The following is a 121896-nucleotide window of genomic DNA, read 5'->3' as shown; positions in this document are numbered from 1 at the left end:
AGCATTTGTTTTATAATGTTGGATCCCCGCTATTTGATTATTTTTTTGATAACTTGTCTGGTAAATACAGATTCAAGGGAACATATGCGAGGTTATATCGATGTCATAGCAATATATTAAAATATTAATTTAGTCAGAGCCTTATGTGATTGTTTTCAGAACCACTGTAATTCTTATTAGAACCAAAGCATTAACAAAAACAAAGCAGAAGCCACTTCTCCTAAGTGCTTAAAATATAAAATCCCCCCAAATAATGCCCAAATCTGTCAGTGTAAGTTGTAAGAAAATATATTTATTTTTTCCATGACAATACTATGATAAAATTGTTAAATACATGCATGTTTTAAAAACAAACATAAGTAACATCTTTAGAGTTAACAGCCAAGCATACTAGTTTTACATTTAAGGTGTCTTAGTAATAGGTTGCTTACATTCTATGTTCTTGCTATAACCGTGTTTCCCAAAAGATATGGAAACTAAATTCTGAAATTATACAGTGATATAAGATGTCCAAATCTTTCCTTCTAATAGCAACATAATCTCCAAATTTTCATAAGGCAGAAAATACTTCAGTTGTTGTTTCTGTAAGTGGAGTTGTTTTATTTCATATTAAACTCAGAATTCTGTGAATCAGACTGAATCACACAAATACATGGCAATCTATAGTTTGCTTCCTGCATATGTATATTTAAATGTTTCCTGATATGATTAAGCACGATTTTGAGGACAGAACATCACAACTGATCATTCAGATTGAGAAAAAAAGTCTGTAGTGGTAACATTGTAAGAAATGAAAAATGAAACAGTTTTGGATTTGCAGTTTCTCCCTATCTTTCAGCTACATTTGCACACACCTGACCAAAGAAAAATTAGTAAACAGTTACTAGTATTTATAAAAAACTGAAAAATATTTAACATATAACATCCCCTTTAAAAAAACACTCATTCTACAAACAACCTTATAAAAGACAAAAACATATCTGTTCACAGTATGTGTATTTTGTAAACAGTAATTCACTATAATGCAATTTTGAAAGTAAAAAATGGTAACTTCCTAGCATTGTAAGGACCTCTGACTTGTGGCTGGCTAATGAAAGTGAAGGAAAGGTAACACACTTCTACTAGGAAAGTTGAGTGCTCTAAAATGACTTTACCTTTGGACATACCTTAAGGTGGCACCATCTCAAATTTAGGATGTCTCTCTATCCAGGCCAGTCTTTTTCAAGCAATTCTGAATTGAAATGTAAGAAAAAGCCTTGCTCCTTTTGGAGAAAATAATCGGATAAAACAAATCCCAATCCCAGGGTATCATATAATACCTACCCTTCCACAACAGTAAATGGAACAGGATTTCTTTTTGTATGTTGTATTCATAATGTATTCACATTTTTTGAAACATTATGTTGGAAGGAAAAAATTAAATTGAAGGATATATCAAATAATGGGCAAAAAGTATTGAAAATCAAACTGGGGACAGAGTAATTTGAAAAAAATTTTATGAGGATCATTATTCAGTATTGTTTTCTACAATAAACTACAAAAAAAACGAATGTTAAGATTAAACCAAGTTAATTTATCCATGTTTTTTAATTAAAATTTCATTACCACCTGGAAATCTCTTGATCTTTTATAATATACCATCGGAATGCTTAGGAAAAACAGTAAGTTCAGAAATTGAAAGTTACCCATTTAAAATGGAGTAATTCTTAAGGGAAGTATGTTTTAAGTGTATGAAGAAATTCAATACATTTAAGTGAGCCATTCAATCAGGTACACAAAGTATTTCTGGCTTAAGTGCAGCTTAAGATCTCTGTTGTTAGTTTTTTTGTTTGTTTTAAAGTTCTGATTGGCTCCTGCAAATCTTACAAGATATATGTAAATGTAATAAAGATCAATTCCTTATCAATTAAACATTCATTTTCCCCCATTCACATCTCCCAGTTTTTAGGGTATTCAGTTATAGCAACCAAAAAGTAATATGTTATTACTGTTTTGTATTCGGTTACTATTCAATCAGTCACAGTTTACTTATTTAAGAGCTTTTGAATTTATTGTTTCTATGTCTCTTCAACTAGGCACTTACTTGCAGACAGGAAAAAAAAATTCAGAGGGTTTCCCTCTTAAAAACATTACTTTTAATTTTCATAAAAATTTTGCACAGTTAGGATTTGTCTTGCACAGGTAAATTCTCTTGATAACATGGACCCTTATAATCCAAAATATTAACATTTTAACAGGGAGAAACAAATGCTACCCATGATTTAAAATGATAGAATCATGTCATAACTCAGCATCATAATTATAGGGATTTGGATATATTCAAATCACACACCCTGAAATTTCATCATATTCATTAAAGCCTGACATTTCAATTCATAGAATGTTATCCTTTAATCCATTACCAGCATTAAAAATAGTTCCTTTGTATCATAATTAGCATGAACATGGTCATGTAATAGTTAAGACAAAAGTACTAACTGAAAAGGAATAAAAATTTCACCACCCTATTGAAGTAAGAGGTTTAAATATTAATAGCCTTGGTACATAATCCATGGAGGTATAAAGAGGCCAAATTCAAAATAAGTCATTTCCAATGACATTCTAAGGCCATGTCTAAGAGCTGCATTTCCAGTAAGTTTAGTCACAAATCATTTTCTTTTGTGAAAGATTTTCTTCTGGATATGAAAAATAAGACGGGCAATGGTACCACGAAACTTTGTTTCAGCAGGAAATACCAGTTTAAAATAAATTCTTTGAGAAAGAGTTTATCAGGAGAATGAGAGCTTCTCCTAGTCTGTTAAGCTCACACATCAGTGTGTTGTTCGTTTGCTAGAGACACTTGTTGTTTGGTACGAACGTGTCCCACCCTTGTGTACCCATAAAATAAAAAGATACTGTGACTGCTTAAAATTAGGTTGGAATAAGATATTTGGTGATGCTTTTGCATGAGTCTTTCTCAAGTTTTCATTCAAACTGTGGAGTTACTTCTAGGGTAGATTTGAATCTTCAAGCCAATAGTTTCAGATCTACACAAGCTAGATCTTGACATATAGCACCCTTCAGGAAAACTCTGTTGAATCTGCACATCCTGAGATGGAACTAAATCAATAAAAAACTGACTGAAATTTCCATTATGTGCCTAGTCTTAGTGATTAGCTAATGATCCCACAGTTGACTTTTGAGATGCCCAATTTTATACTTTCAAAATAAGGGGGAAAAGGCATTTTATAAAAGACACAAATTTTAACATGGTTCAAAACAGAAAACAGTAAAAATTACTTCAGATTAAATAGAAAAAAAAAGTCTCAGCAGATTATGTGCCTGAGTTGTAGAAAACTTTGAGATAATATTTTCTGCATGTTGACAGGTTAGGGGAGTACTTTCATTTCAAACTATCATAAAATTGATTCTAAATTCTAAATTCTAATTTAGAATTCTAAATTCCTTTTGGAAGAAAATGTTCTCCTTCACTAAACTACATCTAATTATTCAAAGACAGAAAGGGCTGTACTGGACGGTATGAAGACAATTAAGAAATTACAGGACTAATTTCCAACAAGAATACAAGTTGCATGAAGGTTTAAGAATGTGACTTTTACCACAGTTTGTGAGTGCAAAAGGACTAGATGTTCTAAATGCAATCCTTCAGATCCACGAGCTGTGAAAGCAATGCTGGTATGGAAGATGAGGCTGAAACTTGTGCCCTTAAACTATTTGATGAATGGCTGCCTTTGTGTCTAAGCTGCAGGGACAAAGCACCTCTGTCACCTAAGCACATAAAAAGCCAATGCAACTATCCAGATACTTGGGCCACAGTGTCAAACCCAGGCTTCTCTACAGGTTCAGGACACTGAAGGCTTCAATCATATGTGGAGGCTGGCCCATGCAATACGGAATTCACAAGGTCTATCTAATGTCAAAAGCCAAGCTGTCTTCCAAGAATACTTTTATGTTAAATATGTTTTATTTAAGATGGCCACTCACAAGAGAAATGCGGTCACGATGACCTCCAGGATCTCCATGCCTCACAAGGGAAGCTTGATTTCAAACTGGCTTGTGATAAGTTAACTGGCTTGTAGGAAATGTGAAAATCTATCATTTACACAGCAATAATCAAGACATAATGGGATAGATTTCTACTTCAGACATTTAGAATTTTCTAACCAATGATTGAGCTTTAGTTGGAAACTTTAGTAGGAAAGAGGGGTTTCTCAATTATTCTCCCAGTCAGCAAGGGCTGGAGGGAACACATCTACCCTCCCTTTCTAAGCAGCCTTTAGTTAGCCCTCCTCCACAAAGAGGAGCTGATCTGACTGGACAGAGCAAGGCCCTATTAGACCACCTTTCACCTGTGCGCATGGTCCTGGCACTGACACAGTGCACGCTCACCAGGGTCTCCAGTGCCACAAACAACTGGATATGTAACAGAGTGTGTCTTCTCTCTCCCTGGCTCCCTCCCCGCACCCCCCCCCCCCCATCCCCACGTACCCAGGTGGGGCGGGGATTGGGAAGTAATCACTTCCCATCTGCAGAGCAGGTCTGGCTGTCTTCAATTCAACGGGGAAGGGTAAGGAAACCTGTTTTGACCTCGGACCTAAACCACACTCTTTTAAGCATATCACGAGTTACATGGAGCCTGCCCAGACCAACTGAGCCAGACTCTGCTTCTCATTAACCCAGTGACCCGTGTGTGGACCTCCAGAGGCAGGGGACACGTGAGCTGCACTCTGAATTTTTTTCATGCAGAAAAAGCTGTGAAGTCTTGGACGGAGTGGGGGGACTCAAAAGCCCCAGTGATATTCACCACTGACCAAAAAAATGAGTTGTTATGTAGGTTAGACAAGGCTCTGGATACAAAAAATGGTCACACTGAAACGCATATGCATTAGTGACAGAGATCAAACAATCTCTTCTGGCTTTTTCCCATTATCTCAGGTTAGTGGAGTTTATAGCAATAAACGTCCACCGTGACCAGCACTTATCCTAAAGAGACGAGGTACAGGATCGACTAGTTTCGATGGGGAAAAAGGCATGAGTTAGGGGCAAGAGGGGTGTGGTAGCAACAAGCTTCTGCAGGGAGAGAAGGCGGCCCAGGTCTGCGTGTCTGGGGTGGAAGCAAAGGGAAGGAGGCCAACAGGGGAAATAAGAGGATGGAGCAAACTGGTGGCTCTGGTTTGATACGATTTTCAATGCTGAAAACTTCTGTGAGCTACTGTGTAGTTTTACTATGCTATTTGTACACATAATTAATTGTATTTCACTCCACATGTTCATATATCAGGAAGCTCAGGAATTTAATTGAATCCCAGCAATTAAAATTAGGATTCATAAACAGAGTATCTATTGAATAGATTTTGCCCCTTGTCACCCTTGTTGTGGCTTTTTTCGACAACATGGCTTTTACAACAATACATTATGGGCTAAAAAAAAAAGTAACCAATCCATTATGTGCAAACACATTACAGAACCTCATATGATTAAAAAAAAAGGCATTTCTTGACTTCTTCGGATCTTCCAAATTTTCAAGCACTTTTGCCTTAACTCTCAAAATACATAGACAACCTGAGGGCAGGGGAAATATACACTTTTTAGATTTTCAGTTTGCTTTTCCAAGAACCACATTCATTCTAGACAACACTTATGAAAACCAGGGGTGGGCAGAGGATGCTGTGAGGACACGACTCTGGAGAGCTCCCAGAGCAACTGCTGTACCTTCAGTACAGGGATGCCCGTGGAGTCAAAGCTGTCTTGTGACATTCCACGTAAAATAGCCCTTGAGTAACTGTCCCTGTAAGAAGCATTATCTTTTTAGTTTTATATGTTAAAATTTAAGGACTGAATCAAATAGTCTGGACGGATGATCCTTTAAGAGGGAGGAACTGCTAAGATGCGCGATGAGAAGGAACACCTGCTAGAAGGTGTCAGAGACCGTCACTGCCTGGGCAACTGGGGCTCAAAGCATGGTCTTCTCAGGAGGAACTGAGGCCAACCCGAACCATAAAGACAGCTAATGCTGCCAGGTATTGCTTAGTAGTCGTCTCAAATAGTAAGTCACTGGAACTATATGTTTATGAATAATATTGAATTTGCTCATATATTTATAAAGCTGACACTGTCACCAAAACAAAACAAAAAACACATTTTTAAAAAAAAAAACTTAAGATCTGTAGTCTTAGAAATTTAGTTTTAAATATTAGGGCCACCTAATAAGGAAAGCTAGCATAAAAGCTAAAAAATAATGGAACAGTGTGAAAAACCTACCAAAGCAAGAAAACATGATTCTGATTTGAGCTGGTCGGTGTTACGCTCGTTTTCCAAGTTTGTACCCCTGAGAAAACTGTTTGATAACCATTATACAGTAGGCACAGAAATCAGCATACTTTATCAAACAAAACACTAAATAGCTGTTGCTACTGATACATTAAAAATTATATTAATTTTCTTAAATGCTGTGGATAGTGAATAGTGTTAAAAGTTTTAAAATCTGTGCTTGGTTTTCATCTAGAATGGAGCAAATGTCAGGCAAATAAACACCATCTGATACTCTGACATTTTTCTCCCTTGCCTGCAAACCTGCTTGCGATTCCATAAAGTATATGCATGAGAAAACCTGATGAACAACAGAACAGAATACAGCTGCTGTGGGGTTTGTTTTGCACACGTGGACCAGGCAGTATTCGTTACTGAGACGCTTCTTGAAGGCAGAGCAACGTGAGAACTCTTTGGCTCGAATCACAAACAGCTCCAAATCGTGAGTTGTGTGGACCGAATTTCTGAGTTACTGTACTTTGGCTTTGAGACCACATTAAAAGCACATTAACACTTTTAGTGTAACTTACACGAGTGAAGTCCACCTCACTAGCAACACTTCACAGGATCCCTCCAAGGCGCCCAGTGCTGACGCAGCAACTCTAGCAACGGGAGCTTATTGAGATGGCGGACTGCAGTGACGGGAGGGGGGGACACTGTTAATCATTTGGTTTGTTCTGAAAAAAGTTTGTAAAGGACCACCCTCCTCCACTAGATTTAGGAGAATCTTCATCTTTGGGAGGAATCAGAAATTGTCGGGAGCTGATGGAGCACGGACTTCCAAAGGAGACAATCTCACTGTTGCTGTCTGTGGACCGAGGTGAGTCTGGAGATACTAAGTTCCAAGTATTTACATTTGCCTGAGGTCTGTAACCTGCAGTTTTATCTAAGTCATCATCTGCAGCCAGATCTTCTACAGTAGAAGGAACAGGGAGGCGCATCTGTGGCTTATAGCCTGTCCCCCCTACAGGGCCATTCTCGGGTTCTTCCTCTGGTTTTGCCTGCGGCTGGTACATGGACTGGATGTCAATGTAAATGACTTGTGAGGCCCCCCCGCCTTCGTCTGCTCCTGGGTTCGCTATCTCTTCCTCAATGACTGGTGGGCAATAGGACACAACCACGTGGTTTTCGGGTTCTGCATCAGAGCTGTCTTCTGGCCGCTCAGCTACTGGAGAAATAATTTCTGTATCCTCTATTTTAGGAACTGTTGACCGAGTTTCCAGAACCTCGACGTTATTTGGGGTACAAGGATTCATTTCCAATGTTTTAAGAGCACTGTTTCCCTAGAAATAAATTTTAAAACAGGGATTAGGGATGCCACAAAAAGCTGCTGCAGTGCCCCTCCTACAAAAAGAAGCATATTTTACATTTTTTTTCACAGCTGTTTATCAAAATGTGTCTCTACTATTCTGTAGTGCATACTAGAGCAAAGCTACATTTTTTTTCTACACATTGGTATTTTCCACGCTTTTAATAGTAGTGAAAAAAAAGAGCATGTACAAACAATTTAAAGTTAATAATTTTAGAAGTTCGGCAGATGTTCAAACACTGCTATTTTCTCAATACATTTCACTCTGGATGACATCGACATGTTAAATACTTTTCACAAAAGACTAAAAAAAGAAACTCAGTACTTCAAAGGTAAACATAAGAAAATAAAGGATTACCTCACAGACACTCTTTTGAAACTGTAAAGCTTTACAATTTTCTGGATTTGGAATATCAGGGTAGAAGGTTTCTTTAATCCTTTAAATAAAGATGATTAAACATTTAATAATGATTAAGATTATCAATTAGCCAATAAATAAGTTAGTAAGTTATCAGGCTTATTTTGACATTTCATATGAATACGCCAATGAACATCTGAGATAAAAACGGATGATCATTTTCAATGTGATCAGTCACTAGAGCTTTCGATACAATGCGCTGAGAGGTTCCTATCTGAAAAGCAGAAACAGTACCTCTATATCTAGAACTACATATCCTATGTATCTTTTGGAAATGGAAAGCAAAGAATTAAAACGGTGATTGTGCTATCAAGTCAAAAGTCAAATACAGGTATTTACTCATCTAACCAAAATGTTCATACTGCAGACTGGATTCAGCTCAGGCAACTACTGGGAATATGTTTGCATTATGTTATTATCTCTACTGCTCAACACAGGCTCTGGACTATCAGAAAAAGGAAGGCTATTAATCTGGAGCAAAAACTAAACACAAACACAAACAAAATGTGCTTAGTGCCCTATCATATTTAGAGCTGTTAAAAAAACTGTATTTGTAATTCCTGCAGAAAAAAAAGGTGTTAATGTAAGTTCAAAACGCTCTAACTTCTAAACTATCTCATTTTATCTTTTTTTTTGTATTGAAATCATTGTTAAAATATGATCTTGGGTAGTGAGAAGATGGTTACCAGAGTATTCTAATAGTTCTTAACTATTACTATTTTGATTTATAAGCCAGGATTGCTAGAGTACATTCTCTTCTTTATGATGAATGATGGCATTTTTAAAGCCAGTAAGGAGCGTCTACACATGAACACGGCCATGTGCCCCAAGCCCAGCTCAGGACAGCTCCTGCTGGCCGACTGCAAGGCACTTCTCTCCTGAGCCCCGTGCTTACCTCACCTCGGCTCAGCTCAGCTCACACCACTCACCTGGCCGCTGCCCCCGGACACACACGTCTTCTCACCTTCTCCAGAAGATCAAGCTCTTTCCAATTTCTGGGCCCTCACAGAAGCTATTCTCTCTGCCGGGCACATTCCCGCCCCTCTCCTTCCCCTTCGGGACGCTGCTCCAGCGGAACCCCCACAGGGAAGCCTGACCACCTCCAGTAACGTGGTTCCCCGATATTCTCCTCGCGCCGCCCGCCCGTGCCCTTCCTAGCACCCACTCACACTCTGTACGCATGTATTTATTAAATGCTTATAGGCTTAGCATCTACCCTCCCCACTATCCTAGAAGTCTAATGATCATTCTTACTTAGTTCACCACTATATGCCCCTTCACATGGGAGGGGGCCATTCATATTTGTTGAATAAATGAATAAATGACCAGATTTTCTAAATAGGTCACCAGGACAAGTGAGACCTCAATCATTAAACTACATCTAATCTTGCATATAGCTATTGGCCTATTTATGCCTGTAAATATTTTTTAGTACAACTGCTATTATTTTAACTAGTAAATACAATAGGGAAAAATTTACACTTTTACTTTGCTAATTTTAAAACCTTTAAAAAAAAAGTGCCATGTTCTTGCCTAATATTAACTCCAACATTAATTCTGACCAATACAAATATTTTTTATTACCTAGTTTCCACCAGAAAGTTGTACTTATTTTTTAACACAGAAACTAAATAACCATGCTCTGAAGAACAAAACAGCAAGAGTAAATCATTACCATTCTCGTTTCCGATAGCAAAGGATACTCGTTACCACTCCAACAACGACGGCCACTGCCACTGGGATGAGAATGGCAATGATCAGTCCCACAGCTGCAAAGAGAATATTGCAGATATTGAAGTCACCACGTCTAGTACGAACTATAGAATAAATTCATATTATAAATATTTAAGTCAGTAGATTATTTGAAGACAAAACAATCCTAACTGCTCTGGGGAAACTGAAAAACTTAAAATATCACCTTAGAAAGTACTGTAATCACTTCTATACTCACACTTAAGTTCTTTAAAGCAGGGCTGCTCCACCTCGGCACTACTAACTAACATTTTAGGGCAGATATTTCTTTGTTGTGTTTTGCAGGGAGGAGGCTATCACATGCACTGTAGGAAGTTTAACAGCATCCTTGGGCCTCTAACTGCCAGATACATGTAGCACCAACTGAAAATGTCACCAGACATTGCCAAGTGTCCCCTAAGAGGCAAAATCACCCCCAGCTGAGAACCATCTTCCCATGGTCCTTTATTTAAGGGCATGTATGACCTCCAGCCCAAGGCTAGAGAATAAGTCCATGCTCAAATGAAAGTTCTTTGCTACTGACATGCTAGTCAAGTCCATCACTCTTCTCTACTTTCCATCTCAAATTTATGAGTGTTGTGCTTTACATTTTTAAAAATATTTATTTATTTATTTGGTTGTGTCAGGTCTTAGTTGCGGCATGCATGTGGGATCTAGTTCCCTGACCAGGGATCGAACTCTGGCCCCTGAATTGGGAGCGTGGAGTCTCAACCACTGTGCCACCAGGGAAGTCCCTGTGCTTTACATGTTTTTTAAAGGCTACTTTTTACACTCTTCCCTGGATATGTTAAAAATCAAAGAATATTTCGGGTAAAAAATTTTAAACAGTTTAAACTAGTTGACCATTATACAAGTTCAACATGAACTTAGAACTCCAGACTTCAGATGTACCCTTAATTCATTAATTTCTTAAGTATGCATTAAGAAATAACTGGTAAGAATAAATATAAAGTCATCTCATGGCCTTTCAACACTGCCCTCCACCCAGTATAAAAGTGTAACACAATGTGAAATTTAAAAAAGGGGCATTCCTATATAAACAAAAATCACTAGAAACACAATGCACTTAAGTACGGAAAGCAACTCAATGACAACATTTAACTCACAGTTTTCCTTTGTCACCACAAACATGCTCTTCTCTGGGCCCATCCCTCCATCCGTATAGGCTCGCAAGACCAGATGGTAGCTTGTTTTACCTTGGAGATCAGCAATTCTCAGTGTCTTCTGGGATAAGTCAGTAATATTCTTAACCTTTATGTCATAACGACCTATTTTTAAAGTGAAGAAGATTATCACTGATCTCTATACCATTTTAAACACATGGTTACCCAAACCTGTCACACTCACCTCCTTTTTAAATGAGTCTGAATGCTGGTCCCCTCCAGGGCCAAGGCCCATGGAGCCAGCCAGAGCCATGTTCAAGTTCTACCTCTGCCAGGCAGTAGCTATGTTATCTGGACCTATTATTTAAACGCCTCTGAACCTGAGTTTTTCTAACTATGAAGCAGAATATCACGACTTGGCTCTCAGGGTTGTGTGAAGTTTTCATGCACATTCTCTAGAATAATGCCTGGCACGTTGCAGGCAGTCAATAAAAGTTTCTTTTCTTTCTGTTAGCAAGAGCATGAGAAGCCACCGCAAACAAAACCCACTGCAGCAGGGACACTGTCACACGGGCTGATCGTGCCTGAGAGGCAAGTGAGAAACTCAAGGGAGCAGGAGCACAAATCAGCACAGAAGGCTCGGAGGCAGGCGGGAAGCGAGGCAGCGCACTGAGTTCCACAATGAGACACCAGCGAGGATGCCTTAGAACCATTTTGAAAGGAAATGGGAAGAATTGTTTAAACTACTAAATTATTTTTAAAATTTTAACCAAAGTAATGCAGTTCAATCGTTTAAAAACTAAATCGTACCATACGGCTAATAACATAAAGTAGCAGTTCCCTGCCAGCATCTTCCCCCACCATAAACAATCACTTCAAAATCAAATTATCGCTTTCTCTGGGTATTTACTTCCATATTTTGAAATAAACTCAGGTTGGCAGTGCTTGATTTTTAAATTTTAGACATTAGCTCTAATACACAACCACTACCCCTTCTCCCCTCAACCCCACATCATTCACAGAGAAACATCAAAAACTTGGGTAAATTCAGTGTTTACATTATCATGATCATGTAAATGTGAATCACTGCCAAGACAAAGTGCTTGGTAGTTTGCTTTTCATGCTTCCTTTCTTGTTTTCCTGTTGTTATAATTTCTTTTCTTCCTTATTTGCTTAATGCAGCCATTACTGATTCTTCTCACATCCTCCAATGAATATTCAATATGATTTTCCATGTGGTCCAACACAACCAAATCCCAGTGCTGTCGCCTCCCCCAGCCGCCCCACGCCCCCCCAGGCTGCTTCCGGGGGTGTCTTCTCTGGACTGGAAGCCTTCTAGGTGCTCTTGTCCTGGAACTCCCTGCCCCCGTCCCTCATTTCCTCGTGTTGATGCACACTCTTCTAGTAGCTTCTGGAGAAGGGATACATGGGGGAAGTAATATGTGCAGCCTTGCGTGTCTTCATTCTACTCTCACAGATAGTAGTACAGATACTGTTGTATCTGTAGATAGACTGGCCAAGTACTGAATTTTAGGTTGAAGATAACTTTCACTTAGTATTTTGAAGATGTAGCTGGGTATCTTCTAGTATGTTACATTGTTGAGAAACCTGCTACCATTCTTATTCCTGGTCCTTGCACAAGAGCTGCTTTTCTGATTGTTTCTAGGATTTTTCTTTATACATTAGGTGCTCTGAAAATTCATGATGACATACGTCAGCACAGATCTTTTTCTCTATTTATTTTACTGTGCCCTTGACGGCACCTTTTACTGTACACACTGAGGTCTTTCAGTTTTGGGAAATTTTCTTGTGCTATTTCTTGGATCATTTCCTTCTCTCCATTCCACTCTTTTAACAGAACTCCTATAAAGGAGGACAGTGCATGCAGGTCTTTGACTCAAGCTCCAACTTTCTACCTTTTACCTCCAAGTCTTCTCCTTTGCCTTTGCCTCATTTTCAGAAGAATTTGCCCATTTTCCATTTAATTTTTCTACTTCTATATAATACCTTAAAAATTTCTTTGATCATATTTTTAATTCTAAGGAATTCTTAACTGTCATCTGTTTGCTCCTTTTTATAACATCACGTCTTTTCAATAAACATAGCATACCTCAACTATCCAATGATAATTTTGTTTTAAATTTCTCTGTTTTCCCACACTGCATCTGTTCTCTTTGATTTCTCCTGGTGTCTGTCTTGCAGGTTACAAGCTTTCCCAACCATCGGGTTATCCCTGGCTGTTCATCATGTTCGAGAGTGAGCCACTAGAAGGCTCACTGGAAGCCTGGTGTGCAAAGGTGGGGTTTACTGCTGGGTGGGCTTCACTTATATCGCTGATGAGGAATGACCAGGTGGCTTCCTGCCTTTTCACTGGGATCATCCCCCAAATATCAGCATCTTTTATGTCTTTCCTCAGGAACCATTTACTCGAATCCTCTTATCCCTTGCCTGGAAAACAGGCCTAGCTGAAGATGTCCTATTAACTGGGTGGGAAGGAGGAAGACGGAAAATCACACGGCTTGCTACAGTGTCCCTCGTCTGGAGGCTCTCTGGTTCTCATGCAGCGGAGAGGACACTCACAGGAGCTGCATGAAGCTCGTGTAGGACTTGGGGGTTCTAACTGCTCCTTACAGACTTTCAATCAACTCCTGCTGTTCACCCCAGATTCATCCTAACCAGTGGGCTCCACTTCTGCCCTGCAGGATGGACCAAACGACGTCTCACTGATGCCCAACTGTCCACCTAGATTGCTGCACCCTCCACTCCTTTAGGTCACTCGGCCCACTTCTGCACCCCAACATTTCTAAAGCATCTTTCTTGCCTCTCTGGTTCCCTTGTCTTTGTGGCTCTATGCGTTGCTGGTGGTGTTGTTTCTCTATTTTACTCTAACTTTAGTGACCAATCCACCCTAACTAGAAGTCTACATGCTAGAATTCCAATTGGTTCACGTGTAAAATTTCTGAGCATGTGAGGGAAATTACACTAGACTCTGGATGTTTGCAGAATCTGATATTTAGGGTTTCCCTCAACTCTGCAGCATCAGGAAATGCAGGACTTGGTGATCCGAGGGAGGCGCACATTTATGCAGCTCCTCTCAGGAGGGGACTCAGCTGGGGCCCAGGTGGTCAGCATCTTCCCATGGCATTGCTGTTCTCTACTTGTCAGACGGGCATTAAATAATTCAAGTGGTTCTTTCCAAGGAGAGGTCATTAAGGAAAATAAAAGCTCTCAAACTGAAGAGATGATATGCTTTTGTTCAGCTATGAATAAGAAGCATCTGACTTCCAACAGAAATGTAATTTAGGGTTTAAAGCCAAAAGTCTGTGTAAACATTTACATATTTATAAATTTGAGGATTCTCAAAGGTCTCTGGACATACACTGACCGACTGCCAAGGACTGGCTGTGCTTTTTAAGGTTTAATGCATACACACATCCCCAATCAAGTCAATTAAGGTTCCCAGCTCATCAATGCCGTGACTGACTGCAGACGGCTCTCTGTCAATTAAAAGGAGGACCCAAAGCCATTCTTCAGGTTCTGGAGTTTTCTCCTCCATTAGTACAAATACAGGAAGACTTTTCTCTTTAAAATAACTGTCATAAGATGCTATGCTATGGATCATGCAAGATTAGTAAGAGATGCTCTCCATCCTGGGGGCTCACAATCGAAGGCCTCAGAATAAATGATTTGAATGATTTCTGAAAGGCTACATGCCATTTATCACATACTAAAATCTTAAAAATCTCGTATTCATCAAATGATTGTGTTTTCACTTCCTTATTTTTCAGACAGTTTTGAAAATCAGTATAAACTACTCAGTAGCATTTTCTTTTACCTTTCCTTTCCTCTTTTTTGTTTTTTTTTTTGTAGTTAATACAGAACTTCTAAGAAACAGTACACTTATTCTAGTAATTTACTTACTTGATTCTAAACTGCTAATCTTAGATGTGTCACTCTCTCCTTTTTCAAAGTAAAATAAATACCCTCTTAAAAAGCCTCTAAGCTCTTCCACAGGAATTTCTTCCCATTTCACTAATATCGAATCTGCAGACGTATCCTCAACAGTAAAATTTGGTGCAGCAATTGGAGCTGTAAAAGGAAAAAAGTCAATAGCTAAAGGAGGGTTTACTAATACAGAGCAAGGCATTAAGGTTTAATGAGATTTCTAGCCTCAAAAATAGCTAAACTTGGAATTAGGACTTTATTCTCTATTTAACCATAAGCTTTCACAGATATTATCACAAACACTTTTGCTGTGAAGATATAAAGGCAGAAGTTACAACTTTCAGACATAAAACATACCTAAGGAGGTAACCTATGCAAAATCTTTAAGTGGCTACTAGAATAGACTTTACTCATATCTCCCCTCTTTACTGATAGCCTTGAGTAAGTTAATAGTTTAAAAAATTTGTATAAGTGTAAATTAAGTATTTTTGACATCCAAATTAAGATTTAATTTTCTCAATGACAACAGTAAAATTGTGAAATATAAACATTAAACAAATGAAATAATAAGTAATTATAAATAATTTTAGTTATAATACAAATTTTTTTTCTTCCTTGAACTAATAAACATCTCAGTTCAATCTATTTTTAGAATTCAAGCTTAAAATTGACATCTATTTATAATTGCTCATTACCTCGAACGCTAAGAAAACTTACCCATTTAACTTACCCAATTCTTCTACATATCCAATTATAGAACGCAGTAATTGATATCCTTGATTTCTGCACCCATACAGGAAGAAACTGTATCTTACACCTGGTCGAAACTGATCTACGGGATGAACACAATTGGTAAACTTTCCTAATTACATATTACTATGAATATCTATTTTAGAAACACTGAATTTATAATAACTCACTTTGAAATTCCCAAAGCTAATTGTAAAAAGGTTACAGAAAATACATCTACATTTTCGAAATTGGTAAATATTTAGAGTGAAAGTTGACTCAATAAAAATTAAACAAATTTACTTCTGTTGTAATGAAAAGCTTAGTATTATAACATGACATCACCTTGAAGGGGAAAAAATGGTAATCAAGGCTTTCATTTTGTTCCTTGAAATTAAGCAATGACAACTTCTTCCTAGATTTGGTCCAAGGTCAGTTTTTTAACCCATCCCAGGTCCATATCATGCCCCTGAAAAGCCCTTCCCTAACTAGTGTTATCTGTGGGTTGGAAAGAACCCACTGCTCTTCCCTTGTTCCAAGAAGCAGATACTAAAATTTTCACTCTACCTTGACACTTCAGTGTTAAAGGAAATGGGGCCTTAGAGTCTCCTCCTCTTTACAGCATCAGCATTCACTGCCCTTGAGGTAACCCCACAAGACATACAGGAGAAGCACCTTAACTCAGATTCAAGTTAATCACTTTTAAACGTGTCCTCAATACAATGCAACGTGTGTAAAGTGTCAGGACCACGGAGGTGGACCTAACAGGGCCCCTGGCCTGGAGCAGCGGGCAGAGAGGTGGCAGGACAGATGAGGATGGGTAACCGTAAGGCCCTGTGTTAGACTAGAAGGAGTAATCACAACCTGTGGCCCCTTCAAAGAGGGACCAAGTGAGTCTAAGAAGATCAGAAAAAGCCACCAAGAGATGATATTTGAACAGTCTTGAAGGGTACTGAGTAGTTCACCTGCAGTGATCAAAGAAGAAGACACTGCCTGGGGGGGAAACGACAGCCTACAGGATTGCATTTAATGTGTGGAATCCAAGTATTCTAGTGTGCTTAAAGCACTTGCTCTCCGATTCGGACCACAAGCGGTCTGCAGGCTCGAAAGTGAGACGGTCACCTCTAAAATCACTCTGAAACTTTTTTTGGGGGGGCTGGGGACAAGTATACTTGAGGTTCTGATTTTACACTGCATGTATGTTACTAAATCTGTACCTAGTTTTATGTTATGATTATGTATACCAATATTCTACAGGGTTCTTCCACCTGAAAAAGAAAAAGAGCCTGAGCGGTTAGAGAATCAGGAATGTGTCTTGAGATCATAGAAGAGAGAGGATAGTTGAAAGAGTGGGTGACGGAATAAGAAAGGAATAGGAAACGTGCCTATTTTGGCCACACTCTGTCCTAGCAGCAACAAATAAAACACAAAATCCCCAGCCACTTAAGGCTCTGAATAGCTCTGAGTTGCTTTAAAGTTAAATCCTGGTGTGATCATTTAAAGTGAAATCCTACTTTCGTGACCTTGGGCAAATTCCCAACTTCTCGGAGCCTTTGTTTTCTTAGCCCTTGCAGGGGCCTTTGTTCACCTGCCTCAGCATCAAAAGTCCTCCTTCTCATCCTCTAGGTCCCCAGCTTAAACTCATCCCAGGTATGCCATCTCCACATCACCCCACCCTGCCCCAGTCCATTCCGATTATTCTCAGAGCCCAGGTGACAAAGGAGGTAAGAGGGGTGAGAATTTATACAGAGTACATTACAGCTGTGCAAGGCTCGGGCGGCCACACACGTAAGCGACAGAAGCTGTAAGAAAGGACAGAGGCGACCAGCAAGGTCTTGGCCAACTACGCTCGTGAAGGAGTCTGGCTGTATTCCAGGTAGAACTGGAAAATAATCTGAAGCCACACGTAGGAACCCAATCAACGGGGCTCAGCCTCACCACGGACAGTGAACACAGCGAACGCGCGCAGCGTGTTCCTTGGGAGAGAGGGGGTGAGCAGCTGCCGGCTCTCCTGCACGTCACTCACACACGCGGGAGAACCCGCAGGGGGAACGGCATCAAGAAGCTTCGCTGCCAACAGCTTCCAGAATTCCCACGGGCAGAGGCACAATCCACGCTCACCAGTTACTCAAAGGAACAGTGATAGTGGAGAGAGGCCTCAGATTCCAAAGGACAAGGCTGGTTCAGCCTGTAGGTGTCTGCTACCCTCCTGGCTGCATGGTCTCAAGGGCAACCCGCCACCTGGGGCTCGCGGCTCCTGAGCAGTCGGGCCCTGGGAGCTGCCCCCCGCCCCGCGTCCCCTGGCCTACATCAGCGTAACTGCTGACGGACGCAAGTCCCCTGTGCTCAGTAACCTGGGCCCTGGGCAAACAAGGGCAAAAAGATGGTGAGTGAGATCCTTACAATTACAAATAATGCTGTGTTGAACATTCTTAGATGTAAATCTGTGCTGCTCGCAGAGTATTTCTTAGAATAAATTCCTAGACAAGTAATGACTAGATCAAAGCCTATGAATTGTTTCACACACATCCTGCCAGAAAAGCTAAACCAATCCACACCCAGCCCAGTAGTAAAGGGGAACAGTCACTGTGTTGCAACCAGTCACTCCATGTGCTGCTCTTTTTAAAAATATTCTTTTTGGTAGCACACTGTGGTGTATACAGAAGTAGAAACATAATGGTGTACAAGAGACTTACGTAATGTTAGAAACCAATGCTACCCAGTAAAAAGTAAATTTTAAAAATATCTTTAAAGAACTTTGAGAGACACTTACCAGATTCTATTACAGTTTCAGTGCTGTTTGAAGGGACTTTTTTCCAGTCCATGAGGCAGGGTTCAGACCGAGATGAGTTACACCATTTAATTACATAGTCGCAAGTCATGTTGGGGTCATAATTCCAAGTGAGGAGAATCCCTTTTCCCATTCCAACAGCCTGCTCTATTTTGAGATCATCTTTAAGAAAAAAGGGTATTTTGCTAATGGTTTTAAAGTAAATCTCATGAAAATGGGCAAGAGTTATAAAAATCACTTCCCCATACAAACACTGTAAAATAGTGCTAAACTAGATAAACCTTTAGCAAAGCTTAGAAGTGCTGCTCTGTTGTTTTTGTTTTAACTATGGCAATTACCTGTTCATATAGATTAACTCAGCAGCTGGGAGTGAGTGAGTGGGGGAGCCAGCCTCTCTCTGCTTTTCAAGGAAGACTGCTACCCCATGGGTGGGCCGAAGGGATTCTGGGGACAGGACAGGGATGATATGTGATGGGATGAAACGCTGTGGGGTGGGATGGCCGGTGTGGGCAGAGAGGGGAATTGTTTCACACACAAACTGCCAGAAAAGTTACGGAGGCGTGAGGTGCAGAGGCTGGAGGAAGGGGCCGCGGTGAGCTTTGGTTTCCCCATCCTGCCAGATGTCAGCCTAGGCGATAAGGGAGGCCCAAGTTTGGGAGTGAGGAATTAGTGTGGGTTAGGACAGCATGGCCAAAGGGAGAGGGAAATTTTCCACAGAAATAGTGGAAAGAAGTAATTTCTCTAATGGATGTATATGTAAGAGTTCAGTAAAAAGCCATGGAAAGGTTTTCTGAACAAAATTTGTGTTCATAAGCAACTACTACTGGACACAAGACACCAATTTGGCTGGGAATACTGAACACTTAGGATACGACAGCTTCTTGGCTCAATGTGACTAAAAATCACAACATAAACCTGGGCTGAGGTTTCAAGGCCTCCAACTTGGGAAATTCTCGACGCACGATGATTTGTGTCTGGGCTTTGGTAACTGTCTGAGAGCTGATGGCCAGATCATTGTTAGTTCTGTAACTTACTATCTCCTGATGGACACAGGCAAGGTAAGAATACAGTTCCTGAATTAAAAGATAACATAGCTACTGCCCATGACTGTAAAAGCCATTAAATACCTAATCTACATCAGCAGGTTATCTTGCTCTGGACGTTCACATCTCTCCCTTTTCTTCTTTTTGCCTCCACACCGCTGCCCGCTGCGGACCTCTCCTCTCAGTGTGCACTGCTATCTGGGCCATGGCCAGTGCTGTGTATCCCGAAATGTACTGTATGTCCCCACTCCCTCCTTCTAATGTGCCCACGACTGACTGACACAAAGAACCACGTACGTAACAAGCAGTAAGACACTGCCTCAAGCAAGAACTGAAAAGATACTTAGGACCCAAAGTGGACCCGGTTTTCTTCCTCTAGGAGTGGGTGGTCACAGAAAGATGCCCACGTGTCGGGGTGAGACAGCAAGGCGGGGCCAGAGAAGAGGAGCTAACTGCAAGAAGAGGCAGGAGTGGCCACTGAAAACTCATGGCTCAAAAAGCTGTCAAGGTAGCTGCGGAGGAACGGACGGGCCATGGGTGGGCCATCATATTTGGCAGGGCCCCGAGGAACTACTAACTTTACACCACAATTGTTTTTTAAAGCTTACACTGAAGACCTAATTTAGACTTTATGAAGAGTTTCTTATCAATAAAGGAGTCCTACTAATAAAGAATGTCTTATCAACAAAGCTGCCATTTAAAATGAGTATTTGTTCCTGCCTGACAGTTTGAAAATAGCCGAGCTGACGTAGTATCAACTGTCACGGTCTTGGGGAGAGCTGTGAAAATGTTATCTGCATAAACTGTTAACATATTTCTAAGAGTAATAACTACCATGGCTCTACAACATTATGGGTTAAAGCAACTGGGTTTAGTAATTATTTTATCCATCACTGTCGATGCTTCAAGTCAATACGAATGACTGCTGCCTCTCAATGAACACTTGACGTTAATCTGCCTGGTCCTCCTTACACATCAGCAGCAGCAGGGGATGTGAGAAGAGAGCTGACATGTTTGAGAGCAAGCAACACCTCTGAAAGGTTTCACCTCTACTTCTTGTCCTCATACACTACTTTACTCTTAAGTACTCACCATTTGGAATTTCCATGCTCGCTATTTTAGAAGGTGGTGATGAGCCGACAGAATTTTTGGCCACCACGCTGATGATGTAGTCATTTTTATCAAGTTGTATCTCTGCCTTGTGTTGAGGATCCGGAATCTCAGAAAGGGATTGAGTTTCCTCCTCTGAGGAACATGATACATTATAGGAGAGTATTTTTCCATTAGCTTCATTAATGGGTAAAGGCTATAAAAACAGAAAAATAAATTCTGTTACAAAAATCTGCAAAGAGTGATTATGTAACAAGGCAAGGCCATCGAGTCTAAACTGGACACTCCGCTAATCCTAACAAAGTAATGTTAGAAAAGATGAAGTCGTTAACAGTGCACAACACAGATTTAAAATCCACAGAGACCTGGATAAATCAGGAGAGTGATGCTGAAGAAGAACTACACTTGTTGTAAGCAGTAAGAACACACAGAAACATAAAAATTCAGTAACAAAACAGTATTTAGCCTGATATTTTTCAGAAGCAAACCAAGAAAAGTGATGAGCAGCACTGCTCTACTTAAAAATAAAAAAAATATTAAATAAACTTTTAAACAGGTGTTATTTTCTCATTTTAAAATAATACTTGCTCATTACAGAAAATGTGGAAAATATTAAAAAGCTGGAAGAAAACAAGAAAAATCTCCCATATTTCCATCTCTTACTTTTATACTTTGATATTTACTTCAAGTTGTTTCTCTAGACGGAGACTTTTATTAACATTGTTTCAATCATACTACACAATTTTATATCTTTTTTTACTTTCTATAATACACATTTGTCCATAATAATACAGTTATATACATTTTAATAGCTTTATATTTCATGTAGCATTTTTTAACAGTTTGCTTGAATATTCCTTAAATAAACGAAATTTAAGTTGTTCCCAATTTTCCACAATACTAAAATGAACCTTTTGGTACATTTTTTTTTTCATGGTTAGGATTAATTCTTTAATGTGGGTTCCCAAAAGTGTACTTACTGGATAAAAGGAAATAAACACTCAAACTGCTTTATTTATATAGCTAAGCTGCTTTTCAAAACAACTGCTCCAATTTATACAGCAATGCATGTGACCCTCTGGTCCAGACTGACACTGACACTCATACTCTGCTGAAGACACTGCTCCAACAGAGGTCCCTGGTGGCTCTCCGGTGGCCTGGTCCAGTGGGCACGTTACCACCCTAAGACTTGTGGGTTTCATTTGATACTATTCATTCCTTTACACATTCCCTTCCCTTGGTTTTTGCAAAACTCTTTTCTACTGGTTTTCCTGCCCCTCTGACCTTCCCAGTCTCCTCTGCTGCAACCCCCTCCTTTGCTGGTCCTTTATATGCAGCCGTCACCTACAGTTCCACTCTTGGCCTCTTTCTATCCTGTGTGCTTTCCCTGAGTGATCCCACTTATACACTACTCAAAGCTATGTCTTTAGCTCAGACCCCTCCTGAGCTTCAAAGCCTTATATCAAACCACCACCTACTGAACTGTACTCGGACAGCCTGCAGGGTGGTACATGTTTAAAAAACTCAGCATGTCCAAAGCAACTTAACGTCCCACCCAAACATGGCAGAACCATCAACTAGTCACTGAACTTAGAATCTGAATCGCTTCAATATTTTTAATCCTTGGTTAACCATTCATCGAGTTTGAACAATATTCTGAATTTCCTCTACACTGAAGTAATTTATATAATCATTACTGTATCACTGTGAAATCTGAGAGACAACCGAGAGTAGCCCGGGGATTTGCTAGTCAAGAGCAGGGGGCGCACAGTCACATGCAGACAGCCTCAAAGCACCGGAATGTGCACACAACTCGCACACAGACTTCAAAGCTTTCCTTTAAAGCTGTACTGATGTGAAACAATAAAATCAATGGTTTCACTTTCAATAACAAAATTTACTATTTAAAAGAATCTGGTTATAACTGTTCCTGTGAAATCTGATGAAGAAAACAACTGTTCATGGTTTTGATGTTCATAAATCAGATAAAAAAATATAGCAACAAAAACATTTGCTCTGGTAAGAAAAAGCTAGTAAAACATAATGCAATTCATATTTTATGTAAAATTTTAGTAAAGTATGTAAAACTTTATAATTATCATATTATAATGCAATTCACTTGGGGGACAACAAATTACACATGATATGCATAAAAAGATGGTTTCCTAGTCACTGAAGAGAAAATGCAACATAAACACACGGGATTCTAACTTGTGGTTTCCGGTGCATTTCTGACTAAAGTGAGAGACATGGAGGTCATGAAATCCCCAGTCCTTTACAGGCCTCATGAAATCAAAGTAAAGAATGCTCAGCTCTGAGACAGAGATCCTCACTGCAGTGACTGTGCTGCACCCTCAGTGATGAGGGACCCGGGGCTTTCAGAAGCCAGGCTACGTTCTCAGCAATAATGTAAACTAAGCCAGTCTGCGAAATCCTGGCTCCCTGATAACCCAGGTACCATATGGAAGTTAAACAGTTTAGCACAATAAAGTTATTTAAATATTCAAGGAAAAATCAGATATTTACCTTCCAATATATTATTAAATTTTTTCCATCAGAACTCCACTCTCTCCAAGTATCTGGTCCCTTTGAAGGAACTAGAAAAGATATTTAAAAGTTAGTATTTGAAGATGCACACTATGTCAACTGATAAGATCAATAATTGGGATGGTGGTGTTTGAAAGTTTTGTCTAGGTTTCTGAAATTCTCAAAATGTGAAGCAGTCAGTGGCTTCCACTTAGAAAATGGAGCAATGGAAAAGCTGAGCTCTGAACGTCTGCAAAGCACAAGGTCCCCTACAATGGGTTAAAATCACCCTCAAGTCCCTCAGAGATGGGTCAGGGGCTACCTCTCCACCTCACATGCTCCTATCTCTCCTTACTAAAGCCACCTCTGGTTACATGCTGGCTTCCTGGCTATTCCTCAAACATGCCAAGGACACCTGCCCCAGGCTTTCTGCACTTTCCATGCCCTCTCTTCCTCTGCCTAGACCTGTCCTCCTCTGAATTAACCATGTAGCTTCCTTCACCACCTCCTTTATATCTCAGATCAAGTGTTATTAGTGAAGTCTTTTCCAGTGACCCCCCCCCTCCCCAAACCACCTAGCCTTCATTCCCTAGCTTCTCTCTAGGTTTTATTTTCTCCTGTGCACTCACCGTCACCCAATACACTATTACATATGTTTTTAAAAACTCATTTCTAATCCTCTATTCTATAAACCTTATGGGCAGAGATTGCTGTTTTATTCACTGCTATATTCCTAGTAACTAGAACAATTCCTGACACATGGTGGATATTCAATAAGTATTTGTTAAGTGAATTAATGCCTTCATCTTAATGAGGCATAAATAAAATGTTTCCTCTTGGCAATGTCAGCTCATCAACTGCAGGCGAAAGCTCCTGTGGTAGCCAGTCTCCAAAATGACCAATGATACTGGTCACACCTCCTGATGTTCATGTTCTTGTGTGGTCCCTCCCACACTGTATCAGGGTTGGCCTGTGTGACCAGTAGGGCAGATGTGATGTATGTTCCTCCTGAGGCTAGGACATAAAAGACATTGTGGAGGCTGCCCTGTTCTCTCTTTGATCACTAAAAGTCTGGGAGTTGCCGACTGCCATGGTGAGGACACTCCAGCAGCCCTACAGAGAGGCCAGCATGGTGAAAAACTGAGGCCTCCTGCCAACAGCCATGTGAGTGAACCATCCTGAAAGCCAATCCTCTAGCCCCAGTCAAGCCTGCAGTCTAGACCCACGTCCTGACTGTAGCCTCATGAGAGACCCTATGCCAGAGCCACTCAGCTAAGCTGCTCCTGAATTTCTGATCCACACACACTGTGAGATAACAAATGTTTGCTGTTTTAAGCCACTGAATTTTGGGGTAATTTGTCATGGCAACAGATAACTAATACACTCTCCCCCTGGACTCAAGCATGATCCAAAGCTTACATATATTGTAAAGATCCTCTCTCACCTCTCCAGTCTTCATGTGGAGAGACAAAATCTGGGTTAACACCTGTCATTTTTTCTTACTGTTTGTTAAATTTTTTGGAAGAAGTTTTATATTCCCTATATTAAATATCGCAAATAAAGTTTCTGGTAGCTTTTGTTGAATGATTCCTGAAAATTACACCTATTTCTAAATTTTTTGCTGTTTGTTTTAAAGCTGACATCTGATTAGTCAAGAATAGAATTTCATTCTGTCTTTAGAAATTATTACACTCAGAAAACCAGTTACTTGACTTTATAGGTATTTCAACCTGGGTGTACCACAGAAACTAAAGTTTAAGAATTTGTAGTCCAATCCATTTTTCAGGCTTAGGTGGCAAATAAAAATTCCACCAAATTTAGCTTTATTATAATTGTTTTCAATAAAGACACCCTAAATACATTATTAAAATTCCAGGAAAAGGAGGAAAGAGTGTGAGAAAAATCACCCCATAATCTTAGTATGGTTTCAAGTTTGGTTTCCTATGTATCATTTTAATATAGTTGCAATCATATTGTGGATAGGGTATCCTAGTGCTTTCATGTAACACAAGCCAAGTGTTTTTCCATATTATCACAAAACTTTAAAAACCATCATTTAAAATGTATGATATTTTACTAGCAGGTATTATACAGTTACACAGTTTATCTAAACATTCTGCTACTTTTAGTCATTTTGGTGACATTTTCATTAAAAAAAAAAGGCGTAAAATTTCTGGATCCACAGTAAGAATTAGCCATAAATCATTCAGTTAACTTACTAGCTTCTGTTGTTAAATACTGTTTTTCACTGCTCCATTTGCTCCATTTCCAGAAGGGGTCAGTACAACAATGGACCCGAAAAGTATATATGGTATATGGATTTAACTTGTCCACAGCAGCAAGATAACTTGAGTTTTCTACTCCTTTTATTGTGACATTCCGCTATTAGAAAACAAACACATATATTACATATAAAATCTCATGTGTATATGAATACACACACATATACATATATTTTTTCAGAAGAAAGCCTCCCAAATTTGTAACATAAATTGACTGAATGTCGTAAGAGTTTACCTCTATAAAACTGAAGATAGTTTATCCACTATATTTTAATTCTTATATAAATGCCAAATCATGCTCTGCAATAGCAATAAATAAAACTGAGGTATTTTTTTAATTCAGATGTTGGATCTAAGTAATAATGGACAATTAAATTATGCAGAGATGGTATTCAGTCAATGGGTAATGGTGATGCAATATACCTTAATATAACTTAGTAATCTAAGATGACCTTGAGAATAAACACATTATTCAGATGATATCCAGAAGTTTACTGGAGGCAGGCATCATCTTATGTATCTTTTTTTATATGGCACTTAGAACCTCTAGTGTGGTGCTAAAATGTAGAATATTCAACAAATATTTAAACTAAATAAAATTAAGATGAAGCCATCTAAACAAATCTGAGGATTTGCATGCCTCAGGGAAGTCTCTGAGTTCTCAATCACTTATTGCAAAGGAGCTCTTTGGGTTACATTTTGCAGTTTGACTGATTTTCCAGAAATTATCAGCAAGTTTCCAAATGACTATTTAAGTATAACAGCATTTATTTTGGACCTACCCCAGATTACAAGATGGTGCAGCATAAAAGTCAACCTAAGTATTTAAAATGTATTAAAAAGCCATGTTTTGACTTATAACGACCAATTATAACTTGCACCTATTGCTGCACTGAGCAGTTTTAAATATCACATCTTCTCTCTAGTGCCGATTAGTCCATTAACTAACACCAAAGGTTACAGCAAAAACTACTCATTCATTCACAAATTTATTGAGCGCCAGTTACGTGCCAGGTACTATATTAGACCTGGAAACATTCTGAGTAGTAAGAGTCAAACTTATGCTCTACAATATCCAGTATTATCATTGTTTTTAAGTGCTAAATATGATGCTGTTATGATACTGATACATAATGTCCTGGCTCTTAGTAAATCTCTATAATAAATAATCTGAGAGCTTATGCATGTCAATTTACTTAAGTCTTTTTGAAAACTAAGTATTTTTTCCAAAATAACGTCAAAGGAAGTTTACAGAAGAATCTTACTCACCAATTCATGTACTGAGTTGGTTTTATTAATTTCAATTTGACATAACAGTTTAATCTTTGCAAAGCTGCCTGGTAAATGCCAGGAAAGTGTAACAGCTGTTGAATTAACATCCTTCACTTTGATCGAGGTAGGAATATGGGGATGAACTGTAAATATAATTTTCAAAGATTACTTTAAAAGCTCTTTTCTAATAAGACAAATGAGAGTCAAAGAAAACAAAAAACAGGAGAGGTGCCATTAGTGCTGATCAACAACGTTCCACCCAGTGACTGTGGAACACAAACCTCACCTCTACTGCTGACACCAGGCCAGCACTGTTTAAGAACCATTCACGCTCAAGGTTCCTCAGCTGGCATCAGAAATACTAACAGGTAGTAAGTCTCTACCTTTAAAGAACCCCTCATTTACTTGGGGAATGACAAAAAGAAAGAAAATCAACAAGAGTATATACAGTAAATCTTAAATGTATTGTACAGATATTAAATGCTACAGGGATCTAGATGTAAGTGTAATGTACAGTGAAGATGGAACTTAAGATAAGCTCTGAAGGATGAATAAGACTGAAATCGGCAAAATGGCTGCACAAAAGCATTTCAGGCTGGGGTCTCAGCAAGAACAAAGGTACAGTGAAGCCAACTGCACATTACCCTGGCGATAGTACACATCCCAATTTAAGAGATGGGAAAGAATCATGTGGAAGATGTGACTGAAATGGCAGAGGGCAGACAAATACATACAAAACCGCCACTCAAATATAAAACATAGCCTTTCTGACCTCAGGGGAAAAAAACCAAGAAATAACAAAGATGATGAGACAGAATAATTGATAAAAGTGACTTACATTCACAAGGAGGGCAACAGGAGCCTCTAGTAGTCACTTGCCAGGCTGTATCATCATGCGTTTGGTTTAAGCCCCTATGCCCTGACTGTCTCTAAGAGAAGCCTCTGCGCCACTGCTCTGTATGTGGCAGAGCCTGGCATGGAGCTGATACACATGGAATGACTACAGGAATGAATGCCAAAAAGATCGACCTCTTCTACTTCTATTTTGAGCTATATATTAATAGGGGTTGGTAAAATTCAGAAATCATCAGCAGTGAAAAGGAACAAACTCTTTATTGATACATACAACTGTTTGGATGGATCTCAAGGACGCCATCCTTAGTAAAAATGCCACCTCCAAAGTTTAAATAGTGTAGGACACCATTCACACAACATTCCCCAAATGACAAAACAATAGAGATGAAGAAAAGATTAGCTGTTTTCCAGGGACAGAGATTCAAGAGCATGAGCGCGAGCGCGTGCGCGTGCGTGTGCGTGTGTGTTGGTGGGGGGTGGGGGTGGGGTTGCTATAGTAACAGCAGGAGGCAGCTCCTTTGGGGCGACAAAACAGTTCTGTATCTTAATCGTACTGGTGGGTTATGTGAATCTATACCTGGATCCAACTGCACAGAACTACACACACACACACACACACACACACACACACACAATTAAATGCATATAAAAACTGGTGAAAACTGAGCAAGGTCAGTAGTCTGGTTCAGTGTTGAATCAAGGTCAACTGCCTAGTTTGGATTTTGTACTACAGTTATCTAAGATGTTGCTACTGAGAAGGTCAGATGAAGGACTCGAATTTATTACTTTTGCAACTACCTTCGACTTTACAGTTATTTCAAAATAAAAAGGTTTTAAAAATTGGTCAAAAAAATTTTTCAGAAATCAAAAACTATTAAAGCCACTTACAGTTTCTATGAAACAAGTAATTGAAATTTTTTTTTGAATTTAATAAAACAGTGAAGCTTGAAATGATAAATTTTAAAGATTTTTAAATGAAATTTACAAAATTAACACTTTTAAGTTTTTAGTTAATTAACTTAATTAACATTAAGTAACTATAAAGGATATAATCAGTACAAAGTAATCCCTAGAGGCACCTTTCATTAATCTCAAGACATTTTACCACCTCTACAGTTATTTTTAAGACACTGGTTTATGCAGCTTACCTTTTTCAGTTATATTAACTAAAAGTGTTGATTCTGATTGACCCAGAGGATTTCGAGCATTCAATGTAAAATTGTATATTTCTTGATTTGGAAGCATTTGAAAGAATAACTGATAGCTTTCATTTGTGGGCAATTCAACTCTTTTAAATCTAACATATTTTCCTGAAAAACTGAATTAAGAGAACATGAAGGAATATTAAAATAATTTCAAAATGGCAAAATATAATGCAGGAAAAAAATGGGTAAATTTCTAATAATTAATTTTTTTTAAGTTTATATTTCTAATTATAGATATACTACATACTCAGGGCAGAAAATATATACAATGTAGAAAACAGGAGGAAATAATCAGCCATAAGCCCACTATCCAGAGACAGCCCAGCCTCTGTTCATATTTGAGGGTTCTTCCTTCTAGGTATTTTTAAAAAGATGACAAGATATTGAGCCTGCATGTGTTTAAATTGCAGTATTTATGTATACCAAATTTTCTACAGCATATTTTGTTTTCTATCTTTCTCATAATATAAATGAAATAGAGCATCTCCTTATGTCATTTAACATCCTTCCAACAGACTCCTCACTGTCTGACAACCTTCTCCAGACACCTTTACCTTTCAAACAAAGTGTAACTTGTATTGCGTGGGCCCACCAAGGATGTTGGTCTTCCTGGATTCCAAGTGCATATAATCTCTTTTAAATCATATGTTTCACAGTTCAGTTGTTGAGGAATATCAGGGGGATCTAATTTAAAAAAAGGCAGTTACTTTGATTATATATATATTTCCCTGAAAACGTTATGTTTCATAAATATTAATTACACTTTGGACAATTTCCTTAAAAAAAATAAAATAATTTGCTTACATTTTGAACAACGCAGGAATTATCATTCTTTGCATAGCATATTGTGTCAGAATTCATATTACATTAGGAATGATGGATTAAGATATGCTTAAGAGTGACTATTAGCTTATTTGGAAACTCCCCAATAGCAGCCTGAAGAGATCAACTATCATGTTTTTCCCTTAAATCCTATTTCGGAGTCCATCAAATCTCTCAAAGGAAACTGTGTCCAACTAGTTAAATCAGAAAAATCTACAGGTTAAAAGTATTACTACCTATCATCTTTATATTTGAAAAGAAGTACCAAATCATATTATAAGTCAATATAAGTCACGCAATACATTTCAGAGTTCTTTAAGCTATAAGGACTATTATTCACAAAGTAACTCTTTCTGCATCGCCCTATATTCAAAGTGACTACTGCTCTTTTGCTGTTTTTGCTCTTTAATGAAACTGCTCTTTTTTGTAGGGGCAAGACTAGAACAAGGAAAAGAACGCGTTTCGTTTTTATTTTGTGAGACCTTAGAGTGAAAAATAAAAATTCTACAATCTGACACTGGTTATAGAAAGTGATGTTTCTGTGCTTTTATCCAAGCATATACAGAAACTGGTATTTCTGTAATATTTATCCAAACTATCTTCCATGGAGGTAAGTTTTTGTTAAACAATTATCTACTCATTGAAAAAGTCTAAAAGATAACTTTATTTTAAAAAACCTAAATTTTTAAGAGTTCTTAGTTTATCAAACAAGACAGAAAATTTCACATACTTTCCCCAGAGGCAAGCATTACATCCTTCAAAGTATCTTAGGTAACATTAAGAGAAGTAATGAGTATTTATATGAAAGTTTAACAACTGGATAATAAAAGCAACACTGACATTTATTTTGAAAACTGTTTTAAACTTAAGGTCAAACTTTTAGTCATTTTATTAAATTCAAATACCCCAAATTTTGAGGATATTTAAAGTGCTGATTATTTTAGGATTTGGCAGATATGAATTGAAATACTTAAAATCCAAATAACAGGAGCAAACTACACAGAAGTGGAAGGAAAAACTGAAGGAGAAAAAAAAAAACATGAGAAGGCAGTATTTGAAATTCACTGATTTTCTTTTCGAAGAAACTCACAAAAGAATCAATTGAAGCTAGGTAAAAACTCAGTATGAATCAATTGTCTTTCTATACAGCAGAATACAGAAAATGCAATTTAAAACCATCAATTTTTAATAGTACCAGAAAACATCAAACACCTAAAAATAAATTTACCAAAAGATATAAAACATATCTTATTACTAAAATAAATCAAAGAAAATCTAAATAAACGGAAGTCTATACTATGTTCATGGTTTGGAAAACTCAATATTGTAAGAATAAAAATCCTCCTAAATTGATAGATTTAATGTATTATCAATCAAAATCCTGGCAGGTTTGAATGTGTATGTATATGTGTAGAGGAAAACTGACAAGCTGATTCTAAAATTCTTTTCAGCCTTTTCAGTAAATGATGGGATCACAGGATACCCACAAGGGAAAAGAAAAGTGAATCTTGATTCCCTAATTCACACCATAGCCTGCCCTTGCTGCCAGTGTCTAAAGAGCTCCCTCTGAAGTGAAATGCTACTGCTGCTCTTGAATTGACAAATATTGATCAATATTTCAACCTCCAAATGTTATAAATGAAAGCTAAGTAATGAATTAAATAGGTTTGCTCTAGCACTATGATAAAAGATTAGAACATGGTTAGAAATAGTAAAAACGGTGAATAATCTCATCTTTTAAGTTTTAATTTTTTATTTCATTCTTTTAAATGAATATCTCACTTTTTGGTATCACTTATCAAGCAGTCTCACTACACTGGTTCTCAACTTAGGCACCATGATCATTTGTGAGGAATGTTGCAAATCATTTCCTAAAATTCCATTTAGGAAAGAAAATGTAATTTTTTAAATTTCTAAAATTTAAATTTGAATATATCCTTACTCTCATTTGAATTCCAAAATGTCTTACTGAGAAGGCAAAAAGAGAGTAAAGTTACAGCCATCAAGCTGAGAAGGGTACCTAATCCTGGTTATTCCCTTGGGAATCTATCAGCAACTGAATGTAATTTATCATAAATTTCACGGAAGTAAAAAAGTGACTAAAAGCGGCTGATCTAGAGTACAGCTGAGAAACATAAAAAAAAAAGCATAAGAAAAATCACTAAGTGATCAAAAGAAAATCACAAAACCCATTCATTACATTTCACATACTTTATTCATGAGACCCTTGGACCACTCAGAACTTTAAGTTCAGAACGTAAGGAGGAAGGGAAGCACTGCTGGAGGCAAAGCCATCAGTGCATCGTAACGTTACAATTTCCACAGGAGAGGGGACAGAAAAACTTTAAATACAAGATTATCTGTGGATTCACAACACAAGCCATATAGGTAGGGCAGTCCACCCACGACAACTTTTGGAAACATCACAGAATGTAGAAGTGACCATGTTAAAAGATGCCCCTGCATTACAGAGAGTACATCATACACAGAACACAGTGAGGGGGGACTCTTCCTTCCCCCACATCCTCCAGCCACCTCCAGCTTCTCGCACAGAGAATCATAGGTTATGCTTTTGAAAGATTTTGTGTAAAATCATTACAATTTCTTTAATTCAGGTACTTAAAAAAAGTACAATTTAATTAGGTGGGAAATTAATTTCTATGAAAAAATTCTTAATGTAGGATTAAGAAGTATTATATACTAACTGCCCTTGACTCAACAAAGCTGTTAACTAAGAACTTAAACTAAAAATTAGCAGTTGAATGTTTCAAATCTTATTACAAAACCTACAAATTATATAGCTACAGGTATGTAGAAGACAAGCTTAGAACTCACCTTAAAGCAAGCAAAAATGCTGGTACCCTCATAAGTCACTTACATCAAAGAATAAAAAAATAAGAAAGAAACAAAATCACCCCCCAGAAAAAGCATTACGGCTTTCAAAGAGGACCAAAACAGATTCATAGGACCTCTTTTTTTAAAAAATATATTATATACTTACATCCTGCAAAAATAACTGTTCCAAACATGTTATCTTCTACTGAGAAAACCACATTTGTTCCACTACTTTCAGAAGCAGAAATATTACGGATCTTGATTGCAACATTTTTCCCATCAAGATGGATAAGGGGACAGTATGTACTGCCAATCTGTGCTGATAACACTTTTTCTTGAGTCACACAACATACTGTTATATCTGAACCTACAAGTATCACTCTGTCTTGAGGAAAAACCTTAGTTTGAGAATCAGGAGACCCTAGAAAGAGCAAAAACAATTATAAATACTTTAGAAGTCTTTTACATAAATTAGCCCAGTGTACATAAAAAATACTGTTAGGTACTTTTAATAATAGTGGCCCAAAGATAACATACGCCCCCCAGGTTTCAAAGGAGCAAGACATACACAAGATATAAAAATGTGTGTGCTTTTATTTACTTCTGATGGGGTGATGGTGGGGGAGTGGAGGGGGCTGCAAGTCAACGTGTAAAGTCACAGGGTAATATCTAAGACGTCTAAGGGTTCAAATTAAGTGGATTTCTATCTATATATGAAAAATCCACATGAAGAAAAAGATGCACATTAAATAATTCCATCCCTTTGAAATTATTCTATGTATTCAGATCAGATGTCCTACTTCCCATCAGCCTACATGCATGGTTAAATACTCCACATCCTAAAAAGCACTTTAAAAAAAAATCCCAACTCTGTAGGTTAAAGTCACCCCTTTGCTTTTATTTTCCTAAACAGCCAATTTAAAAAAAGTATCTCTAGTCTCCTTTCTACCTATTCACTCTTCAATCTACTGCAATCTGGCTTCTACTCTGATCCCGCTACTAAAATGGCTCTGTGACCTAACTGCTCAATTCAATGGCCACGTCTTAGTAATCTTTCCTTCAGCTTCCACAGCTGAAGTAGAAGTGCCTAAACTATTCCTTTTCAAAACTCCCTTCTCTCTTGGAGTGCAGACTTCTCACTTTTGCTACTCTTAACACTCTGGCTGCTGTTTGCTTTGCTGGCCTCGTTTTCTTCCATCTTTCCCTCCTCATACAAGCTTTTAAGAGATATGTCCGTGGTCTTCATGCCCCTTTCCTTGAGTTATTTAACCTCCAACATTTAAAAAATTTCACATCATGTATGTTAATGATCCTCATACAGACAGTGGACTCTTGAACAACATGGGTTTGAAATGCATGGGTTCACTTATGTGTGGATTTTTTTCAACAGTAAATACTACAGTACTACAGGATTTGCAGTTGGTTGAATCCTTGGGAGATGGAACCACAGATACGGAGGTTCCACGGGTATGGAGGGCCAACTATAAATTATATGTGGATTTCCCACTACGTGGAAGGTCGGAGCCCCTAACCCCCAGTTGTTCAAGGGTCAACTGTATACGTCCAGTTCCAACTAACCACCTGGATGCCGAGCTTGTATTCCCAACTGACAATGAGAAACTGCTCCCAAACACTTCACAGCTACCTCAAGCTCAACATATTAAAATTGAAATTTATCTTTCCCACCTAGTTTGTTCATATAGTTTCTGTCTCATTGGACAGCATCACCAGCTACCCAGCTGCCCAAACTAATCGTCATCTTTGGCTCTATTTCTCCCCTACCAAGTGCACAGTCTCTAATTCTAATTTTGTCTCTTCAGTGTTTTCATACCTCTTCCCCCTTTTATTTCTAAACCCAGGTGTCCTACTTTACACCTTCACTGTCTTTTGCTGACCTACAAGATACTCCTTATTAATCTGCCTGCTTCCAGTCCTTTCTTCCTCTGGTCCATTTCTCCATACTGTCACCAGAGTGAATAATCTACAATGATTACCAGCCTTTTTAGGGACTTCATTTTATTTTCAACAATTTTCCAGGCCCTCTCTCACACTGCCAACATTATACCTGCATATGAGTTTTATTCAATGTACCAATGATTTTTGATATATTTGCAGATTCACACTGTTTATTTTATTTTATTTTTTTGTCTGCACCGCATGGCACATGGGATCTTAGCTCCCCAACTAGGGATCAAACCAATGTCCCCTGCATTGGAAATTTGGAGTCTTAAGCACTGGGCCACCAGGGAAGTCCTATACTTACAGACTCCCATGTTCTCTGCAGTAACTCTGAAGCTTACAGGAGTATATGAGCAAGAAATTGGTGACTGTTTTTTAAAAATATGGACTTGATCTCATTACCTTAAACACAAAATTTTAAAATGTTCTTCAATGCTCATTCAAAGTCATTTTTAAACCTGGATGTTTATCCAATCACTTTGAATGTTCTTTAAAAAGACAGATTCCTGAAGCCTATCTCAGAGTTTTTGAATCAAAACGTTCTGAGATGGAACACTTGGAAGATCCCCACATGACCCTCATATATCCAAATGTGGTTCAGAGAAAAAGATTAAACTAAACCCTAGCCTTAAGCAAGACTAATCTAATTTATCTGAAATAAAAGTTCTTTAAATATGCACTTACAAGAGATGTTCCTCAGTAGGCTCCAGTCACTCCACTCTTTGCGACCAGAGAACTGAAGATCATCAATGTAGCATCGAATCCCCACAGAGTGAGTGGCACACTCCAAGGGCATGTCTGAGGCCCAGCTCCAGTGATGAACTGCATCCCTGCCATTCAGAGTTGTGTTGTGGGTCACCTATAAAATGAATACAAACACAAAATTCTACTTCCAAGTAGTATGTTCTGCTTTCCCTTAGGGTTAAAAAACACAACAGACTGTACACAATTATCAGCTAAGTAAGTCAAAGGTTTGTTCTTTTGTAAAACTATCTGTTTTCTATAAGGCACAAAAGGAAAGCTGTAGTAACAATAATTATGATTCATTTATGTTTACTTCTTCAATTTTAGGGGCTACTTCACTATTACACAAGATGTTAGTATTCCAAAACATTCACTACAGTTCATGAGAAAATACACCAAACCACTGTCTAAAATGGTCTTTATTTTTCTTGGAGAAAAAACAGTTAATGGGTTTTTACCTCCAAGAGTTAAAGTCAAAGGGAGGAGAGCATTTCAACAAAATAAACTACTATTTTAGAGTGGATTTGTTTTTATATATAAGCATCATATATTTCAAATTTTATTTTTAAATATGCAACTTAATATAAAAATCATAATCTCAATTGTGGAAAACGGGCAAGATTTCAATCAAATAGATGAGGATATACTAAAAGAGACCTTGGGACTTCTGGTTAAAGACAACAGATTAAATGAATGTTTTTCCTTCTCTTTACTTCATGAAATTATTCCAGAACAACAGTACAAGATTTTTTTTTTAGAAAAGGCATAAATGCACAAGGGCAAAAAACTGAAGAAACAACACCAGTAAGATTCTGGACACTGGAAAGCAGATGGGCAATGGCAACTGACTCAGAAGACCTGAGAAAGGTGAACCTTAAGCCTCCCATGAGAAAGCCAGGAACAATCTGATTTCCATCACAGGAACGCCACAGGGCTCAGGAATTGGTGGTACCAGGTTCCCCTGGAAATGCACAGTAAAGATGAGGAGCTAGACAGGAAGCCTGCTTGAAAATTGTTTGAAGTTGTGTTAGGCACCCAAATCCCCTTCCACATCCTGTACTATCAATGGACTATTCTTCTTTACCTTGGCTGAAGAATGGAGATTAATGTTTCGGAAAGGTAAAACAGAATTCGTCTGAATTTAAGAACTCCAAGAAGAGTTGAGAATGGGGGAATACCATACTAAAAACAGGGAGACTGCTAACCACGTATTCTAAAGGCTGGGGTACTCCTGCCTTCCTCCCCTACTCAGCCCCCAGGATACTGATGGCCAAGTACATATTCACCAGGTAAGACCCTAAACAAACTTTTCTTTTTTTAAATTTGTTTTTTAATTTAATTTAATTTAATTTATTGTCTGCGTTGGGTCATTGTTGCTGCACACAGGCTTTCTCTAGTTGTGGTGAGTGGGGGCTACTCTTCATTGGGGTGCATGGGCTTCTCATTGCTGTGGCTTCTCTTGTTGTGGAGCATAGGCTCTAAGTGCGTGGGCTTCAGTAGTTGTGGCACGTGGGCTCAGTAGCTGTGGTGCATGGGCCCAGGTGCTCCACAGCATGTGGGATCTTCTTCGACCAGGGCTCGAACCCGTGTCCCCTGCATTGGCAGGCAGATTCTTAACCACTGCGCCACCAGGGAAGTCCCCTAAACAAACTTTTCTAAGGAGCATATGAACAGGTCAAGATAAAAACCTAAAATAACATTAACATTTCTCCAGCTTGACAGCCCATCCTAATCACGTGTAATGAAGCTCCAAGCCAACAAGTCTCACTGAGGCAAACAGAAGTTCCAATTAGACTTGTTTTATTTTTTAAGAACTACTTAAATACAAGCAGCAACCAGGATGACCAGAAAGTGGAGAAAAAGTTCTAAAATGAAAGTCAAAGATCAAAATAAAGAAAAAGCAACCTGAAAAAACAGACTGCACAGAGAAAAATATTTTAAATCACTGATATTCTCAAAGATAAGAAGAGATACTGCATCCATGAAATAAGAACATACATTTTTCTTTAAAAAAAAGGACTAAAAACAAAAAAAGGGGTCACTTCTACAATAAAAAGTGTATTAATAGAAATTCAAAAGTGCAAGATGAAGTTTTAGGAAAATTGCTCAGAAAATAGAGCAAAATACTGATGGAATGTAAGAATGATAAGATAACTAGAGGAAAGATCAGAAAGGTCCAATTTCTAAAGAACAGAGGTTCTAAGGAAAAAAGGAGAAAAAAAGAGATGAGGAAATCAAAGACATACAATAAGAAAATTTCCCAAGCTGACAAGCATGTGTTTTCAGACTCAAAGGGGCCTAATGAGTGTCCAGCGTAACAGATGAAGGTGGATTCACAGCGAGAAGCAAAGAGAACAATAGCTTCCAAATCTTGAGAAAATTCCCAATCCAGAGTTCTTTACCCAGCTAAACTAGCAGTCATGAGTGAATGCAGAATACAGACATTTTCAGAGATGTAGTGTCTCAATGTATTCATCATGTAGCTTTTTACATTCCCACTAGAGGGGTATGAAAGTTCCCATTGTTCTGCGTCTTCTCAATATTTGGAACTGACAGTCTTTTAAATTTTGTCGGCAACTAAGTTAAATTTTTTTAAATAAAATATATCTGTAGGCTACCACTGCAGTTACCAGAGAGTATCTACAATAAACAGCAAATAACTACCAGAATTTATGTTTCCACCAAAATGAGGAAGAGGAAGATAAGGAATTCAGGAAAAAGAGGATCCATCATAAGAAAAATATAAGAGGGATCCTCCAGATGAGGATGAACCACAGCTTCCTAACAAATCTGTTGAAAAACATAGAGGTTTGTATTAATCTCTTCAAACCAAGGGTTGGCTACTAGGAGTGCGGGCTGCTGGAGCTCCTGAGAAACCTCTGGCCACAAGAATACTCAGCTATTTACCACACTTTGTGCTATACAAATATTGGCATCATTCATGAGCTCTTACATGAAAAGCACTGGGAAGTAAGTCAGAAGGCCCTCAGAGAGATGTATTCACAAAGACAAAACTGATAAAATATTAGTATATTTGAATATTTCAACAGATTTACATAACCTAGAAAGAATTTAGGATTGAACTAACGAAGCAGACAAATAAAATTAAAAGTACAAGACAATATGAGAAGAGGCACAAAAAAAAAAAGGAAAAGTAAGAATAGTATACATTACTTGGTTCAGTTATAAATAGTGCTTACACAACCACAATACAAATAATGAATACTGGTCTACCAAAAATTATAAGAGAATGACAGTTGGAAAAAAAATAGGAAGTAGAGAGAGAGCACGCGCGTGCACACGTGTGAGTGGACATGCATGTGGGTGTGTGTCCCTGGGCTGGGAAGCGAGACAGGTGTAAATCCTCATCTTCCACTGTGGGAAGTTAACAAAACATTGTTCAAAACTTAAAAAAAAAGTTAGAGCAACATAAGTGTGCTATCCAGAAAAAAGGAGACAAATAATAAAAGAATCAGCTAAAAGAACTGAAATTCATTGTTTCCAAGAGAGAAAAATGAGAGGAGGAGAGGGGGCTGCGTAACTCCCAGGCATCCTTCACATCGTGGCCCGTGCAGTGCACAGCTTCCACAGCTCTTTGTGAGGCTGCGGGCAGAAACTGTCAGGTTATAATTGAAACACTATAAGTGAAACTTACAAATGAAACACTCATTTATAGTATTTCATGATCTTTAATGATCTTTAAGCTATTATAAAATAATAGCATTATAACCTGTCATAAAATGACTGATAATAAGCAATTCTGCCTTAAATACTAATACAAACACATAATTATAAATAAAAATGTCACATTTTACTATGGACAACAATAACTTTTTAAAATTAACTTGTTCTATCTCTATTTTTCTTGCCTCTTGCTATTTTTCCCCATAGAAAGAGTCTGCTTCAAAGATCATGTTCCAAAAAGTAGGGAATTACTACCTTGCCACTGCCATCTTGTTAGGCATCTTGTGGCAATGAGTTATATGACCTTCGAATAATATTTCCATTCATTTATGTTTGACTGCACTTACATGTCAAAGAGACTGCACTTACATCCCTCTTCCTCTAGCATTCCTAAGTTAGTTGAAAAAAAACAACCAACCAACCATCTAGCTCCTAAAGGAAGTAATGACAACTAATAGCTGTTGAGTAGCTTTACAAATATCGTATCATTTACTATCGCAAAGATTAACACCACTTTACAAATAAGAAAAAGGAGGTTTTGAGAAGTCATCCTAAGCCAGAAAGTAGTAACCCAGAATATAAAATGCTAGGCCATAAAAAAAAGGTACACAATACAATTTTAAATAAGTAACAGTTTTAAGACAACAATGGTAGAGCTATATTAAAATTAGCTGCAAATCAGACTGACACACAAGAATTGCCATTAAAACGCAAGAGAGCATTTTTAGACTGAGGTAATTAGAATGGGCTTTAAAATAAGGAACAGAGTTTCACCTGGGTCTTGAAATGTGTATTCAATTTGAAGAGGTGAAAAGGAAAGGGAGGATGTCTTAGATGAAAATAAGTATACTGATTATATAATATAAACCATACTGGTTAAGGCAGAGCACAGATTCTGGAATCAACTGCCTGGGTTTGAATCCTGGCTCCTCCACTTAATGTCTTCCTGTGACTCTGTATCTTCATCTATAAAATGGGGACAATGCTAATAGTGCCTCCCCCAGGGGCCTGTTGTGAAGATGTAAACTATTAACTTACAGATCGCTTTCACAACAGTGCCAGGAACGCCAGAAGCACTGGATATAAGAGAACTGCAGTTATGGCTGCAGTTGTTTCAGGGATGTAACACACAGGTTGTCAAAAAGGAAAAATAAGACCGTGACTATGAAATACAGAATAATCCCATGTATTATCTTTACTATTTTATCTATGTACTTCGGCAAATAAACCAAAATCATGGTCTTCTAATTCTTAAGTCTGTAACTAGGCATATTTCAAGTGCGTTAAGGAAGAAAAGAGTAAAAAGATAAAAGAGGGAATTCCCACATACCAGCTGTCAACACTTTCCTACTATTTCTCACTATTCCTTAGATTAATAACAAACTAGAGACACCATTAGGAAACTATTCATAAATGGGATTTTAAAAATCAGAGGCAAAAAAAGCACGCACTATTAAATATAAGAACATTGTTTTGGATTCAGATAAATTTAAACTTACAGATTTATACAAAATTTCTCAATAATTACTATGGCTAAAAGTGTTTCAAAACATTTATTTTTATGTTTATAATGTTAGATAATTTATAACGATATGTAAATTAAATTACATGTATACTTTTTATTTCATTTATGTAAAAACATGCATATAAAAAAGGCTAGATGGGAATACACAAAGGTATTGTTTACTACCTCAAGTGGCAGAATCATGGATTAATCCTCCCTTAATTTCCTAAATTTCCTATAATGGTTACACATTATTTCATTAACTTAGTGATTTTTTTAGTCATAGCATACAGTTTTTAATGAACCCCAAAAGGAGATCTGAGTTACTTCTTTAATAATCTAAAGGTTCACTGATGCCACTTTAAAATTAAAAAAGAAATCATTCAGTTTCTTTAATGTCACAGGAAAAAAACTATTTTTGTTCAAACTTACTAATTTTACAATTTCCATATTCTTTTTACGTAGAACTTTAATTTCCCAGATGACGTTTGAGTGATGTGGGAAAAGAGAACCCTTGTCATTCCACTTTAGGTGTAATGTAGAAGTTGAGAACTCAGCAGACAAATCCAAGATCTCTGGAGCATCTGGAATTAAGGCTTAAAAAAAGGAAACAAAAGATAAAATTTAGTCAAGTAATTATTTTTCATATTGTAATTTCATTACTCAACTAATTTTAAACTCTACTCCTTCTTGATCAAAAAATAATTGAGGATTAAATTCTTGCACCTACTACTGAAAAAAGAGAATATACATATTTATTTGTATAAGCAGCTCCCAGTGATTCATCAGCCAAATCTGAGAAAATTAATTACCAGCCAGCTGTTTCAAATCTATAATACATCTTCTAACACAAATAGCAACTGGGTTCCCACAACACTCCAGTGTCACTGGGTCTGGAATCTCCAAGCAGACAACATCAGAGAGAAGTGAAAAAGCTTCCTTTGTGTGGATTATGGAGAGCTAGCCTTGGTAAAGCTTTCCTTCTGTTTTCTCTGCAGCCTTCCCACTCATCTCCAGGGTCACAGCCTGCACGCTAGGGGAGGTCACCCACTTGAGGATGCAATGAGCTGCTACTGGCATAGGCAGCAGTAAATAGCAGCAAGACCGTGGTAGTGGCCAAAGCACTGAGTTGAGGAAGCCAGAGGGGCTCTACGCAGATCTAAGAAGCACCTGGCAGAATCTGGGAAGTCCCTCAGAAGGCCTAGTTTGCCATGGTGTGCCACAGGCCTGCAGGTGAATGAGAAAGAGATGAGGTGGATCCCGCAGGAGAAAGCCTGGCTAGAGCAACAAGGGTATGCTCAGGATGCCATGCATGGAAAAGAAAGGACAAAATCTAATGGGCATTTCAAAGAAATGACTGGATCAAAGAAATGAAGGATTAGTATAACAGGACAGGAAACATCTATGATTTCCTCAAGTCACTAGCCCAGAAAGCAGGAAGAAGAAACCAGGGACCACTGTGAAGAGATGTGGGAGACTGGCCACTGCTGCCTAAGAGTCGGGGGAGGCGCAGACAGGGAGTGAGAACGGGGACCAGTCAGAGCGTGCACACAGACTCCAGAGGAACTCGCTGAGTGCAGCTCAAAACAGGAACACAACACACAGACACCAAACAGCCGATGCTTGTCTGAGAGCCAGTGGTACACAGCCGCACCTTCAAGGAGCTAGAGACCCCAGCAAGAATCCCGAGAGGGAGTGACCTAGAAGCAGAAGGAAACCAGAGAAAATCCGGGATTGCTGAGATCTAAAGAAATGGGTTGTCACCCAGGCCCAAGAAAACAGAGTTCAGAGAGGAAGGCTGAGAAAAGACCACTGACGCTGGTGTGGGTACCATCAATTCCTAAGAAAGAAGGCTGGCGGGGCAGTGGGCTCTGAAGCTGCAGCACAAAAGGTAAAGAGAAAAACCATGCTCAAGGACAGGGCCTCTCACAGGGAGAAACTCGTAAACTTAAAAAAAAAAAAGGTAGCAGAAAGAGTAAGATATTCTTCAAAATCTCCAAGTCTTCCTACCTATAAGGAATGAGTATGTTACTGAAATATTTGGGGATGAGTGGAAAACACACAAGGTATGAGGCTGTTCTGTTCTATGAAATTCAGGCTTTCTGGTATAAAGGGCTCTTTCTTGCCTGCGCTCTCCTCACAGGACAGTGAGGTGAAGGTGAGTTAAAAGACATCCAGAGTCATAGGGTCTCACGCCCCATATCTATCCTAGTGCTTCCCCAGGAAGCTCAAGGACCATTAAGTAAAGTCATGGCCAGTCCACCCGTGGGAGCTGACAGAGGCAGGGCGGCTACATGTGCTGAGCAACAAACATGGCAGAGCAGACCAATATAAACTAGCCTTGGAACTTAAAAATAAGTTTTTAGTAAACTTACCTAAAATGTACTGACCACAGTGCTCTATGCTGGATTTATGTAAAATGTTTACGGTCGCACAAGAAATTGAACATGTGGATTTAAAGCCTAAACTATGCAGCTGTTCAACAGTTACACAGCTACATAAGGACAGTGGAGGATGCTTTATAGGAGAAGTTTAAGTGGGAAACTGCTTTTAAAAAAGAAGGAGCAACAAGCTGACTCAGTGCCAGGAGGGACAAGTTCAAGGTGGCAGGGCAACCACACAGAGCAGAGGCCGCCAAGAACACAGATCCCTCAAATGTTTCAAGATGTCAGGATACAGTAACTTAAAATCATGAAGCATAAGAGCACTTTAGTAAGGCAACACTCATCTATTAAAAGGCTCCCCTCCCTGAAAAGTACACATAATTAACATTTTATCTAAATAACAGTGAGCTACTCTTCAAAACCAAGTCATATCTAATATTTCAAGCTAAAGACAGCAACAGCCATAATTACAAATGAAAAGATTAAACACACCTTTTTCACGACTTCATAGTACACTTCATCGTATACCTGGGGAAGTTCCCCTAAGCTCCCACGAACTGTCATCTGCATTTTTCTCCAGCGAAAATGCACTTGAGGACAATGTTAACTTGCTTTCTAGAAGCTAGATATTTTTCAGCTAGAAAAAAGTTTCATCAGTCTTATTTATTTTTGAAAGCTGGTATATATTTACCCATAGCCTCCACGCCCCTTTCGCCTCAGAACATCAGAGGATGGGAGCTTTCCCAGCTCTTTTATAGGATCCACGTTATTTATTCTGCCTCAGACAGATCCAAATTTTTAGGTTATTTTAAGAAACTCAGAGATTAAAAATCTTACAAAGACTTATTTTTGTGCTTGTCCTTGTCAATTAGAAGCTTATTAGATATATGTATATATGTTAAACATCTTTGCTTTATATGTATACTTTTGAAAGCATCTTAAGATTTGGAGAAAACTTAATCTCTCATACTTTTATTTAGTAGCTAATTGCCACGGAACCCAAATCTTCTAAGGCACAGCCGCACTATCACTTCACAGCATCTCTTGCACGTGATAAGTGTTCAGAGGTTCGCTGATGGACCCACCTCCCTGTCTTATATTCATCTAATTTGCTTTTCATTTTCTTAGCAGCATTTTTCTTATTTGAGTAGCAGTAGTAATATCTTAGTGTTGGGATACTGTTAATCTAATATTCTAATCACAATCAGGCCCATTATTATTAAACATTCTGTCAACAAATTACATGATATGCAAAAACAGTGACCTGTTAATCAAGTAAGTCACCTAGAGTCTGTCTTGGTTTGCCTTTCTGATTCTAACACTGTTATCTTCAAGTAGCTTCCCAGATGGAAGCTTCTCAATCCCTACTGAAAAAGCAGACAACACAAATTGGCTCTCTGACAGTGTCTCAGGGAAATTTTTTAAAATCTGGAATAAAATTAAGTTAGATTCCTCATACCTTACTACAAACTAATTCCAGATGGATGAAAGATTTAAGCATTGATAACAAAACCAAAAGCTCATACTGAAAAATATCAAGAGGTTCTGTTATATAAAAATGAAAACCAGTTGTGTGAGAAAATACCACAAAGTTTAAATTTCAAACTTGGAAAAATATCTGTAGCAAATAGGACAGAACTGATAACCATACTATACAGAGAGCTTTTGTGAACTAAGGAAGAAAAAGACAAATTTCAACAGGAGAGAAAATTTACAAAGGACACATAGTTCAGAAAAGAATAAAAATGACTGATAATTTAAAAAAGTAATCACAGAAATATAAAAACAATGGTGCTATAATTTGGGGGCCATCAAATTGAAATGGCAAAACCAACAGAGATGGAGAGTACCCAGTCCTGGCAAGGATGCAGACGAGCAGGCATGCTCCAATATGAGGTCTGTGAGAATGCAAAAAGATTCAAATTCTGGGGGAACAAATGGTAGTGGGTATCAAGAGTCATAAAAAGAGGATGTCTTTCATGCAGCATTCCCAACTGTAGGAATTTAGCTTAAGAAAATCATTACACAAATTCAGCAACATATATGTATAAAAAATGTTCATTAAAGCATTGGTAATAATATTGAAAAACAAGAAATAAAAACCTCAATGTTAATAATCGATGACAATCCCAAACTCCCTACCTATCCCTCCCCTCCGCCCTTCTCCCTGGTTTGGAACTGAGGTGTACACATTGCCATATTTTAAACGGATAACCAACAAGGACATACTGTAGAACACAGAGAACTCTGCTCAATATTATGTAACAACCTAAATGGGAAAAGAATTTGAAAAAAGAATAGATACATGTATATGTATAACTGAAAAAAAGAAGACATCAATCTAGTTTAATTTACAAGGCCTCTATTTAAAATGAGGTGGTATTTGATTATAATAAAATAGTATAATAAGTAAAAAAAAATTTGCTAAAAATAAAATAAAATAAAGTACAATTTGCTAAAAAAAATTAATGACAAAGTAATTATGGTACCTCCATTCAATGGAATACTATGCAGCCTACAAAAATAATGTAGATTTATTTACATAATAACTTGAAAATCTTCTGGTAAGCCTATTATAAAGTAATATAAACTTTACTGTTTATATATATATATATATATATATATATATATATACACACAGGAAATACATGGAAGCATTAACAATATTTCTTCCTGCATATTGGGATCATGGCTGATGTGCACAAAGCAATCTCACATGGATCCCACACACAGCTATAGAAAGAAAATAACAGGCCTGGCTCTTCTCTCTTTATCTTGAAAACAGCCCTAAGTAGCACTTTACCCAGACAATACTTCAGCCAGAAAATGAGACAGGTTCTAAGTTCCTGGAGAGCATGCTTTGTTATTATGCTTTCAAAATCTGTGCTATCTCAGACCCAGACCACTCCAGACACGCATCCTGTCTGTAAAACTGGACAGATCACCACATTGCTTATATTTTCTTTCCCTTGCTTCAAAGTAAGTCATCCTTATAAGATTCACTGTAATATCATTATGATGCCATCCCGTAATATTTATCAGAAGGCAAAAAACCTGCTTACCCCACCATTAAGAGAATCAAGACCACTGGGGTTTTTAAGGTCTCACTAAATAGCAAAATTCCCATCTCCATCAGCCTGGGTCTATTTCAGGCTTCCACCTGGTTTGTAGCATACGTCCTAGGCATTGGGTCAACACATCTATGAAAGATGCCTGTAAGGTACAAGGCACTGGACTAGACACTAAGTGTAGAAGACAAAGTCTCTGCCCTCAGGGAATCCATTTTCTTGTAGAGGAAACACACAAGAACCATCTGATTACATAATAAATTATTTATGTAATTGTGAGAAATGCCACAAAAAAGAAATACGAACTGCCTAAAGGAATGTTAAGAAAGGAATGGGGTCTCCTCTGGGAGGAGATGGTCAAAGACTATTTCCTAGGGACAACTGAGGAATTCTGAAAGGCGTGCAGGAATCAACAAAGTAAAGGGGTAGGAGAAAAGTATCCAATGGCAGGAAGAACCTTAACCTCTGTGACACCTATCTGATTGACTAGAGGTAGAGTCTGCTTCCACCTTGATCTTGGCTATGCTCCACAACTGGAAGTATGGTTGCTGGGTAAATAAGAGTATTAGTGTAACAACAGATATAAAGGAGTGGTAAATTTCAGTCAATTATAAAACACCACAATACTAACAAAGGTACCATACTGAGTTATTTTCAACTCAATTTTCTTTTCAAATACTTACAAACGTTTTCTTCATTTAGTGTGAATTTACTTATAGGACTTTCAAAATTATGTAAAGCGGTTATTGATATTTCATGATCACCAGGTAAAAGAGCTGGGATTTTAATATTTTTCTCTGATCGATAACAGGAATGGGACCTGCAACATAAGAAATCAAATTTTAATTAGCAGATAAGATTGAGTGCATTTTTCTTAAAAACTTGATTAACACAAAATGCACTGGAAAATGTGTTATTTTGTATACAAAAATATGACAACTTATATCACATTTTAAGACTGAAAAAAGAGAGGGAAATGGTAAGTCCATCGATGTGGTTGTAGGAAAAATAACCGGACTGTACCAGAAAGTTAAGAGAGTAAGCAGAGATGATTCTATCAAGAAACTGAGGGTTTTAGCATGCCCTTCAACCCCCCACCCAATCTTCACTTTGCAGGCTTGCCTCCTACCTCACATACCCCACCCCCGACACCCCTCACTTCTGCACCAGACCATCACAGTCTCTGTCACTGAGACTTCAACTCAGCTTGTCTGCTCCTCTGTCTTGCCTCATGGTTCACTCGTACAAAACATTCTCATCAGTTCTGCTTTCAAAGTGCTTCTAGCTCCCACCCATTACCTCTCAGACAAAAGTGAATTTTTCTTTTGTGATTCCATGGCCCTTTGTATCTTTACAGGGCATGCTTACATGCTTTGTTATTCACATACATTTCTAACTTCCCATAAAATTTTAAATCAAGCCAAAGGACTTTGGGTGCCTCCTGCCCCCCCGCCCTGTCCTGCACAGGCCTCTTCATGTTACTCACTTAGGACTGAGGACGTGAAAGGGTTGGCTCGCCGCCTCTCAGCCTCACATGTGAGGTTTCTTTACGTGCCAGCAACACAAAACCACCTGAACTCTCTAAATCATGCTTTTTTCATACGTTGAACCATTATGCCTGATATTCTCCCAGGCTGGAATGGCTTTCTGTCCTATTTCTGCTGAGAAAACTGAGTATTCCTGCTCCATCACCACGCTTCTGACAGCCTCTCTGGACCCCACACTCCTTAGTCATGGCTCCCTCAGATCATCACAGACAACTTCCATCAGCACTTAATCCACAGCATCATTATGACCTGCCTCTCGTGAACTCCTGGAGCCAGGATAACTTCCTCTGTGGGACCTGCGGGAGCCAGTAGTGCTATTCACCAGGTTTTTCAGATTCTCCCCTTTCGGATTCACAGGAGGACTGCATTTTCCTGCTCCTCTGAAGCAAGGCATGGCTGTGCGATGTTATTCGTAGATGAAAGTCACATCTATCATGTCAGGAAGGAAGCTCTAAAAGCCAGGCAGGCTCTGCTCTCCTCCCGTCCCTGTCCTGGTGCACTGGGAGATGAGGGTCCCCTGGTCTGGAGCCCTGAGGGAGGGACAGGGGCAGAGATGCCAGCTGACTCCAAGACAGACACAAAACACAAGCAGGAGTAATCCTTTATTTTCACTGTAGAAAATAAGGACACACGATTTGAGGGTTCTTCCTGCAACAAAACCAAGCTCATCCTGGCTGATAAATTACCACCACACTTAGACTAATGCTCAATAAATGTACACAAACTGGGAAAAAAACCTGAGTATTTAAATCCGCATTTATGTCAATTTACATTAGGACCACTCATCAGCATGCTGTGCTTGGAGCTCTGCACTGAATTTTGCTGGCGTTGCTAAACAACTCTGAGCCCTGCTGGCATTAGGAAGGAGCAAGGAGAGTGTTCTGGCTCGCAGACAGTCTGAAGGCTTCCAATCCAGGCTCCGGGACTTGTAGTCACTCCAAGATTACCTGCGAGGGTAAGGTGGTGTGACAGAACCTGCCACTTGCCTCCTGATGTCCACTTCTCCCCTTTCCTTAGTAACACTGCCCCCGGTGTACCTGGGCACATTGCCATCAGCTATGAGAACACATCACCAAGCCTCTTACGCAAATAGGTTTACCCACTGGACTAAGTTCTGCCAATGAGATGTAAGCAGAGGTGTTCTTAGAAGTCCCCCTAAAGAAAACCATTCTTCTCCTTCTTGCTTTCTGGAATGCTGACATGACAGCCACCCCTGAAGCATCATCTGGAACCATGAGATCACACACTTAAGACACGAAAAAGAGGAACCTGGGTTTCTCATGGCCATGTGTACCCATGCTGGCCTTGAACTACCCACTCCAGACCTTTTACATGACAGTAAATGCCTATTACTGACACCTTCTGTTAGGCAGAGTCAAAACTTGAACTTCATTGATACAGGTAGGCACTGGTTTAGGATAGACCAGTAAAACTTCCCCACAGCTGATCAGAATCCACAGCCCATGAGAAGTGTGTCCCATACTCAATATTCATACAATAAAAAAATCAAACTTGTGGCCAGGAGAAGGGTTTGTTTTCATCCTGACTGAAGTAAGATTCAGATTCTTAGAAAACAGAGAGCTAAGATGTAAAATTTCTTCTAAAAATTTCTAGAATAAAATCTTTACATTCTAAAATTACAAAGAACATTTAGCTTATAACTATAAATTAACCAACATATTTCCATTACCCATTTTTAATGCAAACTTCATAAGCAGCACCCCGGCCTGCTCCAGAGGGTGCTCTCCAAGAACAGTCCCACACTTGTAAATTGTTAGTTACACACTTCAAATCATGAGGAGTCCCTGGAGAAGGAGAAACAAAAGACACACAAACACACACAATGCTTATGAATTTAACTGCACTGTAAAGGTCGACAACTCAAACTGTCCCCAGCCAAAAGTACAAACATATGTGTCTGCAGAGGGCCGTGTTCTTTTTGCAGAGATGAACCTGCAGTCACAGGAGGTGACTGGTATTATATTTCTTCTTGCAGCTTTGGTTTAAAAAAGCTAGTGAGTAAACTGATGAAAGTGGGCCAACCACTAGACCACTTAGGGTTAGGCCTCTCTCAAAAATTCCACTTCCAGGCAACTTAGATAAATAGAAGGAGTGACTATACGGATTCAATGAAGGGACCAAGAGAGGGCCTGGGAGAATTTTAATCTCCAGTGACCCCATTTGCAAAAAATAAAAAATTTTTTTCAAAAGTAACTCTAAGACTTTAAGTAAAAAGTACGTATCTCCTTTGCCGCAAACACAGTTTCTAAGCACTCCTAACTACTAGTGCTTCACAGCTTGTTACTGGACTGCCTCCTACACAGAAATCCCATAGCCAATCTTCAGATTTTCATGAAGCACATCCAATGAACAGTAAAAAACTCATGAGTCTCTGAAAAATATATATTTTATATAGGCCTAAACAACTGAAAAGTAACAAATAATTCAGAATATTACAGTCCTAACAGTATTTACTCACATCTATAAAATAACAGACCATAGGCACTATACAACGAACACCTGTCATTTTAAAGAGATGATGAAAAGAGAGCAGAGGACGAGAGGGAAGGAAAGAGGGAGAACAAAAGGAAAGAAGGGAGGAAGGAAAAGGGGGAGGGAAGGGGGGGAAGCAATTTGAGTGTGAAAAAGGTATTCTATCTCAGATTCTCTATATAAAGTCTATTAAAAAGGTTTTTTCTTTGATTTTTACATATGATTAGTATGATATTCACTATAGCAATAAATTATAAAGCTATTTATGTAAAACAGAAAACAAAAATATTAGAAACACATTAGAAATCATTAGTAATCATAATAAAGTTATTTAGTAGTACTCTGGGTGGGAAAAGAGAAGATCTGTTTAATTATGGAAATAATATAAAAACTAAACTCAGAGGCAGAAGGATGAAAATGTTCTTCATAGAGGAAACCAGGGTAACACCTACAAACATTCTTAATGTTTTTAAATAAGATGAAAACAAATCATATATTATTTAAAGCAGATATCTGGACTTCATTTCTGTGACATTCTGAAAGGCAAAGTCACAGACAGAAAATAAAAATAGACCTGTGTTGGCTGCAGGTGGGGACGGGGGCGCTGACAACAGAGGAGCCGGGGCACTTTCTGGAATGATGGAGCTGGTCTGCATCTTGATTGTACAGGTGGTTACATGACAGTATGCATTTGTCAAAACTCACAGAACTTTATCCTAAAAGGGTAAATTTTATTGTATGTAAGTTATACCTTAATTTTTTAATGAGGAAAGAATACGTTGATCTATCTTTATGGGCCTTTTTAAAAGAAACCAAAAGTACATTAAAGAAATGGCAAGGAAATGGATTTTAACCACAACCTGAAGGGTTCAATAAAGACTCAAGATCACTTCTTAATCAAAACAGTAATAACACTGCAAACAGTTCATTTCCTCTGACTCTGATGCACTTACTTTTTTTCTGGCTGTTTACTTGATTCATTAAATATAGAAGAAGAACCGTTAATAAGAGCCACTGGAAATTCGAAGTCATCCTCATTCTTTCACTGCCCGCCATCCGGGATGGTCGTTTCAAACATAAGGAAATGTCCATCATCTGTGCAATGTAGTCAGTTCTGTGTGAGGAGAAGAATTTCAAACGGTGTTCAAACTGGTCCAAAGACACTCCTTATCCTGTGCACATCGACACTGAAAATGGATACTGACAAATACCAAAACGTACTGCACGTTAAAGCCATGGCAACACTACACTCAGCTGCCCCAGCTTCAGAAGACATGACAGTCAGATACAGCTGTTGCTCCGGGATCCATTATAGAGTCAATTTTCAAATGATAGGCTTCAAGTTCAAGATTATAACAGTACATATTTATCAACACTCCAGTACTACCAGAGTTTAGAAAAGCAGTGCATAAAACTGAGGTTTTGGCAATTTTAAGTGATACGTGAAATGGCATTTTTAATTTTAATTAGTATATATTAACTTTTATAGTCATTTATGACAAGTAATATTGCTTTTCTTTTCCATGTATACTGTGATATTAAGTTTCTATTACATAAATTTAAATAGTTTAAAGAAAAAATGAGGGTCATTAATCACATATGGGGGATTGCAGATGTAACAAAAATATTGACAATAACACACAAATGACTAAAGTGTAAGAAACACTTCGACTATAATGGGGAAAGGACCACTGGTATACTGAGATTTTAACAAGTTTCTGTTGAAAACTGGAAGCCCGCAGAAGAGTAGTAACTGCATCTGGCAGGCGGGAGGGAGGGGCTGCAGTGGAGGGAGGTGCTGTTCAGCCCCAGAGCTCCCCAAGATAACCGTCAGCCTACTGAGCGCCAGGTCCTCCCCCAGGCACCAGACGTGCAACACCCAGCCAGACTAAGTCCCTGCCCTCAAGGAGCTTAGACGCTAGTTCTAGAGACACATACATACACGAGTAAGAAATTTAAGATCCTGATATGAACTTTAAGCACTAGAGTAAGTCAATGTGCATGCAAGTGTGCGGATGAAGGTCTATTATCTGAGCTGGGATCTGACTGATGAGAAGACTGCCACGCTAAGATCAGGGGAAGAGCAGCAAGAGCAAATACAAGGACCCTAAGACAAGGACAGCTTACCAGGTTCAAAGGTCATGAAGGGGGCTGCAAGGAGGTGGGCTGGCCAGGCCACCCCGAGGGCCTTTGGTCATCAAAAGGATAAGGGATTTAACAGGGTTGAGGTGAGAAACCACTGGAGTGTTTTAATCAGGGGAGATCCATGATCCGATCTGCACTTTGGGAAGACTTCTCTAGCTGCTACATGGAGAACAGACTCTAGGGGAGAACAGAGGCAGGGGAACCACAGATAATCAGTGGTGAGGACCAGGGTTCCAAGAGCAGAGGTGGTGAGAGGTGGTCAGATTCGGGATCTGTTCAAGAGACGGAGGTTCTTACCAATCCATTATAGGCAGGACGGAGTGGTGGTTAAAAACACAGACAGGCTCTGAATCCCAGATTTTGCACCTACTGTGTAACCTTAACTACTCTGTGCCTCAGTTTCCCCATCTGTAAAGTAGGGACAACTGCATTTTTCTTCTAAGTTTATTGTGAAGACTAAACGAGTAAATATATGCAAAGCACTTGGAATAGTGCCAAGGACATATGTGCTATAAGTGTACTTTGTATATCATGTGAGGTATAGGGAGAAGAGAGGACAAATATGAATCCTAGATTTGGTGGAAAAACAAGGTTGGATGGACACAGTGCCACTTAAATCCTCTGCACGTGCGTGAAGGAGGAGGCAGTGATTCATGGGGCCGAAGCTCAAGGATTCCAAGATCTGTTTATGGAAGTCAACTTTGCCGTGCTCCTATGCCCCACTCTTATCAGATGTGTTCTCCCTATAGAACATAAAAGAATTGTTGAGGACACAGAGCAGCTAACAAAGACATGGGTATCAAAGAGGAAAGCCTTCCACACCTGACCCTGAGGGATTTCTCCGAGTAACGATGTTCCCGTCCACTGCTGTTGAAGGAAGCTTGCCAGCCAACAAGTCCTCCCAATGTGCTGAAAACTCCTTGTCAGGTCTAATATTGTCTCATTTTTATATTGGAATAGACAACTAAGGATCATAAAACATATAAGCAAAGCCTAAATCACTAAAGAGAAATTCAGGATAAACAGGATCACCAAAAGGAAAATAAAAATTATACCCAGAGGAAAGAGGGATAATAGGAGAAACAGGAAAATGAAAAACCAAAAAAAAAAAAAAGAAAACCACCTCTACATAGTACTCTCTGAGCAGGCATGGCAGCGTCATAAAAACAAGAAGAGGATGTAATGAAAAAGGAATAATCAGAAATAAAAATAATTCACGCACATTACATACACTGGCTGATATTAAAAGTTTTTTAATGACATAAAACATTGAGTAATCTTTCAGAATAAACAAAAGACAGAGATTTCAAGTGTGTTCACAATTATTTTCTGGATGAATAACTTCCTAGTCAATCACAGTGTCACCGAGCTTACTTATTAGAATGAAAATGTATTCATGGAATGTCTAAAATGCCAATTGCTGAAGTTATAGAATTACGTGGTGTGTACAGGAATAACTGAATAAAGGAGACCAAACATGGCCAAACCATGACCAAAATAATCACAAACCATATTCACTGACTGGCTAAACATTATCTTGAAATAGGACAATCCCTCACTACAAGTTTACACTTGTTCCAGAAAACAGGAGTGTGTCCCATGGAGTGGCAGGCAGGGGGTGGAGGCGGCCGAGGGCCAGCTCTGGAAGGGGTCCTGTGGACTTAAGACTCTCCTCCTGGCTCCGTTACTAATGAGCGGTGTGACTGAGCGCAAATCACTTAATCCCCCCGCCGCACCCCGGCTTCAGCCTCATCCAGGGCAGCACGGAGGCAAGCTCTGCCCAGGGTCCCTGTGAGAGGCTTCCCCAAGTTAAGCTGGGATGTTCCACTCCTGTTGGCAGGCAGAAGCACAAGGTCAGCAGCACTGTGCCAACAGTGCCAGTCCCACGCATCAGGGACACCACTGAGCAGGTCTGCAAGGGTCAGGGATGTGGTGCTTGGGAACAGAAGTATCAATGGCACGCTCACCAAGACCTGCTTATCTGAAAACTGGCAAGATGATAAAGAGGATAAAACCCTGAGCAGGTCATTAGGCCATATTATATTATGCTTGTAACAGACCCAACTTCTCTACCAAATGGACTTGAGGCAGGAATGATACATGAGCAGAGATCTCCAGTGCACCTCCAGAAAAACAAGGACACATGAAACTTGCCTCTGCTCCCTTCTGATAGATACACTGTCAGAACTCTTTTTCCCACCAATGCCTTATTCCTTAGAAGAAAGCACATTTTTATCGAATTTCAGGAGCTAATTTTCAAAATTAGAGTAGCTGTCTCTTGACATCAGAAGAATGCAAGTGTAAATTTCTAAAGGGGAGAGAGAGGAAAGAAACTACACAGGCAGGTGCCAACCAGAGCCCTGCATCCCTGGCAAGGAGAGCCACCTGCTCTCGAGGTGGCAGCAATGGGCCTTGCTTTGCCAGATTTTCTTCTTTTTCAAGAAATTAGGTAGAAATCTGGGATTCTATATGAAATACTCAAATCTGTAAACATAAGCAACTCATAAGTTTCAAACACTCTAAAGACCAAACAGAATATGCCTTCAGACTGCATCCTGTCCAAGGGCTACCAGTTTGTATCCTACAAACGTAATTGTTTTAAAGGATTCAAAGATGCCAATAAATCCTTTAGTTTAGGAAAACTGATCATGCAGAATCAATGTTATAAAATTGTTGCAAACGAAAAAAATGTGTCTCTTGCTTGTCAGTTCTTGTGTCTGTGTGTACCCGGCCTTCTGTCTCACGCAGGCGCCGGAGCGGCCTGAGCCCCACGTGCGGAGCTCAGCCACCAAGCACATGAGCGCGGCCCCTCCTGGGAGAGTGGCCACACTGGTGCTCTGTTTGCTTTCTCCGTGGCTTTGAGAGTTCTGCCTCTAGGCTACATGAGGTTTTGGACCCTTCTGCTAAGGATACAGTAGTTAGAAAAAAAAGAGTGGAGAAAAATAAAGCTGAAGGCCAAGGAGCACCAGTAACTGTAGTCCTGATGTATTTTTAGCTGTTATGTTTGTTTTTTCTTTTTGGGGAGTGAAGGGGAGACAGGTGGGCAGAGAAGGAGGAGGAACATGACAGAGAGAGAGTGAGTGCATTCTGCTGGCATGAATCTACACCGGCCTGGGACGGGGCTTGAGAAACACCTGCTCAGGCAGGGAGAGGTGAGTAAAGACAAGCAAAGCATCTTTATCCCAGGCGTCTATTCTTGTCGCCACAGTGAGATAACTCCCTTGTCATTAACTCACAAAGGAATGAAACACTGGAAGGAGAAAGGCTGCTTAATCACAGGACAGCAAAATAAACGTGCAAGCAGGTCGCTGAGTCTACAGGAGAGGAGGTGCCTGGAAGTCCACCCTGAGCAAAGGAAGCTAGATGGGAAAGCAGACAGTGTCCTACTGCCGGTTCCCAGCCTCCTCAGTGTCACTTTTTAATTGTTTTCTAATAGGGAACACAAAAATCATTTAAAAAAAAAACTCTGACCAGCAACCACTTTCCTAATTCCGCTCCCCACTTCTACCCCGCTACTCATAAGAGCTTAAATTCCTCTGAAGAGGCTCTCCAGGAATGGAAACTTTGCAGGTAGGCAGACTCTATTGTATTATTAAAGTAAAGTGTGTAGATTTCAGTAAATTGAGAGATACCTATGGAAAACCCTAACCTGGCTGGACTGGGAAGCTCAGTTTGGGAAGGCAGGAGACTAGACTGTGTAGGGAGACATAAAGGTTGTTGTTTTTTTTTTAATTTTTTCATCTTTATTGGAGTATGATTGCTTTACAATATTGTGTTAGTTTCTGCTGTACAACAAAGTGAATCAGCTATATGTATACATACGAGGGTTAGTCAAAAATTATACACACTCTGCAGAATTTATTTTAATTAACTTTTAGAAAAGACAAATACATCATTTCTGAAGTAATCTCCTTGCTTTTCAATGCACCTTGTCCATCTGTCAATAAGCTTTCATATTCCCTCATTAAAAAATGTTTAAGGCTGAGCGACAAGCCACGAATGCACCACTGTCTTCACTTTGTCATCAGAAGTGAAACTTCATCCTCATGGGGCTGCTTTCAGGGTAACAAACAGGTGAAAGTCCGATGGAGCAAGATCAGGACTATAGGGAGGATGCTTTGACACCTCAAAACGAAGTTTTTGCAGAGTGTCGACAGTGGGCAGAAGTCTGCGGACATGCATTGTCATGCAAGATCACAACGTGCTTGGAGAGCAATCCTCTGCATTTAATCCGAAGTTTAGGCTTCAACTCTTCAATAAGCATCTCCATCCATTCATACACACTTCTTTGCGACAAAATGCTTTCTCCACGCTGCGCACAGTCTTCAATAAATAACGGCACCAGGTACACCCTCAGACCACAAAAAACGAATCACTGCAGCTGCTCTTCTTTCGTGCAAATCACAAGTGGGGCATCCATTTTTGCTCGCACCGCAGTTACAAATAAACTGATGTAACATGTTCACAACTGCACAGCAGTGACTGGGGAGACAGTAGCCTTGAACCAAAAGTGCTGATAAGACAGTGCGGCCAACCAAAGTTATAATATAACTGGAGTGTGGATAATTTTTGACTCATGTATATCCCTATATCCCTTCCCTCTTGAGCCTCCCTCCCGCCCTCCCTATCCCCTCCTTTAGGTCTTCACAAAGTATGGAGATGACCTCACTGTGCTCTGTAGCAGCTTCCCACTAGCTATCTATTTTACATTTGGTAGTGTATATATATGACAATGCTACCTTCTCACTTCGTCCCAACTTCCCCTCCCCTGCCACACGTCCTCAAGTCTGTTCTCTACATCTGCATCTCTATTCCTGCCCTGCCATTAGGTTCATCAGTACCAGTTTTCTAGATTCCATATATATGCGTTAGCATATCTTATTTTTCTCTTTCTGATTTACTTCACTCTGTATGACAGACTCTAGGTCCATCCACCTCACTACAAATAACTCAATTTCGTTCCTTTTTATGGCTGAGTAATATTCCATTGTATAATGTGCCACATCTTCTTTATCCATTCATCTGTCCATGGACATTCAGGTTGCTTCCATGTTCAGGCTATTGTAAATAATGCTGCAATGAACATTGTGGTACATGAATCTTTTTGAATTATGGTTTTCTCTGGGTATATGCCCAGTAGTGGGATTGCTGGGTCATAGGGTAGTTCTATTTTTAGTTTTTTAAGGAAATTTCATACTGTTCTCCACAGTGGCTGTATCACTTTACATTCCCACCACCATCCTGATACCAAAACCAAACAAAGATATCACAAAAAAAGAAAATTACAGGCCAATATCACTGATGAACACAGATGCAAAAATCGTCAACAAAATACTAGCAAACAGAATCCAACAACACATTAAAAGGATCATACACCACGATCAAGAGGGATTTGTCCCAGGAATACAAGCAAATCAATGTGATACACCATATTAACAAATTAAGGAATAAAAACCATATGTTCATCTCAATAGATGCAGAAAAAGCTTCTGACAAAATTCAACACCCATTTATGATAAAAACTCTCCAGAAAATGGACACAGAGGGAAACTACCTCAACATAATAAAGGCCATATATGACAAACCCACAGCAAACTTATTTTCAGTGGTGAAAAACTGAAGACATAAAGGTTTTAAGGAAGAGGGAAGCTTGAAGGAAGTGGTGTTTAAAGGAGATTAATTAAGAGACAACTGCAATAACAAGAACATACACAGAAACCATATTCAACTGCGAAAATCTAGTCCTCAAAGACGCCACCAAGTACCCAGCACAATGAATTTAAGAAGACTCCTCCCACAGTACAGCTCTCAGAATAACTGCATAAAAGATCGGAAAAGCTTCTGGGGAGGGGGAGGGGGAGGTCCCGCGCAGGGCCCAGGAATGAGCACAGCGCAAGCAGCATCCTGAGCCAGGACTCTGGGACTGTCACACGGGGAAGGTGACCGCGCCATCTCCAGAGCCGGTCATGAGTGTACAGGACACACTGGGTGTGTGGCCAGTAAACGTTCTGGGGGAGGAGGGGAGGAGAGGAGAACACAGACGTCTTAGCACTGAGAGCTGAAGAGAATGACTTCTCAAAGCCGAGTGAAAATTATTTTCACATTTGACTTTTATACCCAAACTACTAATTGGGAGAATAAAATACATTTTATAAAGACGTGCCAGATGTCAAAAGATATTTTTTCCTTGCAGCCATTCTCTGGAGACTACTAGAGGATGTTATTCACCAAAAATATGAGGTAGAAAACCAAAAATAAGAAAAATGATCCTCGAAACCAGAGTTTTAACCCAGGAAAGAGGCCCTGTGCCTCCCCTCAGATCTCATTCCAGGTCACACTAAAATTGAGTCCATTCTCCAAGTTGCCGGACCCCTTCATGACTCGACATTTGCACGTTTTTCCCTCCTGCTTGGAGTTCCCTCTGTGCTCCTTTCTGCCACCCTCTCCTCACTTCACCTGGTGGGAGGCAGGAAGAGCTCATTATCCCCCTTGCGATATCTTCCCCTGAAGGGTTCCCCTGAAGGTCTGCTGCTCCTTCTTTTGCTTTCAGGGCACTTTAACTACATCTCTGTTCCAGGGGTTGCACAAACTGTGACCTGTGGGCCAGATCAGACCCCCTCTGCTTTTATAAATAAAGTTTTACTAGAACAGAGCCATGCGCATTTGTTGACATACCGCCCAAGGCTGCTTTCACATCACCGTGTTGGAATTCAACAGTTTCCACAGAGACTCTACGGCCAGCAAACCTAAAACATGGAGGACCTGGCCCTTTCTAGAAAGTTTGACCTGGCCCTTTCTAGAAAGTTTGTTGATCCCTCCCCAATTTCTTAATTCCTCCAACAGATTATACGCTCCCTGAGAGGAAATGCTGTCTCTCTGCTCCCTGGGAGCCACTTCCCCTCCTCCTCCCCACCCCGTCAGTGTCCAAGCACAGCTGCTGGCACTGAGCACTCAAAGCTCAAGCTGGCCGCTGGGTGAGTGAGCACCAAGATGTAAAGGAGTATGTACATGTCTGCACACTAGGCTCTTACTGCCAGGCCTCACACTAACCCAAGTACTGCCAATACTGGGAACAGAAGTGAGAGCTGTAGTCCCCAAACCATGCACTGAGGTGCCCCAAGGCACAGAGGCAGATGAACTGGGGTACCACAGGATATTTTAAAATTTCAGAGGAAACAAAGTGACATCTATTCAACACCGTGAGAACCTTTAGCTCAAGGTAGTTTGGTTTCAACCCTAGGTCATGCCACATTCCTCTCAGTGACGTCCTATCTTCGTGAAGTGGGAGGGAAAGCTTGGTGGATGCTGTATAAAGCACAAGTACCAACCAAAAATCAATGCGGAGGTGGAAACAAGGGTGGCAGTGCCCAGTCTGTTTCCAAGGTTTGAGAAGCTATGCAGTACCCAGCATGTTCATACACGTGGCTTTTTAAGAATAAAATAAAGATAGTATTTCCTTTACATTGATATGCATTATTTTTTCAAACTGCTACTGAAGTGTCAGGTCATGAATACTTACTAAATTGACTGGACCTAACCACTTCATAAAAAAGAACTGTTAGGTTATTTCTTTTGACCTGGGGGTACTAGAAAAACATTAATGAAACACTAAGCTATGAACCAAGAAAGTTTGGGAATTAAATTAGAGGACAGCTCAAGTGCTTAGAGATTCCAGTATCACATTTTAGTTGGTCTTCTGCTTATGTTTTTCTAAATGTCTTAGGAATTTTTTATACATTGTCATCCAGGTTTTTTGTTTCTCGGGATTCTGACATTCCTGTGTGTCAGGTCTGGTCATCATTCCAGCAAGGACTTCCCTGTTAATTCAAGAGCCTGTCCCTTATCATCTTCGGCACGTCATAACAAATTTGAGCACATCGCTCCAGTGCTTAAAATCCTTCAAAGGCTCCCGCTGCTCTAACATCAAGTCCCTTTTCTGCCTGGTAGACCAAGACCTTCCAGTGGCCACCAACCATCCTTCTCCACACCCCTCCAGAGGGGAGCTGAAGACCAGTGGGTCCCCAAACCTCTGCACTCCCACAGGCCTCAGGCCTCCTCTTAAACCACAGCTCCAGGGAATGGCCCTTTCCACCCACCAACATTCTCCACACTCCAATGCTTCCCATCCTTTAAAGGCCCCTGGAAGCCCCACCCCACTGAAGAGTGACATCCATCCACTCATCTCTCACCTCAGTTCAGTTATAACAGGAGTGACTTCAACAGCCTTCAAGAAATGTCAACAAGCGTCTATCAGACAAATGACCTTGTTTCTTCCTTCTATCACAGAAGTGAAACACACTCCTATCACAGTAAAGAAACAACCTGAAGAACATTCCTTCTTGTTCAAAAACACATCAAGAGATCATTAACATGAAAGAAAGCATGATACAAGCTCACCTTCAAAACGAACCAGGAACAGCTTCACTCCCCAGTCCACGCTTCCCCACGCTCTCTCTACTATCAAGGGTTATCTTTTCTTTTTCTTATTTTAAATTTTTATCTCTTTGAACTGTTAGCCATAAATCTCATTTTCTGACTCATGTAATCAAAATATATTTTCATATGATTGTGATTTACAGTACTTTATTTGAAAACTGCTTATTCTATCTTTTGCCTGTCTTTTTAACTGGGCATTAATCTGTTCCTTACTGCCCAATTAGAAATATCACAATATGCATATTAACTGTGTTATATACATTGCAAATATATTTCCCAGTTTGTCCTCTTACTTTCCAGTGAGGTTTTTGTTTGACTTTAAGTCAGATTTCTCAATTTTGTCCTTAATGGTTTCTGACCATAAACTTCTTTCTCATGCAAAGATGTTATAAATTGTCACCTACAGTATCTTCAAGTACAATGAAGACTTTTAACATTTTAAGCTTTAATTCATATAAAGTTAATTTTGGTGAATGATATGAGTCAAGGATCCAGCTTTCCCCTCTCTCCACCAAAGGTTACCACTTGTTGCAACACCATTTATTAAATAACCCAATCCTTCCTCCACTGACTTGAAATGCCATTAGGACTCCATTCTCTCTCAACTTCCTTGGAGGAACACCCTTAACTCACTGCGCCTTCACCCAGCATTCCTTCACTGAACAGCATCCTCTATTCTTGTGGCTTTAATCATCACCTATAACCAACAACTTCTGAATATGTATTTCCAGGGCTTGTATCTTCCCAGTTACAGATTAACCATCCACTGGGCAATTTCCGGCTTATCTGCACAAATCCACTCAAATGAGATCCTTCAGGAGTGATGAAATATTTTGATGCTACATATCTAGATATTTCACAGATTCCTCAACACCCTCACATATGCAAAATTAAACTCACTTTCACTTCCAAACCTGCCCCTTGACAAGCCCCATCCCCATTCATGGCACCAGTCTTTCTTGGTCACACTCAACTCCTCCTCCTCCTCACCCCTCCCAGCTACTCACCAGTTCCACCTCCAAAACACACCTTTACTCCCTGCCCTAGAACCTACCCCTACTTCCATCCCCACTGCTCTGGCAGGCCCTCACCAGCATCTCCGGCCTAGGTCGTTCACATCATCACTTAATTCACCCCTGGCCTCTAGCAGGGGCCTCCCACAGTCCATCTTCCACAACGACTCGCCTGGCTCTGAACAGCATCTCCATCTAAGTCTCATCATTCATCCAAACTCCAGGCCAAATGTCTGGAGGCTGTCATACCACCTGCTCCTCTACTCCTGTCCTTGGGGCAGCTCTGTCTCTTGGCTCTCTCGAAGACCATCACGTTGAAAGACTGGTGGTCTCTTCATGTTCCTGCTGCACTGTGTTGAATCTCCACTTTGGTCATTTATCATATCACACCGGGTATTACAAAGATTATTCTTTCCCTCTCTCCCACTGTCATATCCCATTAATTATAATTTCCCTAAGAGCAGAGATCTGTCTTTACAACACTCCTGCATCTAAGAGGGCTTTTATGCACTTACATATTCCAGATTTATTTAGTGAATTGAACAAATTCCCCCAAACAACATCTTTGATGAGGGCTTAAAATATTTTGATAACACCCAATTATTTCTTTACATTCTGAAGAGAAAGCTGAATGCTACACTTTTAAATGCACCTGTTTGCTCTAGATAAATTTATAAATAAAAAACCACTGGGTCAAATTGCTGGAGGCTTTTTAAAAAACAGATGGAGTAAAACTATCCTTAAAGCCCTTTCTAAAGTCTAAGAGGAAAAAGTTGATAATTATTTAATAGTTTGAGTGACTGAAATTCTGGTTTTACCTATGTCTACCATAATACAAAATTCATAAATACTATTTTTCAGATACCATGCACTGTTTATGTACTGTTTAGTACGGGCAAGGCACTGTTTTAAGTTCTTCAAATGCAATGTCGGATTTTTAACCTCCATAATGACCCTATGGAGGTCCATTTCATTATTATCCCCCTTTTTATAACAAAGAACATAAGGCACAGAGAGGTTTTTGACACTTGCTTGAGGTCACACAGCTAGTCAGGGGCAGAACTTGTATTTAAATCCAGATCTGACTACAAATTGCATCTCTAGACTATTATACTAAACTGAAAAATATGGAGAAAACTCACTGAAGCACAGTGAGGAGTCCAGGGCTCCAGTCCCCATTCCACCACTGACTGGGTGGCAGGCATATGACCTCAGACAAATCCCCTCACATCTCTAAAATCACAAAGGTATGACGCAGGGCCTACTTGCCCTACTTTAAAGGTCATAAGAAATGTATAGCTGTTTTCTGCTTAGGACACCTTGTCTGTCACATCAATGAACCTGGAGATCTGGAATGCGAGCAGGAATGCTGCTCCCCCCACCCTGCCCAGCTGGGTGCCGTTCCTGGCAGAAATACCATCTGCTTTACCAAGCCCTTCCAACCATCACAGCAGGACAAAGGTCGGGCAGTCGATGTCAGAAAAAAAACAGCAAACAGCGACCATCTCACTGTTCTCCTGCTCACTGGAAGTACAATTCTGACTGGTTAGCTCTTGACTCAGCAGGTGCAAGCTCAGACATACCCTGAAGGCCAGGCCGATGAAGGGGGTGACACCGGCCCCGGGAAACGCAGTGAGGACACGAGGGCTGTGGTGGGCATCCTCCAGCCAGCGCCTTACTCCTGAATTACCACTGGGTAGGAACATGCATCCGGTGTAGTCACAGACATTCAAGGTTTTCAAAAACAGCCAGAAATGCAGGGGTTTTTTTTTCTTTAATGTGAAATCTCCTTATTTTTAAATGCTGGCAACTAATTCCAATTTTTCAAAAAACAGTATGTGAGCCAAACAAAACACATTTGCAGGCCAAATACAATTCTTAGGGCGCCAGTTAACAACCTGTTTCAAAATGTATGGGCATGAAAAAATTCTTGTCTTACTGTTGAACTAATCTTAAAATATAAACTGTTTGAAGACATATATTTCAGGACACAGATATTGACCAAAATGTGCCTGAATGTTTTCCTAACATTTTTTAGGGTTGGAGTCTGAAAGTTCTCTTCTCCAAAAGAATCTGAATGGCCTTTTCTTGATTGGTCATATTATTCAATCCCAGACCTCAAAATCCCAAGTATCATTTTAGAATACAAATGCTTCTTTAAAACAAACAAACAAACAAAAAGTAAAACAAAATCTTTAGCATTTGACCAGGGCTACAAGATCTTCTAAGCATGTGGAAGCACAGCATTTAACTAATGTTTTCTGGAGTGTTCTACATAAGATGGAACAGAGCATGAAAAATTCAACAGAACCTGAAATAATTGGCATTTGTCAAAACTATCTTGGAAACGGGCATTCTATCAAGACAGCATATTCCATAGACTAGAGACATGTGGGCTTGATGCTGACCCTGGATGAGATTACAAAACGCATTAGCAAAGGGGCCCTCATCCAACATATCCCAGCCCCACCTCATCTCTTACTTAACGAGGCCAATGAACTGGGAAAGCCACCATCAGAACCAGACATGAAGTGTCTGGCTTTGAACAAGACCTTTCCCAATGTCTAAAAGATGTTTATGAGCAAGATGAAGAGACAGATTGTATAAAAAAGAGTGAAGAGCTAAATTGGACTCCATGTTCAATCTGTTTCTTTGACTTTAACCTTTGCTTTTAGCTGCTTTTGTTATTGTAATCATACATGAGGGCCTGCGTCAGGGAACCCTGCCCCTCTGCCTGAATATTAAACTAAAGTGCCTCTGTTCAGCTCACAGTCAGGCAATCTGCCCTGCCCACCTGTGAACGGCTGCAGAAAAGAAGAAATTCAAGACTGATAGCACTTTTTACTTTACTTTTTAACCACCTTTCTGTCTTTTTACTTTACTTCCTCACCACCTCTCCCTCTCTGATTCTATAAAAAAAACTGGCATCCAGACCCTGATAAGATGGGTTTTTTGGAGACACTAGTCTGCCATCTTCTTGGTCTGCTGGCTTTCTGAATAAAGTCATATTCCTTGCCTCAACACCTCGTCTCTGATTCACTGGACTGTTGTGCAGTGAGCAGAGCGAGCTTGGACTCGGTAACAAAAGGGGCTCTTTCACCATGTGATCAATCCTACTCAGAGGGTGCTAATTAATCAATGATGACAACCTGGACAAAGATTATGGACAGATGTGACAGAGGTTTTTCTTGACATTTTCATTAATGAAATGAAGGAAAATACAGGTATCACACTTATCAAATTTGTAGACCAAAAAATGGGCAAAACAGCAAATACACTGGATGTAATAGTGAGGATTTGAATAAATTAATCTAACAAATTAATCCAATAAGATAAGTTTAGCATTGATAATTTCAGGGCCCCAAATAAAGTGCTGATGATAACACACAGAAAATGAACAAATACAGTTTGGAGGAGATATGACTTACCAGCAACATGTGGGAAGAACACAAAAGACTGGTTAGTGACATGGGCCAATAATGTAACTGCCAACTTAACACGAAGAGGGACAACTCTATTGTCTCCTCATCTTATAATATCTAAAATCCTGTCCTCTGGTGGTGTTAAAATTGAGGGATTCATTTGTAGTCTAAAAAATTAGTAAGTTGATACTCTAACAAAATATTACTAACATGAAACATAAGCTATTATTATCTTTATTACTGTCCAAATTATTATAAATTCTTGCTTCAATATAAACCTTAGTCTAAGTATTCTTATCCCTTCTTTCCATAGGTGCACCCTACTTCCTATTGTGTCCCCCCAGCTTCACTGAGGCACAACTGACAGATAAAATTGTATGATTAGAAGTATATAACATGATGATTTGATATGTATATATGTACACTGTGAAATGATTACCATACCAAGTTAACACACCTGTCACTTCACAGCTGTCTTCTTTTCTGTGTGTGGTAAAAATGCTTAAGATTTACTCTCATAACAAATTTCTAGTATACAACACATTATTACTAACTGTAGATTCCCAGAATTTATTCATCTTATAACTGAAAGTTTGTGCCCTCTGACCAACATCCTTAGCTCACGCAGCTCTTCATCATTCCCACTTCACCTACCCCCTGTTTTATAACCACCCACACTTAGGACCCCCTCGAACTTTTAGCAATGTAAGGGTAAGGCATCAGTAGATCTGTGTTTGATAGCTTTAAACACATTGAATGCTTTCTCACTATTTGAGTTTAGTCAGAAGCTTTAAGAAAAGGGCATGATGGGGACTTCCCTGGTGGTCCAGTGGTAAAGAATCCGTCCTGTAATACAGGGGACGTGGATTCGATCCCTGGTCGGGCAACTAAGCCCGTGCACCACAGCTACTGAGCCTGCACACCACAACTACTGAGCCCGAGTGCCACAACTAGAGAAGAAAAAACCCGCATGCCACAACTAGAGAAAAGCCCACGTGATGCAGTGAAGAGTCCACGCATTGCAACAAAAAAAAGATCCCACATGCCTCAACGAAGATCCTGTGAGCCGCAACTAAGACCCCACACAGCCAAAAATTAATAACTTAATTAATTTTTTTTAAAAAAGGAATGATGGATTAAGCATGGGAAGAGCAGAGTCATTACTATCGCATGTGTCATTATTAGGAAATAATGCCTCAACATTATTAGCTAAACAAAGACAAACTTCTGGGGCTGGGCCTGGCTGGGGCCTTGTTGGGGCTTTTCCCCCTTGGTCTGCACTCCTGCCAGGTTGCTCCCTGGTCTCTGGAGTCCCAAGCCTCCGTGACACAACCTGGAGTCACCCATCTGAATCGCTGGTCTCACATGCCTCAAATTCTCCATGGCTCTCCCCGGCCTGAGGAGAAGGTGCCAGCTGTCAGCATGGCTTGAGGCTCTCAACTTCAGTCCTGCCTACCTTTGCCCTCTGCCGCACACTGGCCCTGTGCTCGAGTCCCAACAAATGCGGCCGGCTCTGTTGTCATCTGTGTCATTGCACACCTTACCCTCTACCCGGAATGTCCTTCCCACTCCACTCTTCCCTGTCTATTCAAAGAGCACCAACTCGTCCTTCAAAACTCAGCTCACATTGCTCCACATCCAATCTTCACCAGTATCTTTCCTTACTGGTCCCCAAAACTGAGACAAATGTCAGCCATGCAGCTAGATCATCAGTGTTGTGTATCTTGTAGCAGAATTAAGAAGAAAGTAAAATATTTCTTATTGTTTTTATCGGAAACATAAAGACAAAAGGCAGATCAGACCCACTCAGCAATGTCTGTGACCTCTTCTGGCCCTGTAAGCATTTGAGTTTTTGATCCCAGCAATACAGCCCATGGAATGCGTGAATACAGCAATCACAACTTTGACTATTTGTAACTGAGCTGAAAAGTTCCAAAACAGTCACCTGTAATTTTATGGAAGCTTTATTTGAGAAAGAGTAAGTTGGCTAAACTTCATGTTTACCCAGCAGCCTAATGTCTTCAGGTCAACACAGTTTGGTTGCTCTCCATTTACTATTACATACTCAGTACATCTCAAGAGAAATAAAGAGTATCTCTTCGTGAAAAGCGAGCCCCCTCCACCAGTTAAAAAAAAAAGAAAAGAAAGGAAAAGAAAAGAAAGAAAGCTACTTGCGGGTTCCAGCGGAGGCCAGGGGAGTAGAACAGGCCATGGAAAGCAATGGTGCTGTAGATGGAAAAAATGTGAGATAAAGATAAAGAAACAATAAAATGTTGGCTCTGCTAGTGGCTCCAACCAGTGACATGACTTCTACATGCATTTTACACAGGAACAAGAAAACATGATTTAAGAAACCATCTTCTTTTATTAGGCTGTATCAGAGAAATAAAATGCAAGGTCAGTAGTTGTCACAAAGGTCCCGAGACATTTTTCATAAACCCTGAGGGTTTACGTTACAACAAAATATTTACAGCTGTTGCCAACTTTAAAAGAACTGCCCCTACACAAGGAACAAATTACAAAATTCATGCATTTTTATATACCATCAAATGGAAACCTTACTGTAAACTGCAGGCTTTACTGCCCTCATCCTGTGAGACCATGTGCTGGAATTTCTCAAATGAGATATCCAGGAATTCCATCCATCCTAGATTTATGAGTAGCAACCCATCAGTAATTTTATACAAGGTTATCTCAAAAAGGCATATCCTTCACAGAGGATATACAGTAGCAATTTGAAGACTATTAGCGCAGGATATTCTCACAGATGTATACTGCAAGTCATCACTAAATCACCAGTGAATGTCAGGGTGAAATAACCTAGTCTGCTCCTCACTACCTGGTAGGACAAGCAGGAGGCAATGTTTGTGTTCACTGAAAAGTAACATCACAACACAGTTTCTTTTAAAATTGCAGGAGAGGAAAGGAGGCCCACTTGATTGCCGGCTGCGGTAACACAGGGTTTACTGAGTGGGTGTGCCTCCTGGCCCTGAACTGCCCTGGTCACTTTCCACGCCATTCAAGTCCTGGAGGAGTGTCTGCCCTGGGCACTGCTTGCATATCTGATGTCTACCCACTGCCTGCGGGGAAAAAAAAGGCCCTTAGTAGTTGCTGAATGAATGAATCACATTTTATTTAACAATTCTATAAAAGGAGAAAAGATCTGACCCTGACTTTCAAGAACTTCTCATAATACTAGAGAAGACAATAACAGAGGAAAAAAAAAAAGATGTCTTTGATTCAAAATAAAATTTCTTGGCATTGGAAAGCATTTCAGTTTTAAAGTAAATAATAACTCAACAAAATATTTCCCAGTGACCAGAAGCAATGAAATATTTTGTCAGAGTGTTCTAAAAGGCTTCTTACAATAGTTGATATGTTACCCTGCTTAGAAATCCTATTAGGAATATTGGCCTTAATTATAAGAGAATAGCGAGGACAAGGTAACATTCATCTAACACATACTACTGGCAGGCACCATGCGGCAGAGACTATTATTCCCTTTTACAATAAGAAATCAGACACAGAACTTGCCCAAGTTCATGCAGCCAGTAAACAAAAAAAGGAATTTGCTCTCATTCCCTTTACTACAATACATGCTTTACATGTTGGAAATTCAGGAAAATAAAAATAGTAGTCACCTGTAATTTCCACACACAGAGATATCCTCGCCTAACATCTGGTGTATAGTCTTCCTGGCATTTTCCTACATAATGGGTAGCAAATAGCGCCCTCTTGCTCACTCGTGCGCTCTCTCTCTCTCTCTGCCTCTTTCTCCAAAAACAACCCAAAAAACCTAAGATCAACTTACACATACTGTTTTGCAATCTGCTTTTCAGTTTACAAATTCTGAGTATCTTTCCAAATCAATAAATACTTCCCTACCTCACTGTCAATGAAGAAAGGGTTTTTCATCACATGTATGGGTATATACCACAATTTATGTAATCAATCTCCCTATTATTGAGCATTTACGTTGTATCTAGTTTATAACTATCATAAACAAAGTTACAAAAATCATTTTTGCAAATTAGAGGTTGGGTTTTTTGGTGTACTTCTGGTGGAGGTCACCAGAATCTGGAGATGAGTTTTTTTCCCAAACCTGGGAGAGCTTCCCTCCCCTCCCAATTTTGAGACACCCCACTACGTGACTTCCCACCAAGGTAAGAACTGCTGTGCGGGGAGAAAGCTACTGACAGGAATTCGGTGCCCACAAGCATTGTGTAGGCGAGAAGCACTGCTATAGATTGGTCTCTGTAGACACACTTTATTTTTTTTTCCTTAGTTTAAATTCCTAGTGGTGGAAATGCCTGACTAAGGGACATGGCACATTTTTGAGGCTTTCAATGAGTAATACAAAATTGCCCTCCTGGAAAGTTATAACAATTGAAATACCCACCAGCAGCATTTGAAAGTGACAATCCCCAAAACCCAATGGTTAGCTAGGTCTGTTTTTAAACAATCAAGTCCCTATATGCCTCTAAGTTTTAAAAATAGTGAAACTATTGATAAAACATATCTAGAAAAATAGCAAACAATTCAGACAACAAATGACAGACTTTAAAGTATATATGTTTTCGAATACAAAATATAAAACTTGAATGACACCAGACTCCAGCAGACTGAACAGAACGAATATTACAAAATCTAGTGACACCGGGCTCTGAAAAGTACCAAGCTAGTAAGTAAAACTCCACATCTTCACTTGCCCATTTGGCTAATATTAGGCTTAATAGTTTGGGCTTTAATAGCAACATGCTCTATTGTTTAACGAGAAAAAAACTCATGAAATCGTATATTCCTTCAAATTTTATAAGTATAATCTTACAGCTAATGTGCAATCTTAAATTTTCAATTCTCTTATGTATTCACTTGTTCAATACATATCTGAATGTCTACTATGGGCTGGGCACTGTTCTATGGAGACACAGCAGTGAACCCCACAAATTTCCTGCTGTTCCAGAGGGGAGGTCACAACTCTGCAGTTTGGAATCAGCAAATCTAAGTTACAACGCCAGTCTGGAACTACTGGATTCTTAGGCAAAGCAGAACACCTTTGGGACTTGGTTTCTTTATCAGTAAACTTAAAAAAATTGACCAGATGATCCAAAGCCCCTTCTGGCTCTTAAATTCTATAGCTTCTTTGGTTTTGTTTGAATGCTTAAGCTCCTATTATTCGTAAATGCTTTGTGTTTTGTTATATACAAGACTATATATAGTTCTTCCTTAGAAATCAGAGCCAAGCTCTCAGCCCCCTCCTCCCAGATTTTACAGCTACAGTAAACCTTTGGTGGTCCAGGTAACTTCCAGGAATAATACAGGATAAGGTTCGAGTTAGATGAAGATTTATGCTCCCAACTTTAACTGTTTCTCTGAAGAGGATCCTAAAATGTTCTTGCCTCCTTTGCTTTTGCAACTGCACTATAAATACTACAGCATGAAACGTGAAACAGGACCCACTGGTGTGGCGGCAGGTCTCCAAGCCTGTGGCTGGGAAGGCTGGCACCCAGCTGGTGGCTGTAGCACTGAAGTTGTGATGGTGAAGTCATCTCTTTCCAGCTTACCCTCACCCCCAATTAAAAGGCACATTCTGTCTATAGAATGTCTACAACTCACTGCCCCAATATGAGAAATGGGAAGCATTACTTCTGCTATCACTTGTTATTTTCTACCACATGTTCCTACCACCACCATTTCGACTCTCCTGCCATCCAGGGTGTCCTTGGAGAAGCCTGCTCCTGCAAGGAGGAAGGCAAGGGGCCTCGGTATCCCAAGTATCCTTAGGGAAGAGCCACACACTTTCTGGAAGTATTAGCGCCTTCTTGTGGTCTTCCAGGATACTGCCACTTAATAATACAGATACAGACTCTCAGCTATGGGCACATACAATGATTCCAAGTCTTCCTCCGTACCTGTCCTACAAACCAGAAGAATGGGTAGAGGCAAGATTTCCTCACCTTTCTGGAAGCATACATGAAAAATTCACCCACCAGAAAGTTTTCTTCAACTTCCAACATAAAAGCATTAAACAGTATTTGATAAACACAACCTCTGCTCACACGAGCAACAGGAGCAGCCAGGACTGGTAAGAATGTATGTGCTGTAAATTTTAGACAATGTAAGACAAATCTGGAACTCCTGCATCTCTACAGTTCACAAAGGAAATGTAAAGGTTGTAGTAAAAGTACTTTAACTGAAGCAGCTAAGCCTCCATGTACCAGTGACCTCTAAAACAGGTGCTTATGGGCTTCTGCAATTTGCCTGAAGAGCTTTCACTGCATGGAGAGTGACAAAAGACAAAGGTAACTTGATTTTGGAGTCACAGAATCCATTCTTTACATAGCGTGTGCATACAGCTTATGAGAGAACGCTGGAAGATAAAATTACCTTATATGGGAACAATTTATTGGGTTCAGGTATCAACCAATTAGGACAGGAAATGAAAACAATCAAACTCCCTCATTCTGCAAGATCACAACTCCTGATGTTAAACAGAACCTCAAAGGTCACAGTTAAGAAAAAGACAACAGCTTCTAATTAGGCATCCACAACAATTGCTTGGCACAAAACTCATTTTCCAAGCTTGCAGTTAATATAAAGGAACATATATTTAGAATGACAAACAGATTAGAAGTTGGGAAGAGGAAATACCACAGTTCCTGATACTCCCTAAAATAGAACACACACACATTCTTCCTGTGAGAATAAAAATACCTGCAAAAAGTACATATATTTTATGTGCTCGTTAGTCTGTCATCTGCCCAAAAGAATTCACACATTCACTATATCAAAAAAGACATCTCTGAAATTTTTATACTTAAACAAATGGCTAATCCACTAAAATTAAAGATGGAACATCTGACTCAATTACTCAGAAATCACTATAATGTCCTAGCAAATCAGGCATGTTTTTAAGGCTTCATACTTTAACGTCAGGGAATAGAAATCAAATACAACTGACTTAAAGCAACAGTTTGAGAGGATGTGGTAACAGCAGAACAGATCTGGTAATGCCAAGGGCCACAGCCAAGATGGAAAATTCAACTAAAGACTCCCAAATCTAGGTATTTTGACCAAAACCAGGCCAAGATTATTTCTTAAACTCTCTAATTATTTATTAATTCTATAAATATTCACGGCCCATTCTGACCAAGGCTGTTCTGCTTGGAACAAGTAGATCAGTGCCTGCCCTCCCAGAGCTTCCTCCTGGAGCTTCCAGCAGGTGGAGGAACTCCACCATCCCAGGTCTCTTTCCCACTTCTGTAAACGTTCCTTGACATATGCAAATACCCAGGACACCAATCGCAGTTCCTGCTCTCTCCTACCAGCCTCTTTTTCATCATAAATTCCAGCCACACAGGCAGCCCTCTGTTCCTCTGACGTGTGAGGCTCAGTCTCACTGCAGGGCCTTTGCATGTGCTGATCCCTGCCCCAGCCACCTCTCCTCCAGATCTCCAAAAACAAACTCAACTCTCAGTTCAAACCTCTCCATCTCAGAGAGGCTTCCAGGGCTGCTCAGTCTAAAACAGCAGCCTCCACCCTGTCGCTGTTTGCCACAGCAATCCTATTTTATCACTTTCTCAGCACTTATCACTCTCTGATATGATTGCCTTTTTTGCTTCTCTGCTTTTTATCTATCTCCTTTACTAAGATGTGAACTTATTAGAATGGGTGTGTCTGTCTGTCCTGTACACTGCTATATTCTTAGTCGCTAGAAAGTTGCCTGCAATTTAACACACGCTCAGTGAATACTTACTTAAGAAGAGCAAATATAGACAATATTAGCAGTTTTGTACCACAATGACAGGTACTAAATAACAAAGGAAAAAGAAAACACCTTAAATGTGAAAAGATTTGTTTGGTCAGTTAAAAAAAAAGGATTATTATAATTTCTTACATTAGTCCTAAAAACACTCTCAGAAATAAGCATACTGGAAATATAAAGTTCAACACTGGCTAATATTCAAATTTTCTAATGTATTTGGCTCAACTGCTAGCTAGCATCAGTCTTACTTCTACAATTTATTCTCTTTTAAAAGCACTCTAAGAGACCTCAAATTTTAAATTAAAAGAAAAGCTGCAAATATTTTCTAAAAGCATACACCCTCTTAAAGTGCTATGAATAAGCTTTTTCCTAAGTGTACAATTTATATTATAGCAACATTAAAATATGAGATATTGGTGATAATCTACAAAAGGCAGGAATGTTAGTGCCTAATGGCAAACAAGTTTTATGAAACACAAACTGCCTTTATCTTCAACTTAATCAAAGGTATGAGCCTTTTCTCCATGTTCAAAATATTTAAACTCTCTAAGAATTTTTTTTACAGATTATTCTGAAAAACTTATATCTCATCTTTTATTTCTTTTATTGAAACAAAGAGCTAAGGTGTTAAGGAATACGACCTTAGTAAATGACCTTGATGTCTCATGCTTCACCACAAAGACACCAAAGATCCTTACAGATTGCTTTGAAATTATATAAAAGGAAAGGGTATACATTGGAGAGAAGGGGCATTTATTTCCTGGAACATGATGCAAAGAAGTAAGTTACTACTGCCTTTGGCAATAATTGAAATCTACTTACAAACCTTAAAAACTAATGTTTTACAATCATTCTATAGCAAAACAGTAGAAACAACCTACCTCAGTAAAGAAGAGGTTACGTAAATTATGGTTTCTCCTTAATGGAGTACTCAGCAGCTGTTAGAGAATGAGACAGCTCTTAGGTACTGATGTAGAGACTGCCAAGATTTAGTACTCTGCGGGGAGGGGAGGGCGGGGAGCTGGTGCAGAACAGAGTATACAATGCGTCCTCACTTGTGGAAAGACAAATAAAAAGAACACATACAAAATGTTTATCCTAGCATGGCCTTTATCTGGAAAGATATACACAAGGAGTTAGTAACCCTGGGTCCTGGGAAGAACAGGGTGCAGTGAGGCATGGGGGATGGGGTGGGGGGGAGGAGGGGGTTGGGAGTGGGGAGTATACGTTCCCCTCTGTAGCTTTTCACACATACTGAATCTTCTACAGCGTGCATGGGTTGCCTGCCCCACAAATTAATATGATCAATTTTAATGTTATAATAATTTATACTATTGACAACATATTAAACGATGAACATCAATAAGCAGAAGCTTTCAAAGATCACAAAAGTTTGTTCTCTTCAAGAGCGAAGTTATTTCCCAGAAAAGAATCCAAGTCTCCACTAATTAGAGAGGCGCGCTTGTGGTCTCACCTATTACAAAGCAAATAAGCCTCAATTCAGTTCTTGGAAGGGAAATTTAAATCGAGCTTGTAACTACCGAATGAAGCCTCCAAATCAACAGTTTCCCCTTGGCTATAAGACAGAGAGGCAACATAAGAAACAAGTAAGAGGACAGTGTTTTTAAAAACACCTATTATACTTAGGTTTCCTTTCCCCTGCCAGGCTAAGACAAGGAACCCTCTGGTATTAGTGAGATGTGATTTCAGATCTGCGGCAAAATCAGCATTTAGGGGAAGGGGCAAGCATCATTCGCACTAAACAAACGCTTTCATTTTCCTTTTCTGGGGAGGGGAATTTGCTTTAAATTTAAGAATCACTTTTGGACCCTTGACTAAATGAGACGACTAAGTCACTGGATTTTACTCGAAGCAAAATTTTTTTTTAATTAAAGACAAATCTAAACCTGAAAACGAACAATTCAGAAGGCAAACTTTAAAGTGAAACCTCTCTGCTGAAAACTGTATCTTAAAAGAACGCATTAAAAATGCAAAAAAAAAAATCACTTTCATACAAATGCCATTCAATAACACTATATATGCTACATCAATATTTGCTGCAATAACACACCCATACAAAAAGGAGCACAGAGGTAACCAACTGCAAATAAAACACCTCATGTATTTTTGGTAGCCCAAGGTGGGGACGCGGAAGGTGGAGACCAGAACCACATCGTTCCAGGCGTAAATTCACAGCACTGGCAGCGCAGTTTTCTGTCGGTCAGAACTCACGGTTCCAGCTCTGTCCTTTGCCACGACGCATTAGAAGTGGCATCTTTTATGAAGCCTAATAACTCTGATCGCCAACTCTTTTAACTCGGGGATTTAATCCGTATTAGCGCCTTCGGATCCAAGCACACAGAATACAGGTAAATCACACACACCATGAGTACGGAAGGGACAGAGAGAACTCGTTTAATGAAGAGGCGAGGCACGGGGTCACGCAACCCCTGGGCTGACTCCCTCTCTGAGGAAAAAGAAAAAATTACTGCTCCTTCCCATCCCCCAGGTAGCCCGTGGCCTCACGACTCGCTGCCCGCCGCGGGGCAGAAGTTCGCCGCCGGGGAGTCGGCGTCCTCCGGGAGCCCAGGGGGGCCCAAGGGCGCTGGGAGAGCGGCGCGACCTGGCGCGCCCCGCCCCCGCCCCGACCCCGGGGCCGAACCGGCCGCAGCGCTGCCCCCCGCCCCGCGAGCCGCCCACCCGGCTGGGCTCCGCGGCTCCCCCCGCCCGCGCCTCGCGCCGCGCCCACCCGCTCCCCGCACTCACGGGCCGCTCCCGCGCCGCTATCTCGCCATCCCCGGCCGTCCGCTCGGCCGCTTCGGCCGCCGCCCGGGGGCTGCCCGGCGTCCGCAGTCGCCCGGGGGCTGGAGGCGTAGAGGGGGGCCGGGCACGACCCGCCGCCTCCGCCGCCGCCGCCGTCTCGCCTCCCCGGTCCCAGCGCCCGGCTGCTCCAGGCGGCCACGGGCGAGGGGCGGCCCGCTGCCCTCCGCGAGCCCCGGGAGCCGCCGCCGCCGCCAGAGCCGCCGCCGCCGCCAGAGCCGCGCGGAGGCAACAGTAACGGCCTCGGCCACGGGCGAGACGCTCCGGCCGGGACTGCGGCGCGCGGGGGCGGTGCCTGCACGCCGCTCGGCGGGGGGCGCTGCGGCCCCGGCCCCGGCCCCGCCCCCGGCCCCGCCCCGCCGCCCGCGCCCCGCGCGCCCCCGCCGGAAGCCGCCCGCGCGCCCCCGCCGTCGCCCCCCGGCGGGACCGCGCGCGTCCGGCCCTCGCCGCGGGGCCGCCCCTGGGCGCCGGCGGAGGGCGGCCGCGCGCGAGGCCCGAGCGCCGGGGGTGGTGCTTCCGCGGGGAGTCGCGTCGCGAGGCCGCTCTCGGAAGGTCACGGGAGAGTCGCGGAGAGGAGCGGCCCAGCTGGTGCAAATGCTCAGGGAAGGCCGGCCTAGCGCGCGGCGGCCCTGTGCGGAGAGCGGCTCGCCAAACGCTGTCAGTGCGCGTTGCGAACGCTGCGTGGAGGAGAGGACGACGCGGGGCTGTGTTTTAGCCTCCTCTGTAAATGCACACGGAACCCAGCCTCTGTGCCTGCGCGGGGGCTGCGGGGCGGGCGTGCGATTGCTGAGATTTCATGACTTACCTAAAATGCGCCCGGGCTGGGGCGCTGCCACTCAGGCCACTTTCTTCCTCCCCGATGCTGGGCTCCCTCGGCCCCAGAGGGCCCGCCGGGGCATTCTGAGAATATCCTGGAGCCATCTAGTCTTGCCTGCGAGGCGTGGTGGGCTTCTTTGTGCGGAGAAAAAAACGGATCCCTTAATGGGGTGAGATTTTTTCCTCCTTGCATTGTTCCCATTTCCGCAGTTTCACTTGGCCTCGATTTTCTTCCAGAGTAATGCACCAAATGTAATTAGCTGGAGAGCGTTTGATGGCGCAGAATCATGGTTTGAAGATGTTTACGCTCTGTGCCGGACGCGTTTGATGATGTTCTCTTCGACACAATTAATTTCACAAAGTTCAGAAATGTGCCAGATGGAGCGCCTGGCACGCAGAGCCACAGGGCTCTGCAGATACACCTTCAATAGGAAGCCAGCTTGTTTGTTTCATTTGTGATTTATTTGATGCACCAGCACCAAGGCCAACGTGTTTTTTAGAGACCTTTGGATGAAATTCCAAAGCAATTTCTAAATTGGCAAAACGAAGTTTATTTTCTGAGATAACATTTCCCTGTTGATTATTGTAACGTAAAATGGGCACAAAACACCAGCAAGTACATTGATTGAAAAGTAGGCTCCCTAAATGAAAATATGTTTCACAGTAAGACATGGTCCCCACTAGTATTCTAAAGGCCAGCTTCATCCGTGTGCATATTTTGAACGCCAAAACTAAATGCTTCCTATTATCCCTAAGACCTTGTTTGCAAAGCAGGCTTCTACTATGTGTACCTGAACCCCTGTTTAAGATGTAAAACGTTGCTTTTTGTATTACCCCGGTTCTTGAGTCCTTGGTGGTTTGGGAAATTTATCTTATGTTTAATCGGGGAAGGGGTTCAACCAAGGCACAAGTGCCTAGGGTCTAAGAAAATCATGATGCAGCCCCTACATGGGGTTGAATAATTCCTTTTGTAGGAAGAAATTGTAGTTAGTTTTAAGCATATTACATAGAATGCTAACTTCTATGACTTTGTTTTACATATATTAAAAGAGAGAGAGAGACAAAAACATCTGGGGGAATAATAATGCCTAGCGTCTATTAGGTACACACTGTCTGACACCATCCATCACTTCATTTAATCTGCACAACACACCTGTAAAGTAGGTACTGTTATCACACCTAGGGGTTGATGCAGGCTTTATGAGAAATTTGTGCCATTTGGGCGGTCCTCCCAAAGGGAAAAGAAAAGCAAAACAATACAGCACACCCAATCTGCTCCAGCACCACCCAACCCAAGGAAAAGTGACAAAGGGAAAATCCAGATGGAAAGAGCCCTCAATCTCAGCTGATGGTGGTTAAAATATCTTACTTTTGCCAATTGCACAAAAACGTGACCACGTGAATGTATTGCTAGGTCTCCTGCCAGGGCCTTGGATGTGGGGCTGGAAAGATGCCTTAAAGTTTATACTTTAATTAGCTTCTCAGAAAACTTTCCCCCTGCTGTATCACCCCCGTTTCATAGGTCAGGAAACTCAGGAACTTGCCACAGCCTCTAAGGAACACCTCAGTGCCTGCATGATACCAAGATTTGAAGAGTGGTGTTATACACACTTCTCATGAGAAATAATGGATTTTATATTTCCATAACAAAGCAAGCGTTTTAAAAATGTTAGCAATTTTCTGATTATGACCAGAAACTCAGTTTGCAGCACTTGATATGGTCCTGCCATCTAAGTTCAGAGTAGTAAAATTTCCTTAACTGTTGTTTAAAAGGTGAATTAACCACTGTGGATTCTTAAAGGAATTTCAACTCAATTTCAAGTGACACTGACTGACACCATTTTTATTTCTCTTGTATATAGACCAGTCTATGTTGTAAATACTATTTTATATAATAATTACTTTTCTTTTTACAAAAAAACCTGAGATGTTGCAAAGTAAGTATCAGAACATAAATTTATTTTGTTTGATGTTTATATTGTATAACATGAAGCCTAACTAGTTCTCATTCAGTGTTTGTTGAACAAATAAAGAATGAAATGGAAATGATTACCATTAGAAGTAAGAAGGTAGATTATACAATAAGCTAAAATTGAATAGGAATGAAGCAGCAAAAGGTTGAACTTAAACTACTTGCTGGATAAGCAGAACTGATTTTTTTTTTTTTTTTTTTTAAGCAGAACTGATTTTTTTGTTAATTATTTTATGTCCAAGATTCGTGCTCTTCTTTCTAGCTATTGGCTTTTCTTTTTTCCCTGCTTTTCTGTTTTGTTCATTTCTTTTCCTTTTTTTTTTTCTTTTTTGTAAATAAGATTTCTTTTGAAATGCTTAAATATAAAAAAAAATCCTTAAGTGAAACAACAATCAAAAATCACACCTATAATGAAAATTTGGGAAATGAAAGGCTTTGTGCTTTGAAAGGATCAATTACTCAAAAAAGCAGCAAATGTGAGATGACAGGGTTTTATTATTAAATTACTCATATCTTGGCCCACATGAAGGCTTCTTGGGATGTGTGATCTAATATGTGTACTGTTTATCAATCAGGGGGACAAGATATGGCTTTGTTCCTGGAAGAAATTTTGGAACCAAATGAAAATCTACAAATTAAGCATAGTTATCAGTCAGTGAATAGTTGAAATAAGTGAAGCTGTTCTTCATTTTAAGCCTGACTGATAAATGCAGATTTAAATTGGTTTATTTTAGAGCGCAGTTTTGGACAAGATACAAAACTTTAATTACGTATATGACAAGAAGATATATGAGAATAATCAGCTAATTTTCTCTAGATGTTATGTTCTTTACGCAAAGTGGTTTGGAATGTTATTTGAGGGGCATGAAAAATGCAATAAACACCATGAAGGATATTATCTTTCCGGGGTTCTGTTTAAAAAATTATCTTTCAGATAGAAAGATTTCAGAGGTGTTATGTAAACTATTTTGGTAAATTAGCATATCCCCAGCATGGCCACAATAGGATTGCATTTTGCTGACATACTGTGCCTTCTTCCAAAGAGACTTAAGGTGGTTTATGATGAAAGACAAATATTAAAACAAAACAAAACAAAAAAACCTTCTGGCTAAGACAAACAACAGCATTTGAGCACAAAACTTAGCTCCAGGCTTCCTCATAGCCAAATGAAAGAGGGGAAATGAAGATTTTTGAAACTCTCATTGTCAAGTGCAAGGAATCATAAAGTAGAGTTTAGGAGAAAGTCTTTCTTGGCTCAAGCTCAGAGAGGAATTTGTCATAAGGGTCCTTAGATGATGGATATTTAAACGTCTAACTTAACAGGGACACAACACTACACATCAGTGGTTTGGGCCATCTTTTGATGGCATGCAGAGCTGATATATTTTTTTCTGGTGAATAACTTTGAAATTGCTGTTGTTGAAAGTAAGTAGTGAGACTCCTATACAGTTATTATTTTTTGTACACTGCCCTGCGAAGGCAAGCCAAAGACATAATATCAAATTGTGATTTTCCCAGTTTCTTTCTTTATAAAAAGGACTTATTAAAAGTACCTATCAGAGTGGCAGAGAGGACAAATGAGTTAATTTCTATAAAACCTCTTACTGCGCTGGGTTGAATATGCTATAGCTTTCCTCAGACAAGATGTGTACATAGTAGTTTTTCCTCCCCTCTTATAATGTCTTTCATGGTAAAACACCTCAGATCCCTTTTGGAAGAATGCACAGTGTATATGCCTGACACAAAGTAAGCAATAAACATTAGCTACAAATAGTGTCATTATTGCCACTTCTCCTACCCCTTCTAAATCTATCAAAGCAGGTAGATGAACCTGTTTGGGGGCTACAGGTGGTAGTGAGGTGGTGATAAATCCTGTTATCCTCAGTGGGTAAAGCTTAGAGGTCAGAAATTGTTTGATTTGAGAGGCACTGTGTAAGGGGGGGTCCCTTCCCCCGATAGACTAACATTTAGTTAAGTCCCTGGGTCCTAAGACCCGTCACCTCAAGAATCTTGTTAAAATTCTTATACTTTTTATCAAGGTTCTGGGGACCATAAATAGGTTTGTGAACTCTTATTAGACTGAATTAAAGAAGAAATGGTGGCATGTGTGAGATAAAACTTTTATTTTCATTCTTTTTAATGGATATATATCTGCCTCAGGATAATGCTGAAATCAGACTACTTTGCTCATGCTTTCATGAAACAGTCTTTCATAATGGCCTGAATGAGTGAAAGTTGATTAAAGGTGGCCTACAACCCTTAAAAAAAAAAAAAAAGAAATTCTTATACTTCTGAGAGGTTAAACATCTTAAGCTGTTAAGGCTCACTCCCAGGGCCAGAGCCTAGGGTTGGGCGGGGTGGAGATACCAGGAATGTGGAGAGAGCCACTGGAGGCAAGAGTGGACACCACTAGCTGACCCTCTTTTTCTGGAATAAACCCTGCCTGCATCCTCTGCTCTGCCCTCTTCTCCATCCCTCCCTTTAGGCCCCAATGAACTGCTGTCTGATTGAAACTTCATTTCAAATCCTTGCCTTCCTCTCAGTCAGTCATTTTCTTGTTTCTCTTCCAGCCTCTCCCACCTCTCTTTCCTGCATGTCTCCACTCACACTGCACATCTTATCTTTTTGTCCTCCATCCCTTCAACTTTTTTTTTACACACATCTTTATTGGAGTAAAATTGCTTTACAATGTTGTGTTCGTTTCTACTGTACAACAAAGTGAAACAGCTGTATGTACACATATAGCCCCATATCCCCTCCCTCTTGAGCCTCCCCCCCCATCCTCCCCATCCCACCCCACTAGGTTGTCACAAAGCACCAGGCTGATCTCCCTGTGCTCTGTAGCAGCTTTCTACTAGCTCTCTATTTTACAATTGGTAGTGTGTATTTGTCAGTGCTACTCTCTCACTACGTCCCAGCCTCCCCTTCCCCCACTGTGTCCTCAGGTCTGTTCTCTACTTCTGCGTCTTTTCTAGATTCCAAATATATGTGTTAGCATATGGTATTTGTTTTTCTCTTTCTGACTTACTTCACTTTGTATGACAGACTCTAGGTCCACCCACATCACTACAAATAACTCAATTTCATTCCTTTTTATGGCTGAGTAGTAGTCCATCATATATATGTGCCACATCTTCTTTATCCATTCATCTGTTGATGGACATTAAGGTTACTTCCATGTCCTGGCTATCGTAAACAGTGCTGCGATGAACACTGTGGTACATGTATCTTTTTGAATTATGGTTCCCTCTGGGTATATGCCCAGCAGTGGGATTGCTGGGTCATACGGTAGTTCTACTTTTAGTTTTTTAAGGAACCTCCATACTGTTTTCCATAGTGGCTGTACCAACTTACATTCCCATCAACAGTGCAGGAGGGTTCCCTTTTCTCCACACCCTCTCTAGCATTTGTTGTTTCTAGGTTTTTTGATGATGGCCTTCTGACCAGTGTGAGGTGATACCTCATTGTGGTTTTGATTTGCATTTCTCTAATAATTAGTGATGTTGAGCATCTTTTCATGTGCTTCTTGGCCATCTGTATGTCTTCTTTGGAGAAATGTCTGTTTAGGTCTTCCACCCATTTTTGGATTGGGTTGTGTGTTATTTTGACATTGAGCTGCATGAGCTGCTTGTATATTTTGGAGATTAATCCTTTGTCCGTTGCTTCATTGGCAAATACTTTCTCCCATTCTGAGGGTTGTCTTTTTGTCTTGTTTATGTTTCCTTTGCTCTGCAAAAGCTTTTAAGTTTCATTAGGTCCCATTTGTTCATTTTTGTTTTTATTTCCATTACTCTAGGAGGTGGGTCAAAAAGGATCTTGCTGTGTTTTATGTCATAGAGTGTTTTGCCTATGTTTTCCTCTAAGAGTTTTATGGTGTCTGGCCTTATATTTAGGTCTTTAATCCATTTTTTGAGTTTGTTTTTGTGTATGGTGTTAGGAAGTGTTCTGATTTCATTCTTTTACATGTTTTCCCAGCACCACTTATTGAAGAGGCTTTCTCTCCATTGTATATTCTTGCCTCCTTTGTCAAAGATAAGGTGACCATATGTGCGTGCATCCCTCAACTTTCATCTCTTCCTTTTGACTCAGTAAGCTTTCTCCTCTGTCCTTGCTTTTTTCTTTCTTTCCCTGTATTCTCAATCTGTTGTCTAGAGTCATTGAGGGGCAAGGCAAGACATCCAAATTGATGCTACATTATTCCTTACAGTCCATCGTAGACCCAGAATCCTGTGCTCATACTCTCAATTGAGCTAATGGATCCCACAAAAGAACTATTTACTCCAGTTTCAGTGGTGATATTAAGCCCATTATTTAATTTGTTCCTACAGCTACTGCACTCAGTGTGTTGCCAGAGGCATCTCGCACAGATGGAAAAAAAAGCCAAAAGATTAAGGAATTGAGCTGAGGTCAAGCCAGAGGTAGTGGAGTAGTTCAAAATTGGACCCAAATTCCTTAAATCCTTGAATATATTATTCTAACTAATGCACTTAATCCACAGCCTTCAATGTCCTGTACAAGACCAGAAAAATCTGAAACTGAAAGAGAGTAAATTTTTGTTTCCAGTTTCCAACTGTGAAGAATTTTCAGTGGTTACACGTTCGCCGGCAGAGTTAACTCACGCCGGCAGAGTTAACTCAAGGTCTCTAACATTGGGTAGCTGAAAAATAACGTCAGCTAAATAAATAATTTTAATAACTGCAGTGTCCCTGGGGTTTCCTTTGGGCACTAATCTGGTACACCGCCTGGGTCTCATATCGGAAAACTGAAGTGGCCATCGCTATGGCAACTGCAGCCAACAGGGACATGGCTCTTGATGATTTCCTTGCTGGAACGTAAGGTGACTGAGGACACCATTCTCAAAGGGGAAGTCTGCAGCTCTGAGATTCTTTTCTCTGGCATGCCCAAGAAATCTGAGGTTTCTGGCTATTTCGTTTAAACACAGAATCTTATGCTCCAAGAGCTGACAGAAACCTTAACACTACCTAAATTAAGATACCATCTGATTCAAACTTGAGTGCTCATAGAATCTCATTCTACCCACCTAGATAGGCCTAACCTGGGCTACATCAATTAATCTAAGCTCACCAGGATTTTTTTTTTAACTCTAGGAAATAGAAACAAGTGTACATGTGACCCTGAAGTTGAGAGATGAGTATTAATCGGTTATTAACATGAATAATCTCAGCACTGGGCACTTTCTTTATGGTATAGGTATTAGTCCCACTTATAGGTAAAGAGACCGAAGCTGAAAGAAGTAAAGTCACAAAGATCTGAATTCCAGTCTAATTCAAAAGTCGTTATAGTGATTTAGAAGACCTTGGCTAAAAGTAGGGTTCAGAACACTTACTTGCTAGATACCAGCAGTGAACATTTCTTGATCACTTATAGGGTGCCAGGTACTGTGTACCAACTTACTCCATCCTCTCTGCAACTCTGTGAGTTGCAGGGAGTGGTGTCATCCACATTTACAAGGGAGGCCACACGGATATCGACAACAGTGTCATTCAAACCACTGCAGTCTGTCTCCAAAACCTACACTCCTAGTTTCTGGACTCTGTGTTCCACTATCAGTGCCAGTCTGACTACTAACCCTTTTGCGGCTTCTAGTTTCAGGAGATTCACTCTGATCACACCTATAACTTGTTGCTGCTGTAGGTGAGGTTCTAATGAAGTTGAGTTTTGACCGAGCGCTATGCAAAGCCCTTCTCCATCTGAAGGCATGCTCTGAATGTTCTCCAGTCTCTCCTTAGTGCAATGTGCTCCTCTCCTCTGCCTCTGTCAGCACGGACCTAACTTTCTCTCATACATCCCTGTTTCAGACTTTATTACTCAGTGAGGTAGATGATGTGCTATTTCTTCTGGGTATTGTTTGCATTCTGCCATGTTAGACAGGACTGTGTCTGCAGGGCCTGGCCCATCCCACTGTCCCCAAGCTTCTCCCCGCTGCACTGAGACCCCATGATCAGATTTTCACACAACCATTTACTCCTGTGGGATTACTGCTTCCTTCACACTGAAAGTGTTTCTGTATTCAAAACCCAACAGCCACGAGCATCCCCAGATACTTCCAATGGATTTAGGGAGAGTGTTGTTTTTGCTTATGCCTTATAACAACATCTTTACATACAGCAGTTTTGTTAGGAGTTTCTTACAGTTACAGTGGAATTATATTTATTGAGCCCTGGATTTTCAATGCATTTGTCCACCTTTAGAAAATAAGAAATTTCAGTTCAGAACAAAGAATATCAGTAATTCACCAATACACTTTTCAGTATAATAGACATCTATGAAGACTGATTAATGAAGATTCCTTTCCTGCAAATGGTAGAAATGCAACCCTTACTAAGTTTGCAATGCAGGGCAAAAAGGGATGGGGGAGAGAGTGTGAAAAAACATAAAATCTTTCAGATGGCAGCGGAGATTTGTGATCAGGCCTATGGAAGGAAGATCTATCCTAAATGAAGTGATGACTGATGGGCAGGTTTATGAGGAAACATAAGATGGGATAAAAACGTACCTCTGTCATCATTTTTAGATTTTTAAATTCAATATTCAATACATATTCATTAAGCGCTTACTGCATACAAATGAGCATACAGGATGTAGTGATACAACAGTGAGCAAAACAAACAGAGCTCTTATCCTCATGAAGTTTGCATTGTAAGACCCTTTCAAAACATAAAGTGTAATCGATTTCCTATTAGTTAAGTACAGTTTTCTATTGCTCTCTGTTTTTTGTTCCTATCACATCACTAGATTGAGTTTCATACCCAAATGCTTAAAATCTTAACATTTGATTTCTCAGAGGCCCGTGGTTAATGACAGTTCATCAAAGTATTAGAAATTAACATTTATTATCCACCTAAAAATATGTAGGAAATTTGTTCTTTTGATTTTAAATTCTTTTTATTGGCTAAAAGTCAAAATAAAACATGCATACATCTCTGTTTAAAATCAACCCTTTCTTCACTTTAGGTATTTTCTAATTGCCGTTCAAGGGAAAGGGAAACAGAAGAGAATTGTTTTTGTTTTTTTTCCTCCCAGTCACTAACACAGTAATAGATCTACATATTCATATTATTTTTATAATAATTTTATCAATATTATTTTTATTTATTAATACTTAATATTATTTTCATTCTTAGTTCCTTTATCTTCTATCTCTATACTCCGGCTCACTAGTTTCCAAAGATGTTAGGAAGTTAATCAGAGTTTCATGAAAAAAGGGACTGCCTAATCAAAGAAATTTGGGTGACAATGGGTCACATAAAGCCAAACAGCTTTTTGGATTATAGGCCTTCGCAGAGCCATTAGTTCATTGTGGATCTCCAATCATAATACAATGTGATGTGATGCAATGTGATAATACGACATAACATTATACGCAGTGTAAATACTCCCCTCATGGCCAATTTCAAGCTACCAAGTGAAATCACTGAATGTGGAGCTGGGAAGAGAGGTGCGCAGGTGAGTTTTAGGGACCTCTAACACCATGTCTGGTGCACCCCAGGCTCAGAATCAGAACACTTATCCCTCTGGGTTCATAACTCAAGTGAGGCCAGCTCCTTAGGTCCGATTTCTTGTAATTTTTTTGTTGGGGAGGGGAACTGCTGTGAAAAAGGCAGTCTTTAGCTGGATTTGCTGATTGAAGGGATTGGAAGTAATTCTGGTGATCTACTTGCCACGTGGCCCATTTCAAAGGAGGTTGGCTGAGAATGCAATCAACTTAGAAAAGAGAAGAGAAGAGCTGAGAGGTGAAGAGAGACCACGTTCTGGTATCACTCTTTGAGTTCCTGGATCTGGACCAGCCTGAGCCTCTGGACTTTGCAGTCATATGAGCCAGTAAGTCCCCTTCCCCTTCCTTCCTTTCTTTCTTGGTTTCTCTCTGTCTCTCTGTCTCTGTCTCTGTCCCTCTCTGTCTCTATCTCTCTCTCTGTCTCTGTCTTTCTCTCTCTCTGCTTGTTTATTTATTTTTCTTTTATTACATCTGTTTGAATTGGGTTCTGTTCCATTGAAAGAATATGACCATGCTATTCCTTTTTTCAAAGAGCCTCTCATGAGACTAATATTCCCCAGAGCAACTTGGGAACTGCTGTTCTAGCTCATCCTCCCCCATTCACTTTACAGAGTCCTGGACATGCTGAGTAACTTCCCCTTCTCTGTCTGTACCTAGAAACCTGAACTGGTAACTGTCTTCTCAACTTCTGATGTGACTGTTCAGACTCAACATATTCAAAATGAAACTCCTTATTTCTGCTGAATGTAGACTTCGCCTATGTCCCTGATTTTCATTAACTTATACCCAAATTATGTTCTTGACCAGGGCTATACCAGAGAAGAATACAGAGTTCTTATCCTCATAGAGCTCTCAGGCTAGACAGAGAAACACACCATCAGATAGGTAGATAACACAATGTCAATGTCAACTTGAAATAAGTGCTTTGGAAAAAAAAATAAAGTGGGTTTGAGGGACAGAAAATGACAAGAGGTTACTATTCTAAATGGGATAATTGGGGAGGCCTCCCAGAGAAAGAGTTTCTGAGCAAAGAAGTATAAGTGAACTAAGAGATGGAATATCTGGGGACCAATGGGGCATGGCTGACATGTTCCAGGACTGCAAGGAGGGCAGGGTGGCTGGAGTGTGGGGAGCGTGGAGAGGTTGGACAGGCATCGGGGGCCAGATTAGGCGGAGCAGTGTAGGTAGGATAAGGATTTTTTGTTTTCTTCTGTATATGATTCCTCTGGCTTATGTGTGAAGAGTGGATCATCCCAATGATGGTCAAGAAGAAAAACAAGGAGGTCGTCAGGGGGCCTCTTACAGCCATCCAGGGGAGACACTGTGCTAGCTAAGACCATCATCCTTCTAGCTGCCTTGGTTGGGCATCCTTTTTGACTTGCCTCCTCTTTCACTTGCTGCATGCCTGCATAGATGCCCAACTCTGGGTTTTGTTCCTACAAGGCGCCGTGCAGCCCTAGGAAGCAGGTTGAGTTTCCCAGGATGCAGACTTTAAGCCATGAAGGAGGAGGTTGATCAGGGAGTGCTCTTGGGATAACAGCCTTTGGAAGAGAAAGGAAGGAGGCAGGATTAGGCAGAGGAAGAAGTTTAACTGTAATGCAAGGAGTTCTGAAGTTGGGATGATCCTTCAGAGCTGTTCCCAGTTGGAGTGAGAGGTAGAGGCCTTTATACCTCTACAATAATCAGTCACTGGACACCAATCATCCCGGGAAGAGGGCATGACCTTGGATAAAGGGGCTTGACGGCTGAGGGCTCTCTGATGGCAGCATTCCTAGTAACTTGGATAGTAAGACCTCTATTCTTGAAGCGGGGTTTGGGTACCATATCACAATATCCACTGCACCATCCCTTTTTACATTTGTCACTGAAACAGCCCTGATTTAATTTCCCATTCCTCCTCCTTAGGCTATAGCCCACCATGCTAGCTCCAGAATTATACTCCAGGTAAAAGCCAAATTGTTCCTTGTTGCCTATGGAATTACATTTAGTCTCCTTAACACAGTAAAAGCCAACCATCAACTCCCTACTGCCCGTCCCACAATCTGTGCAGACAAGCCTATTTGGCAGACCCTAAAATCCATGCTATTGCTTGAACCTGAAATGCTCTCCTCCCACTTTATCTATCAAAATTCCACCCTTCAGGGCTCACTCAAATTCTATTCTTCTTTCCCCAGAATTGCTATTCTAGTAACTCATTCCATTCTGCCGGGAGGGAGTTGCTTATTTCTCAGCTGGGAAAGTGCAGTAACGAAGTCCTCATCATTTCACGCCTCTCAGTCCCCAGCAGCATTTAGTACAGTGGACTCCCCATAAATATGGGGTGACTTGGTCTCTTTCAGCTTTCATCAATGGCGAGACAATACCCTGAAATGGCAATAGAGCAGAGCAGTCGGGCAGGACTTCTGGATCCCCACCACCTGGGTTCAAATTTGGCTCCATCACTTACTAAGTCCCTAATCCTGGGCAAATTTAAGCTTTTATGCTCCAGTTTACCCATCTGTAAAATCCTCACTTTCATAATCCTAACAGCTAGTTCATAGGGTTGTTGTTAGGATGAAATGAATTAGTGTCACTAGCGCATTTAGAACAGCGGCTGCTACTTAATAAGCACATGTAAGTGTTGGCTCATAATAGGGCCCAGGTCACACCAGGCCCCTTGTTGACCCATGCTCACCCATGCTCATCAACACGGCCACAGAGGAGACCGCTGCCCTCTCTCAGCATCTTATATTCAGTGAAAGGGCCTTCACACAGCTCTTTTGCAGGGAACTCTGTTAACAGAGCTCTTGTTTTCCTCTTATGAACATTCCTTTAATGAGTGAGGATATTCTTGCAACATGTCCTGGAATTCTCTGCTTTCCTGAGGCCCTTTCAATCTGGACTCAGACCTGGTTTTATAATGAAGATTATGCACTTTTCCAGTGTTGCAAGCACAAAGCCTCACATTTTTAAGTGAATAGATTCCCAGACACTTTTGAACTGAAAAGAACTTTAGAGATCACCTAGGCCAGGAGACAAGAAAACAGGGAGATTATGTGACTTGTCTAAATCATAATACAAACTCATCCAAATGATTAAAGGACAAAGTTACTGAATAACATTATCCAGTTTTTGCCCAAAGATGCTGTTTTCTTCAGTATGTATAACTCAAGCAAAAGCAGATCTCACTTGTTACTTCTTCATAGAACAAAAAAATAACCTTGTTTATTTCTCAGACTGACTGTTTAACTGAAAATTCCTCCTTGATTTGGTACAATATGTAGTGGTTTCATAATTATCTTTTCTTGTGAGAACAAATAGTGACCATTGTTATTCATTCAGTTATGTATTCGTTCATTTACTCAAAAGATATTTGTGGAGGGTCTTTTATGTACCAAGCAGTGAACTGAAAGTTGGAAACTTTTAAAATGAATAAGCCTTAGTGTTTTGAGACTGGCCCACATCTGTGGAATCCGTATGTCTGCTGGGTCGTTCAAATTCAACTTCAGAACATAGCATGGGTTCAGGCTAGGAACTGATCCTCATCAGCCAAAGATTAAATATTGTCGGTCACAGAGTCATACATATACAGCCAATATACAATCAATATACACCCATATATACAACCAATTCTCATTAAGTAAGAATGGTTCTCTAAAAACAAGCACACACTATGGACTGGCCTCTTCCCCCCATCCCCCCTCTATCTTTCTCCCATTGATTAAACCACACAACAGCCAGGACCAAAAAAAAGATGACATTCCAAATTTTGTAGCACAGCATCATGTTATCAGAACACAATATCAATGCAGACATTGTCATGTTTCTATGATATGTTAATATGTTAGATGAAACAAAATTTCCACGCTTACATCAATTTGGAAAATTCTGTGTGCCACAGCCTTAAAGAGGTTTCTTGTAGTGTGCTTCCTTTCCTGAAACTTTAACGTGTTAATATGCATCATGGATCTCTACAAGGGATAACGTATTGACCTAAGTCAAGTCAACTTGCCTATAGAACCCTCCATTTGCAGGGCATGGGCCATGAATATTTCTGAACCTGAGGTCAATTCTGTGAGTTTCTATAAACCACCATCCATTAGGTATTGCTTTTTTTTAATAAAAAAAATCCTTTTATACTTTAAGCCTATCTTCTATATCATATAATATTTCATGTTATATGTTAATATTATTTTTATAGGAAAAAATGATGCAAAATCATCTGTGTAAGAATCTTATCTGTGCTCAAAGATCATTACGAAAGCACTGCTTTGCATGTGGGCTTCTAGCTGCTCATCCAGCTCTCACGGCAGACGTCTCCAATCCATCACAGAACTCTTTCCATGCGGGTCTAAAAGAGGTGTGGAATCTTCCTCAAGGCCATGCTTTAGACAACAATCTGCAATCCATGACACTCGGTCTGCTGGATTGAAATGATCTTGCTTCGTTGTGAACAATATCCACCCCTTACAATGTGCCTACCACGTGCCAAGCATTTCGCGAGTCCTTGTCCTTAGACTCTCACTTTATCTCCACCAGCCAGCATCTCTCACCCAGACTATTTCAACCACCTCCTAACGAATCATATTGCTTCCCTCCCCACGAAGAGAACAATCTGAAGCACCTCCACGGATGTCAAGGCCTGCAGGATTCGGACCCTGCCTGCCTACCTCCCCAATCTCTATTCCTGTCACTCTCCTTCGGTGCAGTCATCCATCCACAGCTGGATTGGCAGGTCTGGGAGCGCAGCCTTCTTAGTCCACTGGGAGGGGAGGAAGCCCTCGGGAATCGAGTCACGCTAATCAAGGCGCCAGAGATGCACGTGTACAGCACAATGTTAATTTATTCATTTACAATGAGAAGCAGAGCAGTCCAACCAACCGGATGTTTGTGTTGGCATGTTTGTGGCCTCTTTCTGGAGGCTATAAAGAGCAGTCATTGAGAGCTTGGGGGCTGGAATCAGACTGCTTGAGTGTGAATCCTGCCTCTGTGCTCACTAACTGGATGATTTCAGGCAAGTAGGTCAGTGTGCCTTTCAGAGTCTACTTCCCCATCAGTAAAATGAACGTAGTAATAGAGCATACCTCTCTGGGGTGCTGTGATGAGGATTCAATGAGAATATATACTGGTTACACTCTGCATAGAACAGAAGTTGGTGCATAAGAACACAATAAATATTAGCTGCTGTTCCTAGAGTGGAGGTCTACTTAAACGAAGGTAATATCAGAGCAAAAGGAATTAAATAATATTACACAGTTTTTTTTCAAGTTGTGTTAATCCTTTAAATTACTATTTATGTATTCATCCATTTAACAGTTATTGACACAGATAATTTCAGACATTGTGAGATTAACTTGGTAGTCCCACATCCCATAAATGTAAATGCATTCATGGGTAAATATGGAAATTCAAATCACAAATCAATCTATATTTCTGCACTTATCCGATTCTGTCACCACTCCTACTCCATTCCCTGGCTCTCTTCTTACCTTCAGTTTAAAATCTTTACACATCAATTGCCATAAATTTCATCACTTTAGAACCCTGTCTGGCCCTCCATCTCAGCTCTCCCCTCTCCTCCCTGTTCCTTCTGTCTGCACACTCACTGTCTCTTTTCCTCACACATGCCAAGCTCCTCCCCTCCTTAGATTTCCCTCGTGCTGTTTCATCCCCCTGGAATTTCTACCCCAACTCTTGTCCTGGCTCATGTCTACTTGGCTTCAGAGAAGCCTCCTTGATGCCCAGACTAGGTTACATTCCTTCACTGAACTTACCATAATTGTAATTAACTGATCATTGTTCAATATGTTATTCCTCATAAAATCAATGAGGACAAGAACCCTTATTTTTTGTTCACCCCCCGAGTCCCCAGTACCCTGCACATAGGTAGGTTTTCAATCAATAGGTGCCGAATGAATGAATTTAATCTTCTCAACAACTTGTATTTCCTGCAATGGAAAAGTCAAAGCTTCAAGCTGCCAAGTGATGCACCCAAGTCACACAGTCATATTCACACTCAGGTTCACACTCAGGTCTTTCGGACTCCTACCCAAGACCCTTACCACCACACGTGACTGTCACTTGATTTCTGCAAGCTATATGCTTATCTACACACATCATTTTCTGTAGCTTCAGCTACACTCTACTTTGCATTCTCGCTGTCGCAGTGTTTTCTCTCCTGGGTTCTGGGCTTTCTCTTTCATTCTTGAGCTAATCCAAATCTTCCCTATCATATTTATATAATTTTTTCACTGCTCTAGCTATAATATGCTACATTTCATCTTATTAAGATTTCTTTTCTCTCCTACAACCCCGAAAGTCCACCAGAAATGTGTACATGTGTTCACCAAAAGGCAAGCACTGGAATTTTCATAGAGCACTACTCATAATAACCCCAAACTGGAAACTATCCAAATGCCCATCCAAGTAGAACAGACCAACTATTTTATATTCACACAACGGCATATTATATGACAATGAGAATGAAAGATCTACAACTTTACATGACAGTATGGGCGAATCTTACAAACATAATGTTGAGGGGAAAATAGTCAAGTACATGTTATATGATTCTATTTATAATAAGTTCAAAAACTGGCAAACTAACTCATAATATCACAGGTCAGGATAATGGATACCCTTGCAAGAGTAATGATTGGAGATTGGAGGAAATGGTGAAGGTTTCCATGGCGCCGATGATGCTCTGTTTCTCGATCTGGGTGCTAGTTAGGTTTCGGTGTTTTGCTTGTGGAAATGCATCAGTATTTTCATTTGTAATGTGTACGCTGTTCTTAATGTATATTAGACTTCAATAACAGGTTTTAGGAAGTGACTTCATATCTGTTTGTTTCTGATTACTTCAATGTACAGAGACCAATTTGAAATCTAATGCTACTGCCCCGTGTGCTGGCCACTATTGGCCCAGATGGGAGCTTCCTGTGCCTGTAAAGAGCCCACTGTGAATTGTTTAAAGTCTCACTTGGAAAAAAAAAAAGTCCCTGTGGTGTCAACCAAAAATGTGTCCAGACAGCGCCTAATGTCCCCTGGGAAACAAATTGACCCCAGTGGAGAACCACTAGCCTAAAATGGCTTAGATGATTTCCTCACCTGCATCCCACATCAGCTTCCTTTCTCATCTCCCTTTCTGCCCCTTACTTGTACAGATCCAGCCACCTGGCCTCCTTGCTGTCCTCTGAATACACCAGACACACTCTCACCTCATTTCTGCACCAGCTGTTTCCCCTGCCTGGAATGTTCCCCTCCAGGTATCTGCAGGCTCCCCCCCTCACCTCCTTCAAGGATATGCCCAAAGGTCACCTTCTCAGTGAGGCTTTCCCTGCCCTCCTTATATAAAATTTGAATCCTCCATCCTCCCTGTCTCTCCACCCTGCTTTATTTTTCTCCAGAGCACTTATTACCTGATAACCCAGCATGAAGTTTATTCATTTTGTTTGATGTCTGTCTCCCTTATGAAAATACAAGATCCAAAGGGGCAAGAATTTTGTTTTCTTCACTGCTCTGTCCCCTGTGCCTGGAACAGCGCCTGACACATAGTAGATGTTCAATTAAAACTTGTTGAATAAATGAATGAATACAATCTAGAGCCCGGTTCAGTGTCTGACATGCATATGACATCCAGATGGCTTTAGGATTTAATCACTGTGCTTCTTCTGTCTTACTGTTCTTCTTATAACCTGCATCCCCCAAGGTTAGGGGCTACCCCTTAACTCCAGATGGCGCCAGGACTTTGGTTGACTGGTGCTCTTGATCACGACTACTTCCCTCCTTCCCATCACCTCTGGTCACGCTTAGCCCACATGTCAGGACGTTCACCTGCTCACCACTCACCTCCACCTTCCTCATGCAGGCTACCTGTCTGGGTCACCACCCTCCTGTCCCTGGGTTCCCTGGGTATTGTGACCCTCTGTTACCTCTCCTTCCCTGCCCTGAACCTGCACACTGTCCTCATCCCTCCTCTTCTCCCAGCAACACCCTCACCCACTACCTTCCAAGAGGTGGAGGTGGGTCTAATCTCGGTTCTAACATGACTTACCGACACCCCCAGCTCCGCAACTTCTTTCTGTCAAAATCTTGGAAAAGTCAAGGGATGACGTCTTTCTTTTCTCTGCGCATTTACCACAAAACCTGAAATTGCGGCAGGCCTACCTTTCCATGAAAGGCTGCCTGAGTTTTCTTGCTTTCACTTGACTGTAATGCGAGCCAGCACTTGTAGCCAGAGAAACCTGACACCATTCAATAAGCAAACAACTGTACATGCCAAGAGTCAAGATGCCTCATGTGAGGGAGAACTTGGAGTCAAGGTTGGTCATCATTTTTGTTGTGTTAATGTGACAATAGACAGTTTCTTTGGCAGACATCACAGTAATGTCAGCAGGGACTTTTCTGGATACAGTAGTTAGTTGCCTGTGACAAGCAAGAAGCAAGTTACCAGACATATAATATTTCTCCCGCAGGTTTGCTTGTATGCCTGTTGGGGAGAGGCATCTGGGGTGAAATCCAGATACACCCAAAGCACAAACCTGTAAAAACTGGCACAGCGGTGCTCTTAAAACTAAATTTTTACCTAGAAATGGATCTGTGGACACAATCCCAAAGTGCTCCCATAAACAAAACAATTGATCGAACCATATTGTATTTGCCTGTGATAAAATTGAAGCTCATTTATCAACCTGTCCACGGAGTCCATGATTTACACTGACACTGATGACATAAACAGATATTCAAGGTTATAAGAATTTCATGAATAGCTTAAGGAATTCAAGGACGCTAGTTGAAAAGATGATTATGATTTGGTTTCTGGACATCTGGCCATGGGATCCAGCCAAGCCACTCTCCTCCCTCCTCTCTCTTCCCATGCTGACTTCTAACAGTTTTCCTATAAGCTACTAAAGGAAGGAGCTGACAGAGATAAGCCCTCCATGCCCTTGAACTTTGCAATGCCCGAGTGCTATGTGGGAGGGCAGTCATTTATCACCCTTCCAAGGGCCAGGAGGCTGCAGGGGGAGGACAAGAGTCTGGTTTCCTGGCTGGTTCTCAGTTTTCTACAATGATGGTCTGAAAATGATAAATACACTTGTTACGGTATCAGCCCTGCAGAGGAGGAAACGTGACGCGGGAAAGGGCAGGAACGGCTCCATCTGCGTGATCACACAAGTTATGTATGGATCACACGCACTGGAGCGCTTTCTCTGTCGTCAGATGTTGAAATCTTGCGTGTCAGGGTTGTCAACATCTGGACAGAGTCTAATCGTCTTCCTACAGAAACCTCATTCGGTGAACTGTGCTCCCTGTACGTTTTGAGTATTCACGAATAAAAGTGTTATGTTTCGATTTTTTTTTTTAAAGGAAGCCATATTGTTAAAAAATCTCATGTTTGGAATTTCCCAGGTCTCTGGTAAAATGCCCGAATATCTAGATCTTGGCAGCGCTCCAAGTTGTCTCAGCAAGGACTCCACAGTGCTTCAGTAAATGGTGGCCCTAATGCAACACATGTTGCTCCTGTGTTGAGCCATTCATGGGTGACATTTATTGAACGCGCATTGCGCACAAGGCATCATGCTACCACAGTATACAAACCAAGACGCGAGAGGGGGAGTCTCATTAACCCAGGGGGGCGAGCAGAGAAAGCTTTCTTTAGGTAAAAGCAATAGGGTAATGGAGAAACAACTTAGAAACCTCCTTATCTTAACGCTGTTCCCTGACAACGAACAAGTGAGAATATGCGCTATAAACAGAAAGACACAGCAAAATCCAAAACCTGTTTTTGTCAAGAGACTTGATGTGGAGCATCTTGATTAATACTCATAAGTGAGTCAGTAAAGGTCATAATAAAGACTGAACTGCTTGTCTCTGTGATATTTTGAGAACTCTGCAGCAAAGAGCTCTGATTTTGGCCATTAGTAATTGACTCAAGGGGACAAGAGGTTGCCAGCGTTTTTTTCCCCGTAAACTTTATGCATCTATAGGAAATCTAGCCTCCAAGCAAACTAAATGCTTGTGAATGTCAAGCAAGATTAACAGGTAGGTAGGCTCAACCTACCTCGTGGAAAAAATTCATTAACATGCAACCCTGAAGCAAAAAACACAGGTTCCTGTGACTGCAATTAGACCTCACTGCAGTCTATAACATTGGGTTCCTTTCTGATATTTTCCCAAGGAGGAACAGGCACAGTTTGCTTAATTCAAAAACACTTTGGAATAAAATTGCTTGCTTTTTTCATTTTAGAAAAAAATGCCCTTTGGGGGAAAGGAAAATCCGGTGTGTGAGTTCCCTTCCCTGTCAGATTGCGGATCCCGAGTAGGAGAAGTATCATCAAGTCTACAGTAGACAGACTGAATCTTCCCTGCCCGGTTTTCATTGTCCCCTTCCTGCTGGGAATAGCAGGAACTTTTCTCCTTGGGGGAACATTTGTGATTCAGTAGCTGTAACTCATTGCTGTCTCCAGAGATGGACACATGGCCCAATAGGGCATCTCTGGCCACAATGCCTGGGTCAAAGATTGGACTTGACCCAAGCCAGACCCATGAGACCCAGTTTGGGAATCGTTAAATTGGTGGCCGCCATCCTGCTCCTCATGGGGAATCTGCCTGAGAGGGAAGCTAACACAGGAAAGCAGAGCTGAGAGATGGAAAAAAAAAAGATACTTGAAGCCATCGTTTGAGCATCTAGATCCAACTATAAGTGAAGCCCTGATTCTGGCTGACTAACATTCTTTACTCTGTCTACCTCCCTGTTCCTTACCTGCTGGTCATTCCCTGCCCAGCTTGCAGGACTTCTACCTGACCACTTCCTGCCAAACTCCTCTGGTGCAAATCACCTGCCTAGATCCCCCCCACCCCCCCACTGCCCCCATCCCCAGACCCTCCAGGTAGTGCCCTGTCTGGTGGGTCTTCCTTCCATGAGAACCTGCACACCACCCTCATCTTGCCCTCTTACCTGCAACATCCCCTACTCCCAACACCTTCCCAAAGGCAGGTTCTGTCTCCAGTTCCCAACAGGTTCACCTTGCTCAACCAGCAACTAAACTTCATTCCCTCAAAACCAGGAGCATTTTAGTTCTGTAACCGATACATTTGCTTTGCTTCACGTGGTTCAAATTAGATTTCTGTTTCTTGCAACTGAAAGTCCTTGATCATCAAACAGAACTTAATTTTTTTCGAGCAAATTGATTTTTTTGGAAGAGTCGAAGGTCGCCTAGAGTCAAGCTTCTTGAATATTATAGGCATTCAATTATAGAGTACCACTGTGTGCATAAAATATTTTGCAGTAAAATATAATGAAATATAATGAATATGAACTAAAATGTGAACCTAATTATACGTGCCTCTAGTAATTTAAAAGAGGAGTCTCCATGGTGCCTTTCTAAATTGAAATGGCATTTCTTTAAATACATGTTATCATACAACTGGTAATTAAATGAGTGGCTTTAGAACAACACATTCAGGCGTGGGTGACAGACCACCTGCACTGGTAATATCTTGGGAGGCTGGTTTAAAATTCAGATTGCTTGGACCCATTCCAGGGCCATTGAATCAGAATCTCCGGGAATTAGGTCTCAGAATGTTCATTTGGGATAAAATTCCAGGTAACTTTCTAGGCATACAAGAGTTTGAGCACCATTTGCTTTAAGTCCTATTTCATGTATCTATTTTTAGAAAATCTTTAAGTGTTACTGTCTGAACCTAAAGAATAATCCTAAGAACATAAGGTTCAGGTAACTTATAAATGCTTAGAGGCAGGATGTAGTCATCTCGGGCTAAGTTCACTGTGGTAACAAATACCCTAAGATATTAATGGCTTACGACGTCAAAGATTTATCTCCTATGCATTTCCATTTCCATAACAGGACACTCCAGAATGCAGGGCTATTGGAACAGTCTTTCTCTAGGACACAGCTGGTCTTGTAATGGCGGATAAAGAGACGAGGGGGACCACAGGCTGGCTCTTAAAGTCTCTGCTCGGAAGTGACACACATTACTTGTAGCCGTATCCCACTGGCCAAAGCAGGTCACGTCACCATCCCTGTGCTCAGTGAAGTAGGGCAGGATAATCCTATTACTAAAGGGAGGACCAGCAAACATTTTGAATAGAAATATAATCTATCGCATAGGACATTTGATACAGAAGGTTATGTGTTCTTGGGGGAAAAAAGGGGGGATCTATGGTCAGATACATTTGGGGACTCTAGCCACCTCTGAAGCTGAACAATGTAAACCAGCATATTAAAGGCTCTCAGAAGTTCTGCAATGGAAAAAAAATTAAGATTATTTAACCCCATGTTTCCAAGCTTTGTTTCCATGGATGCCTTTTCAAACACCATCTCAACACACCTCAACAATTTGAGGTGCACTGGACAAAGATGTCATTTGTGTTGTAGACAAAATAACATTTTCTTCTTTCTCTACTACAAAGCATGCACGTGGGATGTTCCTAGCAGAATAATAAATTCTGTGTAGCTTCAAGCTATTCATGCGTTAAAAAAAAAAATTCTGGTATGTTATTAAGTCATCAAAAAACCTGGGGAGGGCTTCCTAGGTGGTGCAGTGGTTAAGAATCCGCCTGCCAACACAGGGGACACAGGTTCGATCCCTGCTCCAGGAAGATCCCACATGCCACGGAGCAACTAAGCCCGTGTGCCAATAAAAAAAAATAAAAAAAAAAAAAAACAAACCTGGGGAATTCTATGCAAATATCTTTCATGTTATTCTAACTAGTTATAAGCTGTTGAAATTTAGTAGTGTTATTGGAGAGCACTTAAGAAGTGACTCTAACAAGCCAGTTCTTCCAGGTATGATGAGAGTGTTCCAGAAAAGATTTTACTTTTAAATCTTTCTCATTACCATGTTTGGAATTAGGCAATTCCTGTAAATTGAAGCAATGTACTTTTTTTTTTTTCCCATTTACGGGAACCTGTCATTTTAAAACTCCATAAGCAGTTCTGTAGTTATAAATAAGCATGAAAGTACTCAATTCTGTGAATGTCATGATTCCTACTTTTTTTCTGCCTCCTCCCAATGCATCCTCACACCTCCACTGGGATGCTGGTGCTGTGCAATGTTTACGCCGCTGTGAAAGTGGAGGTTCTTGTTTCTCAAAGTCACTGTGTGGTTGGAGCATGCCACAGCAGAAGTGCTTGTGGGCATCTCCCAATTTTTCCAGTGTTAAGTCACTAGTGGTGAACACATTTTTGACAACCCATGCTCTGTTGTCTGATGCTTTTCTCTCCTTTATCACCGCCTCTCAGTCTTTCCCTGGCTCCTCCTCCTCATCTACTCCTTAAACTATGGGATTCTTCTGATTCTTCCCTTGGCCTTCTCTCAACTCAGTCTCCACCTGCCAAAGTGAACAAGCCCACTCTCTGGGCTTCTGCGCCACCTGGATCTGTCTCCGCCTTGCTCCCGAGCTTTGGTAACGTTCTAAGTGCTGACAAATCACCTCCACCAGGTGCTGCACCACGGCCTCAAAATGAATGTATCCCAAACAAACCTCTTCATTTTCTTCCAGAACTTGTTCTTACATTCCCTGTTTCCATTCATTGTTTCACTACCTATTTAGTCTCCTGAGTAAAAAATGGGACATTATCTCTGACCCCTTCATTTCTTCTGCCCCAAAGCTCCAACTCATGCCCGCATTCTGTGCAATCTCAGAAGTATGAGACTTGAGACTTCCTCTCTATCTCCATGTACTGCCTTGGTTCAGATGCTAATCACCACCTGCCTGGATTCTGAAAGTGTGGTGTAGTGGTGAAGAGTGTGATTCCGGCACCAGATAGCTTGGGGTGGAATTCTGACTCTAACCACTGATCAAGTTACTTAATCTCTCTGTGCCTCAATTTCCTCTTCTACAAAGAAGGGTCATTATAACACCTACCAAATGGTGTTGTTGTAAGGATTACTTTGGTAAATATATACAAAATGTCTGGCACATAGTAAATGCACAATAAATGTTAGTTACTAATATCATAACATTTTAGCTGCTTTCACTTGTATTAGTATTTTTCCACTCTCATTAGAATCATTTTCCTAAGAAACAAATCTTATCATGTAACTCCTTAACTTCTCCTGGCTTTCTATCATTTAAAGAATAAAATTCAACTTTCTTAGCAGGACATGTAAGACCTTCAAAAACCTCTTCTTAGCTAACTTTCTGGGGTTTATTTCTGGCCACCTAGGATTTAAACACGGAGTCTACACTAAACGTCTCACCATTGTTCAGACACTCCACACCCACTGATAATTCTGCACCTTTGCATGTACTATGTCTGTGTTAGTCAGCTTTCCGAAGTTTTGCTGTTATAACAATCACCCCCAGGTCTCAGTGGTTTTCAGCAACACAGGTTTATTTCTTACTTACATTACATGTTGTCTGCAGGGTGGCTTCAACTCTACTCCAGGAGTCTTCTTTACTCTGAGATCCACACTGAATGAGCAGTCCCTTTCTGGAAATGGTTTTCTCACGTGGTGGAGGGAAAAGAGTGACTTTGGAATGTCGTGATGGATTTTAAAGGTTTTGCTCAGAAGTGGCACAAAACACTTCTACTCAAATTTTATGGGCCATAGTAAGTCACCTGGTCAAGTGTGACTTTAATTAGGGTGGGGAAATATAAACCTCTCCTGTCCTTATATATCTTTCCCTATACTAGGGAGATGAAACAAATAATTAGAAACAATCATGTAGTGCTGCATCATTCCTTATTTGAAATGCCATCACATGTCCCTGCTTTTCCCATTCTTCAAAACCTTCTAAGCCTTGTTATCACCTCCCTTGTGAAGCTTTTCTGACAGCACCAGGTAGCTCTCCCAGCAGTTCCCAGCATCCTCTCAGAACTCCACTTTTAATAAAGTGGTTGTCAGGCTATACTAAGAGTATCTGTTTACATCCCCTTTTCTCTCATGGGCAAAGGCTACAACTTCTTGATTTTTCTATCCCTGGCTCTAAGCCTCCTAGGACTGAGAACATGTCAACAGAATGAATGAATGAGGCAGTTTGTTGCTTGGTCATTTATAGGCAAGTTTGGTTAAGCTTTTCTGCTAATATGCAGCGGTAGATGGCCAAGTAACTAAGCAACTCCTTCAGGCAGGCAGAAAGGAGACTTAAAGACCAGTGAGAAACAAGCGTGGTTTTCTTCCTCCATGCCCACCAAATATTATGTCATTTTCTTATTTTGCCCTTAGTCCATTGCTATGTACCAAGACAAAATGCCTTGGAAAGGTACTATTTGGGCATATAGCCTTGGAAATTTATATACATGTGATATTCAAATGAAAACAGATTATGCCTGTATAGTATTTGTCAAAACTTTGTTAAAAACATCTTGATGAAGCAATAATAAGTATCATCTTTGGTAGCCGTCTGAGAAGATACTAAATCAGATTGCCAGTGTATTCAGTTTTACCTCTTGAGTATTGCAAATCCATCCCCTGTCATCTGTCTCCTCCAACACTGTCTCAGTTCAGATTCTCATCACTCCTTACCTGTACTTTTAGTACAAACTCCTACTTGGTTTCCCTCTGCCCAAAATGCCCTCCTCCAATCAAGAATGCCTTGATTGATGAAAGATGCCTTTGCATCAGGAATTACCTTCCTTCTGAACTCTCGCCAATGCCCTCTCTTTGCCATCCTCCAATGGGGTTAAATCTTGTCCCTGTATATCATTTTATCGTTTTTTTTTTTTTTTCAACACATAGCACTGTAATTATTTGTTTATGTGTCTGTTTCTTCTTAATGGAATGAGTCTTTTGAGAGCAGGTATTATGGTGTCCAGTTCTCTTAATCAGAGCAGTGTGCCTTTGCACATACATAGGTGCTCAATTAATATCTGTCACATTGAATGGCTGTTGAACTGAAGGCAAAAATTATGACTTACACATTTTGTGCTAAGTAATACAGTACAATTGAAAACACTTTTTTGATCTGATATTTTAATGTGTGATAATATTTTCATGATTCATGAAGAATGTAGTGTTTCCTATGTTTTGATTTAATTAATATGAATTTTAACTTTATTATATATAAGCTCTATGGGAAAATTTTTGGAAATGAAACAATTCTCATGAGAATTTATTAGTATCCGAAGAAAAAAGTCTTTAAAAAATGGTCTTCATAGGACATTGTATGGCTAAAGAAAATTTAGAAAATACAATGTCTTTATTATCCCTGCCACCAAAAACAAAAATGAAATTTTTACTGAGACATAAAAACTAAAGAAAGAATGAGAATTTAAGTTATGTGAGCCTTAGAAAAACAGTACAACACACTAATTTGACCAGATCTTCTGAAAGAAAAGAAGCCAAGTGCAAATTACATTTATCTAATTTAGCTCAAGAATGAAATTTTCAGTTTTGGTAACTCTAACACATGTTATGTAAGAGATCGTAAGTATAAAAGGGAGAGAAAAAGGGCAAAAGAGGTTGTAATTAAAGTAAATCTTCCCAGAACCCTGGATTGCACCAGGAACGTGGCCAGAATAAGCAAGGCTACTGACTTTTGCCAGGGTCATGTTTAGAGGTTACTTTATCATAGCCCTTGCCTGAAAAACATAATTTGAGCAAAGAAGGGCTCCCAACGTGCAGTGACCTCCATGTGCTTCCCATTAGGGTCGGAAGAAGAAACGCTGTGGTGTCTTCCGCAAATGGAATGGAATGGGAATTTTCAAATCTCTTTCCGACTTGGCAAGAGATGCCAGCCTGGACATCAGGAAGTTCCAGCTATTTCTAGAGCATGGGGACACAAAGTCATACAGAGTCACCTAGGAACCATTGTGAATGTTTACTTAGTCACTTGTCTTCTGTGTAGGAAAGCATCTAGCTCAGCTTAGAATGGCTGTCTGCCTTGATCTAAATAACACCATGATTTTTAAAGTCTGAGTTAAGAGCAAGACATTATTAGTGAGTTCCTTTGCTAGCTGAGCTCAGATTGGAAGCCCTCTGAAATGGCCTGTCAAATCGTCACTTACTCACCCATTCTCTACTAAGAGAGCACGACAGATCACATAGGTCAAGGTCAGTCAATCCCCTTCCCCATCTCCCACTGGCAACCAGGATAGTGTGAAGACCAAGCCAAGTGTAGCATCTCTGTCAGTTGCTTTTCCAACATCCACTTCCCTCTTTTTCCTCACTAAACACTTGTCCAACTAAATATTCTCTTTCCCAGCCATTAAAACACAAGTAGATGTTTGCCTGGGAGTTCTGATTAAAGCCTGTGATTTCCTACTAAAAGGAGACAGAGATAACACTCTCTTCCTGCTTTCAAAGCATATGCGATGTCTAAACTACAGCAAACCTCTTGGAACATCTTGAAACATGGGGCTCGAAGGATAGCAGAGCAGAAAGATAGAATGACCTGGGTCCCTCATGGCCTTATGAGCTACAAATGATGCCAGTAATCACCTAACTCTGGGGTTTTTGTAATGTGTGAAAAAGAATCCCCTATTTGTTGGAGCTACTATTGTTTGGGTTTTCTGTTACTTGCAGCCAAGTATACCCCTAAGTTATATACCAAATCTATTAACAGAAGCTCAATTAGAGCTGTTCAGAGAAAAACCAGTCTCAGGCTACTAAGAGTAGATAGATAACAGTTTAGAAGAGGTATAAGCTAGTCAGATTTTTCTCCCCCTTTCCAAATGTCCCTTCATTTCCCCTGCAGCATTCTCATGAAATTTTGGACTAGTCGTAGAAGATGGAATTAAAAGTTCCCATTTGAAAACATCAGTTCTGATACGTGACAGACCAACATTTTGACTTCATTTCTTTGAATCATGAAGTTTCTTCCAATACTAAGAATCATTAGCATCTATCCTGCCTGTGTTAGATTTCAGGAAAATTTGTAACTTAAGAGGCCTGGTCAGTTAAAAATAAAAGAAGTCTCACACTTATTTATAACTTTTAATAGAAGATACAACTTTAATACATCAAATTTTATATAATTTGGTCTCCATTATGAAAATCCTATCTTTAAATTCCAGCTGGAGGTACAGTATTCACCTTTTATCACTCAAGTGTAAGACTCAGGTATGACTTTCATGTGGATTCCATAATTATTTTCTGCAAATTGTATTTTTATATGATATACATTGCAGTCATTTTCCAAGTGCTAACATGTAGGTTTCTATAGGCATAAATCATATTTCTGTTTAAAAAAAACTTTCCAAACTGGTACCATCTGGTTGATGGACTGGGTTATGGATGTTTGCACCTGGAGCATAGCCAGACCCGAGGCCCATGCAAACATACAATTACACTCGATCCATCACATCAAAGCCATTTTCTGTCCTGGCTCCAATTTTGGTTTGGCACATTGTTTCATCTTGTTCTGCTCTAAAACTCTCCAATACTATTTAGAAGAATGGATACAAATGGGTAGCTCGCCTATCTGCTTTTAATTCTCCCATTTGGAGAAGTGCCCACCAAAGAATGTGGAAATGAACCAAATTCACCCCTTAAACATTTCTGTGAATGATAATAGCCACCATCGGCTGAGATATTTACCAGGTGCCAAGAGTGGTGCTGAACTCAGTCACCTCCTTCAGCCCTCACCAGTCTCGGAGGAGATCTCCCAGTCTCCCGATACTAAGTCCTTCACGCATCCAGTCAGTGCATGATCCGAATAGCCACTGGGCTGGACTCTGGGGCTGCAGTAGAGAGCAAGGCAAACCCAGCGCTCCCCACTCCACGCTGGCTCCACCCTCTACACACACATGGATATCTCATGGAGTCTAATGAGGGGAAAGAGATATCACCGTGCAGCAAGAGTAAAGAAAGAGGGAAACTAAGGAGCACATAACAAGCCCTAACCTAGAGGGGGAGAGGAGGTGAAATCTTACGGAGAAAGTGATGTTTAAGCTAGACATTCAGGGTTATTCACATAATGGGGGAGGCGGTACTGCTGCTGGGGAAGAAATCCTTCCAGGCAGATGAGACAAGATGTTGTCAGATCACACCGGGGCAAAACAGGGCCAGATGGCCCTTCTGAGGGAACTGAGAAAGGGGCGCTATTGCTGGAGCCAAGAGAACCAGGGATAGAAGGGGGAGAGCGACCAGATCTTACGGGTTATGCTTGGGACTTTATCCTAAAGGCAAGGTGAAGCCATCCAGGATGGTGGTTGTCACTGTTTTGTGTGAGTGTGAATGTGAGTGTGTGTGGGGGAGCAGCAGGGGGGCAGATCGGGAGAAGAATGATCAGATCTAAATGACGATTCAGAGAAATGAGCACCTTTTTGTCCGAAGTTACTCCAAAGCTAGAATCTGATCCCAGCCTGCTTGATTCCCATCCTTTGCTCTTAACCCATCATCCTCTACCATCTTTTAACTTTACCAGCTTCATGCTAGTCAGGGTACCTTATTTCTATGGAATCCACCAGAACACCATTCAAAAACACATACATCTAGTGGTTACTATGCACATAAAGGTGTAGGGATTCAAAAGCCCCGCCTTCTGTCCCTTCTCCATGGCGACAGTGGAGTTTGGAATCTGTATTCTGACCGCATCCATTTACCCATATCCCAAGGCCTGTTTAATTTTTGACCGATAGCAACTTTATGCCAGGGTGAAAGTTAATTGCAACGGGGGGTGATGACGGAAACCATTCTCCTGCTAGCAAAATCCCCACCACCCGATTTAATTCTGACAACAACCTTGGGAAGTGGGTACCCTGCTGCAAATGAGTAGACTGGGGTTCAGATAAGGTTAAGCCACTAACCCAAGGTCCTCCAGGTAGAAAGTTCCAGAACTGGGAGGCCGACATCTGCCCTCTGGGAACCAAACTCTCAGGACGACACAGCCAAGCAGGTTCTCTCTGATCAGGAGGTCACTCCTGACAAGAGAGGTAGGGACATGACCGTAAGAGGAGAGGGCTTGAAGGAAATGATTTTAACACAAAGAATATTGTACAGAGCGTGGCATGAGACTGTCCAACTGTAACAGGGAAGAACAAAATCTGACTCCGCGTTGGATCTGTTTCTTTTACTTTAACCTTCGCTCTCCCTTGCTTTTTGTTATTATAAGCACTAAAAGGATGTTGTCTATAGCTGTTGGCATACATAATGACCTGCCTTGGGGAGCCCTGCCCCCTGTGCCTAAATGTGAAACCAAAGTGCCTTTGTTCAGCTCACAGGGAAACCTTCTGACCCTGCCCGCCTGTGAATGGCTGCAAGAAAGAAGAAATGAACACATCCTTCCCCGAGGCTGGCCAAACTAGGAGATGTTTTACAAGGCTTATAGCCTTTTTGCTTTACTTCCTCACCTCCTCCCCCTCTCTGTTCTATAAAAGAAACTAGCATCCAGACCCCGATAAGATGGTACTCTAGGACATTAGTCGACCATCTTCTTGGATGCCTGGCTTTCCAAATAGCATCGCTATTCCTTGCCTCAACACCTCGTCTCCTGATTTATTGGCCTGTTGTGTAGTGAGCAGAGCAAGCTTGGATTCAGTAACACAATTATTCTCCATGGCTTTAAATATTTTTAACCAACTGTATTGTTACAAAGCCCCATAAAAGTCATTACTACACAGAAAGGAAATGGATTTTCAATTCTAACTAAATCCCAAAGCACATTTTTACTTTTCAATTTTTTTTTTTTAATTTAGGTTAAAAGTTGTATCTAGTTAGGGTTGTTATTAGGACGTATGATTTTGCTCAGACAAATAAATAAGGAATAAAACATTTACAAAATTCAGAGATGATGTTTGCTTAGGTCTTTGAGTACCTTTCTAAAATAGGCCTCAGATCCCTGTGGTTAATCAAGCACCTCTCGGATCTTGTCTTATCAATGCTTCTGATAGGATAAAAGGCATGTTAACACCTGAACTTAGGAATTTACCTGAATGTTTTTCTTTAAAACTAGGTTTGCTTTGGCAAGTTTTATAAAATGGTCTGAACTTTTCTCTTTATTTTCCAGATCATCTACCCCATCATCTATCTAAACCATTTATCTATAGGTTAGCAATGTTTTTATATACTCCACCCATCAGAATTAAATGAGTCAGATTATGCATTTATTTTTTAATATTAATTGTACTTTTACATTGAAAAGATCTATGATACTGCTGTCATTTTTTACAATTTCTCTTCTTTGGACTACCGCCTTTAAGCGTCATGCTAACCCCTCCCCCATGTTTTTTTTTTACAAGTAACTGTTGATCTTACTAGATCGTGTTTAAACAAGAAATAGTAATGTGTAGTGTTATACTTCAAAGACCTATGAATATTAAAGTGAATGCTCCTTAACTGTGTAAAAAAAAAAGAATAAAAAGGATCAAAGTGATTTTGCTTATTAAAAACAATAAGGTTTTTAACAACAGTCAATTCTCAAGTAAATGCAATTGAATCTTGCTGAGACCAGCTCGGCGACTCGAGGTGAGTGACGGGTGCCGCAAGCTTAAAGAAAACACAGATACAGATTTAAGAGAAAGATGGGACCGGGGGACTCAGGACCTCTAGGATCAAGAGCCTTGCTGATTGATCCCACGTTGCTTTTATTGAGTTCTTGGCATAGTCTAAGGGTCTAACACTCCCAGTTTAGTCCCATAAACAAGGCTATCTTTGAAATAAACACACAAAGGCCTCACATGACTGGGGCAATGATCTTTGCCTCCTGGGTTCGATTTGAGCAGATGTGGATCTGAGCAGGGTGCAGATGTGAGCTGGGCGTGGAGAGCAAAGCAGCCCTGGGGGCAGGAGACCTCTCTCAGAAGGATTAGGGGTCTGTGCCCCACCCCTGTTGGCCCCTCTGCGACGACGGTGCCTGTCTCAGGTTGTCCCTCCCCTGAGGAATCTTACCCATCTCTGGCTAACCAGCCATCCTCCAGGGCCAAACAGGGTGATATGAGGTGTGCAAGTGAGAAAGGGGCTGCGCCCTCAGAGAGGGTCAATATTCTGTTTCCACGGTAGCCTATACCCCCATGGTCTCCACGCCCAGCACCCTTAGCTCCTCCACTGCTCAAGCAGGACACTCTGCATCCAGTCACTCGGCCCACATACTTTCATGACTTTTAGTAACATTTACAAGGTTTCAGAAAGACTTCTGAATGTCTTCCCACAGAATCTCAAATTATATGGGGAAAAAAACTTGTTCCTGAAATGCTGGAAAATTCAAATCTAATGTCATTAAATTCAGAAAATTGGGGGGAGGGTAAGGACAAGATTTGATTACCTCATTTGATTAAAGAAGAGTATACAGGGGGCTTCCTAGGTGGCGCAGTGGTTAAGAATCCGCCTGCCAATGCAGAGGTCACGGGTTCGATCCCAGCTCCAGGAAGATCCCACATGCCACGGAGCAACTAAGCCCGTGTGCCAACAAAAAAAAAAAAAAAAAAAAAAGAGTATACAGAAAACACTGGAATGGAATGATAGCATTATTCAAATTTTACTTAAAATTAGAGAAAAGGTGAGAAGGCAAAAAAGAAAAGAAAGTGTGTGTGTGTGTCCTTCTCCACCCCTCCTTTGTCCTCAGATAGGAAGTAGCCCTGCCATTTAAAAAGGGAGTCCCTAGGGAAAGGAAAAAACTCTTAGCTACATCTCCCACATCAATTTGGAAACTCAGAAGGACTGGAGTTGGAAGGGTGGGGGGGGGGCAAAATTTGTTCTTTTCACAACTTAGAAACTCTCTTCTCTTAATTAGAACTAGGTCCTTTGCATACACATCTGATTTAATTTTTATAAGCCCAGAGGAAGATCACATATTGATTATTTCCGTCTACCTGATATTATTCTGAGACACAATCGATCAAGTAACTTACCAGAAGTAAAGGCAAGATCTAGAATTAGTCTCAAGTCCTTTTTCTTAGTTTCCCTTCCTGTCCTGAATACAGGAATATAGGCTTTTATCATTTACCTTCTGGCAATAAATTATTTCCATGAGAGAGCAGATTGCTAAAAAGCATCCTTTAAATCTGATGGGTAGAGACGGCTCCTGTAGGGGAGGGTGATTTGCCAGCTGGAGACTTCCTGGGATGACTGGCCAAACAGAGATGAGGGGAGGGTACCAGAAGGTGCGAGAGGGATCATGTAATGTACAGAGGTGGGAAAACATTTTCTAACATTTCCTTGGACCCTAGAGACCCATGTACCATTTGGAACTTCATTTTGGTGCTTCCTTTGACATGCTGCCTCTACTCTTGTGCCTGGCATAACATACAAAGGGAAAGCAGTAGTAGTAGTATATAGTAGTATATGTAATTGAGGACCTCCATAGAACTGCTGTTTCAAAGGGCAAATACTCTTTCAATAATGATAGTAAATAAAAAGAACTGCCATTCGTAAAGTGCTTCTTACACATCAACTCTCATCATCGTCATTAAAAATCATTAACATTTATTGAGTTCTCCTTACGTACCAGACACTGTTGTAAGATCTTCACACATGTTATCTCACTCAACTCTCACACTTGTTCAATCAAGTAGATACCATCATCATCCTCCTTCATAGAGGAGGAACCAAAGGCATAGGCAGAAAAGCTACTTGTCTAAGAACACAAGAGACAAGCCTGGGGATTTAACCCCAGTGAGTCGAAATGATTTACACGTTTCATTCCAAAGATTTGTGTTGACTCCCTCCTGCATGCCAGGCTCTGAGCAAAAGTTGACACAGTCCCCGCCCTCTTGGAACTTACAGTCTAGCAAGGAGACAGCAGGCCAGTGATAAACAAAATTGTGATTGCAACGGTGCCGGAGGACTCTGAAGGGTTTACAGCGCTATGCCTTAGTTTCTTTCAGACAACACAAAAACACTATTTCTATTCTTCACCGCAGAAGCAAGGTTTAGGGAGAGAAAGAACAAATATTTAAGCACTTGGCTGAGGACAATCAACTCAGACTCTCCCAAGTTATGAATCAATTATTTCATTCGAGGGTATGTCACATTTTAGTTGCCATCAGCAAACATTTCGCTTGCAAGCCCAAGTGGTAATTATGCGCACATTAAGAGTTCCAGAACACGAGTTTTACTTTAGCACAACTCACCCTATTTTTTTATGCAGAGATTTCCTACTGCTTATATAACAGAGACCAGGCATTTAACTGACCACTCACATGGGCAGACGGGCAAGAGATACGCAGCCAGGGAGGGCGTGCTTATACGTTAACTGTTCATCTCTTTTGTGGAATGTAGGCTTTGGATTAAAGACTGTGTTTATTTCTGCTCAAAGCGCTGGAAATAAAAGGTTTGTGCAGATGTTTTAAGGACACCATATAGACTATTCACAAACTTTTGTGGTCAGTTGAGCCGCTATAGTTGGGACCAATGACTCACTATGAACGAGGTTTTGTTGATTCTTAAAATATTGTTTCAGTCTTGTCCTTAGCAAAGTGAATGTGTTCATGACAAACACTGCTAGTTGGGGAAGCGGGTGGTGGGGGTGAGATTGTGTGAAATATTCCGTGTGACCACAGCCTGTTTCTAACGTCCTGGTCATTCCCAGGCTACTTTTGACCCAAGGAGCATTTTCATCTGGGAGACACCTGGAGCTGGAGCCTCTGGTCCAAACCCTTCATTCTATGAAGCAGAAAGCTGAGTCCCTGGCATGACCGATGCCATGGGCCTGCTGGGGGGCACAGATGTGCTCAGAATGCCAGCCTCCTGAGAGCCACCACCCACAGCTCCTTACTCATGCCGTGCTGACTCCTGGACTGAAACTCTTCATTCACTTCATTTCCTTTGATGTTATTGTTTCTTCTCTTCCCCCTCTTTCCACCCTTAAATATTGTGTCACAATCACCTAAAATGGCACATATTAACCCACTCACAATGGCTTGCAGTGACTGCCAACTAAAGCATGACTTATGTAATTCTACTCTGTTTTCTAGGAGTATGGAGTTTTGAACAGAAAACATTTGACAGAGGGAGACATAAAAAGGCGTAGACAAGGAACATGGGAGAGCCTCATAAATTAAATGTTTTACAAGGCACCTTAATGTTCTGTGTAAGAAAAGAATATATTGGATGGTGATAAACGTGACAGATGTGGGAGCAGCGTGTTTCAGTGACGAACGGGGTCAGGCAGAATTCAGTTGCTTTTCTAATTCGGCAGGGAAGATTCAAGAGGAAAGGGAGAATTTCAAGTATGAAGGTGGGGAGAGTTTATGAATGCTGTCAGGATGGGTGATCTGGCATAGGCAACAAGTTAAATCTGTAGTAGCTATTGGTCACATGGGGTTATTTAAGTTGAAATTATTAAAATTAAATAGAATTTTAAACATTCAGTTCCTGCATTACACTAGCCACGTTTGAAGAGCTTAATAGCCACGCGAAACTACTGTGGCTACTGTAATGGGTGGCACAAATATAGAACATTTTCATTACTGCACCATGGTCTTGGGGACAGCACTGACATAAAAGATGCATTGTAGTAGGGGAGGAATCTATGAATGGAGAAAGGGGACCATAACGTAATGTTTAGCAAAAAATAAGGTTGTACTACATAAGGAGAAACAAGGGAGATGGGATACACTGAAGTCATCCAGAGAAAGAACCTAAATTAGGTTTGCTCAAGGCATTGGCTAGATTTAAAAAAAAAAAAAAAAAAAGGTGCATCTCTGGGCATAAGCAATCATGTGGCTTTAGCTGGTAGATATTCCTTTTACAAAGAAAAGTATACCTTCCACCAAACTATGAAACAGTAAAAAGATCAGTGGTTTCCAGAGCCTGGAGAAAGGAAGCCAGGGAGGGAGGTGAGGGGAAGTGAAACACAGGGGGTTTTAGAGCCGTGACGCTCTTCTGTACGATACAAATATGGTGAATACAGAGCATTATGTATTCGCCAAAACCTGCAGAATGTACAACACAAAGAGGGAACCCTAATGTAAACTATGGACTTTAGTTCATAATAATGGATCAGTATTGGTTCATCCATTGTAACAAATGTACCCCAACTAATGCAAGATGTTAAAAATAGAGGAAACGGGAGGTGGGGTGGGAGGGAGTGGGTGGGAGCACGTGGGAACACTGTGCACTTTCTGTTCAGTTTTTCTGTAAACCTAAAACTCCTCTAAGAAATAAAACCTATGAGTTAACTATTTCTCATAAAATATTTTCAAGCACTCAGTCTTCATTTTCACATAAACACTGAGATGACAACAAAACACATTAATCTAGCCTCAGCTGATAATCTAATGTGATTATGTGTCTATATACATACATATATATTTTTCATGTAAAAAGAAAACAAAATCGTGTACCTTCTTTCAGCTGTCCACAGCACAGTGTCAGACACTCATCTTGGTGAGCAGAGCACGAGCTGGATTTCAGTCCACACTTGCCACCTTCCTCAGGTGCCTTTGTGCAGTGCACGAACTGCACACCTGTACTCAGTGGCTCTAGTGGACCCCATCCACTGCTGTTGTGCGGCTCCAAACAGTGACTGGGGACAAAGAAGGACCCTCTCTTTAGGGTGCCAAAGACTGACTGGAGGAAGAGTCTGCTGAGAATAGATCACAGTAAACCACATAAGAAATAAAGAGCCCAACATTCAGAAGCAGCAGAAAAGTTGAGTGGTAAGATATCAAAAGGGACACGGAAAACAAAGCCAGGAAGACAGGAGCCAATACTGTACCTTGAAGCCTACATCTGAGATGCAGCAGCAGCAACTCCCTCTCTGAGCTGGAATTCGGAGCTGATAGTGGTCCTGGGGAGCGCAGTTCCGCACAGTGAAGGGCTGGGTATCCGGTGGGAGAGACGGCTTTGGGAGAGAGGGTTAGGATTTGAGGATGATCACTCCAGGAGGCTATATATATATATAGCATAGGCTGGGGGCTGGAGGGAAAGAGGAGAAGAAAAATGCATCCCAACAATGCCTGGAATGCATCAGCTGTGCAAAACAAAACTCCTGGGAAAACCAAGCTGTGTCTTGGATTGTGGTTCAAGGGACTGGTAATGGGATACAAAGCTTTTCCTTTTAGGCTAGCTGTGTGAGCCCAACCCAGGTTAGGAGTTAGCAAAGTGCTTCAGACGTCAGCATGGAAGGAACTGATAGGGTCAGTCTGCCCTTCTAGTATTTGGGTAATCCTGAAAAGAACCACCTGCCACCATAGGTAACCTTAGCTGCCAGCTTCACGGAATGACTGGGAAGGGAAGCTGAATTGTGATACCTGCTCCTTCTCAGCCCCTTCTCAGCCACTCTTCAGAACAGGACTGAAGCCCTGCGGAAAATTTGTATTGCCCCTGTGTGTATAAGTCAGGGCTTCCCTAAGCTTGGGCCTTGGATGCTGCATCCAAATCACCCTGGGATACTTATTAACAAGGTAGACTTCTCAGGGCCCAACCTGGACCAAGTGAAGCTGTATCTTTAGGGATGGAGTCTGGGAACTTGCATATTCATCAGCTGCCTAAGTGATTCTTAGGTACTCGGGAGTTTGAAGGTTATGAATAGAATCGGGTGCTCCTCATACTCTAGCGTGCATTAAAATCACTTGGAGCAGGCTTCCTAGGTGGTGCAGTGGTTGAGAATCCGCCCGCCAATGCAGGGGACATGGGTTTGGTCCCTGCTCCAGGAAGATCCCACATGCCGCAGAGCAACTAAGCCTGTGTGCCACAACTACTGAGCCTGCGCTCTAGAGCCTGTGAGCCACAGCTATCGAGCCCATGTGCTGCAACTACTGAAGCCCACGCGCCTAGAGCCCGTGCTCTGCAACAAGAGAAGCCACGGCAATGAGGAGCCTGCGCACCACAATGAAGAGTAGCCCCCACTCACCGCAACTAAAATGAAAACCCACACACAGCAAAAAAGACCCAACACAGCCAATAAAATAAATAAATAAATAATAAAGTAAAACAAAAAATCACTTGGAGGGCTTATTAGCACAGATGCTGGCCCCACTTCCAGAGATGCCAATTCAGTATCTGGGCTGGAGCCAGAGAATCTACATTTCCAACAAGTTCCCAGGTGATGCTGTTGGATTTAGGGCCCACACTTTGAGAGCCACAGCAGCACATAGAGAATCTCCCTTCACCTGGTAATTTCTTGAAAGCTATGGAAGTAGAAAATCCCACTTATCATTCATCCACATAATTGAACTAGTTCCTACCACCTTGTTATTCAGATGGCTAATACCCATGACCTCTTTCTCACCTTGTTAGATAACTTGGAGCTTTAAATTGCCCGGCATGAAAAGGGATCTCACCTGGCCAGCCCTGATCTTGTCTCTTGTCCTGCTTCCAAATGTTTATGTTATTGTCAGCCCTGTCCTTCTCTCCTGTTTGGTGGTGACCTACAGAAAACTTTTGTGTGTCTCTGGGCTTCAACAACTAAAAGCAGCCCCTTTCTTTACTTGCCATAAAGAGATACCCTGCAAAAAAAAAAAAAAAAAAAAAAAAGCTTACAAAAAAAGAAAAAAGAGAAACCTGAAAATATTCTGAAATTCAAAAAGTGTGAAGTGTTATTTTGGGGAGCCTTCTGGGACAGGATGTCCCCATCATCAGCTAGAGGAAGCCAGCTTCTGATAAACACTATTTTGCCTTGCACAGATCAAAGAGAACCATTTATCCAAGGAAGGGATGGAAGTATTTGATGGGGCCCTTCTGCAGACTCCTCGTAAACAGGATAGGCTCTATCAGTGAACGCTTATATGCAGCCAGGCCACCGTCCCCAGGAACAATGGAGCAGAAAGAACAGTGGGTGGCGAGGAAAGAGCCTCGGTCCTGACGAGATTGTTCTGCCAAGAGAATGGCTGTAAACAGGATTAGTTGCAATGAGATTATCAACTCAGGACCTGGAGGTCTGAGCTGGAGAGTTCAGCGCTGTATAAAGCAAAGACACAGAAGTAGCTTCTAGGGTGAGAGGGTTACAAAGCAAAGGGCAGCAGCTTTCCCTTCCTGAACCATCCCTCTGGACCAGGGTTGCCATCTCTTCTGCACTGAAAAATTAGTGTGATAGCATATATTGCGTTGCAGGAGCAGAAGAACCAGCAACTGAAGCCTTAAAGGAGTGGTTCTCAATCAGGGACCACAGGCAAGGTCTGGAGACATTTTTGGTTGTCACAACTAGTCAGGGGCACATTATTAGCATCTAAGGGCAGAGGCCAGGGAAGTTGCTCAATGTCATACAATGCACAGGACAGCCTTCCCCTTCCATCAAAGAATTACCCAGCTCCAAATGTCCGAGAACATCTGTGCTGGAGTGATTAACAGGGAATCCAGGTAGGGTTTGTGTGTGTGTGTGTGTGTGTGTGTGTGTTTTAATAAATTTATTTGTTTATTTATTGGCTGCATTGGGTCTTCGTTGCTGCACAGGCTTTCTCTAGTTGTGGCGAGTGGGGGCTACTCTTTGTTGTGGTGCTCGGGCTTCTCATTGCAGTGGCTTCTCTTGTTGCAGAGCACAGGCTCTAGGTGTGCAGGCTTCAGCAGTTGTGGCACATGGGCTCAATAGTTGTGGCTCACGGGCTCTAGAGCACAGGCTCAGTCGTTGTGGCACTAGGGGTTAGTTGCTCTGCGGCATGTGGGATCTTCCCAGACCAGGGACTGAACCCGTGTCCCCTGCATTGGCAAGCGGATTCTTAGCCACTGCACCACCAGGGAAGCCCCCAGATAGGGTTTTGATAAATGACAAGCTGGATCCTGAGCATGGAAAGGGGGAGGAGGTGGGGGTTGGGGAGGGAGGGGAGAGGGGGGTTGGGAAGAGAGAGCAAGCATTTACTGAACCTGAATCTTGAGAGATGTTATCACTCCCCAGGAGGTGAAAATTGGTTCTTGAGGAACGAAAACACATAATCATTTATATATAAAGCACAGATATGTCTATAGCACCTAAACGCTTGAACAGCATTTCTGTGATATTAAAATTTCATGGGAGGCAGCAGAGTGATTAGGGAAAAAAATGTCTTAAAAGGCTCTTTAGGAAGATGATAATGAAAGAAAGGTCGAGAGACACTGGTCTAGATTAGGATCTAGATTGACGTGCTTTCTCCAGCTGCATCCAGGAATCATGTGGTAGGATCTTTCTAAGAGATGAATTGGTGGCAGTGGCTCCAGGACTTGACTGGTTGTTTTTTGCCTTAGGGATAAAATATAAACAGCCTTGTGTTTGAAGGCACACATTCCCTGTGGCGCCCAGCACACCGAAACTCAGCACTCTTAGTCTCAGCCACAGGGATCATTCCTGGGCTGCTCCCACCTCACTGGGCCCTTTCCCCACCTCCCCCCAACATCCCTCAGTGGCCAACTGCAGCTCCTCCATAAAGGCAAAGGGCTGACAGCAGCTCTAAGTCCCTCAGCTCCTGGCTATGTGCCCCTTCTCCATGCTTCCCTAGAGGAGAACAGTAGTTTACTCCCATTGTAGCATCATTTCCACTTTATTGTAATAATTCACTGCCTTGAGGGCAGGCATCTACACCCAATGCAATGCCTGGCCCTCAGCGGACCCTCAATACCCATGTGTTAAAACAGGAGAGAATTTGCACTCACCACCCTCTTTGAGATCGTAAGGATCATCCCTATCCTACAGAGAGGTGCCTGGATTTCCCGGATGAGGATTGGGTGTGTCCTTCCACGCCCCTTTCTGGGTCCTAAACCTCACCCAGACCTTGATCAAGAAAGAGAGGAAAAGCCGGCTTCCCAGGAGCTGTGCTTCCAGAGAAAGAGCATCACTTAGAAATGGGTCACAGATAAAACAAAGAGCAAGGACAGAAAGTGAGTCAGGGATACGCGTTTTAAAATTCAAGGCCTTTGCATTCTCCTTTCTAGGGAATACATCAGGGGAGGAGTCAAGATGGTGGAATAGGAGGACATGGAATTTGTTGCTCCTCACAGGTACACCAAGGATTCATTGACAAATGGAACAATTCCCACAGAGCACCTGCTGAGCATCAGCAGAAGACTCCAGACTCCTAAAGGAATGGAAGAAAAAAAGAAAAGAGGCATCATAAAAGGGACCAGCAACCCTGGCGGGAAGCTGAAAGTGAAGGGAGGTCCCTACACTCAGGGAAACTCCATCATGGTGGAGAAATCAACTGGGACAGGAAAGAACTTTCGGGGGATCAAAGGAGAACACAGCAGACGGTCTGTGGAAGGCAGGACAAAGTAAGAACTGCACGCATGGTCTACACCACAGCTCTGCGCATTCCAGCCTGAATCATGAATCGCCTGTTGCAAAAGGGGGCTGGGCGCTGGAGAGTGGGGTTTGGAGCATGGACCCAGGGAGGGGACGGCTGTTGGCTGTGAAAAGACAGCCTGAAGGGACAGGAGTAACCAGCTCCACAACCGGGAAAGTCTGAGGCAAAAGTCTGCAATACCATGAAAGCAAGGCGTCATTGTTGCGTGGTGTGCAAGGGGTAGAGCCGCCATTATAACCGCTTTTCCCAGCCTCCAGCTTCTTTAGCCTCTGTGGGAACTGGGAGGGGCTCCCACCCGAGCAGGCCCACTTCTGCCTCAGGCTGGGGTCTCCTGCCTCTGCGTGGGCTCCGGGGGCCTGAGCGCTGCCTATCCCTAAGCCTCCTTGGGAATCCTCTCTGGGTGCCCCTGCCTGGGATGAGAGTCCACCAATGCCCACTGGGGCTGCTTGCGAAAGCGTGGGGTTGGGAGCAAGGATCCAGGGAGGGAACACTGTGGGCTGCGCGGATACAGCAGAGGGGGCAGGAGGGAGGGGATGCATGGCCGGGAATGCCCCTAGAGGAAGCATGGTCTGCCTGGGAAGCGAGGTGCCGTTGTTGAGTGGCGTGGGGGCTGGGGGAGAGTGGGGGCACCCCTGCTCACACACACCAGGTCCTGCCTCTGCAGGCACTGAGTGGGACGCCCACCAGAGTGAGCGTGCCAGTCTGTTCCAACTGCCTATTGGTCCCGCTGCCGCAGGCAACGTGCACACCCTCCAACTGTGGCCACAGTGCCCCGGCCTGAGGGAGTAAGTGTGCCCCAAACAGCCATTGCTTTCACTCCCTCTCACCTGGGCAAGGAACAGATGCCTGAGGGTGGCATACGTGCAGAGGTGGGGTCAAAACCAAAACTGAACCCCAGGGGCGGAGCGACTAAGGAAGAGGAACAGAAATCTTTCTGTGCAGCTGCACAAGCTGTGGATTAAATCCTCAAGATCAGCTGGGTAAATCCTGCATCTGTAGAATACCTGAGTAGACAAGGAGCACGTCCACAATGGAGGCCAGTCTGGTCTTCAGCGGCACTGGGACTCTGGGGACAAGTGCACGTGGGAATTGGGCCAGGTCAGAGTCTGAGCTGGCTCCACAGTGCCTATGCAGAGGTATTGGAAGGCCTTCTGGGGATGGAGGGATAGGCTCTGGCTCACTGTGGGAGCCAGGACACTGACACAGGAGGCTGAGGAAAATATTCTTATTACTATTATTCATTTTATATTTGTTTCGTTTCACTCAGTAGGTGTTGTTCCTTTCATTATTTTTATATTATTTTTAATCTTTTTTAATATATATAATTTTTTATTTTTCTATTTTTACTTAACTTTTTGTTGCTTTGTGGTTTTTTCTTAGTTTTGTTCTTTGTTTTTTACTTCTTTTTCTTTTTTCATTGTCTTTATGTGTATATTTTATGTTTTCTTTGCTTTTTTGTTGTTCGCTTTCTGTTTTTGTTTTATTTTTCATTCTTTGTTTTTGTTAGTTTAGTCATTATTGACTGATTTCATATTAGAATTCTTTTGTTTGTTCTCTTGCTTTTTTTGTTTGTTTTTGTTTTTTTGTCTTTTTTCATTTTTCTGTGTGTATGAGTGTGTGTGTGTGTGTTGTGTTGTTGCTGTTTGTTTGCTGTTGTTTTGCTATTTGTCTTGGGTCTTGTTTGTCTGCTTTTTCTTTTCTTTTCCTTTCCTTCCTTTTTCTTTTTTTTTGAGGTACACCAAAGTGAATCAGCTGTATTTATACATGTATCCCCATATCCCCTCCCTATCCTGGCCCTCTAAGTCATCATGCATCATTGATTTTATCTCCCTATGTTATGCAGCAACTTCCCACTAGCTATCTATTTTACATTTGGTAGTGTATATATGTCAATGCTACTCTCTCACTTTGTCCCAGCTTCCCATTTGCCCCCCTCCCAACTCCGTGTCCTCAAGTCTGTTTTCTACATCTGCATCTTTATTCTTGCCCTGTCACTGGGTTCATCAGTACCATTTTTTTAGATTCCATATATATGAGTTAGCATAAGGTATTTGCTTTTCTCTTTCTGGCTTACTTCTCTCTGTATGACAGTCTTTGTCTATCTACCTCATTACAAATAACTCAATTTCATTCCTTTTTATGGCTGAGTAATATTCCATTGTTCTTTTCTTTTCTTCTTTTCTTTTCTTTTCTTTTCTTTTCTTTCCTTTTCTCTTTTCTTTCTTTTTTCTTGGGCTGCACTGTGAGCCTTGCGGGCTCTTGGTTCCCTGGCCAGGGGTCAAACCTGGGCTTCTGGGGTGGGAGCATAAAGTCCAGGATGCTGGACGGCCAGAGAATTCCCATGTCCGGGGTATATAAGTCAGCATGCATGCTCCCAGGGTTATGCACATCAACCCCAAGACCCAGCCCCACACAACTGCCTGCAGGCTCCAATGCTAGACATGTCACACCAAACAAACAGCAAGACAGAAACACAGCCCCACCCATAAGTAGACAGGCTCTCTAAAGTCATATTAAGCTCACAGACACCCTAAAACACATCACCTGATGAGGCCCTGCCCTTCAGGGGGAAAAGACTCAACTCCACTCACCAGAGCACAGGCACCAGGCCCCTCCACCAGGAAGCCTACACAAGCTCCTGGACCGACCTCATTCACCAGGGGGCAGACAGCAGAAGCAAGAGGAACTATGACCCTGCAGCCTGCAGAAAGGAGATCATAAACACAGTAAGTTAGACAAAATGAGACAACAGAGCAATATGTTGCAGACAAAGGAGAAAGGTAACATCCCATAAGACTAAAGAAATGAAGAGGAAATAGGCAATCTACCTGAAAAAGAATTCAGAGTGGTGATAGTAAAGATGATCCAAGATCTCAGAAATAGAATGGTGGCATGGATCGAGAAGATTCAAGAAATGTTTAACAAGGACCTAGAAGAACTAAAGAACAATCAGTGGTGAACAACACAATAACTGAAATGAAAGATACACTAGAAGGAATCGACAGCAGAATAACTGAGGCAGAAGAACGAATAGGTGAGCTGGAAGATAGAATGGTGGAAATAACTGTCGAGGAGCAGAATAAAGAAAAAAGAATGAAAAGAATTGAGGATAGTCTTAGAGACCTCTGGGACAACATTAAAGGCACTAACATTCGAATTATATGGGTCCCAGGAGAAGAGAAAGGGAAAGGGCCTGAGAACATATTTGAAGAGATTATAGCTAAAAACTTCCCTACCATGGGAAACGAAATAGTCAATCAAGTCTAGAGGATACAACAGGGCCATGCTGAGGTTCCACTTCACACAGTTTGAAAATCAGTGCCTTAAAGCCCCTGAAGAGTTAAGATAAGCAGTTTTGGTAAAGTGCCCCCAAAGCTGATTGTAAGTGTTCTGGCAACACTACTAACAGGGTTACCCGCCCAAGTACAGAGTCCACTGGGCAGAGTAGTAACAGTGGAGATGGAAGGCCTCTGTGGGCAGGCAGAAGTGCCCATCTGGAGAGCAGAGGGCAGGTCGGGAGCTAAGATGCTGCTCCGTGTTGTCATTAGTAGAGAGAGAGCTCTGTCATAGACAGTCCTTGAAACTGTGGAAGTGGGTATAATCACAGAGGGATGAAAGTGTATACTAACAACAGGGCTGAGTGGGGAAGATGGCAAACAGTTCTCCAATGGCTTGCATTTTCAGTCAATTTTTTGTGTGCAGCTTATCTTCTCAGTTAGATTGCAGACTCCTTGGTGTTATGGGAAGCTTTGGATGCTTTGGATGCTTAAAAATCTTTTTTTCATCATCTTAGTGCCTTGCTCCAAGTAGATGCTTAAGAATTAAATAAATGAACCTATTAAAAATATTTCCTCCTTCATTTTCTTTTTGCCTCCATTTCCCTTACTTTCAACAATTTGGGTTCTCCACCTTCATGTGACTGACACATCTCTTTAGCAAGTTGCCTGTGACTTCTGTGTTGCCAAATCCGTTGACCTCTTCTTGAGTCACAGTTACCAAACTCAGGTTCAGCTGGTCACCGCTCAAAAGCCAATAATTCAAGAGGCAAATGTCAATAGAAAGGAAAGGTGCCTTAATCAGAAAAGCCAGCAATCTGGGGAGAAGGTGGACTTGTGTCCTGAGACCAGTTCTGAAGATTCTGCTCAGGCAAGACAACTTTCAAAGGGCAAAAAGGGGGAAGAATCCCAGTGATTCACTGAAGCCAGAGGTTGGATACTGTGTCCTTCTCCATTGCATGCAGATTAGCTGACTCTTTCTTCGGATATTATCTTGCCCCCTGTGATCTTCCTGCAGGATTGCTAAGGGGGCTGTTGGGGGTAGAAAGCTAGTCATTCTTTAACTGCTTAATTCTTCATTCTTACTTGTTTTCATCTAGGAGAAGAATCAACAGGTTAGGCAAGGCATAGTGTGCATTCAGGAGAGCGTAAGTCAGGAGTTAGGGTAAGTTGCCCAGTGATCTCATTCCTATAATTAGGTTCTTTTAAGATTAGAGGGAACAGAAATGGGCAAACAGGAAAGGGGCAAGAGAGCTGCTTTCAATTCCCCACTGTCAAACATCATTCCATTTCTATGGGATTAGGGGCAAAGGTCCATCTTCTGTAACTTCTTCATGCTGACACAGGGCACCATATTCTCAGAGTGGAAGATATCAGCATGGGTTTGTAACATCTCTTTGCTGACAATTTTAGCTGCCCACTTACATATACAGCAGAGCAAGCTGTAACTACTTTGATGCCCACAAAGATAGAGATCATTATGAGAAATGATGTTAATCCCATTCTCTTGAGGCCATTTCTTGAAATTGTGCCAGCCTTAGATTCAGTACTGCTCAAGATGGAGCAGCTTATGTCATAGCTACAGCCTGATCATCAGGCAGTTAGCTTTTTCCCCCCTCTGGTAGCAGTTATGGTATCTGTAAAACAATTCAGGACTGGAAAACATCAGACACTGAGTCTGTGACTCTATTGTCCTATTAGCTGCTTGGTTTTGTATTTGGGTGGAGGCTCTGCAGGGTTCTGCTTGGCTCCAATCTCCCTTTTCTTTTTAATTTAATTAATTTATTTTTTTCTTTTGATTTTTTTTAAGAATTTTTATTGAGATACAGTTAACAGACAATAAACAGCACACATTTAGAGTGTACATTTTGGTATCCCAATCTCCCAATTCATCCCTCCCCAACCCTCCCCTCTTTCCCCACTTGGTGTCCATGTGTTTGTTCTCTACATCTGTGTCTCTATTTCTGCCCTGCATTTCCTCTTTCATAGT

The 121896-nt window shown here is 40.9% G+C and overlaps 1 protein-coding gene across 3 annotated transcripts; it reads right to left on the bottom strand.

Annotated features, from left to right (window-relative positions):
- Nucleotides 1-278: 278 nt before the first annotated feature.
- LIFR (LIF receptor subunit alpha) lies at nt 279-76387 on the bottom strand. Of its 3 annotated transcripts, none has more exons than XM_057708250.1 (20): nt 76096-76387; nt 50643-50803; nt 48887-49001; nt 46333-46469; nt 40630-40793; nt 34950-35124; nt 32473-32727; nt 29204-29333; nt 28593-28762; nt 26587-26732; nt 25255-25417; nt 23036-23106; nt 20492-20705; nt 18339-18518; nt 15567-15668; nt 14813-14980; nt 10895-11056; nt 9712-9805; nt 7977-8055; nt 279-7592 (listed from the first exon to the last, which is right to left on the bottom strand). In XM_057708250.1, the coding sequence occupies exons 1-20, from the start codon at nt 76209-76211 to the stop codon at nt 6969-6971; spliced, it is 3426 nt and encodes a 1141-aa protein (XP_057564233.1). In that variant the 5' UTR covers nt 76212-76387; the 3' UTR covers nt 279-6968. The 3 variants fall into 3 exon arrangements, with proteins under 3 accessions (XP_057564233.1, XP_057564234.1, XP_057564235.1); XM_057708251.1 differs by lacking the exon at nt 76096-76387 and adding an exon at nt 75237-75549; XM_057708252.1 differs by lacking the exons at nt 46333-46469; nt 48887-49001; nt 50643-50803; nt 76096-76387 and adding an exon at nt 43074-43553.
- Between the last annotated feature and the right edge of the window lie 45509 nt (nt 76388-121896).

The sequence above is a fragment of the Hippopotamus amphibius genome, chromosome 15, assembly GCF_030028045.1.
Source record: "Hippopotamus amphibius kiboko isolate mHipAmp2 chromosome 15, mHipAmp2.hap2, whole genome shotgun sequence".
Lineage (NCBI taxonomy): Eukaryota > Metazoa > Chordata > Mammalia > Artiodactyla > Hippopotamidae > Hippopotamus > Hippopotamus amphibius.
This window is presented reverse-complemented; position numbering and strand designations above follow the sequence as displayed.

What these genes read in the sequence shown, in the direction of transcription:
- LIFR (XM_057708250.1), bottom strand. Translation starts at nt 76,211, where the DNA reads ATGGCTCCAGGATATTCTCAGAATGCCCCGGCGGGCCCTCTGGGGCCG. An exon ending in CCTACTGAGGAACATCTCTT is followed by an intron (nt 32,728 to 34,949) that starts GTAAGTGCATAT and finishes TGCTCTTTCTAG; the next exon opens with GGTCTCCTGATTCTCAAACT. An exon ending in AGTTAATATAACTGAAAAAG is followed by an intron (nt 26,733 to 28,592) that starts GTAAGCTGCATA and finishes TTATATTTACAG; the next exon opens with TTCATCCCCATATTCCTACC.